At 46.7% G+C, this 128,142-nt stretch overlaps 17 protein-coding genes and 1 long non-coding RNA gene across 27 annotated transcripts; 9 read left to right on the top strand and 9 right to left on the bottom strand.

Annotated features, from left to right (window-relative positions):
• Positions 1–1,812: 1,812 nt before the first annotated feature.
• On the bottom strand, positions 1,813–5,323 carry LOC112269265. The gene is made up of 6 exons (XR_002960812.1): positions 4,996–5,323; positions 4,492–4,841; positions 3,603–4,386; positions 3,247–3,432; positions 2,982–3,159; positions 1,813–2,294 (listed from the first exon to the last, which is right to left on the bottom strand). It is a non-coding gene; the product is annotated as an uncharacterized LOC112269265 (long non-coding RNA).
• Positions 5,324–11,025: 5,702 nt separating this feature from the next.
• LOC100832106 (probable serine/threonine-protein kinase BSK3) lies at positions 11,026–17,627 on the top strand. Its single transcript, XM_010242332.3, has 12 exons — positions 11,026–11,187; positions 11,326–11,461; positions 11,828–12,048; positions 12,816–12,951; positions 13,361–13,494; positions 13,596–13,701; positions 13,963–14,048; positions 14,763–14,951; positions 15,074–15,238; positions 15,846–15,959; positions 16,258–16,545; positions 17,098–17,627. The coding sequence occupies exons 2-11, from the start codon at positions 11,374–11,376 to the stop codon at positions 16,501–16,503; spliced, it is 1,485 nt and encodes a 494-aa protein (XP_010240634.1). The 5' UTR covers positions 11,026–11,187; positions 11,326–11,373; the 3' UTR covers positions 16,504–16,545; positions 17,098–17,627.
• A 758-nt stretch (positions 17,628–18,385) lies between these two features.
• On the top strand, positions 18,386–18,742 carry LOC100822081 (FT-interacting protein 1). Its single transcript, XM_003579456.1, has one exon. The coding sequence runs from the start codon at positions 18,386–18,388 to the stop codon at positions 18,740–18,742; it is 357 nt and encodes a 118-aa protein (XP_003579504.1).
• A 187-nt stretch (positions 18,743–18,929) lies between these two features.
• On the bottom strand, positions 18,930–19,957 carry LOC106865581. The gene is made up of 2 exons (XM_014895807.2): positions 19,753–19,957; positions 18,930–19,517 (listed from the first exon to the last, which is right to left on the bottom strand). The coding sequence occupies exons 1-2, from the start codon at positions 19,943–19,945 to the stop codon at positions 19,090–19,092; spliced, it is 621 nt and encodes a 206-aa protein (XP_014751293.1). The 5' UTR covers positions 19,946–19,957; the 3' UTR covers positions 18,930–19,089.
• Positions 19,958–24,189: 4,232 nt separating this feature from the next.
• LOC100831808 (pentatricopeptide repeat-containing protein At5g04810, chloroplastic) lies at positions 24,190–34,251 on the top strand. Of its 6 annotated transcripts, none has more exons than XM_014896004.2 (14): positions 24,190–25,085; positions 25,381–25,508; positions 26,011–26,151; positions 26,364–26,450; positions 26,579–26,732; positions 26,837–26,896; positions 27,525–27,953; positions 28,031–28,326; positions 28,613–28,742; positions 28,961–29,541; positions 29,763–30,020; positions 30,362–30,555; positions 30,947–31,101; positions 33,439–34,251. In XM_014896004.2, the coding sequence occupies exons 1-10, from the start codon at positions 24,288–24,290 to the stop codon at positions 29,450–29,452; spliced, it is 2,715 nt and encodes a 904-aa protein (XP_014751490.1). In that variant the 5' UTR covers positions 24,190–24,287; the 3' UTR covers positions 29,453–29,541; positions 29,763–30,020; positions 30,362–30,555; positions 30,947–31,101; positions 33,439–34,251. The 6 variants fall into 6 exon arrangements, with proteins under 6 accessions (XP_014751490.1, XP_024311496.1, XP_014751489.1 ...); XM_024455728.1 differs by lacking the exon at positions 33,439–34,251 and adding an exon at positions 32,617–32,707; XM_014896003.2 differs by lacking the exon at positions 33,439–34,251 and adding an exon at positions 31,828–32,038.
• Positions 34,252–39,446: 5,195 nt separating this feature from the next.
• On the top strand, positions 39,447–40,832 carry LOC100821768 (probable CCR4-associated factor 1 homolog 11). Its single transcript, XM_003579455.4, has one exon. It carries the CDS (start codon positions 39,579–39,581, stop codon positions 40,638–40,640), a length of 1,062 nt encoding a protein of 353 aa, XP_003579503.1. The 5' UTR covers positions 39,447–39,578; the 3' UTR covers positions 40,641–40,832.
• Positions 40,833–46,953: 6,121 nt separating this feature from the next.
• Positions 46,954–48,095, top strand: LOC100821458 (transcription repressor OFP13). The gene has a single exon (XM_014895725.2). The coding sequence runs from the start codon at positions 47,189–47,191 to the stop codon at positions 47,891–47,893; it is 705 nt and encodes a 234-aa protein (XP_014751211.1). The 5' UTR covers positions 46,954–47,188; the 3' UTR covers positions 47,894–48,095.
• A 5,242-nt stretch (positions 48,096–53,337) lies between these two features.
• LOC100820857 (probable aspartyl protease At4g16563) lies at positions 53,338–55,378 on the top strand. The gene has a single exon (XM_010242328.3). The coding sequence runs from the start codon at positions 53,639–53,641 to the stop codon at positions 55,148–55,150; it is 1,512 nt and encodes a 503-aa protein (XP_010240630.1). The 5' UTR covers positions 53,338–53,638; the 3' UTR covers positions 55,151–55,378.
• Positions 55,379–56,574: 1,196 nt separating this feature from the next.
• LOC100831207 (NDR1/HIN1-like protein 2) lies at positions 56,575–57,749 on the bottom strand. The gene has a single exon (XM_003580799.4). The coding sequence runs from the start codon at positions 57,428–57,430 to the stop codon at positions 56,810–56,812; it is 621 nt and encodes a 206-aa protein (XP_003580847.1). The 5' UTR covers positions 57,431–57,749; the 3' UTR covers positions 56,575–56,809.
• Positions 57,750–73,217: 15,468 nt separating this feature from the next.
• On the bottom strand, positions 73,218–74,230 carry LOC100830896 (NDR1/HIN1-like protein 1). The gene has a single exon (XM_003580798.4). The coding sequence runs from the start codon at positions 74,007–74,009 to the stop codon at positions 73,326–73,328; it is 684 nt and encodes a 227-aa protein (XP_003580846.1). The 5' UTR covers positions 74,010–74,230; the 3' UTR covers positions 73,218–73,325.
• Positions 74,231–75,575: 1,345 nt separating this feature from the next.
• On the bottom strand, positions 75,576–82,405 carry LOC100846663 (exocyst complex component EXO70A1-like). 3 transcript variants are annotated; one of them, XM_024455635.1, is made up of 12 exons: positions 82,022–82,405; positions 81,831–81,926; positions 80,672–80,877; positions 80,127–80,568; positions 79,842–80,045; positions 78,930–79,135; positions 78,622–78,822; positions 78,434–78,533; positions 78,190–78,317; positions 77,942–78,088; positions 77,674–77,815; positions 75,576–75,990 (listed from the first exon to the last, which is right to left on the bottom strand). In XM_024455635.1, the coding sequence occupies exons 1-11, from the start codon at positions 82,178–82,180 to the stop codon at positions 77,698–77,700; spliced, it is 2,007 nt and encodes a 668-aa protein (XP_024311403.1). In that variant the 5' UTR covers positions 82,181–82,405; the 3' UTR covers positions 75,576–75,990; positions 77,674–77,697. The 3 variants fall into 3 exon arrangements, with proteins under 3 accessions (XP_024311403.1, XP_024311404.1, XP_024311402.1); XM_024455636.1 differs by lacking the exon at positions 75,576–75,990 and having other exon boundaries at positions 77,462–77,815; positions 80,127–80,265; positions 80,368–80,568; positions 82,022–82,400; XM_024455634.1 differs by lacking the exon at positions 75,576–75,990 and having other exon boundaries at positions 77,462–77,815; positions 82,022–82,404.
• Positions 82,406–83,080: 675 nt separating this feature from the next.
• LOC100830587 (exocyst complex component EXO70A1) lies at positions 83,081–89,583 on the bottom strand. Its single transcript, XM_003580797.4, has 12 exons — positions 89,180–89,583; positions 89,001–89,096; positions 87,693–87,898; positions 87,368–87,604; positions 86,911–87,049; positions 86,627–86,839; positions 86,261–86,466; positions 85,625–85,825; positions 85,434–85,533; positions 84,733–84,842; positions 84,486–84,632; positions 83,081–83,608 (listed from the first exon to the last, which is right to left on the bottom strand). Exons 1-12 carry the CDS (start codon positions 89,318–89,320, stop codon positions 83,500–83,502), a joined length of 1,905 nt encoding a protein of 634 aa, XP_003580845.1. The 5' UTR covers positions 89,321–89,583; the 3' UTR covers positions 83,081–83,499.
• A 2,331-nt stretch (positions 89,584–91,914) lies between these two features.
• LOC100846358 lies at positions 91,915–93,526 on the bottom strand. Its single transcript, XM_003579450.4, has one exon. The coding sequence runs from the start codon at positions 93,348–93,350 to the stop codon at positions 92,442–92,444; it is 909 nt and encodes a 302-aa protein (XP_003579498.1). The 5' UTR covers positions 93,351–93,526; the 3' UTR covers positions 91,915–92,441.
• A 1,511-nt stretch (positions 93,527–95,037) lies between these two features.
• On the top strand, positions 95,038–97,257 carry LOC100830281 (nudix hydrolase 26, chloroplastic). The gene is made up of 6 exons (XM_003580796.4): positions 95,038–95,327; positions 95,420–95,470; positions 95,719–95,811; positions 96,018–96,112; positions 96,754–96,868; positions 96,954–97,257. The coding sequence occupies exons 1-6, from the start codon at positions 95,085–95,087 to the stop codon at positions 97,038–97,040; spliced, it is 684 nt and encodes a 227-aa protein (XP_003580844.1). The 5' UTR covers positions 95,038–95,084; the 3' UTR covers positions 97,041–97,257.
• Positions 97,258–100,624: 3,367 nt separating this feature from the next.
• Positions 100,625–104,582, bottom strand: LOC100846050 (receptor-like kinase TMK3). The gene is made up of 2 exons (XM_003579449.4): positions 102,056–104,582; positions 100,625–101,451 (listed from the first exon to the last, which is right to left on the bottom strand). The coding sequence occupies exons 1-2, from the start codon at positions 104,385–104,387 to the stop codon at positions 100,934–100,936; spliced, it is 2,850 nt and encodes a 949-aa protein (XP_003579497.1). The 5' UTR covers positions 104,388–104,582; the 3' UTR covers positions 100,625–100,933.
• A 3,492-nt stretch (positions 104,583–108,074) lies between these two features.
• Positions 108,075–113,232, top strand: LOC100829978 (ABC transporter E family member 2). Of its 2 annotated transcripts, XM_003580795.4 has the most exons (12): positions 108,075–108,586; positions 109,058–109,143; positions 109,236–109,333; positions 109,452–109,569; positions 109,721–109,810; positions 110,543–110,847; positions 110,928–111,123; positions 111,192–111,374; positions 111,652–111,921; positions 112,226–112,471; positions 112,668–112,803; positions 112,921–113,232. In XM_003580795.4, the coding sequence occupies exons 1-11, from the start codon at positions 108,484–108,486 to the stop codon at positions 112,785–112,787; spliced, it is 1,815 nt and encodes a 604-aa protein (XP_003580843.1). In that variant the 5' UTR covers positions 108,075–108,483; the 3' UTR covers positions 112,788–112,803; positions 112,921–113,232. The 2 variants fall into 2 exon arrangements, with proteins under 2 accessions (XP_003580843.1, XP_010240626.1); XM_010242324.3 differs by lacking the exons at positions 108,075–108,586; positions 109,058–109,143; positions 109,236–109,333; ... (1 more) ...; positions 109,721–109,810; positions 110,543–110,847 and having other exon boundaries at positions 110,928–111,049.
• Positions 113,233–113,753: 521 nt separating this feature from the next.
• Positions 113,754–118,024, top strand: LOC100845745 (ABC transporter E family member 2-like). The gene is made up of 11 exons (XM_003579448.4): positions 113,754–113,987; positions 114,549–114,634; positions 114,728–114,825; positions 114,976–115,093; positions 115,188–115,277; positions 115,766–116,070; positions 116,149–116,344; positions 116,426–116,605; positions 116,869–117,138; positions 117,298–117,543; positions 117,639–118,024. Exons 1-11 carry the CDS (start codon positions 113,882–113,884, stop codon positions 117,756–117,758), a joined length of 1,815 nt encoding a protein of 604 aa, XP_003579496.1. The 5' UTR covers positions 113,754–113,881; the 3' UTR covers positions 117,759–118,024.
• A 1,338-nt stretch (positions 118,025–119,362) lies between these two features.
• On the bottom strand, positions 119,363–123,768 carry LOC100845444 (putative threonine aspartase). 2 transcript variants are annotated; one of them, XM_024456458.1, is made up of 12 exons: positions 123,517–123,768; positions 123,125–123,175; positions 122,639–122,759; positions 122,412–122,496; positions 122,147–122,228; positions 121,923–122,052; positions 120,664–120,830; positions 120,268–120,431; positions 119,976–120,096; positions 119,790–119,891; positions 119,578–119,689; positions 119,363–119,495 (listed from the first exon to the last, which is right to left on the bottom strand). In XM_024456458.1, the coding sequence occupies exons 1-11, from the start codon at positions 123,727–123,729 to the stop codon at positions 119,597–119,599; spliced, it is 1,329 nt and encodes a 442-aa protein (XP_024312226.1). In that variant the 5' UTR covers positions 123,730–123,768; the 3' UTR covers positions 119,363–119,495; positions 119,578–119,596. The 2 variants fall into 2 exon arrangements, with proteins under 2 accessions (XP_024312226.1, XP_003579495.1); XM_003579447.4 differs by having other exon boundaries at positions 119,372–119,689; positions 123,517–123,767.
• Between the last annotated feature and the right edge of the window lie 4,374 nt (positions 123,769–128,142).

Raw genomic sequence — 128,142 nt, 5'->3', positions numbered from 1 at the left:
CGTACGTTCGGTATATGCAGGACCATGCATGCATTTGCAGTCCTTAATCATAGGCGCGTGCGGCTAATTTGTCACTAATTAAATGCATACATGCAGGATAGAAATGGCAATTAGATGACCCCCCACAATTAGTCATGCAGCGAAATGTCCATACCGGTCAAGAGCATGCATATACGCTCCAAGGATGGATGACGTATACTAGTGAATTCATTCAAATTTTGAAATCGCGCTTGTCAATATTCAAGTAATTTGTAAAAAAAAAACCGCATGCAATAGAAAAAAGAGGGGTACAAAATGTACGATAATACTCCCTCCGTTCAATAATTCTTGTCTCAAATTTGCTCAAAAATAGATGTATCTATTTCTAAAAATTGTCTACGTACATGCAATATTCCGACAAGAATTATGTAACGGAGTGAGTAGATTGCAATAGGACGACGAGTTGAGGGGGCATTGCGGTCATTTCAGCAGCGGACACGCAAGGGAGCAGCAACTACAGCAGGCAGCTACCACCGGGTGCATTGTGGTCCAGAGGAGGAGAGGAGGGAGCAAGGTGTGAGTGAGGGTCGTCGTCCTTGTCTCACCACCAATTGCAATCTCGGATTATTCCCTCACCCCGCTACCGGATAAGACAACACGTATGCATCATCAACAACACAACCACTTGCTAGCTGCTAATTAACGTACGCTACACGTGTATATACAGACGGCACGCTCAGCAGTTTTGTTCACTTACAACAACATCGATCGACATGAATTGCAACCTATAACACCCACACGGCTGGATACGAAACATATGTATGCAACCTATAACACCCACACGGACACGGCCGATGGCGACCAGACGAATATTATTATAGTATTGTTTTCTGTGAATCCATGATTTATATATTGGTCTCTCCCTGTGTTTCAATGTCAAAAAACGGACCACATTATTGGATGGACACACAAGATCGAAGGGCGAGGAAGAATATTACTGGAATATAGTTCTCGCAAGTTGCTTCGGTGTATACACATGTACAGTACTATTCATTCCACATGCAAGAAAATCGAAAGAAAAAGTGTCCAGTCAACTTGATGCATGGCATATCCTTGCTTGCTACCAGGAAAAAAAAAGACCGTCCAAATTAAAGGATATATTGCAGAACCTGGAAAAATTGAAAACCGTCCAAATTAAACGATTGCAGAATCAGGAAATTAAAAGGTGGATGACAACATATGCAAATCTGCGGCCGTCCATGGACGTGTCTGCCTGGCCAAGCCAGCGCCATGTCTACCAACCAAATTCACCAAGAGATCAAACCGTCCAAGAAGTATTTACTAAATGACTGCGGCATGTTTTTTTTACTTAAACAGTAAGAGCTCCACGATTGATGCAGCGTGTTACTTATTCCAAATGAAAGTATGAAACAAGAGAAAAACAAGTATATATAAGAAAAAAATAGCCCGGCGCCATTATTATAGCACATCATCACCAAGATCGACACAAGGGACCATGACCGGACACTTAATTTGCCTTTCGATCGATCCCCTGATTCCACGGATTAATCAATCACCTGCCTTTAATTCTTGTCTCTGCTTAACACTATGCATGCATATGCATGATCCATCCTTGGGGTGATTAATCATAGCACTGCATCACACTAGTTAAACACCATCTGATGTTTACTTGGTTTATGTATCCGTAAAAGTCAGATAAACATCACACTAGTGAACACTATCTGATGTTTACTTTGGTTTTTCGTGCGAAGAGAGCCCACCTCTTCTAGAACTTGCAACAGCTACCAAAGATAAACCTTCAAAAAGGGCACACACGAATCAGCAGAAAATTTCAATTGTCAATATACTCGAAACCCACATACTCAAAGTCGAGCTTGAACTCGATGTAGAAATGTAATCATGCTGTTTCCAAACAAAGACAAATTAGATGATGCCACGTGGGACAACTACCACTGCTGAAACCGAATCGGGTGGGCCCGCCGCAACGTACGTGCGTACTCGACGCGCGAGCAAGGGGCGTCAGGAGACAAGGGTCATGTGAAGGCCTCTGAGCGGTGGCCCCACGAGGAGAAAATTAAAAGGCCTACTACCTTGGTTGGCCCACGGAAACAGAACCGGGCCCGCCAGCTCTGAGCTTCCGTCCTCCTGCCCCCTCCTTGTGGCTCGCCTGGGCCTCCCCCTTCTGGGCCCAGTTGGCTCTTTCAAAGTCCTTCCCCGCCATTATGCTGTTTCTCTTCTTGTCCCTCTTCCCAGCTTCCCACTCTTTTTACCTACCTAGTCTTCAAGTGTACATACTGTCAAAAGTAAATAGTCTCCAAACTTACGAGGGTACTAAAATATCTCCATGACATATTTGATCCAAATGTATGCATGAGATTAAACTGGTGACTAGCTGAAAATCAAAGCAGTTATGGATCGATGAAGATAGATTATGACATGCATTTCTGTAAAATTATAGTAATTGGCTGGCTTGACGTCATGAAATACTATCTGAGTTACAAGTTCTGAACCTAGTAAGTGGGGAAAAGAAGAAGAGAGGATGGAAAGCCAAACGGGAGGTGGATAGACAGCACCCTAGTGGTTCTTTTATTGTGACATGATGATGCTAGAATTTGGGGTTGCTTTTCCTTTCTGTCTGTTGGTTTGTCTCTTCTTTTATCCTGCCATGACTTGGAGAACTGAGAGTTTAGGGCTAGAGTTCGTGATAAACTGATGGAACACTTCATGCCATTTAAATCAATTCAACTGAAATCTCAGAACAAGCGTCGATAAAAAACTCCACAGTTTGCAAGAGAATAACCATGTGACTATATCACTTCAAATCAGAGTGCATTAGTCTTGATGTGCGCCTTAGTTTTTTCTAAAAGAACAGGCCCATCTCTGAAAATAGTTGTAAACTTGGCTTGAAAAATCCTTTCTGGTTTGAGCGTGAAGCTATCATAATGTGTAGACAACTCATGTGATTTGGACAGATCACTTACCTTTAAGAAAGGAGCAAGACATGATGGAGTCGGGTCCAACATTTCTAGAACCCCATTCGAGACAATTTCCTGTCGAATTCTCCTTTTGCCAACTCTCGGTCCAGGACGGTGTTTCCTTTGAATCTGTTGCTAGAAAAAGATGAGGCAAGCTTCTAGATAAGTTTCCTTTTCCATTGTTCTGAACCAAGAAAAAGAAACAAGCTTACGACTCAAGGAAGTTGTCATTGCAGAAATAGGACAGCAAAATGGTTTGACATGATTCCACCTTTTGATAATGCTCCCACTTCTCGGCCAATTAAGCCCATGGCCATGTGTAGCCAGGGGGAAATGCAAAGTTCTTGGAAGTCACTATGTATCACTTTGTGCGGCCACTTTGAGCACTTGTTGCGAAACAGATCTCCATGGAGGTGCGCACACATAGCAGTTAGTCAAAGTAGATAGATCTTGCTACCTGTGTGTGAAAAGCCACTTTGAACTGTTACTCTAAAGTGATCGCAAAAGGTAAAAAAAGGCTGATGGAACAGCAGAAGGCCTAAGATAAGATATTTATTTGCAACAGCAGGAGAATGTTTTGGTAATTAAACCATGCAAACAAAATAGCGTCTTAGACTAGTAGCCTACCTGAATGTTCCTTTTTACTTGGATAAAAATTATCTGGGTTTTGTCTGCTTGAATTTTCTCAAGATGGTAGACTCCAGTGTGTATTATGATTCCCGTCTACTTCTATTCACCTACCTTGAGCAGGCCATATACTCCTTTCTTTCTAATTCAAAAATCAATGAACTGCATGATTAAACAATAAGGACAGATGCAGACCCACGGACAGTAAATGCAGGAACATCATTTCTTCTTTGGAGACGACAACATTTCGCTGTGGGGAAAAGTGGACCATCTATTTGCACCCTACAATTACTGCAAAACCAGTACAGGGAAATCTTTTGGATAGTTCCCTGTAAGGGCTTTTATGATGCGAGGTCGCTGTTGAATCGCATCTCATTGATTCCCCAGCTTCAGGAATGTACGAAAAAACCGGGACATGCATGCGTGGTGGGATTTGGACATGCAAATGAAAGGACTTCCAAGGACGGTTGAATTGTCGGTCATTCATTCGACGGAGGGAAACAGATGAAACCAGGAACGATTTTAATTTCCTGCATCTTGATGTCTTCACTTATGGACCCAACAGTTTGTTCCTGTTACTAGGATGGAAACTGTGAACAGCCGGTAGCCTTTAGGCATCAAAGGAGGCACTTGGATTATGAAACTATTTGCAGATAACTTTGTGAGCACAAAAGGTAATGAAAAGGATGCAGGAAAGCTGGCCTTCTTCACATGGTTTAGTGGCATAGATCAGCAGTGGTGTCAGCATTCTGTCATGTGCACTGAATAAAGGGTGAGCAGCACCCTGCAGTCCATCAGTGCATCCAGTGTGGAGCATTTAGGAATCAAGGTGTCCATGAGGCATATAAAATATCTACAGAACTAGCAATGGTTTCACAAAAAGCATTACCTTCTCCACTTAAGAAGCAGCCTTAAGCCCCGGCCGTAACACCACCAAAGCAAAAGGCGTACGTACGTACGTACACCAAATCCTGGTGCGCGTAGAGCATGAGCAAAAGGCGATTCGGATCCAGATCGCACGGCTCCCCGGATGCCAGGCAATCTCCACCCTTGAAAAAGGATGCTGCTCGCCACTCGAGAGGCAGCCGACTAGATTTAGCATGTTGAAGGAGCTATAGCACTGATACGGTGGAACTTGGATGATGATGATCACCAGCCGATGGCCACAGCCCACAGTGCTCGTGTACTGGATGTGCATAAAGTCCGGCAGACGGACTCCGGGGCGAGAAAGAAAAGGGCCTGATCGTATCAGACAATAACATGAAGTTAGTAAGTGGCCAATAATCCATAAGTCACAGGCCACCACCGCAAGGCCGGAAGCACAGCACAGGGACATGCATACATGGATTGGAGAGTGGCGGTCGACGACCCGATTATGGGACGGAACACTTACTGTGGTCTGCAGCAACCAAGCAAGCTGACCGACCGGATGAACAGCTAGTGTGTATGTGCCGGCAGGCACTTGCCGGAGACAGGGTGGTGGCCGACTGGCACTATCGCTGGCCTGGCCCGGCATTCCGTCGAACAGTTGTGGTGCGTGCGGCACAGTGTGAGGCCGTGGCAACCTTGGATCCCTGCTGCAAGATCCCATGGCCGAAGCGCCCAAGAAAGCAAACAAGAAAAGCACGTGGCCATCGCGAATCCCCCGGTAGTTGTACAAACTACAAAGTGAAAAACCAGACGATATCCATTGCAGTTCGTATGGGTTGATCGAGCCGGCATTCCCGGCGGGCGGCCGAGGGATTTTTAGGAGAAAGTGTCGAAAGGGATGGGCTTCGCGTTCGTGGATCGCTGGTAGGTGGGCTTCGCGTGGGCGGGAGGGATCAGCTCGTGGGCTTGCTCCTTGGTTCAATCTTCTACATTGTGGGCTTCAGAGGCCGGTAGATGTTACGAGCGTTGGGCCTTCCGTGAGCAGGCTTTGATTCACGAGTGCTCCATTTATTTATTTTATGCAAAAAAAGAACACTGATTAGTGTGAAGCAATGCGTTAGGCCGTTAAGCATCATCGGCGCAGCTGATATATGGTCGATAAGGACGTGATGGTGAAGTGAGAAACACCGACGTGGATGCATGTGGAATTAAAAGCATATGCTGAGAAGAAGTTTGGCAACGACAACGACCACGAACAGTCGTCGAAACACGCTGTCATGTGAGACTGTCAGTGCACGGATTAAGGTCAACAACAACTGATTGCCCGAGCTAATTAATCCCAGGAGAGAAGAAGAATATCACGCAGTTAGGCACTAGGCAGCATTGTTTTGGTAGCTAATTAATTCAGGGGGTTCGGCAGGGCTTGAGAAAATAGACCCCACGCTAGCTTTCCTTGATCATTTCCCTCTCCCAGCTGCTGGTTGGCTAACTAGTTCTTGATTTGATTTGATTTGATTTGTCAGGGCTGGTTACATTCTACTCCACCAGCTATGTGTCTATGTATATAGCCCAATCATTAATTCCTATCTCCGCAAAAATAATCCCTCCGTTCCATAATATAAGTCAGGCACGCGTTCCATAATATAAGGAAGCACCAGCGCTAGCAGCCTACAGACCACTGTCGTTAGCACAATGTTAACAATAATAATCACAAAACTTTTTCTGTCGTATTTAACCAACTTAGGGGAACTAATCCTAATCTGCAGGACGGCCGCTGCACTGGCTGAAGAACCTTTGACAGATCATCACGATCTAGCTGCTAGAGCCGTTCCAGTTTTCCTTCAGCAAGGACGTACACGGGCCGTGCAGCAAGATATATATTCTCTCTCTGGGCGGTGGGCCCCACTCCACTTGGCACGGCCAAGCCAGATCAGCAGAACGCAGCCGGGCTGTCCTTTCGGCCTGGGCTGGGATGATTGATTTCAGTTGGCCACCCGAAGACGAGCCAATCATATCAGGATCGGACTATCAGAGCACCGACTAGTAATGTATTGTATGGTATCGTGCGTCAGGCAGGTTAATTTGCAGGTGGCAGCTTTGCTCTGCTAAGCTGGCTTAATCATGCGTACGTGCGCGCGCCAACTTACTCTTCTACCTTTTTCCGGGAGATCGACCTCGATTGATTCGAGATCGACCTCAGGTTGCCATCATGGAGTGGTATCAAGGGGAAGCCACTTTTATGCAATGATGTTGCCCAAGAAAGGAAAAAAAAATACTCCCTATGATTCTAAATTATTAACTCAAATTTGTCAAAATATGGATGTATCTATTCTTAAAAAATGTTTAGATGCATGTAATATTTCGACAATTTAGGGTGTGTTTGGTGGACTAAGTAAACCCAAAAAATCTCTCCTCGTCCCACTTTTACTATCTGAGAGCGTGTTCGTTAGGTCAGGTGGCCACGCAGGGCTAAGCCCACCTAATAAAAAAAGAGCCCTCAACCTGGCCCAGTTGTGAAGGAGAAAACGAGCTTCGCATGTGAGCCTGGCTGAGTTGAACCCAAAAAAATATGTCGCTCCGCCCGCGCTAGGGCACCTCGCGCACCCTTCCATCCCCGAATTTCTTTCCCCCACCTGCGCCTCCCCACCCGACCCAGCCGCCACTCCTCCCACCCCCCAAATCCCGCTGCCGCAGCTGGTCCTCGTTCGACGCCCGCCGTCCCCGACCTCGCGCGACCCCACCGTCCCCGTCCCCGCCATCCCCGACCCCGCCGTCCCCGCCGTCCTCGTCCCCGACCTCTACTCCCATGGCATCTGAGGTATTTTAGTTGTGTTATCTCTCTCTCTCTGTTTCTTTGCAATAATCTGTGTGGATTAGAACTGATTTGTTCAGATTTTAATGGTGTGGACAGTAGGGTTTTATTCAACGCAATTGTATGGATGATGATGAATATTTGCTATGTCATGTTTGTTTCATTCCGTTGTGTGAAAATAATTTGTTTTGGTTTCTTTAGATGGATGATTTGCCAAAAAAACGTCGTCAACTAATCGTGAAAGCAGCCGGCCTTGCAGCTGCATTGGGAGCTTAATGATTTTTATCTCAAGGATAGCTAGAAACCAAACTCTGATGTTATTAGGTCGTAGGATTGATATGGATATAGCTAGGAAATCTAACTTGAGATATATCTGTCATTCTACCGACACAAATTGCTCAAATCAGCTAAGAATGAGAGCTCCCTTTTTTCGCTTGTGCAATTTGTTTCAAGAGAGAGAATTATTGAAAGATAGTATTCATACTTCCATTGAGAAACAAGTAGCCATGTTTCTCCTAGTAGTTGGCCACAACACAAGGTTTCGAGCTCTTCAACCGATTTTTAGAAGATCTATTGAAGTAATAAGTAGGTATTTTAAGGCTGTGTTGTATGCTGTTGGAAAGTTGCGAGGTGAGATGATCCGTCCTCCCTCCACTAATATACACCCTAAAATTCAGGAGAACACCCGCTTCAATCCTTACTTCAAGGCAACCTACTTTTATTTGCAAAACTCTATATATTTATCTCGTCCTCCCTCCACTCTTCATACTTAATATTTATGAACTAGGATTGTATTGGAGCAATTGATGGAACACATGTCATGGCTAGAGTCCCAGCAAAAATATCGGCCGCTTTTAGGGGTAGAAAAGATGGTACTACCCAAAATGTTATGGCTGCGGTAAACTTTGATTTAAAGTTTACCCATGCATGATGCGTTGTCTCGCCAACATAGCAGCGAAAGGTGTGAAGACCGACAAAGGATTCAAGGAGATCCATATTGCGCAAGCAGCAAAACCTTTGACCCAACTCGTCGGTTACGATGTGACAACCACCCAAGTAACCAATCATCTCCGCAAGTGGAAGATCAAGTATCAAAGAATCGAGAAATTGAGACTTCTAAGCGGTGCACTATGGGATGATGATCAAAAGATGATTGTTTTAGAAGACCAGCATTACTTGGGGCATACCCAGGTATGTACACACATGTTGAAATCTTCCATATGTGCTGATAATTGTTATACACTGCTAAAACATGCTAAAATATCCAAAAATCCATTGTTTCATTGCTGAAATCTGTTGGAAACGTGTTATTACAGTGCTGAAATGTCCAAAAATCCATTGTTTCATTGCTGAAATATGTTGGAAACATGTTATTACAGTACTGAAATGTATTTTTGTTGATGATATATGTAGGATACTCCTAAAGATGCAGAATTTTTAAACACACCACTTGTGAACTATGAATACATGGAAGCTTGCTTTGCCGATAAACTAGCCACAGGAAAGTTCGCAATAGGATCTAACGAGCCTTTGGGGAAACCCATTGAAGTAGAGGGTTCAGAAAAACCTATTGATTTGGAGGGTGGAGAAACCAATGGTGAAGGTTTTGTGCAAGGTCAAGTCCCCTTTGACTTTGGAGTTCAAGGCCTCGGAGCAAGTACATCTTTACCTTCAAGCTCAACAAATAATAAAAAGAGGAAGCGGGTTCTGAGTGATGAAGATGCAATTCAGCTAAACAACATGTCAGATGCATTGCGTGATGTGGCTGGTGCTATCAATAACACTTGCCATACCCAAACACATCCTGATTTGTGCAAAACGGTTATGGACCTTACTAATTTCGACATGGATCAACGCTTGGCTGTTTTGGATTATTTGACGGAGCATAAGGGTAAAGGCCTTAATTTCTTGAAAATGGAAGCTGATGTTCGTGAAGCCTCATTCAAGCGTATCATAGCAAAAAATCCTGATCTTGTTTGACTTGTTGTGAGTTGATGCAACTTCAAAATCTATATCTTTTGTAATGCCTAGTATATTATGATGCAGACTTGGTTATTTGGACGAATTTCCTATGTTAGCTTTTATATATTTTGGTGTTGTTCACATGCTGAATTATGCAATGAAGTGAGCCTTGGTAATATATCATTTTGCAGTATTTTGTTGATGTATATTTGCCCATGTTTTTTTTTGCGGGGGACTACTTGCTTATGTTTTGCGGGGACTACTTGCGGGGACATCTTACTCACACGCACTATACCAAACAAAGTCTGAGTTCAACATGCCTAAACAGACATTGCCCACCAAATAACATCTCAACTCATCATATCTCAGCAGATACAGGCTGCCAAACACATGTGAAAATCTCAGCTCAACTTGGCTAGGGTCAGTTTGTATGGGATGAGATGTGAATTCTGAATTCACTCAGGCTGCCAAACACACCCTTAGAATCGGATGGAGTACTTATCATCAAACTCCCGTGGCAGTCTTTTCCATCTTTGATTTCTTATTCACTGTTTTTGTATCCAGCACGTACAAAGCCGCACTAGTGCAACTTTATGAGAGGTCTGTAACTTGTAACCCTTCAATATACATTACCATTCAGAAAAAAAGGGGAAAAGAACCCTTCGACGAATGACCTCGTAAGTCGACTACGAGGTCTAGAGAGAAGTACTTCTTGGTCAGATGAAAGCTAGCATGTCTAGTATTATTGGACGGGGGTAGTAACTAGCTACCGAGTTAGGTGTTGTGAGCGAGTCCTTGTGACGAAGGTCATGAACGATTAGTGACCAAACAACCAGTGCAACTTTTGTGTCACTAATGCTTCGAATATCATGAGTGACGGGGTCCTCGTCTGGTCATGAAAGATATGCACACTGTCACTGGCTGTTGGGCGCGGTTTCGGCAACGTACAGCTCGTGCCATAACAGCCGTTGGTGCGTGGGCGAGTGACTCCACGTGTCACTAAACATTATGATACTTATTCGGCACGGGCACGCAACACTTTTTCACGTATACTTCTCCCACTGCTTATTGCTCATTCTGAGACGAAATGGTCAAAAACTTGCACTCTCTATAACCCGAAGTCGAAATGGTTAAATAACGGTTAAGAACTTTTGCAACGGCCTTGTCGTGCCGTTTTCGGTGGCATTTAAGGGCGTGTACAATGGGGTGACGTCAGCCTTTTTTTAGCGATGACACATAGGATAAAATCTGACGCGGAAGATGCAGAAATTAATAAAGACACAAGCCTTCTCTTAATTAAGAGATGATCTCTTCACAAGAAGGATAAAGCAAAAAAAAAGACAAATTCCCCATTATAGTAGATTCACCTTTTCTTAACATTTATTTATTTAATTTTATTCATCTAACTATTAATTGTAAGATAAGGCAATAAGAGATGAGATATTGTACAATATGTTTTTTGTCTTTTCTAAGTGGCGTGGAACACATAAAAAAAAGTTGCCTTATCAATCATTATACATGTCTAAATATTTAGACGCGCTCTTTGTCCCGGCTCTCTTTTTTGCTACTCTCCCCAAAAACTGTACAAACTGCAGTGGACAGTGGTAATAGCGGAGAGTAAACACTGTATCAGACTATCAGGGCTGAAATTACCGCGGGATTAAACTCGTGATTTCGCGCAGATGCCCCAACCCAGCAAGGCAGTACAGGCATGTCGGTATAAAACTAAAAAAAAATTCAATTATTAAACAGCAGTATTAGCGAATAATACTACTCCAGCTTCCCCCACCCCCAGCCCCAACCCAGCATAGCACAGCACACCAAGGTGGTGAGAGCCGGGAGAGAGAGAGGGAGATCCAATCCAATCCCCTTCCCCCCTCTCCTCGGCCTCCGCTGCTTCGATTTGCTCCGGCGTGCTTGCTTGCTCGCTCGCTCGCACAGGTCAGTGCGTAGGTTCCGGTCTCGTTTCGCCGCCTTCGATTCGGTATTTTGCTCGATTCCTCGCTCAGATCCGACGAGGGCTTGAATTTGAACTGGGCTTTGATGCTCTGTGCTTGCTTGCTTGCTTGGTGTGTGCAGGGGTTTGGCGGCTCCGGGTATTTGGTTGCTCGAGGGGATCGATCCAGAATGGGCGCGCGACTGTCCAAGGTCACCTCCTGGTGCTGCTTCCGCGGGCAGCACCACGGGAGCACGCGGCTCGAGAGTACTGATACTGGTGGGTAGTAGCGATATATAGTAGTAATGCTTTTGTTTGCTCTGTTGGTTGCTCGTGCGCGTTTGCTTACTAGCTCGGAATGGTCTTTTTCTCTTGACTATTTCTGGTGGTTCCCTTTCCCCTTTCGAGAGACTGTTGGCCTCCGCGATTTTTTCTTCATTTTGTCGATCTCAAGGTTTTCTCTATTTGCCGCCGAGATTGTCGGTAGGTGTAGGATTTGGGGTGGTTTTTGGATTGGGCATCCGCATTTGGGAGGTTGGTAAATTGAGTCGAAGGGTCATTCCTTTGGTAGGTATGCATTCTGCAGATTGAGCTTACCATTAATGGAGTAATTTGAGGGGCGCATCTTTTTTTTTGGCTGTGTAGTCGAGGAGGAGCAGGGGGAAGCGTACGAATTGCCTGCGTTCCAGGAGTACTCCTTCGAGCAGCTGCGTCTGGCGACGGCAGGCTTTGCGGTGGAGAACATCGTGTCCGAGCATGGCGAGAAGGCGCCCAACGTGGTGTACAAGGGGAAGCTCGACGCTCAGCGCCGCATTGCCGTCAAGCGGTTCAACCGCTCTGCCTGGCCCGACCCGCGGCAGTTCTTGGTACGTAGTACCCATAACGTTCAGTTATTCTAACAATGCGTACTTGGTGGGTGTTAATGGTAGTTCGTTGCCTACGTAGTTATTGCGGTGATGGTACATTCTGTGCATTTTTTTGCCTTCAGACAGGATGACGCCTCTTATCATGGAGGTTGTTGATTTGTAACTGTTCTTCTGATGACATGCATGCCTGTTAATTTACTTAATTATGCTATTGGACGAATTTGTATGATGGCTTGAAGATGAAATGGTGCCATCTGCCAACTACCTGGCCAACAGATCCTTTGTCTAATTTTGTATGCTTATTACTTATTAGATTCCATGCTAAACTAGTGTGTGACAGCAATCATCAGCAGCCACTACTTGTCCGGTTGTCCCATCATTGTGCTGTACTAATGCTTTTGGAAAATCAATGGTTCTATAAGGCTGAACAAGCAGTCCTCATAGTGTAGTTATTCAGCATTTTCATTTTTACTTCATAGTTAGCATCACCTGCTAATCGTTTTTCTTAACTGTAGTAGGTCTACTCCTTGCTCCATCGCTTTCTATGGCTTGTTATTTTACCATCTGTTATTGCACCGATTATTATTGTTTACATGTCAAGTAGTATGTAGTGGATTTTCCTAAATCTGTAACAGTGCGTTCTCAATTGGAATGACATTGCGTTAAAACAATCCATGCTGATACATTTTGTTTGCTCGACCCATAATAGAGTTTCCAGCATTTTTTTCTAAGATGCTCGTATCGTTTGGAAAATTATTATGCTTCAGGAAGAAGCTAAATCAGTTGGTCAGCTCCGGAGCAAAAGGTTAGCAAATCTGCTTGGCTGTTGCTGCGAAGGTGATGAGAGATTGCTTGTTGCGGAGTACATGCCTAACGATACACTAGCAAAACATCTCTTCCACTGTGAGTCGCCCTACATTCCCAGTTGTAATTATGTTTAGCTCAGTTTTTTTACTGTCATTTATTCTCATTCTCAACTGAAGCCTAAGTATTTTTAGGTTGATAATGTTTTGGCTATTATTGATTTGTTTTTGTTCATGTCAAGTTTTTTTATTTGAAGAAATTGGCAGATTGCTCTTCGGTATCTTTTTCAAAAAAGATTGTTCACAATGACTGCAACTCAAACACTTGTTTTATGACTAATGTATACGAGTATAAGACTATCTGTTCTAGCAACATCACGTCATGCAACTCAAACACTTGTTGTATGTTGAAACTTTCTGTTTGGACCTCCAAGTGTACGATACAGTATTCTTGACGCCTTACAAGATGGATGATGTAATATTTCCCCATCATTGTATGCTTTTCACAGGGGAAAACCAAGCAATGAAATGGCCCATGAGATTAAGGGTTGTTCTCTATCTTTCTGAGGCTTTAGAATATTGCACCAGTAAGGGCCGTGCTCTCTATCATGATCTTAATGCCTACAGAGTTCTGTTTGATGATGTGAGTATCAAGCAAATTGATTTTGCCAACATAGCCAACTTTGTTCTGTGTTTATATACGTGTCTTCTTTAGCATTTTTAAGGTTGTTCTGGATGCTGCAGGATTGCAACCCTAGGCTTTCATGTTTTGGCCTCATGAAGAACAGTCGGGATGGCAAAAGTTACAGCACCAATTTGGCATTTACTCCTCCTGAATACATGAGAACTGGTTGGTCCCTTCTTGTATTTCTAACACCCTATAGCTTGGTTTTATGTAGCATCCCCTGCGGACTATCTTGGTAGTCTTGTCAGGCCACAATGCTGCTGTGATTTATTGCAGATCTACTTTGTTTTAATAATTTCAGCTATAGCTTGTGATTGTACCTTTAGTTTGTCTCTGAGAGTGGAACATCCTTAGCTTTTGTAATCCACAGTTTGCCTCTAACATCACCCTCTCACTCTTCCATTTACTCTTTTGGTTTATCTACAGGACGTATCACACCTGAAAGTGTCATATACAGCTTTGGCACCTTGCTGTTGGACGTTCTCAGTGGGAAGCATATTCCTCCTAGCCATGTAATGACTTTGAGCTTTATTTCTTCCACACCATTTCTATCTTACTTTGCTTGCCTTTTAGGCATTGTTCCACAGTCACTGCTGTATACTCCCTCCATCCCATATTAAGTGACTTTCTATTACATGTATCTAGACGTTTTTTCAGCATAGATACAGCAATATTTGGGCAAATTTGAGTCACTTAATATGAGACGGAGGGAGTAGCATGTCATAAAAATGTTTTTATGTGAACATAACTGCCCCGTTGGTAGCTCGATTTCTGAAAGATATAGCTATCTCCTTGGAGTTAATCGATCTTCTAGTTTACTTTCCCGCTGTTTTTCTTCTAAAGGTCTTTGTCACTCCATGCTCGTGGAACAATGCAAAATCATTTCACGCACATAGATGTAGTTTTTCACTCTTCACCATTGAAAGATGCGAATTATGTACACCGACTTGCATCAGGAAATGGAATATCACGATGAAGGGTTATCTCATGATTCATGAAATAACTATTTGGGATCTTCGAACGAAGTGTAGAAAGGAACATTTTAATAACTGGACGAAAATTTGATAGAAAAATGAATACACTTTTTTCAAAAAGGGGGAGAGCCCCTGCTTCTGCGTAGATCGATGCACACAACCATAAAATAACTAATATTTGATTATAGACCAGCTTTGATATCTTCATGGCTCCATCTTTACCAGACTAACTGATATCTGTAATACCTGCAGGCCCTTGACCTGATTCGAGACCGGAACTTTAACATGCTTACAGACTCATGTTTAGCGGGTCAATTTTCAAATGAGGAAGGCACTGAACTGGTGCGATTAGCTTCAAGGTGCCTGCACTATGAACCCCGTGAACGGCCTAATGTGAGATCTATGGTTCAAGCATTGACTCCTCTTCAGAAGGATGTTGAGGTGAATACCTTTGCTTTCTCTGTCTTTCTCTTCAGAAGCATTGACTCCATCTTGGGTTCTGATCAACTTTGAACTTGAAGTATATGATGTTATAACTGCCGTGGTGTTGAAATGTTTTGCAGACTCCATCTTACGAACTGATGGATATGCCCCAAGGCGGTGCATCATCTATGCAATCATTGACTCTTTCTCCTCTTGCTGAAGCTTGTTCCAGAAAGGATCTGACAGCAATACATGAAATTCTAGAAAAGACAGGGTACAAGGATGACGAGGGAACAGCAAATGAGGTTAGTTCTGTTTCTCATTTATTCCTTTTGTCCTACAAAATATTTTTGCAGTATATATTATGTATCTGCGTTGGATCGGTGTGGGTAAGGATTTAAAGACCAGAGATAGACACTCAGCCTCAAAACCAGGGACAGGGATCGTCCCTGGTGTGGAAGAGACACTCTGAGGCTTAGAGAACTTTTGATTGTTTCATTGTTTGATTTAAACTTAAAAGGTTATAAGCTAGCCCTTTCATCTGTAGAACGACTCAACTTGCCCCACGAGACTCAAGTTCTATCCCCACTTTCCTTACTAGCTGTATCTTCGAATTCATAACTAAACAAAATAATATTCTATCTCACTGATTTGTCCCTAATTTGGTCCCTTCTTTGCAGTGCATGCTAGCTGTAGGGCCCTAATTGATGTTTATAACAATTTTTTGTGTGAAATTTGATAAGGGTTGCAGCATATGGAAAATACTTCTCATCAGAGACTATGAAACTGTGTCCTTCCAAATGATTTTACCCCTTTTTTGGATCTCAGTGCGATATTGGTACACCATTTGTTTTAGTGAAACTGCTTAAGCTGTTTTCATGTTACATGATCTCCCCCTCTTCTTTGCTGCAGCTGTCATTTCAGATGTGGACCAATCAAATGCAAGACACATTAACCTCGAAGAAGAAGGGCGACAATGCTTTTCGACAAAAGGATTTTACTGCTGCTATTGATTGTTATTCCCAGGTTATTTTCAGTTTTATACAAGCTTTTGACAGATACTATGGCAGTCTCACGTTGAAATGTCACTAGTACCATGCCTAATGTAAACATCAATTCCCATTTGATCTCTGGAATTTTTAGAGAATTAATTGTAAGAAAAATTTCTGAGCTATTAAACTAACCATACAATCTAAAATATCGTCAAGACGTCAATAATTGAATTTCGTAACAAGGGCGCTAGAATACCGTGTTCAATGAATGCAAAAAATGTGCAAAGAAATCTGTTGTTTACCTTGTTTCTTTGTTGATTTGTGACATGCAGTTCATTGAAGTTGGTACGATGGTTTCCCCAACCATTTATGCTCGGCGTTGCCTGTCATATCTGATGAATGACATGGCAGAACAAGCTCTCAGTGATGCAATGCAGGCTCTAGTAATTTCTCCGACATGGCCGACTGCATTTTACCTTCAGGCTGCAGCATTACTTTCTTTAGGCATGGAAAATGAAGCTCAAGAAGCACTCAAGGATGGCTCTGCACAAGAGACAAGTAGCAGCAGTGGGCGTTGAATGTGAACTGATTTGTTGTCCAGAAAATGCACATAATTTCAGGTAATATCTTTTACAAAATCATGATATTGTAGATTTGTAGTACTCCCTCCGTTCCTAAATACTTGTCGCTGTTTTAGTGCAAACTTGCATTAAAACAGCGACAAGTATTTAGGAACGGAGGGAGTGACTTCCTTAATCAGTGGTAGAACTTCAGTGTCTGTGGGATCAATCAGGTGTACAATGGAGTCATGACTAATATGCTGAGTCTTGCTAGGCTGGATTATCCTAGGAGTGTCTGAATATGTTTGTGCAATATGCAGTTTGTAACTTGGTATTTATATGTTGTGAACAATGCAAGTAAAATTCAAATACAACTGAAATTGGTACAAAGTACAACTGAATTAGGTACAGTATTTTGTTTTGACTGTAATTGCATTGGCTAGTGAACTGTATAAAGCCTAATATTATTGTCACTCAGAAAACTTATATGCAACCAGAAATACTGTTTGAACATTTGTAGAGTAGGTTCTGGATATCGTATGAACAACAAATATCGTGAAGAAGGATGGTACGTGTATCTTCTATTTCCTCATTATTCTGTTTGTGGCTCAGGTGCTCGCTTGAACGAAACCATTGGATATGGAAGCGACTGTTCGTCATCTGTCAACTTGGCTAATGGTTCTTCGACCTTCTGTTTTGCGTGTGCGAAACGTCGTCCCTCGTCCGTATGTATATATGGAAGAATGCGACAGCAGAGATCAGGAAAAAGATGCCAAAATACATTGAAGGGCGAATAAGTCCCGCCGACAGGAATTTTTTTGGGAAAAGGAAAAAAAATGCGTCCTGGTTCCTCCTACCGGAAAAAAGGAGGGAAAAAGATTGTTGTGAAAAGGAACTGTTGTTGATGTACATCGTGCTGGTAGCCGTTTAAACCTGTACAGCATCCCTTGTCTTTGTTCTTTTTTCATATTGGTAGCCTAGCCGTAGCCTCATTGGTATATCTTGAGGGAAAAATCGTGTGAATTCTTTTCAGCGGCGTGAAAATGGCAGTTGTCCAAGGGCTTCTTTTTTTCATTTCTGAATTTCGCGTGCAGACTTGGATCTTGTGATGAAACTGTATCTCTCTTTGGCGCTGGTTTTCATTTCCTGGACAGCAACGTCTTTGGCTGAATGGTTTGCTGTTTCCTCTTTGCTAGAATATATTTCCGCTGATGAAATAGTAGCTCAGCTCTTTCCTCTCTGCAATGCGTCCGAACCCATATGTACATCCGCTGAACTGTGCATACAACCACACCGATCGCAGTGTTCCACTCTCAGTTGTGTCCTGTGACCAGTTCCGAATGCCATATTTGTTTTTGCCAATTTCTTCTTTTTGCAGGTATTTGGCTAATTCATTCAAGAACTAGTAGTGCGTTGTTTGGGGTTCATAATTTTTAGAAATGTGATTTGAACCTGTTAGCATGAAATTAAAGATGTTCTTTTTTTAGAAGAAATTAAAATGGTTCCTAGTTCATTAGCGGGCCAACGCGGGTAAGGTCTTTATGGGCTGAATCTGATACGTGAAAACCCAGCCCGCACAAAACATAATAACATGACCAGATCAACAAATTCGTACGCAGAATCGGACCTAACTCTCTGGCAGCCCGATAAGCGACACATGGACATTTCCCATCTGTCCGTTTCCCTACTCTAGCAACGATCCCCGTTAATTTCTCGTAAGCAACGGGAGGACTTTTTTTGAGGTTTTGCCGTCGTCTCTTCTCCACCAACACTCGTCGGCAGCCGCCATGAGTAGAACCACCGTGGAACTACCAGCATGGACACAGTGCTCTCGTACGCCGACGAGCTGGACGAGGAGTTGGACACGTTCCCGACGTCCAAGCTGGGGAACGTGGTCAGGATGAGGTATGACCGTCTGAGGAGCGTCGCCGGCAGGGTGCAGACGGTGGTCAGGGATTTGGCGATGCAGGGGGAGTCGTTGCTCAGCTGGAGGGACCCCAGGGCGACATCCACGCTCATCGTGGCGATTGTGCTCTACGTGACGCTGTTCCAGGTCGTGGCCGTCATTGCTGGGCTTTACCTCCTCCGGCACCCAAAGTTCAGGGGCAAGCAGCCCTCCGTGCCCTTCAACCTCTACAAGCGCCTGCCCGCGAGGGGCGACATGCTCATATATTCACTAGTATATACTCTAGTTTCGCATTCAGAGTTGAGGCTTGGACTAGGACAGAGATGCTCTCAACATTCAGAAGCAGCTTAATTCCTCTGTCAGTCAGTCAGTCCGGGCAGCAAAGCAGCTTCTTCTTTGAGTGTATATTCAATTCAGACAAAAGCAAACCAATGATTCATGATCCTAAGCTACATTTAAGAGCGGTGGTACGGTTACATCATCATAAATAAAAGATCCAAGCTACCATCGAATGAGTTAAAATGTAAGGAGCTGCTACTTAAAACATAAATGCTAGTTCAAATGTATCATCCAGAAGGTCACAGCCAAAAGGAGATGCCACATCTCAACTACCAAAGATCCCTAATATTTAGAAGTACCAATGTCTCGGGACAAAACCTTTCCATCTCCAAATCCAAACTCTTCATTACCTAAAATAACTAAGTTGACTTGTACCCTGGGAGGCCTGCGCCAATAGGTGCGTTCCCCGCATGACGAGCATACCTCCGAAGTCCATGTTTACGTTGATCGAGATAACGTTTACGTCGAATATACCCTGACAAACGCGGCCTACAATGCAGTAGAGTTATCTCCTCCATGGTCATATCTGAAAATTGGCTCATATACATCAAGCCACCCGACTCATACACTTGCCTTGCCGACTCACTAAATGTCTTGAACCGGCGTTTCATCTCAGATCTGTCACGGACTACACCATGAAACTTGCACCACTTCTCATACAAGGCCCACATGGCATCCTTGGACTTAAATACATTCTCATCAGGATCGACCTCTGTTCTATCATTTCCGACTAGGGCATGTGGAGCTACTTTTGAATTGGGTCCGACTTCTTCTGACTTGGGGCCTCCTGCGGTTCAATGGGCAATGCAGTTACAGTTTTGATTTGTGGATAATTTGTGGACTATTGCTCTCATTGCAAGGCAGAGTTATTATAATAAATCAAAGAATTAGCATGCTTGTTACAAGTGTGGTGATTAGAACAACTCCTACTGAATCCCTGCCTGTTTATCTACTGATAATAAGAAAATATCGGGTACTAAATTCGAATCGAAATAACAACTCGCAAATTAGCTGGGGATTACCTGCAGGGGAGACGATGGTAGGGATTGCGGCTGCAGGGCGAGCGGCGGAGGGAGAGGCGCGGGTTGCCAAGGCAGCCCGCGCGAGCTTGGAGACGACGGTAGGGATTGCGGCTGCAGGGCGAGCGGCGGAGGGAGAGGCGCAGGTTGCGAAGGCAGCCCGCGCGAGCTTGGAGACGATGGAAGCCATGGCCATAGCCTAGGTCGGACTGGGATAAATCTGGATTTAGGGTTTGTGCGCCGCGGCCCTTAAATTTATATAGAGCTCAGGGTCTTTGAGGCCGTTGGATCTGGATGTCCCTGTCTATCGCTCGTAGGCTTGTAGCGCACGTCGAACCCAACGCCCACGGAGACCGGCCCGGGAAAGTGTTTGTTTTCCTTTCTTTCTTATTCCTTTATTTAGAAACTGAGGGCTCATTCGATTTGCACTATTTTTAAAAGATTTTTACAGGATTTCAATACTTGAGATGTTTTTCCATGTGTAGCATTCGTTCCATAGAAACGGACATGCTAGATTCCTAAGAAATGTGTCCAAATTGGCCTAATTTCTAAGGATTCTAAGCATTAGATGAGACCTCATTTTTAAATTCCATGTATTAAAATGTGCATGGCATTCTAATCCTCTACTTTTTATATTCTTATGTTTTCAAAATCCTGTGAACCGAATAAGCCCTTAGCGGTGCCAATTTCACAACTGTCAAAAAACAAATAGCGGTGTCAATTTCACCACAACTTTTAATATACACCTATGTTCTCATATTTTTTGTTGTGGTTTTAGTTCAAGTTTGGTCTAAAACCACGACAAAAATTATGGAACGGAGAGGGTGGATCACTACTAGCTAAGCGTGTTTTGCTGCTTACAAATATTTTTAATTCCGTTGCCTTGTTGTGCGGCAGATTCGCCTACAAGGTATGCACCATCCAATTATCATTCATTGCTATATTTAAATTTTCAAATTGATTTATCTCCCGAACAATTGATCCGATTAAATATCCATTTTCACTTGCTCGACGAGGCCTTAAAACAAGATATCGTTTTATTATGGTTTCTTTCGACTCCACCAGTTACCAGATTACACTAATGCTTACCATGTTACGAGTGAACAGTTACCATATTAATTGCTACCCAATAAAAAAAGGTATTTAGACAGTGCAAATTTTACACAAACTTAGAGAGTGAGTGTCGAAATGTTTCAACAAGTAAGAGATTTCATCATATCATAGAAGTACAATGATCCATATCTTTTCATAGGTATACGTTCATGCTCATCAAATTGTTAACCAAATGATATTAACTTTGCAAACAAGTGACTATAACCTTAACCACGTGGTCATAACCAGTGTATAACCTTGTACATGGGTATACCCTTGCAGTTTTTGGTTGTATTCAATTCCACAATCTCGTTATAATGATTCATATTTTGTACTCACTCCCATTCCAAAATAAGTGATGTGGATTTGTATAAATTCTTAAACAAATTCACGTCACTTATTTTTGTACGGAGGGAGTATATCACTTGTTGTTCTACTCGTGACCTTCATGGATCAGTAACTGTACTAAAAAAGATTGTATACATTCTTTCTTTTCATGAATCTACATGGTTGCCTAGAGTTTTTAATACGGGAGCAGCTCGGAAGAAGAGGCGTGTAGAATGGTTACTTACAGTCAGTATCAGCTTACTTCCATGATTTCTGTTCTTTATTTCCAAGTTCTAATCAGGTGTGCAAACGGGTAGTGACAATGTTTGTGTTAGACATGGGCAGAATGATTGCTTGCATCCCTTGACAACTTAGGCAGCCATCAATTGCTCTCTATGGTTTCGATCTTCTTTGTTTTCAGTGTCTGAACCATGTGCATTTTTGCTTGTCACATACCTGCTGGAAACAAAGGAGGTGGAGGATTGTTCAACCATTCGGCTTTGGTATCGGTAAAGGTAATCTCAACCCGTCATATCTTATGGACAATGGAATTTTTGCATCTAATAAGGTGTGCCCCAGATAGGCATGTACTTTTTTTTTCATCATATACTACGTCCTTTCGGACCAAATGTTGGTACCTCTGCATGGTTTTGTTATTGTCTTACCTAATTTTTAATTCTGTATGCTCCAATATACTTTCATGTTAGGCTTTTTCCCCCTTCGTAGACGACATTCTAATTCCATGCTCCTTTTACTTGCAGCGAGACACACCATAATCCAACATGCTTTTTCGATATTGAGGATTCAGAACGTCTGTGAGTATTATACTATTTAATACTGATTCAGCATTCTTTGACTTTATATTGCATGCAAATGACAGATCACTCTGGAAAGTGTTAGCATCCATACAGCTATCAATGATGGTATACTCAATCTGGTTGACAAGGTGCTGACAATCTGTCGTTTCTTCTTTGTACTTGGGAGCTGGATCCAAGAAATTGGAGCATGTACCGTCAGGAAGCATGAGGATTTGTCGCCTAACTTACCCACCGCAATCTGTACAAGGTTTGAAAGCATGTACCTTAATATTTTTGTGTGATAGATTATGTTAGTTACTTTGACAATCTGTGGTAGGGGAATTTGACATTCTTCCTGTTTCTGGCAACTCCCTTCAATGGCTTAACGTATGCTGCTATTTTTTGAGCTTCCTGTTTCTCTTCAATATCACCAAGAGTTGTTGAATTGCTGGATGTGATCTTACAAAATAATGTTGTATGTGAACTTAAATATTTTAATATAAGATTTGATCTCATATGAATGCAGAATTGTTCAGTGTTGATAATTTGATAATATGAATCTCATATGAATGCATTAAGTTGAACTGTCCATTGTTTCCTTTTTTACCATTAAATCAGTGGGTTAATATAAGTCATAGTGATGTTTGGTGTGATAATTCACCGGTAGTGCGCGCATGATATTTGATCAGTCTAAGCTGAGTGGCATTGTTGTTAATGTTTCTGATAGTGACTGTTTCTTGGACTTTTGTTTTGTCTGTAGAAACCAAACTGGTAGGTTATTCCGTATGCAGAAAAGCCCTTAACTATGCTGGATGCTGTTTGGAATGACATATTCGTGGTACTGGTTGGCTCATTGTAGTTCTGTTAGGTTGTTTTTAAAACTAAAGTTTTGTTCACCAAAGAACTGTGTGCTTACATACTTGTCCACGATGGTTCATTTGATAAAGGTGACTGCAAATTGATGCAGTCGATTTTGTATGATCTCAGTCTAAAATCAAACCATTACTCGGAAAAAGGGTACAAATCAGGAGGCGTGCAAAGGATCGGAAGTTGGGTAAAACCGGATATGCCTAATTGCATGTTGTTTCCTTTGTCTTTTGCATCCAGGAACCTCACATCATGCTTGCAGATCACCCCACGGACTACATCTGCAATCGGTTCCTGCTCCTTCACTGAACCTGGCTAAGGCTTCCAGATGTACTATCCAGCATCTTTTGTACGTCATATGGTACTTATCCATATATTATGCTATCAACTGTGGATGCAGCTTATATAAATTAGTCTGCGTTCAACGCTCTGCCAAATCTTTTGCACCTCAAACTAGTTCTAAAACCAGGACCTTATGTCAAAAGGCTGTGTACAGGTCTACAGGATCAGCCCATCCGACCTGCCAAGGCTTATAATATGTGGATTTCTGTACTCATTTCAACTTGGATCTATCTAAAAGATAATCATGTGATGTTATTTCCTTTCTCTTTTGTACCATGGCTGTTGCTTGATTCCCTCCTGATTCCTGATTAGTTTGGATGTTTCTGTACACTTGTCTCTTATTTCATGTTTCACCACTGATACTTCAGACTTGAGGGCCAATTTCGAGTCTAAACCATCTTTGCTTCAATTTCTGTAATTTTAATTGCGTTTCTATGAGGATTGACTTGAGTTTATGGGTTTCTTCTATTTATAGGGAAAAAAGAGCCAGGTCAAGAGGAAAAGGTTAAACAATGTGCATGGTTATCAGATCTTTGTGACCTTTTCTATTTTAGTTTCCATGACAGTAAATGGAGATGTTGGTTAATTTTCCGTTCTTAGAATTTTGCTTCTGGTCTAAACCAAGTTGTCGTGCAATTCAGCTTTGGATATAGTTGCACTCTAATATTGTAACTTGGACATGTCCTGTATTTAACAGATTTTGTAGTGTCTGCTATTGGGATACATTGCCGATGCCGCATGGTGTAATTATTAGTGATGCCTTGGCTCTAATGTTTATCTTGTGAGATGACAATGAGATGATCATGTTCATTTTTGGGATGTCTTTTTGGAGTACCTAATTTGGAATCATTGGTTTGAGCTAAATTACTTGAGTCAGTTTTATGGCTGCCTGCCTGTGAAAAAATCCTGCTCGGAAGGTTGCGCAAGCCCGAGAGCATAAAATTGATTGGCGTAACTTGGGGTCTCGGTATTATTTATCTCAACGGCACCATTTTTAATCCCGCAGAATCGCGTTCCGTTCGTCCCCGCCTTATCCTTCCCCGCATCTTCTTCTTCTTCTTCTTCCCGGGGCCATTCGAACTACTAGGGAAGCAAGCACGAGCACAAACGCCGATGCACTTCCTCTCGCTCCCCACCGCCTCCTCCCCCACCCACCACCACCTCCCTCCCAAACCGCTCTTCAAACCCATCTCCTCCTCTTCAGCCTCCTTCCGCCGCCCAACTCAGCCCCCCCCGCCGCCTCCCAAGCCCTCCCCTCCCCCGCCGCCGCCTCCTCCTCCTCGGAACCCGAACCCGCTCGCCTCCAAGCTATGGCTGTCCAGCAGGCTCTCCCCGCCCCCGCCTCCTCCCCCTCCTCCGAAAACGGCCCACCAGCCTCCTCCTCCTCCTCCTCCGCCAGAGGAACCGGAGCAAGAGCCGGAACCGGAGGATGCGGACGCGCGGAAGGAGGAGAAGCAGGAGGAGGATTTCCGGCAGAAGGGGAAGGTCTTCGTCGGGAACCTGCCGCTGCGGGCGAGGAAGCCCGAGGTGGCCGAGTTCTTCCGCCAGTTCGGGCCGCTCGACAAGGTGGAGCTCGTGCGCGCCCACGACGACCCCGAGCGCAACGCCGGCTTCTGCTTCCTCTACTACGCGGGGGACGCGGCCGAGGCGGAGGCGGCGGCGGGGCGCGCGGCCGAGGTCGACGGGGTGGACTTCCGGGGCAGGTCGCTCACCGTGAGGCTCGACGACGGGAGGAAAGGGAGGGCCAGGGCGGAGGAGCGGGCCCGGTGGGTCGACCACGGGCGGAGGCCCGAGGCGCGGTCGCCGTGGCACCAGGGCAGGGAGGAGGCGTGCCGGGAGTTCCGGAGGGTCGTGGAGTCGCGGCCCGAGGACTGGCAAGCCGTCGTGTCCGCCTTCGAGAGGATCCCCAAGGTTGGCTGCTTCTCGTACCACCTCTGGTCTGTATCTGTTGTGTGCTAGCCAGCTCCACTGTCTCCTGTGGAAGTTGTGCAACCACTTTACTTGACATATAGGGCTGATAAAGGGTAACAATGTTGGTTTAATTTTTTCTCGAACACGCCGAGCGGCATGTCATTTCCAATGTTGGTTTAATTGACGCTCATTGACCTTTTTCTTAGAAGATAGAATCGTGGATCGTTTAATCTCTTTGTGATATGAATTCTCTTTCCATCTCATTTGGTAATGATATTTATTTTTATTGTTTCAGCCATCAAGGAGAGAATTTGGTTTGATGATTGTGTATTATGCCAAGCGGGGTGATAAGCATCATGCTCGCGCAACGTTTGAGAACATGAGAGCAAGAGGAATAGAACCCAATGCCTTTGTCTTCACAAGGTAGGAGCATTTTAGCTGCTACTTGCATTTCTTGGTTGACTCTTTCCCCATGATAGACAAACTAATGTAGGTTAAAACTGAAGCCAGAGGACTATGCAAAGTTGCAAACAGCTGTATGAAATAGACAAACTACAAAATTTATTACTACATATAGATTGCTCATGGAAAATGTTTCTGCATGAGATGTGACTGAATAAAGATAAGTTGTGAACCTACCGAGAAACAGAATAGACACCTGAATGCCGGTTTGCCGACATGAAATAAGAAAGTTCATCAATGCAGATATTGAGATTCAAAGGCAGGTAGTTCTTAAGCCCACATCCAGAAAAAAGGCTTTGCGCAGATAGTATGTTCATCGCAAAGGAAAATCCTGCAATAATGTTTTTTGTTCTAGTCCCGTTTCTGTTATCTTCTACATTTCCGGAGTTGCTAGAGGTAATCTTAATGAATGATTCAAATTGCTGGCTTGTCCCCTGCATTAAATTTAATTCATTTCATGCAGCCTTGTTCACGCTTATGCAGTTGCTAGAGATATGCGTGGGGTGCTGTCATGTGTTGAAGAAATGAAAGCTGAGGGCATTGAGCTGACAATTGTTACTTACAGTATCATTATTGCAGGATTTGCCAAAATTAATGATGCTCAGTGAGTAACCCCCTTCCCGATCAACTGAAGTACTGAACCATGCCTATGTGCTACCCTTATGTGTATTCAGAATTTCTGATATAGCTATAGCATCAGTGTTGTATTTAACGTGATATGTGCTTTGTGCACCAGGTCGCTTGATCTTTTCATGTCAAGTACTCCAGCTCAGGACCCTTGACTTCCTGCTAATATCTTTTATCTTGTTTTGGAAGATCTGCAGACAACCTCTTCAAAGAGGCCAAGGCCAAGCTCGGGGATCTCAATGGAATCATATATAGCAACATTATACATGCTCACTGGTCAGTATTACCAGATTCACGAGCCCCTTCAAATTTATAAAAATAACACTATTATACGGGAATAATAACATCTACTCGTATTTGGCAACATAGTCTATCTAGCACTCAAGTATATGTACTTTCTGCAGCCAGTCTGGCAATATGGATCGAGCTGAAGAGCTGGTCCGCGAAATGGAAGAGGATGGAATAGATGCTCCTATTGATGCATACCATAGTATGATGCATGGATATACTATTATTCAGGATGAAAAGAAATGTCTAATTGTGTTTGAAAGGCTGAAGGTATAGTGCAAAATGGCTTTTCATGGCTAATTGAGCTGGCATTCTTGTATTATTGTTTTTGCATTTGCCTTTTTTGATCAGGTTATTTTCTTCTGGTTTTGCAGGAGTGCTGCTTTACACCATCAATAATTTCTTATGGGTGCCTTATTAATTTGTATATCAAGGTTGAATTCTGCCTCCTAGATGCTGCGAAAGTATCTAATCTTGTATCCTTCTAATTGTGTTTTTTTTTCTGCATGGATCACTACCTAGTGCCTTGCAGAATAGCCTTTTTCTTCCTTTCTTTTTTTGGGTCAAAGGCGTAAAGTATGCTGATTAAGGGTTTTTTCTTTTGCTTTCTGTTCCTCTTTGTTCTTTACATTAGTGCCTGGCAACATTAACAGATGGAAGTTTGCATATGTAAGATATTTGAAGTCCAACTGTTTAGATAACGAGCAAACAATTTGGTCTAAGGAATTGTCCTAATTTGGAGCAGTAAAGCTCATGACAACTTGGAGCAGTTTAAGTTGATGAAGCTACATGCTTCATATCCATTGATGAAGTTATCTGCTTCACAATGTGTATCCTACATCCAGTACTCCTGAGCATATCCACATATCATAGCTGCAAGGAGGATAAATATAAAACACATACAAATAAAAAGGAAATAAAGATTTTAGTTCTGAAGCTCAAATCAACAATATAAATTGTGTATTTGAGCATAGTTTTTCTGCATAATTGTTTTTCTGTACTTTCTGTGTTGCTGTCTTAATGAATGGCAATTGCTCATGCCCCTTTGCTATTTATTTTCAGATTGGTAAAGTCACTAAAGCCATAGCTATTAGCAAAGAGATGGAGTCATATGGCATCAAGCATAATAACAAAACTTACTCTATGCTGATCAGTGGATTTATCCATTTACATGACTTCGCGAATGCTTTCAGCATATTTGAGGAAATGCTAAAGTCAGGCCTTCAGCCTGATCGTGCCATATACAACTTGCTGATAGAAGCATTTTGCAAGATGGGGAATATGGATCGAGCTATTCGCATTCTGGAAAAAATGCAGAAGGAACGAATGCAACCATCAAATAGAGCATTTAGGCCTATTATAGAGGGGTTTGCAGTTGCTGGAGATATGAAAAGGGCTCTGAATATTCTTGATCTGATGCGACGAAGTGGTTGCGCTCCCACTGTGATGACTTACAATGCTCTTATTCATGGGCTAATTAAAAAGAACCAGGTATTCTTCAAATTCAAGTTTCTTCAAACTTAAACCATGCACTGCTGTCATGTACTTTATCGTCTGTGTCTTTGTAGGTTGAAAGGGCCGTTTCTGTGCTTAACAAGATGTCCATTGCTGGTATTACGCCAAATGAACATACATACACAATCATTATGAGAGGTTATGCTGCTAATGGAGATATTGGCAAGGCTTTCGAATATTTCACAAAAATCAAAGAGGGTGGCCTAAAACTTGATGTGTACATTTACGAAACGCTGCTCAGGGCCTGTTGCAAATCAGGGAGGATGCAAAGTGCTTTAGCAGTCACCCGCGAGATGAGCACTCAGAAGATAGCAAGGAATACATTCGTATATAATATTTTGATTGATGGGTAGGTACTTCAGAAGTTCAGTAACCTTATTCTTCAGCAGTCCTGCTAGGTCAATTTTTTGATTTTGCTGGCACAGTAACTAATAGACGCTTACATTCATTTCATGACTAGTGGAGTGGATAGAAATAGTTGGTCAACTGTTAACTTAGAGAGATGAGGGAACTATCATGATAATTCTTTGTTGAATTAATCCTATACTGTTGTAGACTGTGCATACTGCAAAATGATTTTGTTCCAAGAAGTATGCTAGAATTTCCTTTCGCTAATCACTAATCCTTTTTTGCAGGTGGGCTCGGAGGGGAGATGTTTGGGAGGCAGCAGACTTAATGAAGCAGATGAAAGAAGATGGAGTCCCTCCAAACATTCATACATATACCTCCTACATAAATGCATGCTGCAAAGCTGGAGACATGCAGGTATGAGAATTTCGTATTGACATGTTTAATTTCTAGCTGGTTGGGACCGCATGCTGGTGATTGACTGACAGAGATAGTACAATTCCATATTAGGATCCTGAGTTGACATTTTTTTAGCACAATAAACTACATGGCTTCATCTTATGATTATTTGAAATTTGTGAATGGAGAAGTCTTTCTCTTGGGTTATTTATCTTAATTAAATGATTTATTTGTAGAGGGCACAAAAGGTGATAGAAGAAATGGCAGATGTTGGATTGAAACCTAATCTCAAGACATATACTACCTTGATTAAAGGTTGGGCAAAGGCGTCACTACCAGACAGAGCATTGAAATCCTTTGAAGAGATGAAACTGGCTGGGCTGAAACCTGATGAGGCTGCTTATCATTGCTTGGTAACTTCACTTCTCTCAAGGGCAACTGTAATGGAGGGAAGCACCTACACAGGAATCTTGAGTATTTGTAGAGAAATGTTTGAGAATGACTTGACTGTTGATATGCGTACTGCTGTTCACTGGTCGAGATGGCTTCACAAGATTGAGAGGACAGGAGGGGCACTAACAGAGGCACTCCAGAGAATATTTCCTCCTGATTGGAATTCATTAGAAGTTCTAGGAGAAGTGTCTGATTCTCCAAGCACGGGGGATTCTGATTATTCCTGTGATTCTGATCTTAGCGATGTTGATGAGAATCAAGATGCTGATGAGTGATGACAGCTGACAAATTCTAGAACCACCTTTTGTTGTTACGCACTCCCTCGCTGTTTTTCCTTGAGATGTGTGGGAGTTGACCCAGTAAGGTATATTGTCTGATTGTCTTTACTCAATATATTGCTACCTTCCACTGATGTTAAAAATACAGACAGTATATTTATATTTCCATCATAAATCAATTGGCATAAGTTCCCTACGCATGATATTTGTAGGAGAAAAGTTTGCCAATGGTCTTTAGTTGCTGCCACCTGTAGTTTCTGAAAGCAGGTTTCCAGAATATAACTTTCTTCTTTGTTTGAAATGACAGCGCCTTTCATCAAACCCTGTTCTGACATTACAGAACAGCAGTTTGTGGATGATCCTAGAGTGGGGTTTGGAATCTTATAGTGCAGTAAGCGTGAGCTGTCTGGCTTCTGCTGCATTTCTTCAAGTTGCAGACAATCACTAACAGTTCTACTGGGATTGAAGGCTAAGGCAGGCTGTCATAGCAAGTTTGCAACAGATGAAGCTTACCCATCTGTGTTGCTGTACTGAACCATGACTTGTCTAGATAAATATTCTTGAGGTATGGACAAGTTCATTTTTCATATGCTCTATGCTTCACTCTAGTTCAGATTGTTGGATACCTCTAAATCAAATTAAAGGTTACACACTTGCATTAAAAAAAGTGCATTAACCATCCATCACCATCAACAATTTTTGTCATGCTCTTTACCAGCTATGATAAAATCTGTGCGCTTGCTTTACAGCATAAAAAATGTTAGGTGTAGGACTAGGACGTATGGGGCTTATAGACCCGCTTTGATGGGCATTCAGTAAAGCATTTCATAGCCCAATCAATTTCCCTCTTTGAACTGAAGTGCAAGCCCAATTAAGTTCTTGATGATGACTGTTTCTTCATTTAAGGTTTGGCATCTTCCAGTACAGCAGCTTCAATAGAATGAGCCTTAACTTGGCACAGCCCGATTCAATATCACTTGAAAATGCATCCTCTGTCCCCGCTGGGAGCTTTTACTAGTCAGGATGAATGCCTGCACACGAAGGCATTAATGCGGTTCTTATGAGCACAATTTCTTGGGATTGGTTTGTGCGTATGTGTGGTATGAGCTGCAAACTCTTAGCTGGCCAGTATCTTTCATTGAATCAAAAGTGGACTCACCCATTCAAGTCTTGCCACAAGATAAAACAGTCTTTCATTTATGCCCATTATTTAAGTCTGCTTAATGCATTGCCTTTCTTCATTCATGCGCACCATAAATTCTTTCAAGGAAATCTTGATGGTATATGCAGTATTTTATTTTCAATATGTGACTTCATGTTCTTTGGATGCTACTCCCTCGTTTTCAGTTTATAAGGCACGACTGTATTCCTAGATCATCATTTTGAGCACAAAATGTGTTGTATTATACAAAAAACATACCATTGAATTCGTATTCGAAAGAAGTTTCTAATGGTTTCTTTCTCCTTGAACATTTTTCTATCACATTGTAGGCTCTGCCTTGTGACAACCAAGTCGGAAAAGTCAGGTGTAGTTTCATGAAGTTTTTAGATGTTTAAAACTGGAGCCTGTGAGTGGAAGACGCAAAGGGGAAAGAGACTGAAAATATCTTTGTTCATACAGCAGTAACTGGGAAACAGCACCACAGGTGTGCAACGATCCAAAACTCCTTTTTTTCCTTTAGGAATTCATTTGTAGTGGGAATGTAACTGATCCAAAAGTACCAATAGTGGCAGCTATCTTGATACTCTATACTGATGAATTTTTTACTCAGCAGATGTGACCTGTAAAAGAGACCTGCCTACTTAATTAAATAGATAAAATGTCTCCTATATGTTCTTCTCTACACAAAAATATTCTGAATCCGAAGCAGTTCATGTCCCTTACTTTGACATGAATGAGCTGTTCTATAGTTAATTTTTTTCTAGCGGATTTTGTTTTAGAGATCAGGAAAGCACAGGCTAATAAATAATATTTAATTTTCTTAATTCTTTGTCCTCCGTTCCAACTACTCCTGCACTGCACACTGACACTATTAATTTCAGAGAAGGACCAACAAAAACTTATTTACTCCAACCTATTTATAACAATGTAACCCCGTCTATTTGATAATTGTTTAATTGTTTTCGTGAAGTAGATGGGCTGTGGTGGTATTTTTCATTTTCACCCGTATGTTAATGCTGTACGTAGAATTGTCCATTCCTATAAACTTGTCAACTGTGTTGTTTATTTGATCTGTGTGCACTTAGGCCTAGAGTATTATGGAACAGATGAGCATTTGGTTTGTCAGAGCCGCTTTAGTTTAAGGGAATTCCATGGATAACTGTCTGTTTTTATTTTAGCATCACTGTGTTTCAAACGTGCCTCGTGGCAGAGAACAGCTGGCTAGGGATGGCAAGGTACTGAAATCAAGTCCAACGGAACAGGAGAGAAATTGAGGTCCTTTTAGCTGTTGTTGCATTCAAGTGGCACCCCTTCATTCCTCCCCAGGGCACAGCACTTCAGGAGTATATATTAGCTGGTCCGCTGCACCATTCTCCCACAACACAACACTGCACAGTAGTATAGCCAGGGCCAGGAGGAAGCTGAATATATCCACCATGGCGGGCGGGGTGGAGTCGCCGGCGAGCTCGTGCGTGTCGTCTGATGCGGAGGAGGAGGGCGCTGTTGGTGCGGCGCCGCCGAAGCCGGCGATGGTGGTGGTCGGGTGCCCGCGGTGCCTGATGTACGTGATGGTCGATTCGGAGGCGGAGCAGCAGCAGCAGCAGCCCAGGTGCCCCCGGTGCAAGAGCCCCGTGCTTCTGCACTTCGTCCATGGCGCCGGCGCCGTCGACCCCAGCAACACCAACAGGCAGCAGGGCAGCAAGAGCTAGCCTTGCCTGCTTTGATTGCTTGCTCTGCTCCTCTCATCTCCTGTCTCCATGTTTTAATGCGTGTATACTGATTGCAGCACCCCAGCTGCAGTACTCTCCTTCTGTTCTTATCAACTTTGATTTGCATGCCATTTTCAAGTAGCGTTCTGAAGTTAGTAATCAAGAGTTCAAACATGTATCGATTTCTCAAAATCTTTTCCAGTTCCTGACAACCAAAAAAAAAATCTGTATGGTTAGCCTGTTGATCGGCGCACCAGTTCTCATTTAGCTGCATGATTATTATTTTTCAGGACGGGTTCTTGAATGGTGAGCAAATATCTTATACTCCCGCTGTTCCGAAGTTTCCCTAGCTTGTGCTATGAAATCAGAGATTACGTGTTATTACTAATTGCAGCGTAACATGTGACAGGCCATGTTTGTTTGGGCTTCAGCTTCAGCTTTTGGTGCTTGTGTAATCAGGAGAAGTGCTTTTGAAATTGCTAAAAACATCAAAAGCTGAAGAAGTAGCCCAAACAAACAGGGCCTAAGGACACTACTCGTTCATCTCTTAATTAGAACGCATCGTGTGGCCTGACGATCTGATTGCATGACTATTTCTACTTTAATTCAATTTTATTAAAGATTGGTTCGTGACCAGTCAACCTCCAGCTAGCTATAGCGGTATAGCCAGCCCGGATCGCGACGTGAGAAGATCAAAGTAAAGAGGACTTATTATGGGAGATGGGTGCATGGATCGGTCGGTCAGGGAAAACCTGTGCCCGTTTTAATTGGGGATCATCAAGTAGAGCAGTTGATGTGTGTTGGAGTAGCAGCGGTAGTAGTAGGAGATGGAATGAATACGGGCAATAATTAGGGACGGGAAGTTGAGAGGAGGAATCGGGCTTCATTAGCGCCACCCTCTTTCCTTCCTTTTTTCACGTGTATGTATATAACTCTACTGATTTTGAAACCAAAATCACAACTCCACTGTACAACAACCAAACCTGGGTTTGGCTATGAAGGCATGTTTTGCATTTTTTTTCTTTGTGTGTGTGTGTGTGTGTGTTGATTTTCAAAGACAATTTATGGCCTGGGCTGGTACATATATCAAATCAAAGCCTGTCTTTTTTTAGGGGAATCAAATCAGGGCAGGAGCTTCATCACTCCCCGTCTGAGTTAGAGCTTCATCAATTCGTCAATTTCTTCTCCTGCGTCTCTCGCCTGACGCTCGTCGACGAGCCGGACTCCATCGCCTGGAAGCTTTCCCCCTCGAGGATGTACTCCGCCAAGACTGCTTATTCTGCTCAATTCCAAGGTCTTGTTCGGCATCAGCACTCTAGTCTCTTCTGGAATTGCGGGGTGCCGGAGAAGTGCAAATTTTTTGCTTGGTTGCTCGTGCAATGGAGAGTCCCTACAGCGGATGTGCTTTCCAGGAAAGGTATCCAGAACGACAAGTGGTGCCCGTTCTGTCTTCACGCCACGGAAACCGCCGATCATATCTTCCTGTCCTGTTGCTTTGCCCATCGGCTCTGGAGCTTGGTTGCTGAGTGGTCGGGGCAGTCTATGTTCCGCCCTGGTGTGTGGTCTGGGCCGCCGGCCCCCCCTCTTGATCTCTGGTGGATGAATAGAATCGACGAGGCCAAGCGCTCTTTGGATAAACACAAAGCTCGCAATGCGGCGTCCCTCTTCCTTCTATCCCTTTGGTCCATTTGGAGGGAGTGAAACAACAGGATTTTCAACGCCAAGCACTCTTCTGCTGAGGGAGTCCTGCTGGTGATCAAGAACGAATCGGCTCTGTGGCGTTTAATCGATAACAAAGGAATTGGGGCTTTGCTTTCGGGGCCGGATGATGTGCCCTAAGTTTGTTCTTTGCCTTTCTGTTCTTTCCTTTTTGTAATTAAACTTTGTCTCCTTGTGGTCGATCTTGTGTGGACCTCCTTTTAATAGATCAAGAGCACACTGTGCCTCTTCTTCAAAAAATCAGGGCAGGAGAAGGCCGCTCCAAAAGGGCTAGTGGGCCTATTAACGCCGGGAACTCTTTTGGGTTTAGTGGGTTTGTTTCTGCTGTTGGTTCATTTAGATTGGGTCTAGCCCGTGGGCTCACCCCACCTTTCGCCTGCACGAGTTGCAAGGCCTCGCTCGCAGTTCCGATTCATTGCTAGCGTGCCCTCAATCTCCCCGTAGCCCAGCCCATTACGATAGCAGCAGTAGACAGCGCGTGGTGTTCCGATGCTTAAATTCTTGGCGCGTGCCAAACTGTTTCCAGACAATGACAGTGTTCTTTCTCTTACGAAGGTTTGAGAACTGAGTTTGCTGGCTACGCTTTGCCGCGTGCGGACAAAGCACGCGTTATTCTTCTTCTTCTGACAAGGCATTACTAGAACTAGAATCTAAAGAAATTCTTACAGGCGTGCATAATACTAGTGTCAAGTGGGTGTCCAACTTGGTGGGGGGAAATTGCAGGGGGCTTTCTGTTCTCCTTTTGGTAGGCAGGCAGCTGGATCGGTCTTGCAAATATATAATTCTGCACGCACGAGCACTGAAAGCGGGGTGTTGCTTAGATATAGGAGTATGATCGACAGTTCTACTCCGTAGTAGCAGCAGCAGCAATACTACTCGACAGTATATAATTATTAGCAACCCGGGCGGCCAGCCAGCCGGCCGGCGTTTATGTTATGTATATTTGTATTGTATTTTCCTGCTACGAGACAAAAGAGGGTCAAGATTTGAGATTTGGATTAGGGTTAATTATAGGATTAGCTTGCGTGCGTGTGTATTGTGTGCTCAACAAATATCTGTATTAATCTACGGAGTAGCAGTATTCTGGTGGTCTGGTACGGGAGTGCCGACTGCCGGGTGCGTACGCTGGTATTTATATATATAGAGAGATACGATTGATCGTTCGTTTGGTGCCGTCGCAGTCGCCGGCCCCGGCACAGGCAGCCAGCCAGCGAGCTACCAACCGTTGATCGAACTGCAAGAGGCCGGCCGGGGAAGGAAGAGTAGACTAGGAGACTGGGTAGCTGGATTTGATTTGATTTTACCCAGTCAATTCAATTCAATCACGCACCAAAGAAGGGGACTAAGCATGGGGTATAGGGAAAAGGGACCGCCCCCGGGGGTGAAGGTATGAGCTGTGAGATTGGACTCGCTCGAAGGCCCAAGATTTAGGGACAAAAAAGAGGGGCAGGGCACTCTTCATTCTTCGTTCGAAACTCATGAATGTCAGGTCGGAGGTTTTTGCCTACCCCGCTAGTCGCTCGTGCGTCCGGCCCGGTCGCTAAAAAATGACTTGATCGATAACCAACCGGTGAAGACACAAGTAGTAGTACAGTGCAGTGCATACGTTCGTGAGCAGCAGTTGCCACGCTTGGCTGACTGGCCGGCCCGAACTGCATGCTGCTACTGCCTTTAGCTGTTTGACGTACAGGAGGTCCTTCAGATTCAGATGCGACCCCGTCGTCGTGTGTGGCTGACGATCGATGGATCGGACGGCTTAGCTCGATTTGTCAATCGTGGCTGACTGCACCGTAGGTCGTGCATGCCGTCCATCGTACGTGCTCTCTGCGCGAGTCAGACCACCTGCACATGACCAGCCACTGGCAATGTCCTGCACACTTGGGTCACTAGCTGCTCGTTCCAGTCGTCCATCGAGCTTTGCTGCGTGTGGCAACCGCTTCACAAAAACCATTTTATAAAAACATCCTCCGAATTAACATAATTACAGTCCAGAAAGGGATACTTCGGGATTCATTGTCCTTCTCCTCCTCCTCCCCTTCTCTTGTCGCGCCGTCACCACCAGATCCGGGCTCGCCGGCATCGGATCCGGGCTTCCCGTCATGAAAAGATGGCTTTCTTGGCACCTTCGCCAGCGGGTAAGGTGGAGGGGAGCGGCGCAGAGTAGAGCGGGGAAGGTAAAGGGGAGCGCGCCGGGGAGCGGGGCGGAGAGGGGAGGGGAGCGGCGGAGCAGCGAGGAGATGGGAGGGGGAGCGGCAGAGCGGGGAAGAGAAGAGAGGAGTATATAAGGCTGGGGACTGCGGTGCTCAACTGTAAAAAAACATAGGGAGGTTTTTGAAAAATGCCGTGTCGATAAGAATTTCGGTACGAAAGGAGTACTCCTTATCTCCATGGACCATGGCACGTCAGACGCGTGTGTGACACAACACAAAGTCGGTCTTCGCCTTCCTCTGGAGTGGAGTAGCAGTATCCACCAGGGCCGTCGAGGATTCCTTTCACCTGTCGGCACGCAACGAATATAGGAGTATGTATAAACAGCCCGTCCGTAGACGTCCTTCCCGACCGGGGAAAGAACGGCGGCCGGGTTCCATCGCCTGGGAAAGTGAATGGAATAGGTGCACACGGGTGATAGTCTGGTTGCCAACTTTTTGGTCTGAACCATTGTTACATTGTACGAACCTGTGGGAGCCGTGTCCACATTCAGCCACTATCTGCCTGATCTATATATACAGCTACGCCCACGCATGATGCATGCGCGCCGTCACTTGGCTTGTTGGACTCGTGCTGCCTGCTGGCGCGCCGGAGTATAGACGGATAAATCGTAAAGAAGAAGAAGAAAAATCTTGAACAAGCTATATATAGCTATCTAGGGAGAAATTAATCTTCCATAAATCCTCTCCTTGGCGCGATAAATTCCACTTGTTACTTGGAGAGGCACGTGGTAGGGATGCAAACGAGATCCCGTAAAAGTCCTGCTTCTAGTTCAATTCTCACATTTCCTATTTAAATTCTGGGCAAACTTTTGAAGGGAAGATTTGAGAAAGGAACTAGAAGCGGGACTTTCCCGAGATATCCTGTCCGCATGCATCCCTAGCACGCAGGCTTGTGAAATCCCCTCGAGGGTAGCCTAAGGGAACCGACAAAAGAATAGGAAATAAGCGCTAGTGTTGCATATCAACAACCCTTCTAAGCGAGAGCGTCGCTAGCTAGTGTTACATACCAACGGTTTTTCGAGTGCAAGGGCTTACCTTCCAACGGTGGACCTATCATCATCACAAGTTTGTGAACTATGTCTTAAGACATCAATGGGCTTTCCGAGTTGATCTGAAGATGTGTAGGTTCGTGCTTTCAAGTTTCATCTCTCTCCAAGTTTCTAGGTAGGCCGAGGCCCATCGGGTCCGCGATCGCTAGCTTAAATGCAAATAACTTTTCAAAAGCAAGGTCTAGGATCCAACGCCATACCTATCACAAGTTGGTGGGCTATGCCTTCGGGAACTAATGGGCCTTACAAATCGATCCAAAGATGTGTGGGCTTGTGTCTACTAAATTATTGAATTCCAAAACACTAGGTAGCCAAGACCCACCCAGCCTGCACGTAGGTCCGGCATGCTAGCATCGCTACCTTACATGCCAATCAACTTCTAGAAGAAAGAGCGTTATGAGTAAACGGATGCACGATTTTAGTAAAACGCTCCGTGCTATCCTTAGATGGGCAACTTTATGATGATAGTATTATAATTGTAAAATAAGAAAGTTACTAGTAAATTAAACATTGCACAACTCCAGAATTTTACACGAGTGAAAAGAGGAAAGATGGTGTTAGTATTAAAACATTGGGCAGTGTTGGAACATGTATATATGAGTCTTAGACGAACAACCTTTCAAGACATATTATTACTGTATTGCACCACCCAATAACAATGTAGTTTTCCTGGTTGTAACCATCCACCACTTGCAACACATGCTAACCCTAAACTTAAAATTATGATGGCACTTTATTGCACTCTTTCTAAAGTAATAACGTGTATTATTAGTATAAATTGTAGTTTTCATTGTATTTTGTTTCCAAAAATGCATGGCTACCACTCATCTCATATACCTTGAATTTTTTCCCACCATTTTTTGATGTCGTAAGCGTGACACATTTCTCTACGTAGACAAGTGGACGATAGATAATATCAACCAGGTCAAACACTACATAATTGCTTGCATTGCTCACCGAAAATCCTATTAAAGTGGGAGCGTTGCCAAAAATCACTGCATAATTCCGGACGGGTAGATTCATAAGGTGGACGGTACCTCCAAAACTGCTTAAAAAGATAGGGCTGCACATCGACAATCCTATCAAAGTAGTAGCATTACACTAAATCAATGCACAATTTTGGATGGATATACGTGTAAATCGGGTGAATGTTACACCGCGTAATTCCGGGCGGATAGTTTCTAGCAACAAGGGTAAGCGGCACCGCCAAACTAACCAAAAAGTTAACTTTACACGTCGACGTTCCTATTAAAATAGGAGCGTTTCCTAAAATCGATGCGCAATTTCGGCACCGATAGAGGCGTAAGAAGGGTCAATGGCACCGCCCAAAAAGATCAGAAGCTAGTCTTACAAGCAAGTGATCCTACTAAACTGGGAGGTCAGCAACCACTGCGTAATTTCGAACCGACAATGGACACGTAAGTTAGTACGAACAAAACCAAGTGCTATGAAAATTAGTGAAAACGGGGGGGGGGGGGGGGGGGTGTCTTGCGATATAAACGGCGTACGCTTCCCCATGGCTAGAGGACAAATGTAACGGCTCTATATTTTCATAAAAACCGCGAGCGCCCGCAACAAAGTGGTCGTAAATGTGCACCGACGGGCACGTCTCCGTTTCTAGAGGATCTATATTTTAATAAAAGCCGAGAACGTCTATGGCAAAGCGGTGGGTAAATTCGCACCGACAAACACGTCTCAGTTGCTAGAATACAACCGAGAACGTCCGCAGTAAAACACTGCATAAATTTCGCACCGACGGACACGTCTCGGTTGCTATAATACAATACCAACGGCTTCAGCGAACGTCCGCAGTAAAACCCTGCATAATTCCTGACCGATGGACGCGTATCGGTTACCAGAGCACTGTGTATATTTTAGCATAAGACCAGGTCACCTCCCTTGAACTCCATCCAGGTACATCCTGAAGACCAAAACACTCATCCTGGTCAGGTCATACTTGACACGCCCGAAACCGCCAATCATTGGCAAATGGCGCACGCCATAAACGGGCCGGCAGTTCCCTCATCCACCGTCAGCTCCAAAAAACGCGAATCTCAAAGCACCCACCCGCCGCCTTCTTCTTTCCTTCCCCGCACCTGGCCGGAATCCCCCTCCCGCTTCGACGCCTATAAAACCCTGGCCGCCGTCGCCGACAATTCAACTCCTCACTGTCTTCCAAACCCAAACCCAGGTTCCTACTCTGCTCATTGTGATCCAATATAATTCCAATCAAATCCACAGCCGGGTGATAATTCGGCCGCCTCAAGGACCAAGATGCCGTCTTCGGGATTTGCCTTCGTCCCCGGCTCCGGCGGCAAGAAGGCGCCGGCGGTGGAGATCCGCCAGGTGTGGGCTTACAACATGGACTTGGAGCTCAAGGCGATGCGGTCCGCGGCGGAGCGGTGCCCGTTCGTGGCCATGGACACGGAGTTCCCCGGCGTGATCCACACCCACCCCACCAAGCACCACGCCGCGCTCACCGCCGCCGAGCGCTACGAGCTCCTCAAGGCCAACGTCGACGCCCTGCAGCTCATCCAGGTAGGCCTCACCTTCGCCGCCACCGCCGATTCTCCCCCCGAGGTCGCCTTCGAGGTCAACCTCCGCGGATTCGACCCGCGGATCCACCGCCACGCGCCGGACTCCGTCGCCCTGCTCGCGGCGCAGGGGATCGACTTCGCGGCGCACCGCGACCACGGCGTCGACCCGCGCGTGTTCGCCGCCATGCTCAGGACCGCCGGGCTCGTGCCCGGGAAGTGGGCCGGGTCGCCGCGCACCTGGGTGACCTTCAGCGCCGGCTACGACTTCGGGTACATGGTGAAGCTCCTGATTGGGCGGAAGCTGCCGGCGTCCATGGCGGACTTCCAGGGCCTCGTGCGCGCCTTCTTTGGGGACGAGGTTTATGATGTCAAGCAGATGATGACCGGCTGCGGCGGGCTCTACGGCGGGCTGGAGCGCGTCGCGGGCTCGCTCGGCGTGCAGCGCGTGGCCGGGCGGTGCCACCAGGCCGGCTCCGACAGCGTGCTCACCTGGGACGCCTACAGGAGGATGCGGCAGGTGTACTTCCCGCAGCACGGCGTGCTGCGCGCCGCCTATGCTGGCGTCATCTTCGGGCTCGAGCCCTGCCCTCCCATGGCGGCCACGGCGGCGCAGGTGAACTGCGGCGGCGGTGGCGGCTACTACAGTTTCCCGGCCATGGCGCCGGCGCAGGTGGCGAGCATCGGCGGCGGGAGCTGGGTGGTGCCACCGGCGGCGGCGCGCATGGCGAGCGGCGGGCGCAAGGGTGCGCGCAGGGCGAGGGGCAGCAAGGTGGCGCCGGCGGCAGCGGCGGTGCTCTGAGTCGAAGAAGACGACGATGATGAGCAGAGTAGTAGCTAGCTAGCCTAACAGGTGTTAGCGTGTTAGTTGCTCTCTGAATTAGCTCCTGTTGTACATAGGTTCCTAGCTTGATCCCCGTCTCCGGGACAATAACATGGGAGTAAAAATCCGTTCTTTCGTTGGTTAAAATCAATCCCCTGTTCTTTGGTTCTTTGGTTGTCTGATTTTGGTTCTTTGAATTTGCGAACTGGAACTTGAATTCTTAATGCCTTCCACGGCAGAGCAGAAGCAGAGGAGCGTCACAAGAGGCAGGAATTCAAGTTTGTGTTCCTGCTTATCCTTCCTGCCTGCTAGTAACAACATGATGATTAGTAGTAGTAACTTATTAACATTAATAATAAACGAGCTGGGGGTAACAATGCTATGAATGCCGGTGCATCGCAGCCGTCGGATCTTGATCGGCGTGAGTGAGATGGGCATGACGCTGGCTCGCACCATGAGCTTGAGCAGCCGTGTGTGCCTTTGACCGGGAGAGTCTCTGAGAAGGTTTGAACGCGTCTGGCCGGAGAAACTGGGGCTTTCCCAGAGCCAGGCAGGATGCCTCCACGACACGGCCACTGGTCTCCTCTGCTGTGCTCTGCTTTTGGTCAACACATACATAAGCTTTGCTCATTTGCAGTCAGAATAGACTAGTATAGACGAAAAGAGTCTATACGGCTACCAACAGCAGCAGACTGCTTCCTTCCTTCATTCCCTGGACAAGCAATCGCCATCAGCATGATATAACAATGTTTTAGTACTACGGAGTACTAATTTAAGTAGTCTATGGAGGATTAGATTAGAGGAGTACTAGCCAATTGGTTGGGGGGAAATGCATAATGAAACGATTACTGAACCCACAGGGTTTTCATTCATTTAGCCTTTGATCAGGGTGCTTCGTGCACTCTTTGTTTTTCTTTTCTTTCAGACGATGATTGAGCTCAAGTCAATTGCACAAGGAACACACTCTTTGTTTAAACCCTGCTTGCAAATTCAATAATGCAATGCACCAACAAACAGCACAGCGGTTCTTACTTGTGTGCACGTCTCCAAACTCCATCGAATCAGTCACAGAAATTCAGGCATGTCATTTCGTTTCACTTCAATCGATCATAGTACTGCCATCTCTGGTAAAAGCAGAGAAAAGCTCTGCTCCGGCCATCACGGCCCTTTTGGGGCGTTTCGAGGTCTGTCTGAACAGTTGTTACTCACGTTTTCCTTTTGGGTTTCTTACTGGTCAACGCAGCTCAGTTGAAGGCAGCTGCTGCTCGGCGTGGATTGTCTGAATCTAAGTCCGTGACTTTGTGTGGCTGAGGTGGGAGTCGGTGGCTGTCTGGCCCGTGCGTCAGCCACACAAAGTCAGTTAGCTTAGTGCAGAGAATCTTTGCCGCTTGCCGCTAATGTATCATAGCCAGTGAGTTGCACTACACTCTAGGTGCTATGGACAACTGAACACCAGATGATCATTACCAGTGTTAGGGTAATTTTGTTCAAGGTGTCTATCTATCTTGGAATCAATACTTGAAAAAACGTTAAACTACTGACCCCTCTTGGAAGTTAGCAGAAATTAAAGTAATGGGAGTATGGTGGGTGCCTGTTAGGTTCTTGACAAGGATAGCAGCATTGCATGCCACAGCACAAGGATTCTGAACAACGTTTTAAAGCACAACACTGAGAGCAAATGATGTTTCTGAAAGGGCACCCAATGATGGTGTGTCAATTGTCAAACGGGGCAAAGGAATGTGTGCGCAGGGGTTGTTCAAGGTACACGGAAGACTTGGTAGAGACAAGGTTAATTAGATTCGAAACCCCATGACAGTATAATTAAATTCGTAGGTACCGGTGATTCGCTCTGCTTTCTGTGTCAGGCCTGATTGCATAGATTAGTGGTACAAGCATTGACCGTGGCGTCAGATTGTTCCCCGTGCGCACACGTGCGCGCGGAACTATAAGGAAATTAGTTAACTTCGTCCGTGTATTTACATCCATATATTTGGATTTGAGGTTATTTTACAAATTCGGTAAAGATTGATAAGGTTTGACTTGAAACAAACCTAAACAGATATACATTTTGAATTTTTTTGGGAGTGGCATGGTAAGAAAAGAAGTGTTGAACAAGCCTATGCCCTTTTACAAAAAAATGTCCATGTTGGTTCTGTTTTCTTTGCAATTCTAGGGTACAAAGGTTTCGTTGTTGACGGTTGTCATCACCTCGAACCCGGTGTCACTCACGTCAAAGCGGTGACTTTATTAGAGGTAGGGACCATCGTGGCAGATGAGAGTCTTCATTGGGTATCTCATGAGGTGGAGCTCGTCAGCACAATCGAGACTCGTTATCGCCTCGAACATGGTGCCACTCAGGTCAAAGCGGTGGCTTTACCAAAGGGACGGACCATTGAGATAGATGTCGGTCATCACCGCCTTTACAGGAGCCGCAGACACTCGTCATCGCCTCGAACACTGGGCCACTCTGGTCAAAGTGGTGACTTTATTGGAGGCAGGGACCACTACAACAGATGCTGGTCATCGCTAGTTATCTCGTGGGGCGAGAGCTCGTCAGCACCACGGAGAGTCGCTATCGCCTCGAACATAGTGCCGCTCAGGTCAAAGCGGTGGCTTTACTGGAGGGAGGGGCCACCGCAATGGATGTCGGTCATGACTGCCTTGACGAGATCATTGTTGTCGCAAACAGGGCTCTGATGACACTTGTCATCGCCTCGAACACAGTGCCGGTCAGGTCAAAGTAGTGACTTTATTGGAGGTAGGGACCACCACGACGGATGATGATCATCAACACTTATTCTTGTGAGGCGGAACTCGTCCGCACAACCAAGACTCGCTACCGCCTCGAAGACAGTGCCACTTAGGTCAAAGTAGTAACTTTAGTGGATGGAAGAACAACCGCGACAGATGTCGGCCAACACCACCTTTATGAGGTCACCGTCATCAAAGATAAGGCTTGCCCTACACTCTCCATCGACTCGAACACAATGTCACTCAGATCAAAGTGAGGATCTCCAGATGGCAGTCATCACTAAGTTGTTGTCACAATGAGAAAGAAGGTGGGCTAGGTAAGGGGGTCATGACCCCTCCCCAATAAAAAAATTACAAAAAAAATAGATTATCACGCATAGGTATTTCTTGCATGTTTACTTATAGAAGAAAAATAGGAGCACTTTTGCAGCCAACACAATGCCAACAATGGAAATTTCGCAGGAAGTTGTAGATTTTTTTTTCGAATATCGGGAAATTGTAGACGAGAGCCTTAATAGAGCTAGAAGCTTGACTGGGCCTCTGCTTTCCCATGAACCTGTGCCGATGCATTCAAAACACATTTTCTTACTATTTCTATTGTAGTGGAAGCCCGGTACGGCCTTTTCATCTTGTGTTAGATAGCCAGCCTTTCTCTGTGTTCTAGCCCAGCAAGCCCAGATGCATCCCATGGGCCATTGCAGCTCTATAACGAAAACAGATACTACTTGTTCGTCAACAGCAGCAGTATGTCCATTTGGGATTATTCAGAAGCAAGATTTGATCTGATGATCTCCTGCTTCTCTCTCTCTCTCTCTCTCTCCATACCTATCATTGGTCTTGTAGCTGTCCTGGCTCTGGATAGCAGACAAGGAATAGTATGCGACTGTGAAAGAGGGACATGCTTTCTTTGCATTATTGCATCTCATCATCTGACTTCCCTCTTAAAAAGCTGTAAATTTATTTTGTTAGCAAACAGGAAGAAGGACTCCATCATTTGATATATCCATCCAGGAGCACAGTGGCACTTGCTGGTCCCTTGCTTCTCCAGACTACAGCCAACCAGGAGATATATAAGCAGACCAGTGATTACAGTGTGTAGGCCTATTGCAAGCCACTGATGAGAAACCACAAGGCTGCATGTTCCACAACAGTGGATCAGTTAGCAAAGAGGCCCATCTATATATGTATGGCCCTTTGCAAAAGCTGTTTTACTTTTTCTGCCTTGCCTCCAAAGTTTTACTGCAAACATGTTTACCTGTCTGGTAGAGTTTTCAAGTTTAAACTTCAGTTTGGTATCCTTCCTTGTCTGAATCAGTTAACTCTGAATTTTTGCCTCAAATAAAAGGACTGGAAACATCTCATCGTGCCGATATTTTAGTGAACAATGGTTTTAAAATCTGATTTCGCAGAGAAGAAATTAAGACCTGCTACCAGGAAAAGGACTGCAAACACTTTTTCTAGGGAACAATGAAATATTGAAATTCAAACACATGAGAGCGTGAAACATATGGATGAGATGTGCTAAGACGGAGGAAAGATGCGCCATGGCATCTCAGCAGTTGTTTTTGCAAGATCTAACTGTCAGTAATACTATTGCAACAAACAGTTGCATATATTACACACAGGCTTTCAACCACAGGCAATCTTGTCTGCAGAATCCTACAGTTCACAAGTAGGGAATGGCATCAGACTCACCACTGATTACCCAAGCTAGAGCTAGTACGAATAAACACAGCACTCAGCAACAACCGTGTACATGCAATCCTCTGGCGCCACACAAAAACAAGACAGTAATTATTCATTGCTGCAAGAACATTGCAGTGATTGCTACTGAATATTATCACACAAGGCCAAATATGAAAGAGCTAGAGTTCCTGATCATGCATGCATGGCATGGAAGCTGCCTGTCTAGATCAATTATTGAAGCTCTTGTTTTTTTTTTGTAACAAGAAGAGATCCTGAGGTTAAGATCTTGCTGCTTGTCGACGGCATGATCGAAGCAAACGTACAGCTCTCACTCAATCCTTCTCTCTTTCTTTCTTCTCTTTGCTGCTTGTCTGAAACAATATTGCGTGTGCTGTCCTGTGCTGTGCTGTACTGTACTTGGTGGGCCTGACTACTGATCTATGCATGAAGAACATGAACCCATGATGGAATTTTCTCCAAGTGTCTCATGTCGATCGTGATCCTTGAAGATCTCAATTTCTTTAGGGTTACTTCATGCCACCAGTCACCTACCTGCTTAGATAGATAGATGTAGACGCTGCTAGAGAAGTAGGAGAGCTGTAGAGTGTGCCATTAATGTTTCACAGGTTTCTTGGTTCAGAGCTGAGAGTAGATTGCCTGCACTTTCATGCCATATCTGGTATGGAGATAACATTAGAGGTGGCCACTATAAATTTGGTCTCATGGTTAGCCAAACCAGCATAAATGCTCTGAAAACATGTGCCACTGTTTCATTGTCTCCTTTTATTTGCTGTCCAAGGAATGCAGAGAAGAAAGAAATGGCAAGTTGGCAAATCAGAAGCAATTTGGGGTCTCACTAGTAGCACAAAGAAGAGGCAATAAAATCTCAAGAGCACACTTACTGGTGATCCCCATGTCTTTACCTTTAGGTCTTGCCATTTGTGCACTTGAACCTCAGAGGAAGTAACACTTGGTCAGTGCTACTTCCCTCAGTGCTACTTCCCCAGCTACCTGCCGCTTCCTTTACGTCTGAAGAGCAATGTACTAAGTAAGCCCTAACTAAGATGATTAATTATGGGACCTTGATTGATTCATCCTCTATTACTTGATTTGATTCACTGGTCAGATCTTGTCTCTGAAATCATTTGGCCCAGGGAGAAAGAAAGCATCTTGACCAGCTTATCTCGAGACATGACAGATACGAGTGCATGAGAATGTTAGCTAGGCTAATGTCAGATGATCACACACACTCACACCGGCTCTGCAACCACAAGTCTAGTGAGTACAAGTTTGGCCATATAATTTCCCAACAAAATGAAACAACACGTTTGGGTGCATCTTGGAGAAAAAAAACTATACAGTATAATAATTTCAAGAAACAAGTAGCAGGGGGACACACACACAGAAGAAAACAATTGAGAAACAAATTAAGCAACCTTCCATGCCTTGCCTGTCCCCCACCGCCTGCATCATCCTTGACGACAGGCGAAACCACCATGATATGCAACCACAATCATGGACCAAATTTATATAGACCTCTGATACGTAGTTAGGGAGATTTATAAAATTAAAAATGCAGAGGAATTATGTGTCATGTGATCGTCCCAAGCGTGTTGAGAAGGATTAATTCAGAGGAAGCAGCGGGGCTCTTTCTTGGGGCGTGCATGTATTGGTGGATGGTAGACAAGCATGGACTTGCCAAAAAAACTCTCATAATACAAAGTAGTACAGTTAACCTTATATGTTTTCTCTTAAAACATAATGCTACATTATCACCCAACGAGTAATTGAGTATTGGCATTTGCAATTTGCTATATATAGGTTTCCGGGCAAGCGGTGGATTGAATAGTCCGAGTTGGTATTATTCGAGTGTAGTAGTAGTATATAAGGATGATGGATCATGGCTAAGCCAAGCCATCCCAGACAAGAGGAGACTCCCAACTCACACGAAACAACGACACCCATCTTCCCTTGCTCCCTTTAAAAGCCTCCACTGCAGCTCGCTTAGCTCTGCCCTATTCAAATTCGCCATTATCGATCCTCTGCTCGTCGATCGCAAGCTCGCTGCTGTAGAGATCGTCGGAGCAGCAATGGGGAAGAAGCTCGCCCTCGCCTCGCTCTTCTTCACCAGCAGCACCGGCGGCGGCGGTGGGACGAGCCTGAGGTCGTCGTCGTCTCCGGCTCCGTCAATGTCCTCCGCCTCCTCCTGGCAATGGCCGCCCTCCTGCACGCAGGCGAGAACCACCTCCTTCCGCATGGCCGCCGCCGCCGAGGACTACGGCTACAGCACGAGCACCATGAACCCGGCCTTCCTCGACGACTCCTCCGTCGCCGGGCACGAGCACGAGCACACTTCCTCCCGCCGCCTCTCCTCTTCCTCCTCTGCTTCTTCTTCCCCGGCGCCGGCGCCGGCGGCAGAAGAAGAGGCGGTCATCCGCGGGCTCCGCTCGTCCAGCCGGCTCTTCTTCGAGCCGGAGCCGACGAGCTGCATCCTGAGCAATAGCAAGCCGGCCATGGCGTTCGGCGGGGCGACGGCGATGGCGATCGACTCGGCGGACCCGTACGGCGACTTCCGGCGGTCGATGGAGGAGATGGTGCTCAGCCATGGCGGCGGCGAGGACTGGGGGTGGCTGGAGGAGATGCTGGGCTGGTACCTCCGCGCCAACGGCAAGAAGACCCACGGCCTCATCGTAGGAGCCTTCGTCGACTTGCTCGTCGCTCTCACTTCCTCCCCTGCTTCTTCTTCTTCTTCCTCTAGCTTTCTCAATTGCAAGCAGAGCATTAACCAGAGTTAATTAGCCGTATGCGTCTCTGCAATGCAAATGCAATTCGATTGATTGTAATTAAAAATGCGTGTGCGTGTGCGCGTGTGTGTGTTGCGGGCTTGTGGCATGGCACCATCGAGAATTAAAAGATTGGTTGAATGATCCGAGTGGAAATTGTTTGCTAAGATCATCATGTGTGTCTGTACTGTATTACTAGTTGTTTATTCATGTATGTTGACTGTTGCATTAATTAATTAGTTAGATGTGATGCTCTGGAAAATACAATTCAATTTAATCATTGCAAGTATACATTGCTAGCTACGGAGTGGGTGCTTGCTACCTCGAGCTTTCGTGCTCCCATACCTTGTTCATGTACCAGCTCTAATAATGATCTTGGCTAATTCGTTTTCTCACTAATCAAAGCATGGATGTAATGCAATCAATGGGGTGATCTCTGTCTGATGCTAATTACATTGCGATAGATCTTTATACGCTGGAATTGTTCGAGAAAAGGAAATTGCACTGGCCCTTCTTCTGAAGATGCCATCTGAAGCTATAGTGTGTTACTGTGCTATTATACCTGACCGGGTGAGCAGTGTCATTTCCCTGACATTTTTCTGAAGCTGTTTGTGAACATGGGAATCGCCGGGACCTGCAGGTTTCTTTCTACCGGCCAGTCCTTCAATCAATGTGGCCGGGGGCCAAGCCAAATTAATCCCAGGCCACTGTTTTCTAGTCCTCTAATTGAGTTACTTACTTCAGTTCCTCCAAAGTACATGGTGGTGCTACTGTAAAAGAGTATCGATCTCTGTCATGAAGGAAATTTGAAAAGCACTGGCAGGCAGCTGAGCGAGGCAGGTAGGTATATGCTGTACTTTCACTCTCTTCAGGTTTGTTTGCAAACTTCCAAGCACAGACAGCTGCGCCTGCGCGCACCACAAACCGCGGGAAGGCGAGCAGAGCATTTGAAAAATGAAAGCCCAAGCTAATTACCCCGTAGTTAAACCCCTGCCAAATATTTATAATTGCGAAGAATCAGGCAGAACACTGAACAAACGCTCCAACGTCTATGATGTGGTTTGATCAGGAGACCTTGTCTGAGCAAGAAAAAAAGGAGTTCTGCAATAGAAAACTACTACTACATGGATGGTTTTGCTTGGATTTGGGCGGCGTTTAAAATGTCACCCATTATCAGCTCTAATCTTCTCTTGTTACAGGTAATTAATCAGCAGACAGCTCTGCACGCATGCTAGCTGCCAGATCAGGGCCCATGTAAATTAAGCAACATATGTTTGGCACCCAAAACCCAACCAGCAGCACGCAGCAGATCCATCTGTGATGACCCATCACCAATTAATGACTTGTTGAGTATACAAAAGATACATATGCACGGCTGGTCGATATATGCAGTGCATGGCGAGACGCCAAAACACGTATGCCACAAATCCATTGGCATGGTACGGCATATATATGTGCAGAAATTAAAGGAGATCGAGACAGCGGTTTTAAAAAATACCTTGTGACGAAACTATTTTAAAAAATAAACTCGATCTGAAACTATTTCACAGATCTAACCTTTTTGCTCAACGCCTGACAAAACGGCGCTATTCTCCGTAGCTCAGCGCCTCTCGCTATCTCCTGCCAGCGTGGCTAGTCCAGGCCCCACATGCGGTATTGTAGCGCCTGAGACACGGACGTTATACCCACAGATTTCACGCCTAAGAGCTGGGCGTTATGGTATCTAAATTTTGAGACCTAAACTTTCAGCAAAGTTTTACGTGGCAGAGCAACCAAATTTTCTAAGTCCGGCTTCGCGCCTGGGCATTGGCCGCTAGCCCCTCCTCTCCACGTCCATGTGATGATCGGTGCTCCTGAGCGCATGGCGTAACACACACTCTCTCTCTCTCGTTAGCATTTCTCTCTCACCGCATCGTTTTCCGAAAAAATCAATCCATGGTTGAATCTTCATATTAGAACTTCTTGGATTAATCTGTAGTCTGTTCTGATAAAACAAGCACGACGGCTATGTGATTGGAATCATTAGCAGTTTAACACTATACCATGGTGAAGGGATTTTGTGATTGGAATCAATTAGCCGACCATGGTGAAAGCATTTTCTAGAATACATTGCAGATCTGCATAGGGGGAGATCAAGAGCATCATCCTTGTGTTGTTCCCGGTGCAAGCCCCCGTAATTCCAATGCTCCTCACGGAGTTCGATTAGAGAGATTAGGATGGCTTAATTTGGTACCGATGGACGAAGGAGAAACCGGAGGAGGGAGGACGTGAAGGGAAACACGCACAAATCATACAAGCACACACGGATCTACCCAGGTTCGGAGCCCTCTTGCTGAGGTAAGACTCCTACTCATGCTTTGTTGTATTAGTCGAGATAGGCAAACTCAACAATGGCGCTCTTTGAGCTGTATTCTTAAGGAAGAAGAAGAAGAAGGGGAAACCATAATTGTCTAAGTGCACTGTCCTCTTTTCTTACAGAGGGGTAAGGTTTATTTATAGGTCGACCATGTCACATTGACATGCGGGCCAAGTCTAACGCCATCTTCCTTGGGTCCCGCCGGGCACGCGGCTTGGTTCCCTCCAGGTAGCACCGCAGGGGACAAGACAACTTTATTTTTTCCTGTCACCCTGCAGAAAGTACCGCTATCCTCTGCCGGCTTCCATCAGAGATTCTCTTTCGGTGCTTCCTCTCTGCAGTCGCCTGACGCCGATACGCAGACATTGACTACTTTTCTGAGATGATGATGGCTCTGCTTTACTTTGCACCGTGTGATCAGGACAAAACATTGAGAGATCTCGGCGAGGTGCTCGTCCTTATCCTGCAAACTCATAAGACAAAATAGTCATGCCGGCATACGCCTGAGATGCCGGCTTAGTGTTAGTTTTGACTTTACGATGCCGGCATATATAACTATGCCGGATCTGCCTCCGTCATCTCGGCTAGAGTTGTGTCGTCATGACCCTACCCAGGAGCTTCCCCCCGACACGAAGGTGCACGAGAAGACAGGGGAAGGAGACGCAAGAGATGGACCATCACTTAATTGCATCCTGATTGATTGCTTGCTTTGGCAGCCCCAAGTGAAACGTCCTATGCATGCGCGTAGTGAAATTTTCGTTGGTTATGCAGATTTGAGACCATAGCGTCCAGCCCTCAGGCGTGAAACATGTGGGTATAGCGCCCAGCCCTCAGGCGCTACCCAACCGCATGTGGGGCCTAGGCTGGCCACGCCGGCAAGGGTATAGCGCCATGCGGAGAGGCGCTAAGTTATGGAGGATAGCGCTCGGCAAAAGGGTTATCTCGGTGAAATAGTTTCACGCGGAGTTCATCCTGTGCGCGACGAGGTCTATTTTGTTGAAATTGACCTAGATTGATGTACTTGAAGCCGGTGGTGATCCCTGTAACAGTGGCATGCAACGCATGCATGAAGGTCTCAAGCTGAGTGAGACCTTTCACCTCGTCGCTAGCTGGTGTAACTTCAAAATGCCCGTAGACTGTAGAGAGATTCTTTTTTTTAGGAGACTGTAGATATATGAGAGGGGAAAAGAAAACTTCAAAACGGTGACTGGCAGAGTGAGAGAGACCCTTTTTTTTCTTTTTCGAGGGGGGGACCTTTTTTTTAAGAGGAGACTGAGAGAGACCTGTGGCCGGCCCATGGCTTCTACTTCTTCCCCCACGGTTCGTTGCTAGGTTTGCCGTGAGAGGCGTGTGGGCCTGTCAGCGCTTTACTTGGGCTCTGGCCTAACATTTGGGCCTCGTGGCAGGGAAAAGGCCTTAATCCTTCCCTGCTCTACATGGGCCTAGGTGACTGTGCTCAAACATGGGCCTTGGGTCAGAAATCCCAGTTTCCTTTGCGTTCATTCCCGCGTCTACCGAAAAACAGAAAACTCCCCGTACAATACTATTCTCGGACTGGTATTCCATTGGGAAAATATACTTTGTACTTGGCATACAGTAATATTAGCAGAGGTAGAGAAGTACCCAAAGTTGGTGACTGCACAATTGTGACCTCACGCCTTTGGGTACCTACTTTCAAGGATAGGCACCGGCCAACGTGCATACAGTAGGTACGTATGTACCGATGTATATAGCTCGATCTGAATTCCACGTCTCCTGTCTGTACTGCAATGGTAATGGAGCAGTACGTGTAGGCAAGTCCATGGAGCCCAGCTATTAGATGTGTTTGGTCGGTCACGCTAGCCAGATCTACACATTCAATGGAAAATATCGAAAGAAAAAAGTACTAGTAGCAAAAAAATTCGTCTTCATGGCAGTGTCAGTGTATTCACTACTCATGCATTTGATCGCGCACCGTCCAAACGTAAGTTGGACGATCAAACAGCGACCAAACAATTAATTGTAATTGAATGTCTCTCGGTCAGTCACGTGAGAAATAGTTATTTCTCGATCGACAATCCTAATCAAGATTTTTGTTCATCGGACATATATTAATCTTACACGAATCTTAACAATTGAATCAAAAGGACTTTATCGTCATTTATTTCTCAGTCTTGTAAGATATTGCAAAACTGAGCAATTGATTGGCCCGCGGCCTAATCTTAACCTTGCTGATGCTGATCATACTAATAAGAGTCCTAGACCGCTGGTTCGGCTGTGCTTGAGTTCAGAAGTTCATCTCCGAAGCTGTTGAGTATGATAGAGCTGGTTCGGCTGTGTTTGAGTTCTTGTTGTGTTCCTCGTTCAGGTCGGGATTCCTCCCGATGGCTTTCCGGAATTGGTGGCTACAACGTGTTGGTATCTCTGGTGGGAACGACGCAAAATAGTGCACGATGAACCTGTCCAACTGCCAGACCAATCGGCCTTTGCGATCGGATCCCTAGCGGCCAACTTCACTGCACCTTCTCCATCCAAAGCTCACTTGAAAAAGCAGGGATGGACGAAGCCTCCGACGGACTGGGTCAAGCTGAACATCGACGCCGGCTTCGATGCTGATTCCCCGCGCGCCACTATGGGGGCAATCATCCGTGACCATCATGGTAATTTTGTTTCTGCTACGAACTGGAAGATTGATTTTGTGGCAGATGTTGAGGCGGCTGAAGCCCATGCTGTGCGGATTGGGCTAGAATTGGTGGCCTTGACTGGATGTACCAGGGTGATCATCGAATCTGATTCGTCGGATGTAGTTCAAGCCATCACGACAGGCTCTCAGCCGATGGGAGCGGCAGCAGAAATTTATGAAGACTGTCTCAGCTTAATGGAGGATCTATCTCGCCTTGAGGTCATGCACTGTGGCCGTGAATCGAATTCAGTGGCACGAACTGGCTCAGCTCGCTAAATATAATCCAATTAGTTCCTGGTTTACTTCCTCTCCTCCTGGCATAGTACCTCTCTTCTTGAAGATGTAACAATTGTTTCTATGAAATAAAGAGGTACTTGCTGTTTAAAAAAAGAAGGGAGTCTTAGACCGCTTCTTGCGAAGATCAGAGAGTTGCTAACCCGTTTGAGCAGATGAAACACATCCTGCACCATCGTGCGTACGTGGCATCGGCAGGGCATGTCCGTTCACGTATGGTCCACGTACGCACGCCACGTAGACACAAATGGCCACCGTGTCGATCGGCTCCGTCGTTGCAATGCAATGCAAGTCCGTGACCACCGCTAAAGTCCCTCGAACCCAAGCAAGGCACAAATCCTGAAGCTTCCGCTTAAAACCAAAGAGTACCCGAACCCAAACCCCTCTTCTCCTTCCTCACACTTCACGCGCAGCTCGCTCGCGATCTTAGCTAGCTCTAGCCACAATGCCGCCGATCACCTCAAAGGCGGCCGCCATGCTCCCCTGCTCGCTCCTCCTCTTCTTCTTCCTCCTCCTCTCTTCCGCCGCCGCCGCCGCCATCAAGCTCCCACTCTACCGCCACCTCCCGGCGGCGGCGGCCGCGTCGCCATCTGCAGCGGCAGCGGAGTCCACTCACCACCACCACCTGTCCCGCCTGGCCGCCGCCTCCCTCGCCCGCGCCGCCCACCTCAAGGGCGGCCATGGCCACGCCCACGCCGAACCTTCTTCCCAAGCTCCGGCGGCGGTGCGCACGGCGCTGTACCCGCACTCGTACGGCGGCTACGCGTTCAGCGTGTCCCTGGGCACGCCGCCGCAGCCGCTCCCCGTCCTCCTCGACACCGGCAGCCACCTGTCCTGGGTCCCCTGCACCTCCTCCTACCAATGCCGCAACTGCTCCTCTTCCCCTTCCGCCATGTCCGCCATGGCCGTCTTCCACCCCAAGAACTCATCCTCCTCCCGCCTCGTCGGATGCCGCAACCCCGCCTGCCGCTGGATCCACTCCAAAAGCCCCTCCACCTGCGGCAGCACTGGCAACAATGGCAACGGCGACGTCTGCCCGCCGTACCTCGTCGTCTACGGCTCCGGCTCAACCTCGGGGCTCCTCATCTCCGACACCCTCCGCCTCTCCCCATCCTCTTCTTCCTCGGCTCCGGCGCCGTTCAGGAACTTCGCCATCGGCTGCAGCATCGTTTCCGTGCACCAGCCGCCGTCGGGCCTCGCCGGGTTCGGCCGCGGCGCGCCGTCGGTGCCTTCGCAGCTCAAGGTCCCCAAGTTCTCCTACTGCCTCCTCTCCCGCCGATTCGACGACAACTCCGCCGTCAGCGGCGAGCTCGTCCTCGGCGACGCCATGGTCCCGGCCGGGAAGAAGAAGACAACGATGCAGTACGTGCCGCTGCTCAACAACGCGGCCTCGAAGCCGCCGTACTCGGTGTACTACTACCTGGCCCTGACCGGCATCTCAGTTGGCGGGAAGCCCGTGAACCTCCCTTCTCGAGCCTTCGTCCCCAGCTCCGGCGGCGGCGCCATCATCGACTCGGGAACCACCTTCACGTACCTCGACCCGACGGTGTTCAAGCCGGTGGCGGCGGCCATGGAGTCCGCGGTGGGCGGGCGGTACAACCGGTCGAGGCCCGTCGAGGACGCGCTGGGCCTGCGCCCCTGCTTCGCGCTGCCCCCCGGCCCCGGCGGCGCCATGGAGCTCCCCGACCTCGAGCTCAAATTCAAGGGCGGCGCCGTGATGCGGCTCCCGGTCGAGAACTACTTCGTCGCCGCGGGACCTGCCGGTGGGCCCGCCGCCGGGCCCGTGGCCATCTGCCTCGCCGTGGTGTCAGATCTCCCGGCAAGCGGCGGCGATGGCGCCGCCGCTGGCCCGGCCATTATTCTCGGCAGCTTCCAGCAGCAGAACTACCACATCGAGTATGATCTCGGCAAGGAGCGGCTCGGGTTCCGGCAGCAGCCATGCGCGCCGAAGTCGTAAAGCCCGATCGAAGCTGGATCAATTAGCTTTACCTTTCTGCTTAATCCGATCAGCTGCATGCATGCTTACCATTAGTTAATTACTCCACGCAGGCACTCAGTAAAGATTTAGTGACAGAGCTGTGTACGTGTCGGCGCCTGCTGCTAGCTGTTTAATTTACTCCCGCTTATTAGACTTGTGTTAAGGATTGCGACAGTAATAAAATACTCTGCTTCCTGCCGATGGTTACTTTGTGCTTTGTTCCTTTTCTTTTGCTTTTTTTGGGAAAACTAAAGCTGGCCGATGCTTTCCCGGACAGGCTTAATCAAGCTTTACACTGTTAACATAAGCTCTGTGTCTGTGTGATTCCGGATGATCTCGGCCGTTGGATCCTGGGTCGTAGAGCGGATCGGTGAACGGAATGTCTGCTGCTGCTGAGCTTTGTCGTATCGTACGGTTCGATTGATTGCCCTCTGCCTCTGCCGGAGCAATTCAATACTCCCACCTAGAAACACCTGTGCCGTTGTAAATGAGCGGCATGTGATGCACTGACTTTGTGTTCATGCTGCCTGCCTGCCTTGCTCTGCTCAAATGTACACCGAAATTTCGGTCCCTCGCATTTACACCTGCTTCTGGCTCGCATGCCCTGCCGTGCATTGCATTGCGTCGCAGGCAAATGAATGATGAATCTGCGCTGCACTTTGAAAGAGAAACGAGCGACAGACGTGTAAAGATCAGACTGGAAATTTGGAACGGGTCCATATCATTTTTGGGAGAGAAAAAAAGGGTGGAATGCTGGAACGGGCCCTTTATGAAAGAACTTGTACAGACGTGGAAAAGGACCGGCCGGTGTTTGCTGGTGTCCTCGGTCCGTATGCTTCACTCAGGCACATGCAGTTCCATTCGGGCCCAAGAGCTTCTGATGGGCTGCTACGATTGGAACCCAACCGAGGAGGCTAGGCTGGGCCTGCTGCTAATGCGTCGGGCTCTTCCGTTTCCTTCCGTTTTCCAATAGACATACATATGTTGTCGTTTTCGGCTGTAGTCTGCTGTTCCAAAATTTTGCAAGTTCCAAAAATTACAATGACCTGGGTGAGCTTTTCTGTCAAATTCAGCGACTGCGTGCGTATTTTACTCTGCCAATTGCCACTCACTGCGAGATAGCAGGCGCAAGTCGCTCCGGAGAAAAATGGTGCGACGCATTTCAGATTCAGAAGCAGAACTCGCTGACCTGTCTCGGATTGGACGCTTCCGTGCGGTGCTGGCTGACAAGGACGCATCCAAAACAAACATCGGCACTTTTCACCAAAAGTAAGAAAGCTTTTCATGGCGTCACGTCACACAGTTGTGCCAAAGTTCATCCTCACGATTCGACCGACGCTCTCACCAGAAAGGAACTAGTGAAGCATCACAGATTGACAGAAAATGGCAGAAATCTGAATGAATGAAAGCCAGAAGTATACAGCAATAGAGACCAAACGAGCAAATGTATAATAACCGATGAATAAATATGTGCATCCTCCTCCGCTAATACATACTCCAGTAGAATACCGCCGAATCAACTACAGATCGATACAAAAGAATTCATATACGCTACCAATAACAATACTACTACTCCGTAGTAGAGTAGCAGGAGTAATATTAAACAGATGAACCAATGAACAACGCCAGTCAAACGGATCAGAACCAGACTTTGCATCCGGTGGGCTGGAACGCCGGCGCGGAGGCGTTCCCAGGAGCCGGAACCGAGATCGGGCAGCTGATCCTGGCCCGGGGCCCGGGCACCTTGAACGCCCACACCTTGACTCTCAGCTTGGCGTTGAGCTTGACCTCGACATCAAACGCGCCGGCCGACTGCTGCGCCCTGAAGTTGGCGGCCGTGACGTCCCCCTGGACAGGCTGCTGGCCATGGAACCCGGGCTTGAGCTCCGTGACCGCGTCGGTGCCCTGGGAGAATGAATCCAGCGGCGCGTACCCGAACCGCTGGCCCTCGAAGAGCGCCAGGGCCTCGACGCCGTCGTAGTAGAGGCCGACCCGCTTGTTGGGGTTGCGGACGGTCATGGCGACCGTGAGGTTGTAGCTGAGGGCGGAGTTCGGGGCGAGGGCGAACTGGGTGAGGGCGGCGGAGTCGACGGTGGCGGCGATCATGTGGGGGCGGAAGATGAAGTAAAGGATGAGGGCGAGGACCCCCGCGGTGACGAGGAGCGAGACGAGGATGCTGCAGAGGCAGCTGAAGAGCCCGCACGCCAGGCACTTGCACGGGCAGCAGAGGCAGGAGACCGCCCTGCTCGCCGACCCCATCGCTGCTGCTGGTTGATGATGCTGAGCTTGAGATCTGGTGAGGAGGATTGGGTTGGGGGATTTGGGTTTGTGGTGAGCGTGGGGGTTGGGTGGGGTTATATGTAGAAGGGGATTTGGGGATTGATTGGGTTTGAGGAAGAAGACGACGACGGGACGAGGGCGAGGCTTGAGCTTGACGCGGCGTTGGGCAAAAGCGCGTCGGGGGAGGCGACGGCTGACTCTTCCGTGTTTGTGGCCTGATGCCGTTTTTGCTGGTGTTTTTGGGGTGATTTGTGATGGGAACAGCGTTGATTTGGGGGGCTGTTTTGTTTCGTTTCCGTGCGTGTGATTTCGGGAAGGTTGGTGGGTGGGTAGGAAGGAAGAAGAAGGAGCTGCGAGGTGGTGGGGTGGAGGGAGTTGTAGCCGTTGTGTGTTTGGGTGGGGTGGGTGGATGCACGAATCTAGACGCAAACGGAAACGGAAAGGCAAACCGCAGGGTTGATTGATTGAGTTGGGTTTGACTCGGCCGGCTGTGGTGCACGATCCTTCCAGCCCTCGATTGGGATTGATGGATTGACTGACTGGTTTCAGTTTTCTGCCGCCCACGACGTCCCCGGGCTACACACGACGCGCCATTTGGTACCCGCAGCATCAACAAAGCGCATGATCTCATCTTGAAGAACAAATGCCTACATTTTGGGTCGTCCAGTTAAAAAGAATTTTTTGGAAGAGCGTATTGTAGTGGGAAAAAGGGATGAGACGAGACCGCGTATTATTCGCTGTGGTTGTTTCTTTTAACGAGGACAGAGCACTGTGCATAAGCGTTGAGCTCTGGTTTGCACCCACCCAGGATGACACATGTGCCTCTCATCGTTCATTCATCCGGCAAGCACATGACATACACACAGACAAATCGAGCAAGGGACCCCCGTGAGGACGCGCCAATCCGAACGACGCCATGTGCTCTGCTATGCTCTGAGATCTGAATTGTCTCTTTTGTCCCTGCTGTACTACAGCATCTGTCTCGCAACCGGTCAAATTCCGTTAACGACGCGCAACTGACCGTAATTTTTTTATTTCTCGCGAGGACGCACAACTGACCGTAATGGGATATATGACTTGAAAATTGCCAAGTATCCAGCGCAATCTTCTTCACACATGGTCTCCCAGGGGGCTTGTCTGTACAGGGCTTGCTTGTACGAATCACTATCCTGCGAGAAGAAAAAGAAAAGAAAAATGCAACCACGATGCGAACGATCCAAGCTTAAATGGTGCCATATTTTTTTTCCTCTTTTTCAAACACACGTACCGTGCTCAAAGGCCAGACGTCGCCCACAGTGTCATTTTCTTCTATCTATCTTGTCTAGGAGTAGACAACGATGCTGCACGCGCTTTGTGTTTTGCACGGGAAACTTCGTGTAACTCAGCAGCTGCCCGCCTGTGCAGCCTGGCTCTACTTCTTCTTCTTCTTCTTTCCTTTTCGGCTGCACGTAGCGTACGTAGGTGGTCAAGAAATCCGGAGTCCATTTATCGCGCGCGCAAACGCGCGTGAAGACTTGACGTGGTTCGTCCTCGTGATAATCTGTCGCTGACAATGACTCATGGACTTCTTCTTCTTCTTTCGATTTTTTTTCATACTGCTTGCCACATTCGGCGTCTGCCGTGTGGACTTTTAATTTCGTTTTTGTTCTTGTTGAGAGAAAAAAGAAGAGGCCATGGGCCTTCTTTTAGCGAAGCCCGAGCCATTCTACATGAGCGGGTGGGCCGACAAGCTGTAGTCAAATCCAGTAACGAGACCAAAGGGTTGAGCGTTAGAACGCCCATTCCCGAAATCCCAATAAAACGAGACCCACACACAGATGAAGGTATCTGCAGCAGATTAAAGCTTAGCCCATTTCAAGAATGAGGGCCCAGCAGAAACTAGCCACAAGTACTCTATTTTCGCTCAATTTTTTTTTTATCAAGTGTCAGTCTCTCTAGATTGTTCAATTTGGCCAACCTCTTGTGTTAAAAATGTGTTTAGCCAGTTGCTGTTAAAAAACTGCGTTCAGCTATTTACTGCTCTCTCCGATACCGATCAACAATTAATGGCTTCTAAATTTAGACACTTCGCAGATTCACGTCCACACATCCGAGAAGACTCTAAAATTAACGGTGAATTGGTACTGCTTCTCTCAACTCACCGTCCACAAGTTCTTTTTTTTCTAGAATACACCCAATCAGGTGTATCATATATTGAATGAGAATTCCGCGACGCGGTTACACGCGCGTAGGCACCAGTAAAATGACTACTCTATTACATTCCACAAGGGATCCACTAGACAAGAAAGTGAAAAATCTACACTGTGAAAAAGACCCGCGCTCGACCAAGCCCTTCCTTCACTATCGATCATTTGTTGTATTTTTCTAGCACTTAGAGTCGCTGCATCGAACACCACCGAGTTCCTGTGCTTCCAGAGGCACCAACAGATGAGAGTAATGCTAGTGTTGAGGTTCCTCTTCTCTTTCTTGTCTTGCACCACAAGGCTCGTCCACCATTCAGCAAGAGAGGCTTGCGGAGTAGGGACCCAGCAAAGTCTGTTCCAGCCCCGCAGCGAGGTCGACCACACTTCCCGAGCCACGACGCAACCAAGAAGAAGATGGTCAATGGTCTCATCGCTTTGATCACACAAAGGGCAACGTGCCGGGTGGGGCAAACCCCGCTTCAAAAGCCTATCCGCCATCCAACATCTATTTTTTAGAGCCAACCACACGAAGATCTTGCACTTAGTTGGCGCCTTGGAGGACCAGACCTCAGTAGCCCCTGCAGCAAGCACATGACCCCGGAAGAAAGCCGCGTCCGCAGACGAGGCCGTGTAGGCCCCATTGCCGCTCCATTTCCAACGGAAACGATCATCGTCGTCTGAAAGAATCACCTCCGCCACACGGTCATGAACCACTAGAAGATCCACAAGCGCCTGAAAGGAGAGCTCCGGGTGTATGGCTCGAAGCCAACCATTGGCATGCAAAGCCTCGTCCATAGAAAGCCTGGATGCCCTACCCGAGATCTCCGATAGCAACGTAGGCTCCAAATCCGCAAGCGAACGCCCCTTCGGTAGCCAAGGATCATACCAGAAATGTAGGGCTTCACGATTCCCCCTTGCCACCTCAATCACCGCCTCACAAAGTGCTCTGGCCTGTTCCGGGATTTGGATGTTGAATTCAGCCCATGGGCGCGTCGGGTCCGCACGACATAGCCACCCCCATCGCGTTCTGAGTGCAAGATTGAGCAGCTTTAGATTGGGGATGCCTAAACCACCAATCTCGCGAGGGGAGCAAACATCTTTCCATGCCACTAAGCAGTGTCCTCCGCGGATGTCCTTTCTGCCTTTCCACAAGAACCCACATCAGATCTTTTCTATGCCCGCAATGGTCTTCATATGAAGGTCGAGAGACATCATGGCATAGACCGGCATAGCTGAGAGGGTCGATCTAACAAGGGTGAGCCGTCCCCCAAGAGTAAGCATAGGGGCGGACCATGTCTGGAGCTTATTCGCCACCTTGTCCACCATAGATGAAAGTTGAGTTGCCGTTGGCTTCCGAAGCCCGAGGGGTAAGCCCAAGTATGTATATGGGAAAGGCCCCACCTCACAACCAAGCGTGCCACCCACAAGGAGGTCGTGCTCATCCGAGCAACGGATTAAATGCGCTGAAGTCTTCTGAAAATTTACATGGAGCCCAGAGACCACACCAAAGTCCTCGAGCACCGCCACAGTTCCCGCAGTTCTCTCTTAGTCGGCTGCATGAAGATCACCGCATCGTCCGCAAAGAAGGACGCACGTTGAGAGAGACCTCGCGCTGCCAGGCGCTCAAAAAGAACAAAGGACTCTGCCTTCAACAGCACCCAGTTCAGCACATCAATGACCAAAATGAACAACATTGGCAACAGAGGATCTCCTTGCCGCAGGCCACGCCTATGCTCAATAGACGCACCAGGGACACCGTTAATCAACACCCGAGTCAATGCCGAGCCAAGGAGAGCACCAACCCAGGCAATCCACTTATGACCAAAGCCTAACCACTTCAAGACGTCGAAAAGAAAGGATCAGTGAACGGAGTCGAACGCCTTTGTGATGTCAAGCTTCAAAAGAACAGCCGGCCATCGCAAAGAAAACAACTTCCTGGCAGTTCCATGGACTAGCAAGAAGTTATCATGTAGGCAACGTCCACGAATGAAAGCCCCCTGGTGAGATCCCACAAGCCTCGGCAGCTCAGGGCTAAGGCGATTAGCCAAGACCTTTGAGACCAACTTGCCCACACCATGGATTAGGCTAATAGGTCTATAGTCCCGTACTGACGTCGCATCTTGCCTCTTCGGGAGAAGGCAAATATAGGCCTGGTTGACAGCATCGAACCCACGTGAATCAGTGAGGGGATCTTCGGCGAGCGAGGATTGCAGCATCCCTTTTGCTCCTCTTTCTCTCTTTTTTTTGTTGATTCCTTTTGAAGTTTTCCGCACTTTGCCAATTCTTGGCGGGTCTTTTCGCAGGTGAGATGGCGGGGCCCGATGTCGAGCGTCCCGTGGGTGAGCCAGTGAGGGGATCTTCGGTGGTGCAGCTTGCGGCGAACCGACCGTCACGGAAGAAGAAGGTCTCCTTTCGCCCTTGCGGTGGCCCTCCCCTGGTTTCGACGGCGCCGGTGGACGGTGGAGGCTGGGCACACGACCACCTTCTCCCTTCGTCGATGAGACCTGAGAACCTCACTCGGCTGGAGGAGGCGGGGTAGTTCCCAAGGGGGATGGTATCCTGCCTAATGGTGAGGAGGTGAGGCTCGACCAGCGGCGGCGCCCGGGATGCATCGTGGCATTCTCGGCCTGGTTCCACACCGGCCTGTGCGTGCCCGTTCACCCCTTCCTGCTGGTGTTTCTGGAGACGTACGGGATCGAGCTGGCCCAGCTTCACCCGTCGACGATCATGAGGTTGAACATTTTCAGGTGGCTGTGCGAGACAACGCTTCCCGAGGAGCCTTCGATGAAGCTTCTGCTGTTCTACTTCACCGTGGAGGTGAGGGAGTTGCTCACCCCGGACGGCTTTGCTTTGAGCGCCTTTGGTTCGGTGAACCTGAGGCTTCACACCGGTTTTGGGGACGACTTCCTGCTCATGCCGGGGAAGAGCACGGAGAAGTTGTTCGTCAAGTGGCAGTCCCAGTGGTTTCTTCTTCGGGCTTCGAAGACCCGTCTTCGGCACACGTGTGATCTCCCCCGGCACTCTGGGGCTGGAGGGCTCAGGGAGCTGCCCCACCCCGCCGATCCTCGGTCGGCCGACCTCTGGAAGGTGGCCAAGATCAAGGGGGTGTCCGCCGAGAGGAGCTTTCGTGACCTCATGGAGGAGATGGTGATGACGGGACGCTTCATGATGAGGAAGTCGTCCGAGGTCCGAGATTGGGATCCCTCGATCTTTCCGTCCTCCACAGCTCGTCACCGCACGTGAGTGGCGCTCCTCTCCCCTTCGTGCCTTGATTGTTTTCCCTTGTGAAGGTACTTAACAATTTTGGGCTTGTCTTTTTCAGCGACGTTTTCCGAGGAGAGGGCGGCGTTGTGGGCCACGCAGCTGATAGGCCCGTACGGCGGGCCAGAGCACCACGACTACGAGGCCAAGATCAGCGAGGGGGGATGTCACAACATCATTGCGAGGTGCTTTGGCAAGACGGTGCCTGTGCGACAGGATCCGAAGCTTGGTCGCCTTCTTCGAGTGGGCGATCGCTACTCCTGCTTGGCTACACCGTTGATGTTGGCACTGGGGTCCAAGCTGTGGGATTCCTGTGGGAAGGCGAAGGCAAGAATGGCGGTGCCTGTCGCGCCGGTCCCCAAGATACCTCATCCGTCGAGTGGATGCAAGAGGAAAGCTCCCCCGACTCCTTCTCCTTCTCTTGACTACGCCCCGGCGGATTCAGCGGATCCTGTCGTGGGCGAGTCGAGGTCCCCCCTGAGGGTGACCTTGGATCTGCACATGAAGGGAAAGATTGGACTTGAGCAAGTTCTTCCTCCTTCGAGTCACGAGGTTGAGGCTTTCACTCGTGAGATGGGGCTTTGGCTTCGGAGCGACTCAGTGCTGGAGTTGTCGACCGGAGCCAGCGGTGCGGGCACTCAGGTGTTCTCCATTGGTCGCGAGTGCCCTGAGGAGGATGCTCCTACCTCAGGTGAGTGCCCTTCTCTTTTGATCACGTCATTCTTTTTCAGAATGATTTTGACATGATTTTCTTGGCTTGTTTTTAGGTGCGAGGGCCGCGGAGCCCGGGGTTCTTGAGGGCGAGCCCCCGACTCAGGTGAGGGATGGAGTGCTTCCGACGTCCGAGGATGGAGCGAGAGACCCTTTCGTGACACTGGAGCTGGTGAGCATCCGTGACGTATCTCCCTTTGCCCTTTGGGTTAGCTTTGTGCTAACTTCCTCTTCTTTGCAGGTGAGAGGCTTGGTCGAGGCCGTGGGTGCCCTTCCTGCCCTCAAGACTCAGGTGGGGGCGCTTTCCGTTGCTTTGGACGTGGAGATGTCCAAGTGTACCCTTCCCTTGAGTGAGTTGGCTTCGGAGAGGGTGCGGCGCGAGGCCGTGGAGGCTGAGCTCTCCTGCGTTTCGGCGGAGCTCGCGGCCGCGGAGACCAGAGCTCGACTTGCTGAGGAGCGCCAGAAGGAAGAGATCGCGAGGACCCATCGAGTTGAGGAGGACTTGGTGGTGGCCAACCTTGAAAGGGAGCACGCCCGCGCGGAGGCAACTTCCCTCAAGGTGGAGTTAGCGGCAGCGGGTGACGGCCCGATGCTTGCTCCTCGTGCTCGTCCTCCACCGGATCGTCGTCCCGAGGTGGTTTTGCTTTTGCTTCCCAGCCCACCGAGATTCGGGAGACGATGACTTGCCTGAGGAGTGTTCCCTAGTCGGATCTTCCTCCGTGTCGTACGGTGGATGAGGCGAGCAGGGTGCTTACTTCCCAGGTGGAGCTCATTGAGCCTACCGTGAAGAAGTGCCTCCTGAGTATGGGTGCCCGACTTGTTTCGTCGGCGGTTGCGGCAGCCCTTGACGGTGGTGCCGGGATGAGCGGGCTTGAGGGTGAGATGTCTCACGGGGTGAAGAAGTTTCTGGCGGACCAGGGTGCTCCTCTTCGTGCTCAGGCTCGGCGCTTCGTGCGTTCCCTCTAGACCGCTCTTCAGGAGGGTGACGGTGAGGCATGAGCCTCATCGCCCTCGGAGGTGGTGATGTACCTCAGTTGCTTACTTATGCGATGTTGCATATCCCACTTTACTTAGCCCCATGGCTAGCATGCTTAGGCTCTTAGTCGTAGGGTTGTAAGGCAGCTTTTTTGTTGTGTTTGATGCTTCACTATGTAGTCAACATTATCGGAAATGTTAACCTAGCTTAACATGTATTTCTCATGTCTCACCATGTAGTCGACATTATCGGAAATGTTAACTTGGCTCAATATGTGTTTCTTGGAGTACTATATTTCCTTCTTGTGAAGTACTATATTTCCTTAGTTTATACAGCTCACGATCGTTCGCAATGATTGCACTTTTGTGCCGTCAATTGCTGTCGCCGTTGGGATACGACTTGGCTTCGGCACCTTAGCCCATGGTTACGAGCCACGGATCCTAATACCCTTGTGAGGGTCGCTATCAATATGCCGGTAGTGATCCGGACATTTCGACCTGCTGTTTGGGAAATTTCATGCGGAATTTTCCCTCTTCGGACTTCAGGAAGCTATGCTTTCCCGCGATTATTATGGAGCCTTAACCCGGTTACTATCATGCAAGCCCGTGCGCGACGTCTCACATACGGGTAGCACGGTTCGCCGAGGTAAGTATGCTTATGCATAACTCGCTTATTTACGGTTCTCGTTAAATGCATTTTAAGGAGCTTCCGGCCCTCGGGGGACTTGGTTCTACTTGGCGGATGGCCTCGAGGCACGCTAGGATCCACCAAGGAACGAGTCGCTAGTAGCGACCTATGTCCATGGACATTTTTAGAGGATGCTTGGGCCAGCGGGGGCCTTTTTGCGTTCCTCGGTGAGCGGCACAGGGGCAGCGGCTCTTTTACGATGATGAGTCGTGTGAGTGTCTCGTGTCACTCTTAGTTTTTCCTTAAGGACTTGCTTTTATTGATCATTGCTTTCTTGTCTTAAGGTATGGCCCGATGGGCGCTTACAAGCCTTATGTAGACGTGGCCTTGATGGCGCTTATGATCCCTCGAAGTTTCGTAGGGAAAAAGCCGGTTGGGCGCTGATGGTCTCCTTTTGGGAGCGGCAAGGATTGCCCTTGAAGGTTCTCCTTAGGTGTAGAAACGCCGGAGCTTGTCGCCGTTCCAGGCATGGACAAGATTTTGCCCTTTCATGTTCTCGAGGTGGTATGCACCATTTCCCAATACTGCGGTAATGCGGTATGGTCCTTCCCATTTAGGGTCGAATTTGCGCTGGAGCTTTGGGTCAACATTCTTTTTTAGCACGAGATCTCCTTCTGAGAAGGCTCGTTCCCGTACTCTTGTGTTGTAGAAGTGTGCGGCGCTTTGCTCGTAGACGGCGTGCCTCATGAGGGCTTTGTCACGAGCTTCTTCCACGAGGCCGATGGCCGTCTTGTGGTGCTCTTCATTTTCGATGAAGGCAATTGGAGTGGCTTCTTGGAGCCTTTCAACCCGAGGCGAGCGGAACTCGACCTCCGCGGGAAGAACTGCTTCGGCTCCACACACCAAAGAGAATGGTGTTCGGCCCGTGGAACGGCTTTACGGAGGTGCGTATGCCCCAAACCACGCTAGCGAGTTCATCTCCACATGCTCCCCTTGCTTTGCTAACCGTGTTCTCTACCCTTCGGCGGAGTCCTTGGAGGATTAGTCCATTTGCCCTTTCGCATGCGCCGTTGCTTTTTGGGTAAGCTACGGATGCGAAGTGCAGTTTGATCTCAAGGCATTCGCAGAATTTGATGAATTCCGCACAGTCGAACTGTTTGCCATTGTCCATGGTTAGCTCTCGCGGGACACCATATCGGCATATGATGTTTTCCCAGAAAAAAAATTGAACGGCCTGTGACGTGATCTTGCCGAGCGGCGCTGCTTCTATCCATTTGGAGAAGTAATCAATCATCACCACGAGGTACTTGCAGCCCCCATTGCATGCGGGGAAAGGCATAAGAAGGTCCATTCCCCAGCATGCGAATGGCCATGTTATCGGGATATTCTTCAGGAAAGTCACGGGCGCATGGATTGACTTAGCCATTTTCTGGCAAGTTTCGCATTTCCGCAATATGGTGATTGCGTCTTGCACCATGGTGGGCCAATAGAATCCGTGACGTAAGGCTTTCGCCGCGGTGGCTCTTGGCGCAAGATGGTGGCCGCATATTCCCGAATGGATTTCCAGGAGGAGCTCGGCTCGCCGGTCAGGAGTTATGCACTTAAGCAATGCGGCCGCTCCTTTCTTGTACAGGATGCCGTCGAGGAGGACGTACATCTTCTCTTTTGCGAGCAGAGTTTTGGCGCTTGGGCCTTCTACTTCTTCATCCACCTCGCCTTTCAAGGCGCGGATAATCGGTGTCATCCAAGAGGGTGGAGCGTCGATGACGATGCTGGTCTTTGAAGCTTCGTCAAGGGCGTCGGCTTCTTTCTTTATGGATGGCGTGCGAATCACTTCGAAGAATGCACCGGGTGGCAGCGGTTGTTTGGAACCGGCCGTTCGGGCTAACCTGTCGGCCAGATGATTTTCTCCTCGTGGAATGTGTCGCGCCTCCATACCTAGGAAATACCATTCCATCTTGCGAACTTCTTCGATATATTTCTTCATCCTTTCATCAAGGCATTGATATGACTTGTTCATTTGGTTTATCTCCAGTTGGGAGTCTCCTTGGATGAGAAGGCGGCGGACTCCCATGGCCTTGGCCAGTCGAAGCTCGAGAAGTAGCGCCTCATACTCCGCCATATTGTTGGTGGCTTTGAAGTCCAGGTGGGCGGCGTACTCCAAGATTTTCCTTCGAGGCTGATGAGTAAGACTCCGGCCCCGGCACAAAAACGGTTTAGCGTCGTCCTCCTGAGGATGGCATTGAAGGAGGCCTCCATATCCACCGCATCGAAGCGTACGAGCTCGGTTCGATAATTTGTGGCGTCTCCGAAGGTCGTGAGAAGCTCAATTTGTCCGAGCGGCTGAATGGACTTCCCCAGCACGAAACCGGTGAGGGGATAAAGGGATGGCTGAAGTGAGCCGTTCTTGTATCCCCCATGTGGCTCCATCAGCTTCTTTAATGTGCTCAGATATAGGATGTCGGCGGAGCTTCCGCCATCCACAAGAATCTTCTTGAGCTCACAATTGGTGACGATCGTCGTCACAAAGAGGGGGTCGTCATGTGGGAAGCGTATCCCCTTGGCGTCTTCTTCGGTGAAGGCAATTGGCACGCTCGCCCACTTGGGTGGTGGTGTCGGGGTGAAGGTTCCCACGACATTAACTTCGCGAGCATACTCCTTGCGTTGTCGCTTTGATCCCCGTCCCATGGCGGAGCCCCCGAGTATCACTCCGACGTGATGTGTGGGTTCCTGGAACGGGAGGTTATCTTCCTTGGGTGCTGGGTCGGCGACAAAGACGTTGGCGGGGCATGGAGCCTCGGCTGTCTTCTCATCCTTGCGCCGGGCTTGCATTCGTGCCTGGAACTCTTCGCGAGCCGCGATGAGAGTATTGCACTCCTCGGTGCTATGGCTTACCGAGTTGTGGATGAGGCATCTTCCAGTTCCTCCCTCGGTCAGGCGAGGTGGCTTCTTGGGTCGCCAAGTCTTTTGGGACGGTGCTTGTCCTTCGACGGCGAAGATTTTCCGGGCTTGGTCACTAGCGCCCTTTTTCCCCCACCTCGTCTTCTTCTTGGAAGACGAAGCGGGCGCAGGGGGTTTGTCGGACGAGGAGTTCCTTCGGGAGTGGCGCGTGGCGCGTCCTTCTTGGCGATGTCCCCGTCTTCACCCCGAGCGTATTCTTGCAAGATTCGATAGAGCTCTTCGGTCGTCTTTGGTGGGTTATGACTTAGGGCCCGATTCACTTCTCCTTGGAGAAGACCTTGCATGCATGCGTCGATCACGATGGTCGACGGCGGGTTGGCGATTTGGCTTCGTACCTTCGCAAAGCGATGGAAGAAGTTTCGGAGGGATTCCCCCGGCTTTTGTTTCACGGCGTATAGCTCGTGAGCCCGCACGGGTTCTTTGAAGTTCCCTTGAAAGTTGGCGATGAAGACCTCTTGGAGGCGTTCCCACGAGTGCACGGAGTTCTTCCGCAGGTTATAAAACCAAGTTTGCACCATTCCGGTGAGCGCGAGCGGAAAGAGGTTGCACATCTCGACGGGACCTCCCCCGGCGGCACGTATGGCGGTGGAGTAGACATCCAAGAATTGAAGATGATTTGACTCCCCATCGTACGGCCGTGTCGTGGGTGGCTTGAACCTTGGCGGAAAAGATGCGTCTTGGATCTCCCGCGTGAGCGGGTTGCAAGTTGGCCGATTCTTCTGGTTCCTTCGGTGGCGAGGTCCTCCCTCGTTGCTAGAGGGGTCGCTTGGAGAATGATCTCGGCGTTTTCTTGGAGGGTCGGAGCGTCGACGGGAATTCCTTTCGCCGCCGGCACGGGCTCCGGATTCCGCCACTTGATCGTTTCCATGCATGATGGGGTCTCGTTCCCCGCGAGGCACAGCTTGAGGTGGTACCTGGTGGCCGCCCTGTTCGACCTCGGCGGGGGGAGCAAGGGGCGCTTGCGGGGCACTCGCAAAGCGAGGTTGATGTTGAGTGTGTGCGACTTGGAGAGCACCTTGCGGCGGAATCCCCCAATAAGGGTGATACCAAGGAGCTCATTGGGCGATCGCGGCGAGCGCCAGTGGAGGTAATTCTGGGTTAGAGGGGTCGTAGGCCAGGACTCCTTGGTTTTCTGGCGCGGATCCTCCCGACGCCACATTGTTTCCTCTTGTAGGTTCCGAGGGCAGGGTTACCACCGGTTGTAGGGAAGGTGGCGCGAAGCCCATCGAGTGAGGCATGCCGAGTTCCGTATCCCCTGCGGGGGCGGCAACCGTAGGCAGCTCGCCGATCCTTGCCACTACGTTGGTGAGTGTCAAGGGACCGTCAACGACAGTTTCGAGCACCTCGGTTCCTTCCGGGACGGCCGGTAGCGGAGGGGCGACCGCGACTTCCGTCGTGGCGACCATGCTTGCGGCGGCGTCCGGATTGGTGATGTTTCCTTCTTCCTCGGGAGCCCCTGAGGCACTTGCTTTCTTTGTTTGCAACCGTGTAGACTTCGTGACAAGTTGGGTACCCGATGAAGTAGGCTTTATCAGGGCCATTAAATCTTCAATTGCGGCGAGGGTTCCCCACAGTCGGCGCCACTGTTGTTGTTCTCGATAACAATTAGAGTAAGGGGTGCCAATTCTCGATGGCACAAGTACGGGAATAAAGGTAGGGCGTGTATGTCGGCCTTATAGCGAAGGTCGCCGTACACTTGGACAAGTTGACACGTCGATATTTTTTGAATAGGTTCGGTCGACCCTACGGGTGCGACTTAATCCTATGTTAGTAAAGGCTTCGAGTGGGTTGTTAGCCTAGGGCTAGGGCCGAGCGGATCTTCCCAAGACACCTTTCGGCGAGAGGTTCGTCGGGGCCGCCTCGTATTTGGACCGAACGCGTCTTTCCAAGTATCGAGGTTAGGCTACCATCGGAACTCTAACCCAATCTCTTCTCCTTCGTGCCCGAGCCAACCAAGGCTAGCTCGGAGCCTCGAAACTAGAGTCCCCTAGAAGGCTTCCTAGAGGCCGATTGACTTCGAGTCGAGAGCGGCGCGCGAGAGCGAACCTTAGAGGGAGCACTCTAGCCCTCTCCCCTTGAGTTTATTCGAGTGGGGGCAAATACCATGGCTACCCTTGAGGGAGAGAGAAAAGTGGGGGCAAAATGATAAAAGTAGCTCCTATGGTCCATAACTTTTGTGTGCACCATGAGGAAAAAGAGGGGCTTGGTCCATGGTCCACTATGAACTAAGGACCCCCTCCTCACACCTTTCTTGCCCTCCACTCTAGCTCATTTGATTCTTTGACCATGGCATGAGAGTGCTCGCCCCTCCATGGCCACATCTAATCTAAAGATCACCTTATTAGCCACAAGGATCTGCATCTTTATATTACCGATGAACGATCTCTCCAGCTCCTCAATCGTTTTGCCGTACAGCGAAGACGAGAAGCCACACGCTGGAACGGGTTCACGATACGGCGGTCATCCGCAGTCCATGCGTCCTCCACCACCTGCAAGAACCTAGGCGCCTTCGGCCAGAAGCACTTGAAGTGAAAGCGTCGGCCGACCCGAAGGTCCGCCGCGAGATCGAGCAGCAGAGGGCAATGATCCGAAGTAGTAGTGGACAAGGCCGACAGGTACGTATTAGGGAGCATGGCATCCCAGTCGGCCGAAGAAAACACCCTGTCGATTATCTCCAAGGTCGGGCTTCCCCTCTCATTGGACCAGGTAAAACGGCGGGCGGCCAGTTAGAGCTCCTTGAGCTTGAGGTCCGCTAGTAAGCGCCGAAATCTGCCCATCAGTCCACGGTGAATTCTGCAATTGCTCTTATCTTCACGGTTTACAATGAGGTTGAAATCCCCAATGATGGCCCACGGTCCAGCATGCAGGTCGCGCACGTCTCGGATTTCCTGCAGGAAGGCCGGCTTGTCTACCGCGCGATGAGGCCCATATACCCTTGTCAACCACTAGCACCTGTGTTGTAAATTAACTCGTGCAATAAGAGTATGCTTCGAGAGGTGAGGGTGCGACAGGGAGACAGCCTCCGATATCCACGCCAAATAATACCACCACGGGTTCCTTGAGACGGCAAATAGAAGAAGTCATTGTATTCAGAACCAAAACATTGTCTAACAATATCAAGAGTTACAACTTGGAGCTTAGACTCCGCGCGCACACACGATACAAGCATTAGCAGCTCCTACCACTTGATACACGGCGCAAGTTCTCGTAGAACAGCAGCCAGAAGCAGACCCCTTGTTGCTTTATCGCTTTAGGGAAACCGCAAGGAAGCAGCGGCTAAAGTCAGAGCCGAAATAGATCACTTTCAAAGGCCGCAAATGTATACCTCACTTCACTCTCTCCACCTAATGTACCGACCGAGAGTAGCACTTTTCTTCCGCCTCAACGTAGTACAAAATGTATACCTCACTTATCGCGCGTGCATACATAGATCCATGGGGCCCAATTCTACGTACCAACCTCTCAAATTCTAGAAAAAATTGAACTGCATATCATCATGGTAACTACATAAAACGGCATTACAGATCAGAGAGCAGGGGGGCAGTTGAAATGCGGGCAAAGCGAGCGAGGCAGCTAAAGCCGAAAGGGACTCACAACAGAAAGCTTTGTACCTGCTATCATCCATCCATTCCGTTCTACCGGTGCGTCATGCATGTAGCTAGCTAGATGGATAGATATAGATAGCTAGCCATAAGAAAAGATGGAGATTGATAGCCATGGCTACGGCAAGGAAGGAATCCACCGACCATTTACTAGCTACTACTCCAAATTGAGCCCTGCATATGCAGCATGTAGGCAGCGGTTGGTACCAACAAAGCTGCGTCGACCACCACCAACCAAACCATATGCGTCTCACAGAGTTTACACATTAGCTAAAGTGCAACGTGCTATCCTATACTACTATCTGTTACTCGATTAATCCTACGTTCGCAGAGTTATTATCCCCTTGAAACCGAAGTAGATCGAGCACTGCTGATAATAAGTTGGTAGTACAAAATCGAAGGAGAGGCCAGTACTGATGATGAGTTGCTGACAGAGCATCATGCAGTACTAGTAACTAACTGGTGTCCTAACATGTCGTTATTAGTTGGCTCCATCGCTGCCTAATGGATAACGACTAGCTCTCGGGGTGTTTTTTATTATTATAGTCTTGTGTGACGGCTGATATGACTGACGATTTTGGCTTCCTACACGCGTGGCGAAGAGAAGAGAATATATAACAGGTTGTACAGCAGAGTTGTGAGAGGACAATGCTTCCAAAAGCAAAAACAAACTGTATATGCGCATGAAGTTCCTGGCAAGATGTCAAAGAGACTGTTAATCAATCCCAGCTCATGCGTCACAAACACTGACTCTCTTTTCTTCTGAAACAATGGGCCTCCCCCCGTCGATTTCCATTAGAAAAACCGACAACGGGTTGTTACAAGTGTCACCAAACAACGTATGAATATGATGCATGTGTGTGTGATATATAAGAGAGATGACGTGCCCAGGTTTCCAGCTAGGCCCAATTTAGCCAGCTAACTACTAATTGGTCCACTAACCCATCACTCATGTCGCTAAGTAGGACAATAATTAGTCCCTGATGAAGAAAGTAGGACGATTTCTTGATCGTTTACGAAGGAACACTTTGAGCAAGCTAAAAGCTAGCCTTGGAGATCCGAGAGAAAAGTCTCTACATACATCTCAATCCCAAGCAAAGTCGACGAGCGATCACTTTCCAAGAAAGCAATGTGGTGGTAGCAGCAGCAGTACAGTACTAGTAATCAAGTCTTATGCATCAGCTTTAGTGAATTCTGCTGCTAGTACACTGAACTGAAGTCGTCTTATGATGATCTCATTAAGCGCTTAATTTTGCAAGTACTGAAGTCGATGCAAGATCCAATTAGCATCGATCGATCCACCAGCCTTCACGTATACTCCCAATTCCTAAATCTCCCAATTATTTCCCTTCAATTCCACTCCAAGACTACTCCAGCCGGAACCAACCAATGCTAAAGAACAACCGATTCTTCAGAAAGAAAAAGAACTCTGACGAAGAACAAGCAGCAGAGGAACCGAAGCTTCAGAAGTATATATATATCAATTCATACATTTTAAACGATCCTGATCAAAAAAAGGAGAAGAAGAAAAAGAAGAATAAATTCTTGACCGATCAAACGTCGACGGTGCAGGCGGCGGCCTGCTGGAACCGGAAGAACCCATCGCCACCACCAGCAACATCACCATAGCTCCCTTTGCCCCCATTAACAGTAAGCAACGCCGGACAATTCACCCTCAAATGATAATGCCCCGAAATCCAAGTCCCAACCTTCCATCTAATCCACCCATCCACTCTAACATTCACAAGCACATACCCCGCCGTCTCGTCCTGCGCCAGCGCCACGGCGAGCACCGGCGGCAGCGCAACCCCGCTGTCGAAAGACCGGAGATACGGCGACCACACTGACTGGTCCCTGTGGCCCTGGTACGCCACGGGGAGGCTTGTCGGCACCGTGATCATCACGCCCTTGTACTCGGCGTAGGCGTCGGTGGCGTCGTAGTAGATGCCGACGTGGTCGTTGGTGTTGACGGCGGCGACCGTGGTTTGCATGGTGGTGAAGAGGTAGGCGGAGGTTGGGGGTGTCACGTTGAGGCAGAGGACTGAGAGGTCTTGGAGGTAGAATTTGGGCTTGTGTGGGCGGAGAACGAGGTAGACGATGAGGATGATGAAGGCTGTGAGGAGGATGAGGGCGAGGAGGAAGGCGAGGAGCTTGCGGTAGAGCTTGTCGCGGTGGCACTCGCAGGCTCCGCTGCCGGTTCCGAAGCCCTTGTGCCCGCCGCAGTCCTTCACCGCCATGGATGGAAGCAAGAGTGTTGAGGTGAGAAGGATTTTTAGGGAATTGAGAGGGGAGGAGGTCTCTTGGTGGTGGGTGAGGAGTATATATATTAGAGGTGCGGCAATGGCGAGAGGTGATCCATGGTTGATTGGGTTTAGGAGTGTGAGTCGGGACTGGCTGGCTGACTGACAAGCTGGGTTGGGTTAGTTAGTTGTCGGCTGGGGAGCAAAAGAACTACTGCTGATGATGATGCTACATGTGTGGGTCTTCATTTTGACGACGTAAGACAATTAAGAAATAACAGTGGTCAATCGTAAGACTAAGACAAATGGATGGTTGGTTAGTTAATGATGATGGAGCTAGGCACCGGCAGAAGAATGGAGCTGGTGGTGGCTTTCAGCGGTGCTGAATTCCAAAAGCATCAATGATTGTGGTCACAAAAGGTTGAGAGACTGCAGATTAGGAAGAGAGGTTAGAAGAAAGGTCTCACTTTTGCTTCCTCCAATGTGATCCAAAAAGTGGAGAAAAAGAAGTGCCAAGTAATAAAAAGGTTCCTTCCGCCAAATGTGTGCGCATGCCCGGAGTATATAGTACTACTCCAAGCTACCAGTAGCCTTGATTCTACTTACAAAAAATAAAATAAAAATAAAAAGTTGTATAGTTAGTAGTACTACTTACTATACTCCTTATGTGGTCTCATGAATGACACAAATATAGTAGCTAATCGGTCAGTAAATAAAACCATGAATTGGTTAATTGTCAAGTGGGAAAAGTGGCGAGCGGTAGGATGTCCACATCCGCACTGATACAGATGATGAGGCCAGCACGCCAATGGAAAAGCTGAATCTGAAGAAGGAGAAGGAGAAGACGAGGAAATCAATTGGGTCCTCGTCACCTGTTCTCGTTCCGAAAATTGACCAGTCGATCGGCTCCGCTCCCCTTCCATCTCCAAAATCGTCCTAGGATACGAGCCGATCCAACGTTAATAAGTGGGAAAAATAGCTACTCCGTATTTGGTTGCACGGTACTGCCTTAGCCAGGCCAGCACATTTGCAAGCCTGATCAAGAGTGACGAGATTTCGAGATGAATAACAGAGGAGAATATTAGGTGTTTTGCAATTCTATACATATATCTATCTATCTAAACCCATGTGCAAACGTACGTACAGGGCCCCCAAACAATCATACGTCCAGAGTATGTACCAGATCGGCTACAGACACGTCTGGATGGAGACTTAGCTGTGCCTCTAAACGTGTGGGACACGGGACTGGATTGGAAGCTTCAATTGCTCAGTCCACCACGTTTGTTCCAATTGTCATTCTGTGCCAGAAACAAGTACTGCCACCACTATAATTTCCGCGGTTGTTGATGCAGATGGTGTCCAAGTTAAGGACAACGCAGAGAAGAGGGCAAGCATCCAGTTTATTTATCGTAGGACGTCTCCTAACACCATGCAGCGTTGATTTTTCACATGGGAAATGGAAGGAAAAAAAATCCGTGGTTTCCATGCCCTTCTCTGATGAACAGAGAATTAATTAGACCATGTTCCTAACTCACAAATGGACAAAAAATAGATGACACGAACTTGCAAAACGGGGAGTGGTTGATCTGATGAACATGGAGAGAATCTACTTAAACCCTGTATTCCTGCATTTTGGAAGGTATGGGCCATTGGCCGTGATATATTTGCCATGGAACGACTAACAAGATACCGCCCTTTTCTTACCCATCCCTGTCTGCTATCTACTTTTTTAAAACATCGTGCATCACAAGACACACTACTGATAGCACTGCTGTCAATTTCTAGACCCAGAAATGAATGCAAATTACATATCACGCATTTTATGTGTATCACCAGAGACTAGGAAGCCTTAGCCTTGGCCATGGATCAAAGTTTTCCTTGGCTCAGATAGCTTGATGACGTGGCCAACTGGACCGCATAGAAAAGAAGCCTTTGCTCAACCTAAGGCCAGACAACCACGACGAGATCTCCATAGTTCCTATGGTCCACAGAGTATGAAGCTTCCTTAGCTTTGCATATTAAGCCGGTGGGAGAGAGAAAGCAAAGGAAAATAGCAAGCTATGCAGCATGTGATGAATAAATTGAGAACCAGAAATAAAAACCCAAGCATTAAAAATAAATAAGATGGTACCACTAAACTGCAAAGATCATCTGCAGATACAGTAGAGTGGAAAAGTGCAAAAAGAAAAATCTTCAGAAAACTGAACCAAGTAGGCGAGTATACAAAACAAAAAGGAAGAACAGACATCACAGAGATAACGATGATTATATATTATCTAAGAAGAAAAGGAAGAACATCAGAATTCAGAAAGTGCTGGGGTCACAAAGTTTGCAGGGGACATCTTTTTAGTCTACAATATGAATTCTCATCCACAATGTCATCATAATGGCGATAAAGTAGGCGCATGATCGTTTATCCAGGACCAATTAATTTTTTTTTGCTTCTTTGATGGGGACCGTACATCTCAATGTATTGAGAGAACCAAACAGAATGATCCTACCTAAAAAGGGCGTATATGAACAAACTAGAATAGCAGGTAGGGTCCTGATGTATAGTACGATAACAATGGCAAATTATGATTCATCCACACTGGCAACAGGTAACCAAAATCCATTTAGCCATATAATTTGCCAGGTATTTTATTCTAAGGAAAATGAACACACATGCACAGGAAATTAGAAACAGAAATGGAAGACTGACGGTTTATTTTAGTGTTGCGATCACCCCATTGGACTTCCAGTTCACGGGTCATCAACCTAAAGTTAAACACTCTGATATCCTCTTCCTGAACGTACTATAAAACCAAATGAAAAATCTAGAAGCTCAGTTCATCCTGTCAACGTGGGTCTACCAATTATTGAGTGGACCACTAGTGATTAGTGACAAATATCGCATACTCCTGCTATAGGAAATTATTAATAAAGAGGGTTATGGCATCCGTGTACACCATATATCCCTATCGATTGAAAATGAGCAGAGGATAGTACAGAAAACCAAAACATTTCTGCCATACTTTGCCCTGAATGAGTTGCAGTGGTTGAGAACTATTGAGTACTTGCAAGTCCTTTGCAAATATATGCCATATTCTTCAGCCACAACCAAAACTGATCTTACTGGCTTAGCCCCATTAGGGTAATGTATGGACACTGTATTAGCAACTAGCAAGGCAGTCCATATGCAAGAATTCCCTTGCATCCTTGGAGATGTAATTCTTGTTGTTCTAGTAGTTTTATTTTGATAACAAATCTTCTATTTCAGACTATACTGCAGGCTAACACTTGATGGGGTCAGGTATGTTATCTCACGCAGTCACGCAAAATCAGGGGTAGATTATGTAGTCAATAGATTTATTCTTTCGTTTACATTTTTCAAAATGGACCTGAAGACTCGGTCTGAACGTAAATGTTTCATCACTCCAACGATAACATGCAGTGAATTAAGATAGCAATCAGGAGGAAAGATAGTTTACGATTTTTTGAAAGTCCAAAGGTAAATTTGCTGAAAATGGATAACGGTTGGCTGAAAGTTGAGCCACTGTGCAGAACTTGTAGCAGAATGGAATGAAAATTCAGGTCAGAAGACTCACTATAACACCGGCAGCAGCATCATTCTCATAACCTAACTTATAGTACGTATTTACAGGAATATCTTCTAGCTTACGGTTAATTAGGATGCTTGGTGCAATCAGTGTCCCTGTTCACTTAGTGGCTTCTTCACAAATAGATTACCAAGTGCTTGCTCAAGTGCTTCTGGAGTGTACTTTATATATTTGGAAGCGTTGTGACTGTTCTCGACAAAAGGCCTGGATAACAAATAAAAAAATCACAAAGATAACATGATTTGAAAATTAGAGAAACTTTTGAATTGACACGTTAGACATTGCAGTCAAAACAATGCATAAGATGATCCAGCCAGATGGGGAACATACCTGTAGCGTTTCAGGAAAGATCTATAAGCAGGCAACAGAATTTCGGCAATCATAAGGATAAGGTTATCATGTAACTCTATGTCGGGAATGGCCCAGTTGATCTGTGTCTGACAAACCTCTTCAAATTGCTTGTTGAAAGACCTGAATCTGATGATGATATTGGGAAGAAACGCCGTTACAAATAGCAAGACAAAACACCATAAACAGAGTACACATCGCAATTGAAAACTTTGGTGTTTCGGTCTAACCTCGCCTTGATTACAGATCTGGGTGTTGTACCGCTGAAAGATCTAACATTTGCAACACTATCTGGAGCAACTTCTGTGGCAGAACCTGCTGATGAAGTTAGACCTTGAGATGAGAGACATTCCACTGCCTGCAGTAAATGAAAAGGAGAAGGAAAGGTGAAAAGGTAAACAAATATGTTCATGGAAACTGCAGAAGATGCAAGCATGCATTGTATTGGCAAGGTTGAGCTTTCAGTAATCAGACCTTTCCCCAAGTAACTCTTCTATACTGAGTAGCATGTTGTTGCACAACCCTTCGGTGTCTTTGAATCCAATCATCACCAAATACATCTTTGAATTCTGAACTGAGAACAAGAAACAATTAGTCAATTCAATTAATGAGATCTTCATCTCTTGTTTTCCTTCCCTTGTGCTCCATATGATTTTATATACCTGCAGATACACCTGACAATGTAGTGGATGTTATTCATTAAGAACAGATTTCCCAGGGCATGATTCTTGTATTGCTTTGCTTTTACATCTAGATTGGTCTCTAGGGCATGTATAAGACCAGTGATTTCGGCCACCAGACGAGAATTTGTTCCGTCTCTAATGCTAGATTCTTGGAAGATCAACTTTAGCGATGACTGATAGCTGCATCAATTTATAGGCATTAGAAAAAAAATGCTACTGTTAATGCACTGAATTGTGTTAGAGGTCATGTTGAAAAAAGGTATCCAATGGAAGCTTATTTCACTCACTCAAAAAGAAATTTGATATAATTCCCAACATAGCTGGTAAGAGGATGCACATCTCCGTCAGTAGTCATACTCTTAGGCGAGTCCTTCAGAATGTTGTCTCTGAATTCACCGAGAGTCCTTTTGGTCATTCGTGCTAAACATTTGACCAAATTCATTGCAGATTTCCGGTTTCCAGAACATTCATCACCCTGAAAGACTACCTCAACCTAACATGCCCAACAATCGAAAATACAAATTCAGTTACCTGCAAATGCTGCCTAGCAACACACAGATTCATGCAGTAAAACTGTACAAGTATTTCCAATTTCGCAAACCAAGAATAAAACCAACCACATTTCTGTACAAAAACTTAAAAGTTTGGCAGCGTCAAAACTTATCGTTTTGGGTTCTAGATGTCTAATCATTTTACTTGTAAGTACCAAGGAAAACAACAGATGCTTTCTGGATTGTAAACCCTGTTTCAGCAGACAAGTTAAATTGATTGCAGAGATAGCATCATTTACTGTAGAAATAAGGGCATGCATATGCAAACCAATTTCACAGTTTTTGAACCTTTACACGTCCTGCCATCCCATGATTCCAATTTATGTTGTTTGTTAATCTAACCTATATGACTAGGTATCTTAACATTTTGTGGCCAAATTCATCACAGATGGATTGGTTTTACAACATAAATCTTCTTAAAACTAACACAGATTTTCTTGTGTATTAAAGACTGAGCGTTCTCGTAAGGGTAAAATGCATGCATGCAATAAGTGTTGCTGAAAAATTTGGAAATCGATGCACAATGCAAGCATTTGGTTGGGGATCAGCATTTGTCTAGGTATGTAAAGAACAATAGTTTCATTCAGCATCCCCTGCAATAGATAAATGGACTAACTAGTGGCTGCATATCTACAGTAGAAACTTCACCTCAGATTGAAGTTCCAAAGTTGCGTTAAACATATCTAGCAACATAAATACTTTCTCTGGCGATGTTTCGGATTTAGCAATAGCCTCTCCGAAGCTGAGTAGAGTCAAGAGGCTTTTGGACGTTGCTGCGGCAAAACAATGGCCTTTCTGTCCTTCAAAGATTTGATCACACAGTACGCGTTCGGCAGGAAAAAGCAACTTTACCTGTTCAACAGATAGTCAAATATTACTGACAATAGCATTTAACAGTTAAAAACTTATGTGGCCAAAATTAAAGAGCATCACCGCAATTTGCAAACATTGGATCCAATGAGCAACTTTAGCATCCAGGCTCTCAACCTGCATTGTCTGTACTTCTTCTGTCGTAACATATTCAACTCCCAACTGCTTAAGGGTAAGTTCCAAAGTCGAGCTACGGATATCCCTGGAAGAATGCAGGAAAATAGTATGAGCACGCAAATCTGGAAACAGAGGAGCAATATACTTCAAGTATGTAAGAAAATTTGGAGCTTCTAGAAGCTTGAACCTGTATATTTTCATAAACTGTTTGTGGCGGCCAAGTTCAGCTGATTTCTGAACTAACTTTGAGACCACAGACATGTAACGTGGATCGACGAGCGTAGGAAGAGAGCAGGCTGCACCCGGATTTGTCTGACCTTCAGAAGCATCTTTGGCTGATGAATGACTTGGAAGACAGTTGAAAAGAGGCTCGAGCTCCACAGGTTTGCTATAACCAGACATAAAAAAACAGTAGGGATAGTTCCCCATGAGATCATTTATAAACAAACATGCGACAGATATGGACCTACGCAGACAAGAGAAAACTGTACCTGCATTTGGATAACACCCTGCTGAATTCACCCTCCAACTCAACACCTGCTTTAGAGAGCAATTGGTCGACATTTTTTAGTGCTTCGTCACCAGCTGCACAGCTCCTCTTTGAAGTGAAGAAGGACACGACGCCTCTCAGTTTATCAACCGCGTAAAGATAGTCGGTAAGACCTTTGCTCGGTCCATTCAGTATCACGGGCTCGGCCTGAACACCATAAGTTCGATGAAATATTAGGTAGGAGCCTAGGATGGTCCAACAACATGGAACACGAGAAAAATGTACTCATGCTGACAGGACGCCGATTCTGCTCAGGTATATATAGTGAGCCATATATGTTATCGAGATGGTACATGAATCTGTTCAAAATGACGGCAACTAAACTGTAGTAGAGCTCTCAAAACCTGTTGTTTGTCCTAAGATGATGAGCCAGTTAAGAGCAAAGGAAGGGTCTCGAAATCCAGGCCACCACATTTCCACACCCGCAATTCGGCAGCATGGTGGTACATTTTATCGCATTGCAGCAGTTCTAGCACCATGAGCTTAATGATATGCCACAGCCCACCGAGGAGGCAGGGGAATGCACCACGCAGGATTCGAGTTCGCGAGCGAAAATCGCTAAGCATTCCGCACGAAGAAAAAACACAAACCTAGAGGCGCCGGCGTGCAAAATCGCTAACCCAGAGGGCAGCAGCAGGGTAGGGGAGCGGTGGTCAGCGCGAGCTTTTTACGCCCCTAGGATCACCCACCGTCGCTCTCGTGGGAGAAGGCGGCGGCGCTCGGGCGGCGACCGCGCCGCCCGCAAGGTGAGAAGGGAACCGGACGGAGACGGCCACTGGCAATGCCGGCCCAGGACAACACCCAGAATAGCTTAGCATTGGGCTTACACAGATATTGAACGCCTGGGCCTCGTGCCGAGAAAGCTAGCATTATAGTGGGCCGAAGGGAAACGAAACGGGGAGGAAAATCTGGGCGCCGTCGAACCGATCAACGGGGAGCCCGCCGGGAGAACTCTGGAGTCTGGACTCGACTCGACTCTCCTCTTCTGGAAGGAAGAAGAAGCAAAAACAAATCGCCATTGCCGGCGGCGGCGGAGGACGACGACGACGCGAAGAACCGAAGAGCAAATCACAAAGCAAAGCAGGAAGATACACACGAACCTGGTGGACGTCGTCGAGGTGCTTGAGGATGGCCTCGGCGGCGCGGAGGCTCCTGACCACGTTGTCATGCACCTTGCACGCGCTCCATGTCCTCGCCTGCGCCCACGCAAAAAGGAGTTCGATCAATCAGTCGGTAAATAAAACCACCATGCCACGAGAGGAGGAGAGCTAGGGATCGGCGGCGGGCGGACCTGGGCGGGGCGCATCGCCTCGTCGACGGCGGCCATGCGGCGGTCCATGGAGGCGAACGCGGCGGCGGCCTCGTCGCGGGCCGTCTCGCTGACGCTGATCGACTCCAGCAGACGCCTCGCCTTCTCCCGCAGCATCGCCTCCACCGCCTCTCGCTCCATCTCGGTCGATCCTCCCGCTACGTACGGGTCGAAGAAGCAAAACAAGAGAGAGAACTAAAAAGAGCAGTAGATCGAAAAGGAAAGAGAAGAGAAAAAGGAAAATCTTATTCCTGTCCTCGAATTTTTCTGGACAGAGATAACCACAAGAGGCGCGTATTTTTGGATGCAGAACGAACAAACGAACGAACGACTCAAGTTTCGCTGCTGCTTCTTTCTTCTCTCCCGTGTCGACTCTACGTGTCGCCTTCACTTAACTCCTTTTTCTTATCTCCTTGCCCTAGCTACGTTTGAAAAACCAGAAAACCGGAACAACAAAACTAACCAGATATTTCTCTTTGCAGTTTCAACAAAAAAAAAACAAGACATATACTCCACTATAACAGTATAACCAGATATTTCTCTTTGCAGATATATTCACTTTGCAGTATATATACAAACAAAAAACAACAGAAAAAAATGCATATACCAGCGTGTTTTTGTTCTGCGCTGGGTTTTTGTATCCGTGACAAAACGAGCGGATCCGGCGGTGCTGGACGAACTCAGCTGGGTTCCAAGTGGGAACTGGGACTGGGTTCGGGGCTGGGAAAGAAGACTCGTTAATGCATCTAAGAAGTGAGTATTCTAGAAAAAAAAATGCATCTAAGAAGAGACACGGCGTTCACGACAGCAGCGATAACAACACCTCTGTCAACGCAGACCAGTAGTCTGGAGGTCACCACAAATCCGTGTTGCCTCCCCTGCAAGCGTCGACTTGTTCATTCATGCTTCAACAAGAAAACTTGTTCAGCTGCAAGGAGGGAGTATATATTCAAACAAAACAGTATCACGTCTAAATCGGTCGTGAAAGAATGGAAGTGAGTCTGCAAGCTCACCAAGACAAGAACAAACAGATGCAGGAGATTTTACATGCGTGGACCAAATTCTCAGTGCTCTCGAGTAGGGGTAGAGTAATTAACAAGACCAGGACAAAACCAATACGCAAGGCCACACTGATCATTGTGGCCTACTCTAATACTGAGCCACTTATTACCACTGTTCAGAACTGAAAATGAGGAGGCACTCACGTCACAACTACGTGAATCCTAGATCGAATAGAGTAACAAGGTTTTCAGAGAGCATCCTCCCCCAAAAAACACACGCCAAACCACCAGAACGGATAAACAAAATACATAAGCCGGAACTAGTGAACGAATAAACACAAATGTTATGTACAACTCATACACCCAAACTAATGGCTAACAATCAGCTCTAATTTACAGAAAACTCCAGCACGGCACATCCTCACTGAAGTGCATCAGGCAGGCAGCGACACACCCCTATCAGGGGCGCTCTTGTTTCCCCTCGAACAAATTACCGAGAAATAGCTCGAGTTGCTCGGGCGTGTGCTTGACGTATTTCCCAGGCGCTTTGCTGTTCTCGATGAGAGGCCTACAATTTGAAACGGTAATTTTATAAGCATCGTGAGCATAAACTGAGTGCTATAACCTTTGAGATATGAACATCCGTATTCATCGACAAATAACGCCAAAATAAGAAGGGAAATTCAATATATTATGCGAGTTGGAAATAAACTCAAACTCAACCAGCTACAAGGGTTAGCCTAACATGCTTGAGCAGGATTCAGTTCTAAATGCCTATTCAGCTCAAAAGAAACAAGTGTGCTGCTAAATTGATGCCAAGTGCATGGTATATCGCAATTTTTATTGTAATGCTGATATAATGGGCTCTTTGATCCATATTGTCGAATTCACAAACAAAAGTTTTTTATCACATGCAAAATGTGGCACTGTTATGTGGGGTATTCCCCATATGCTTAGGACTTGGCCAGAGTCTAGTTAGAGTCTGTTTAGGACCAAGTTGTATCCATGCAGGAAGGATTGAATGGCACTGTTATGTGGGGTATTCCCCATATGCTTAGGACTTGGCCAGAGTCTAGTTAGAGTCTGTTTAGGACCAAGTTGTATCCATGCAGGAAGGATTGAATCCCTATGGATGTGTCTAGCAGTTTGTTTCCAATTTATTCATCGCTTTCCTTGCAATAATATTGGATCACCTATATTATGAGCAATAGTGTGTACTAAAAATTCTGGATCCTAATCCCCTTCTCCCTAACCCCTGCTACCCTTCCCTGGTCAGGATTGAGCAGGGGCTCTTCCAGGCACAAGGCTAGGCTTAATAAACTGTTACCAGGTATCAAAACAAAAGCATGAAAACAAGAATGCTGTATGTGTAGTTATGATCCACAGGTCTGGGTTTATGCATTGCAATCCATTATTTATGAGTATGAGGTGTCAAGGAAACATACCCAAAACGCTTTTGAAAAGATCGGTATGCAGGCAACAGAATTTCTGCAACCGCGAGTCTTAGTGACTCGCGCAACTCTGAATCTGGAACAGACCAGCCACACTGCTTTTGATAAATCTCCTCAAATAACACATTGAAAGACCTGAATCTGATATAGCATAACGATGAAAACAACGGTTCAGAATGGAATAATAGAACATCATCATACAAAATAAAATATGCATAAAAATTGGTGCATATGAGCAAACCTCTCTTTTACAGCTGTTCTTGAAGCTCCGCTGCTGTTGCCTCCGTCGGTTCCTACTTGACCACTACCTCCTGATGAAGTCAAACCTTGACCAGAAAGGCATTGTAACACCTGCAACATTGGAACGAAAATTAGCCAATGCACAGAAACATTTACTACTCTCACTTTTCTTTTTCTTTTTTGCGAGTGTACTTTCACTTCTCTAAGAAATTTATATATGTATATTATATTTCAGATGCTAGCAGATGATGTAGTGACAAAAGCAATATTATATAAGCCATACGTTGAAGACACAAAGTTTTCTTTCTAAACAATCCTACATTGCTAAAGAAACCTACCATAATTATAGGATACTCGGCAACAAAAATTAGGGCATTGCAGAACAAATTTGGTCAATACCATTTCCCATGCAACAAATCGAATGAAGATATAAGTTTAGGACCATCGATTAATTCTGGATTCCCCATATCTGTTCAGAGTTGGTAGCTATGTACTCCCTCCGTTCCTAAATACTCGTCGCTGTTTTAGTGCAAACTTGCACTAAAACAGCGACAAGTATTTAGGAACGGAGGAAGTAGATATTAGATATTCGAGTATATTCGGTTGGACTGGTGTCCTTAGTGCGAACATTTATTAGTGAGGTTGAAAAAGCCTCGACAAGATGGTAGATTAAGTTTTAATGAAAGATTTTTGCCAACAAACCTTTGACCAAGCAACTCTTCTGTATTGATTTGCATTTTGCTGCACAATCCTTCTATGCCTCTGAATCCAATCATCACCTAGTAAATCCTTGGCTTCCGATCTGGACGAAAGAAAATATAACATTAGAGATTAGACTGAACCCACGCACTTACTAACTCAATATGACTTTGCTTGTACTTCATAAAACACACCTGCGGACAGATTTGACAATATAATGAATGTTATTCATCAAAAATATGTGCATCAATGCAGGATCCTTGTATTGCTTTGCTTTTGCATCCAAGTTATTCTGCAAAGCTTGCATAATACTCATGGTTACAGTTGCCAACTCAGAGCCCGTTCCATCTTCCCTCTTGAACTCCTGGAAGAGCTGTTTCAGGGTTGATTGATAGCTGCACAAAAAATAGTCGATTGCAGCCATTATTAAGTTGTTCATTTATTTTGTAGAGCTGCACCAAACTATGACTGTTGAAACATAACATGGGTATGGAATTACTAACTAAAAGAATAGAGTCTGAAGGAGCAGTTAATAGGTAACACATTGGAAAAAATGTCAACACCACCTTTACAAGAATGATACAAAATAAGTTCACCAACAAACGAGTATGATTTATCTGTGCTGATTACTGAAACAGTTGGAAAAATCTATATAATAATATGTTATTGGTGAATTAGAAGGCTATCCAAAAGGTCCAAATACAACAGCACTGAATACGTAACACAATTTTCATTTATCAACACAACACAATGGATAAACTTTAAGAAAACACATGAAAATACAGCCATGCACCTATCGAATTGCAAAAGAAAGTGCAAGTGACACTTACTCAAATAAAAACTTAACATAGTTAATCACATAGCTCGTCAAAGGATGCACTGTTCCATCAGTATGAATATTCTTTGTTGCGTCCTTCTCAACAGCTTCTTCAAAATCACTGAAAGTCTTCTGTGCGGTTTGTGCTAAACATTTTGTCAGACTGAGTGCAGAGTCGCGCATTTGCGAGCATGATTCTCCAACAAAGATCGTGTCAATCTACAGCCAATTAAAAAGATTGTGTCAACATTTAATCATCTCTGAAATGTTAAAGGTCAAAGCAGACCAAACTGTTGAAACAAGTACTGTGGGAAAAATGATCTGAATAAGTTGGCCAGTGGGCAGTAACGGATATGCACAAACTGAATAAGAAGTGTACCTCTGTTTGGAGTTCACACATTATCTCATACATGTCTAGCAGAACAAACAGTTTCTCTGGTGACCTTTTACTCATAGCAATTGCCTCTCCAAAGCTGAGTAGAGTAGCTAAACTGTTCTTGGTTATTGCAGAAAAGCACTTATCCCTCAAAGATTGGCTACACTCGAAGACTTGGTCACAGAGCTGGCGTTCCCCAGCAAAAAGAAGTTTCACCTATTTCGAGCAGACTGTGTCATCAGAGGCATGTTGTAGCATCATATAAGAAATCTGAGAAAAATCCTTACAGCAATTCGCATGAAATGGATCCAGTTCCCTATTTTGGACTCCAAAATTTCCCAAGGCATTTTCTGCACTTCCTCTTTACTCAGTTTCTCAACACCTAAGTTCTTCAAACTCGATTCTAAAGCGGAAGAACGAGCTTCGCTGCACACCAAAAAGAAGAAGAATATGCTTCAGTAGATCACATCAACAGTAGAACTATAAACAAGAAAGAAGAACAGCAGTTTTGCTGCAGGAGCCAATTCTTGAACCCTTGTGCTGGGTTTTGAATAACGCTATATAATTAACAGATGTAAAATTTGCAAACATAACGTGACTAACTATAGATGTTGCAGCTGTTTAACTGACCCAATCTTTGCTTCTATGTTCAATATAGAATCCAAGAGGGGCATACCGCATACGTGCACATAATTATCGACGTGAACATGAAAGGAAAATTATAACCGGTCTACCTCCGCTTACCTGTATATTTCTGCACATTGCTGTTGGCATCCAGCTTGAACCAATTGTTGTGCTAATTTAGCAAGCAAAGGAATAAATTTGGGCTCAATAAGAGCAGGAGGGCTGTATGCGACAGCCTCCATATTTTCAGATTGTGCGCCAGCAGATGGGTGTTTTCCACCTTCAGACCGAGATTCCGAAGATGGCCTAAGTGTACTTGGAAGGCAATCGAAGAGACGGTCAGGCTCCATAGGTTTGCTGGATTAATTAAGAGGGTGCGCCATGCAAGAGTTAGATGATGTTGAGGGTAAGAAAAAACATTTAAAAATAATAATGAGATACAAACCTGCGCTGCGACAATTGATTCTGGAATTCACCCTCCATCTTCACAAGGGCCTTAGAAAGGAGGGCATTCACATGGCTGAGCACCCGGTCACTGCTACTGTAACTCCTATTTGAGCTAAAGAAACGCTCGATACTTCTCAACCGATCCACTGCATCTAGAAAACCTTGAAGATTCTCATGAGGACCTTTCTGTATTTCACGCTCTGCCTGTACAGATGTCAACAATTCAAGTTGTGCCTTGCTCCCAGAAAAGTGATACATCGCTAAAGATAGCTATATTTGTTTTCCTTGAGACTACCTCTAGTTTTCCATCAAAAAGAAAATCCACGTCCAATAATTGCAGCTACCATATTTAATACAGCCAACCCTTAAAACAAAAAATCGAATGCACACTTCAGCCTGTTATTGGAATCCACATTCGAAAAGAAACAACTGTTATGAATCTCAAGACCGCTTTCACAATACGACAGGCCCAGTTGGCATTGAGGTGCACATCAAATAAAAAAATTGTGAAACTAAAATAATTAGTGGACTTCTTTATACAAAGTATACCGCATCATACGACATAGTAGGAAAGACCAGTAGTAAGTCGAATTACAGCAAGAACCACAGAGAATAAGGCAAAATGCACACTCAACACACTTACCTACACATTTTATATCTACCAAGAATATCCCAAGGTCAATTGCGAGCATCAACAAAGCTCAGACATGATTTTGAGTCTTTTGACCTTGCGAGAGGTCAGACTATATACTGTAATACTGGGATACCACGCAAGGTCAGACTATATATTCTGGGATACCACATCAATCAATTGCTCCTATTCTGCATCCTCGCAGGCTTCAACTATATAACTCCATCCTGCCCTAACCACACTTCCATGGATGCTTGTAAAAATGTATCTGATTAATACACTTCTACCTCTTGAGGAGGACAGAAGCGGCACCAACAATGCACGACTCAATTCTCAGCCCTCGCGTACGAGAAACGACGACTCCAGATACACCCAACTGAGTCCTCAGCCACACCAGCTCAAACTCATGCATGAAAAGAAAAGAAAATCTATAGTCGACCCTTGACGGTACCGGCCAACAGAAGCATCTCAAGCAACACCTCCAGATGTGGCAGAAACCGAACGGACCGATCACACCAAGCTACTAACTAAACAAACGTTTCCCCTCACTACACTCATCAGCTAGTACGAATTGAGAGCTGCAGTTGCAACCACAAGCGGATCCGAATAGTGTTCATTAGAGAGCACGCAACGAGAAGAGCAGCAGGCAAGGTGTGTGGGATTGGGGTCACCTACCTCTCGCGTCCGGTCGAACTGTGTGAGGATCACGTCGGCGGAGCGCAGCGTCCGGTCGATGTTCTCGTGCGCCGTCCGCACCGCGTGCGTCCTCACCTGCACGCGCGCTCAACACTGTTAGTCAGGAGGACTCGAGCGAGCGAGTGGAAGTGAGGATTGAGAGGGGAGGAGGGAGGAACCTGGATGGGGCGCATGGCGGCGTCGAGCGCGGAGAGGCGGCTGTCGAAGGAGCCGAGGATGGAGACGACGGCATCCGTGGCCGCCTGGCTCTTCCCCAGCGACTCCCGCAGCAGCGCCGCCCGCTGCGCCAGGCTCTCCATCCCCGCACGCAACCACAACCACGCCGCCCGCTGCTGCTAGGAGCCTAGCTGAGCTAGCGGGAGCGGATCTGGGGTGGGGGGAGCGATCCGGGGCGGTTGTTTGGTTGCGCACAGCGGAGCAGAGAGGAGGAGGGTGGAGCCGGAGGGAGGAGGGACCCCCGCGGCAGGCAGGCAGGCAGGGCAGCGGTGGCTGGCGGGGGGAGAAAGGAAGCGAAGCGGAGGGAGCAGGTGAATGCTTGATTGATTTGGCCTGGCCGCCTGGGTTGCCAAACACCCAAGGAAAGTGAGCAGCCCCGCCCGCGTGCGAGCCCGCTGTTGTTCTCTTCGTGCTGCCTGCCTGGACCCATTTAATCAGTGACCCATTTCGCGCTATTGTTTCTTCCCACTAATAAGGCCCTCTTCGAATCTTAGGAAGAGTGGAAGAAAAACATAGAAATAGGGAATTTTTCTTTGGCGGCATATTCATCCATTTGATTCAAAGCAATTATCCCGTGGTCTCTTTTAAAATCCTTTGCATGAAAAACAAGCTAAGAGCGATGAAATAACAATATTACTAGAACTTTCTCTTTGCATTTAGTTTGACTTAATTTCACTATGTTTGTTAAGATTCCTATGTTTTTTCTCTGCCTGCGGATGAAATGATTGAAATATAGAAAATATGCATTCATATCATGTTCCTGTATTTTTCCTATTCATGTGAATCAAAGGGGTCCATGCGTTGTGATGTTGAAATTTACATGTGGTCTATACATGTTGATGCTAGGTGTATACAAAACCTGCATCACAATATTATTGCATCTACACACGTAAAAAGTTGTTTTATGAGCTTATCTTGCCATTGAGCCGAGATATTTTACACTCATAACAAGTTGAATTGAGTTGGCTCGATAACTTAGTGTCTTCTTTTAAAAAACAAGCAGTGTTTGATGGCATTCAGTTCTGATTAAAGGAAATTTTTATTGACTAGTGTAGACTGTATCAAAGCGATTTCGAATACACACAGGCACCGAACAGACAGAAAACTCCCCCATCCATCCTCCAACACGCACGGCACATGCCTCTGCCCACGTAGCAATGCCGGAAAGAAGAAGGAAAAAAAAGAACAAACTTTTCTCGTGATCCAAGCTTCCGATTGTTTAAGTTTTTCACCTGGGGAATTATAGGCCACGTAGCTCGATTTGGCACCAGGCAAAAAGGCACGGCACACCGTCGTTCCGTGTCTGAACGAATGAATGCATACTCCAATTTTGGGTTTTGAAAACAGTTGGAAGTAGTAGCAGGTGATCCAGTGACAGGTGGCCGGCAGACATTCTTTTGGTCGTAACAAGCGCCGAAGCGCGTCGAGCAAATCAGCGGGCACCCGTTGTTTTTGTTGGGTTCGGTGAAGTGGATATCAATTAAGCGACAAAGGCGGTTGGATAAAAAAAATGATTTGTGTTTTGGCACTCCGGCGACTCGTCCAAGTTCTGTTCGAGAGTTTCAGTGGAAGAAAACTCCCCCTGCGTCGCGCTCTCCTCGCCACAAAACCATGAGCTTAATTAATTTCCCTTCAGAAAGTAGCAAAGTGTTTCGTTCGTGGAAATGCAGCCAGGTGATCTGCCCCGGTGTAATCGTTTGGAACCTGTGGAAGCGCGCCGCGACGCGACGATCTTCAGAAATGAACACGAAGCTGTACCCAACGATGCTCGTCTCGGATGACCTTGAGCAAAATTCCGGGGAACGCATTCTGTGCAGCAAAACATCAATGCACGCACCATGACTTGTAAAGTTCCGAGGTTGACTTTTCCTACCCGGCGCGGCGACCACACCACGCTCGCTAGCCAGTCGTCAACGCGGCGGCAAGGAAATACAAGTACCGCTACAGCGCTAATACTTTTAAGCTTCGGTTTGTTATTTTTTTTCTTTAGAAAACACGGACCCACGTATATTATCGGTTTAGGAACAGTTGGCATTGGCAGATGCTTGTGCTGCGCCATGTATGATCGTGTCGCCCGGCTGGCCGGCCCCCCTCCTCACGAAAACGATTTCAATTTGCTTTCAGTTGGGTTCGGTGAAGCACAACGACAAATACTGGTAGTACTAGTAGTAGGCAGGCAGCAAAACGTTTTGATACTGCTTTGGTCGTTCAGTCTCGCCAATATCCCGTGCCCCCAGGGCACTGCTGCTATTAAACCCGGCCGCGTGCTCCGTTCAGTCCGCCGGCCGGCTAGCCGGCCCGAGAGCTCAACGGGCCAACGGCGGCTTAAAAAGCATAGTGTCACCTTGTTTATTCCCACGGCGGCACAAGATTACGCGTCGTAGTCGTCAAGCGTGCGCGCGTAGCGTAACGGCCCGGTTGAATTTCTCGGTGGGATTTTTTCTCTGTTCCGGCCACCTTTTCTTGACCGGCGGAGTTTGATCCAGGCAACAAATTCCTTCGTCGCAATCTCAAGCACCCTCTGAAAATCCCCCAAGATCACCGTACTACTAACAAAACATCAACAGACGTCCGGTCGTTTTCTACCACCTGTCCGCTTCGCCTTAGACACGTCTTTTCCATGCTTGGAGATCGACCGGCAGCGGATAAACATGGGGAAAATGAACATGAAAAATACTAAAATCACAAGAACAGGTGAAATTCATCTGCATATACCACTTCGATATATCTCAGAAACAAATATCTTGCCCGTCATCCATTCAGGGCCTGTCTATCTCTCTCTTACCCCTCACTCTCTCTCTCGCTAATGAAAAGGAAAAGAAGAAGAAAAACAAAAGAGAATTCCAGAGGGTGTTGCCGCGATCCGTGGACTCGCCACGATGCCCGGGCAAACACGCACCCACCTGTCACATAGCACTACCACAACAACCAACCGACCCCCAGGAAAACAAGGAGAGAAAACAGAGGAAGAAAAGAAATTCCCTGGCACGCCGGAACGTGTCTCCAGTCCAGCCAGAGCCAGCCTCTCTTCCTTTGGCTGGCTGGAGACAACAGTCGTCGTCGTCGGCTCCTCCTAAAAATCTCCTCCTCTGCTTCTGCTCTCTTGTCCCGCTCCGCTGGGAAGGCAAACCCCACACGCAATTCCAGCTCCTCCTTTTACTTTTTTACAATTTGATCTAGAATTAATTGGTCGACGGCGGACAGCTAGTAGCAGACGGGCATCACGCCGGCGGCGAAGGATGGCACCAGGCGGGCTGGGGCGTTGGCCTGATGCGGGGGAGGCGAGGGGGATTTCTTCGAGGGGCGCTCGATTGGGCCGACCGGGGAGCGGAATCCCACGGTGACCGCGTCGCGGACGCACCAGTGGAAGGCCGGCGAGCGCATGGCCGCCGCGGCAGAATCGCACTCGGGGCAGGAGGAGGAGCGCTGCGGCTGCTGCTGCTGTTGCCAGAGGAGGTCCTCGCGGTCCGGGAGGAGGAGAGCGCCCTGGAGGTACGGATCTGCGGCGGCCGTGCTCATCAGGTACCACTCGCGCTGCCGCTGGAGCTCCCGCAGCTGGGCCTCGTAGTCCCAGGCGGCGCCGAACGACGACGGCGACGGCATGGCCGGCGCCGGGCCGATGGAGGAAGCCAGGGAGGCCAGATCCGTCGGCGGGAGGCGCTTGAGGATGGTCCTCTCGGGCGCCGCCGCCATCATCATCAGCGACTCCGCGCCTCCACCCCCCGCGGCCTTCCTCTCGCGCCTGGACCGTCCGCCCCCACCGCCCCCGCCACGGCGGTCGCGGCGCGAGCGGCGGAGCGAGGCGAGCACGTAGCACCCGGCGCCCTCCCTGGCGACTGCCGCGGCGAGGTCGGGCGTGGCGGCCTCGTCGAGCGGCACGCGGCGCGTGCGGCGCGGGCGCGCGAGGCACGCCGAGATCTGGTGCGGCGCGACGCCGCCGCCCACGCGGTCGGCCACCACGGCCTGCAGCTTGCGCACCCCGAGCGACGGCTGCACCGTGACCGTGCCCAGGTCCACGCTCCGGTCGCCGTCGGCGAACACCACCTGCAGCACCGCCGCGGCCGCCGCAGTCGCCGCCGGCGGCGGGGGAGAAACCGACGCCAGCTCGCCCATCGATCTCAGAGACGGCTCCCTCGGGTCGATCCGCTCACGAACAGCTCACCGCACGCATCGAGAATTCGAGCCCTCCGCGGCGGAGGAGTATAGACAACAGTACCAGCACTTGGCTCTCTGGATGAGTTGTGGGAGGAGAATTTTGGGATTGGAGGCGAAGAAGAGGAAGAGGGGAACGGGGTGGTTATATACAGAGAGGAGTAAAGGCGGTTGGGTTCGGGCCAAGGGAGTAATTTCGATTTGGGGGCGGTGGGGCCGGTGGGAAGCGGTCTCTTTCCTTGGGAACCAAGGCAAGGCAAGGGACGCGGCTCAGAAGGTACTGGACCGCGGGACCCACCACCCCTGGCCCGGGCGGAGGCCTGGGCGGGCGAGCGGCCACGTCAGCGGGAGAGCGGGGGAAGGAAGGAAGGAAGGAAAGGAAAACGTGGGAGGGAGCGGCCGTTGCTTGGCCAGCGAGGCGCACACGTGCTTGGCCAGCGAGGACTGGGCTGGGGGAGAGAAAGAGGTGAGGTGAGGTGGTTTCACGTGATGTGGGCATGGATTTGGCGTGACGAGACGTGTCGCCGTCAGGGGCCGGTTCCGTCGACGGGCGCGCGAAACGGCCTGTAGTACGCTGGTAACTGCTGTTCTGAGGGGCATCTTCCTCCGCGATTCCTTCCACGGATGCTCTCCTGCGTCCTGCCCTGCCGCGGCAGAGCTCATGCCATTGTGGCTGCTGGCCTGACCGAGTGTATGTAATCTATCGGTCGGCTCAGGAAAACCGGAAGGGGAAAAATACGTCTAGTACAAAAATTGTTTCAAATCTATGGGGATCAAGCTGCCAAAGACACCTTGCCGTCACGGTTCCATTGCACACACACCGGGTCAAAATTTGGCAGAGCCTTTGTAAGGATCATCATCTGCAAGCAAGGTCAAAGTTTCCTTGAGGCTTTTGGGTTTTGATTTCTATGCCAGGTGGTCAATCTTTTGTACCACTGCCCAATTAGTGCAAATGCACATGCTCAGCCTGTCAGCCATATGATACGATGCTCCATGACTTGGAATCATTTCTGAAATGAAGTCTATGGACACAAAATTAAGAAAACATGACACCAAAACCAGCACCAGCCAGTGCCTGAATGATGCAGGCACTACTGTTGATCTTGTTGAGTTTGTCAGTATGGCAGTATACCCGCAGTTACAAAACACCATCAAATTGATGACATTCAACATCATATGTTTGATTGGTTAAACCTTTTGAAGGAGCAAAACCTGAGGTCAAAGTTTCTACTCGTGCAAAGAATTGCAACCAAAATTTCATGGTCATTTGAGCTCAAAATAATAATAATTCATAGTCACATGGTCTATGCAAATGCGTAGACAGAGAGCTTCGTGATGGATCTGCCGCTAGGCTTCAGAACCAGGCTCAAAGGCCCAAGAGAGAGCCCGACCAAGGTAACAGGCCTAAAACACTCAGTCAGAACTAGGCCCATGTAACAAGAGAGGGGCTGAGCCGCTGAGGGGGACTCGGGACGAGGCGCTGTGGCCCAAAGCAATAGATGTGTTCCAGAGGATCGATCGGTCGCCGGACTAGGATGGTTCGCAAACTCGGCCCGATCGCGATTATCCAGGCCCAAGGTCCGGACAAGGCCCACAGATCCTTCTGGCCCAGATAACCCAATCCGCCACTCACACTCTCTCTCTCGGTCTTCTCCTCCCAATTCGGTTTGCGATTGGTCTTTGTTGCGGGGATCGATGACGGTGGCGGCTTCACGGAGCCTCATTCTTCTCCACCCTATCTCCATTCCCTCCTCCTCCGCCGCCGTGCTCCGGCTCCCCAGGATCGCCACCGTCCGCCGCACGCTCTCCTCCTGCTCCTGCTCCACCTCCTCCTCCTCCGCCGATCGGTCCGCATCGCCGTTCGCCTCCATGGACGCGCCGCCGCAGGGCTACCGCACCAACGTCGGCATCTGCCTCGCCGATCCCTCCCTCACCAAGGCACTCCCCCCCAACCCCCACCGGTCTCCTTTCGAATTCCCTAAGGCGCGTGTCTGCTGAATCAATCCTGATCGCTTGTGTTTTTCCGGCAGATCTTCTCCGCGTCCAGGATCGACATCCCCAGCGCGTGGCAGATGCCTCAGGTACTTGCTGACTTTCAGTTTTAACTAGGAGTACTGGGATACTACTCCACTGGCAGTCAGTTATTGTTGAACAGCCTAGTTATTGATCGGTTGATTACTAACAGTGGGCTACTCCTGGCCATTCATGTTCATTATCCTAGCCTAGTTATCGATTGGTTAGTGCTTAGTGGCGCTGGTGTTTGCATTCTGATACTCATGGAAGTAACCTCACCGGATTAATTTGCCCAAATGCTTTTGTGTCGCTGCAGGGCGGTATAGATGAAGGCGAAGAGCCGCGAGCAGCTGCCATCAGGGAACTGAGGGAAGAGACCGGTGTTAGGTCCGCGGAGATCGTGGCAGAGGTCAGTGGACTGAGATTCACTTGCTTCCGAAATTCTTATGGTCATGATTAATTTCCAAGTGTAGCAGAAATGAGTACTGTCAACTTCTCCTAAAGAGTGACGAACCTTTATTCTCTGTTTCCTCCTGCTATGTAGTTGGACCAATTTGCTTCATAGTCGTTCTCAGAAAAGGTATATATGCTGATCTCGTTGCATTTTCTGTGCAGGCCCCCCATTGGGTGACATATGATTTTCCACCGGATGTGAGAGACAGGCTGAATGCTAGGTGGGGAACCAACTGGAAGGGCCAGGCTCAGAAATGGTAAGCCTCGAATAAGTCCTGCAAGAACCATTTTATGCACTGCAAACTTAAATACCTATTGAATTTCATCCAGGACATTTGGTTAAGCTGTCACGGTTAAACAATTTTGTTGTTCAGTAGAAATATGGAAGCCCTAGTGCTCAACTGTTGAGCTGCTGGAAGTGAAAACTCAAAACTGTAGTAAGGTCCAGTTCTCTCTTTATGTTGGACTGACAGAAACTTTATGTTGGTGATTGTAACTTTTTTCTAAGCTATGCCTCTGTTTTCATGTCCTGATAATTTGTTGATTTTGATAGCTTGGTATGGTTGGTAGTTGGTCTGTATGGGCTATTCCAAATTTTGGCTAGAGATCTTTCATGGATTATGCTTGTTCATGGATGTATGATAGAGCCCACTTATGACATCTCCCTTACATCTCTCAGCCTCTTTCATTTGTCCTAGGCTTGGGCCTGGACTTCTTTTAGGCCCAGTTAGACTTGGGTAGGTTGCAGCTTGGTCAAATATTATTCTGAGTTGATCACTGTCAGTGGCATTGGTATCTGTCCATTGTTCTTCATCAAAACCCCAAAATGTATACATAAAAGTACAAAACATCTATGAATTAATTATATTTGCTGCGGACTTACAATGCAAATGAGCAGGTTTCTATTTAGACTTACTGGGAATGATGATGAGATTAACCTCATGGGTGATGGATCTGAGAAGCCTGAGTTTTCTGAGTGGACGTGGATGACACCTGAGCAAGTTATTGAGAAGGTGGGCCTTCTTCTAGCTCGATAATGTCCGGATCCCCCAGTTTCTGCAATCTGGGATATCTAATGTATATTTTCATATTGAACAGGCTGTTGAATTCAAGAAACCGGTGTATGAGGAAACACTGAAGCACTTTGCCCCATATCTACAGTCAGATCCAACAGCTTCATCATAGATTTCTGCAGTTTCCACAATTTTATATGTAGAGCTGTTTCCTCAATAATTTCTCAAAATGTACGAGAGCTGTGTGAGTATTTAGAATGCCTGGCATTTCGCCACTAATTATTATCCTGGCATTGGATCCCCATCGTTGGATCACACTCCCAAATCCGCAACGAGATGTGTACGTTTTTACAATATTAGTATGCCCCACAGTTTCCTCCCACAGTTTATTCAGTTGCTAGTTCTGGCTGGTCTTGGTGTCATGTAAAATACCAGCAGCGCTGGATATTTTTGCCATAGAGTGTTCAACTGCCCCCTGACCCCTGACCAAACTTTTTGCAAGATCTTTGCCATTGCCATAACTCGAATTTGCAGGTACAGCCACCAAATCCATGACAGCAACATCTGATATTCTACATGCCAACGTGTCCATGAATCTGGCAGCATGGAAAATTATCTCCTACGTGTCTTTGGCAACAAATATCAAGGCTTGAATTGAAGGGTGCCGCTGGCCTTTGCTTTGCTGTGGGAGCACAAAGACAATCTGTCCTTCCAAACTTTGTACTGTGTTGTGTCTGTGCCATGATATTGTCTGTCCCCATTGCCACGAGAGAAAAATGTACTACCAATGTGGTTAGGGGCGACATGGATGCGTCGCTTGCGGCGCCTCCAGATTGGCATGAAGCATGGGAGCTGTTAAATGCCGTTAAAGGTTGGTCTATACTCTCTAGCATCATGGACCCGGAGGTAAGGGGAAAAGCATCGTGTCTGGAGTCAATGTTTTCCTGTGTGTGTTGGTGGCTTCTTTTCTTTACCTCATGAACTGGGCAGGCTTTTAATCTGTCGACCATGCCATGCTTAAATTTGTACCTTTTGTGACTGCACCAGCTGTGATGGTACTAGTAAACAGGTTCCTTCATTGCTACCTGACCAAAAATTGGCAGACCCGGATTGAATTGAAACCATCCGTATTAAACAACACGATGCTAATTTAGACATGTTACCATTAATGTTTCATTGCTTGCAGGGGAGCACTGAGAGATGGTAATCTGGTGTGTGGGGAGGGCTTTAACTAGAAGCAGGCCGTGGCCGTGGCCAGTGTCTCGCCGCTGGGGGAACAGGAATGTGGCCACCAGAAGAGACCTGCCATGTGAGGAGCCAATGGGCGAGTCCGGACAAGGCCACGCAGTCACGGAAGAGAAGCAGGAGAGCTTCCTGGATGAATGATTGCTGTGGCACTGGCTGCCTTGCTGCCCGCACACAAGTTTCTTCCCTGTGCAACCACAATACCACATGGGAGAGACTATTCCATGGGCTCCTTGGCTGATGCCAGCCAGTCAGGCAAAGCAAACAAAGCAGGGTTTGAACTTTGAGCTCTACTCCAATACTCCATCCAGCTTCCTCTGCTCTCTGCTTGTGATTTCTCCATCTCATCCCTAAACGGCTAAACCCATACCACGTGTGCGTTGATGCAACTATGCCATGTCCTGATCAGTACTACCAATCTGTTCTGTCCTAGTCGCTTCTTTGATTAGCTGCAAGTTGGGTAATAATTCCCTCACTCACGTGTCAAGCTAGCTGTGATGGCACATGTGTGTACAAAAACGCAAGCCTTGGCACTGTGCATCGGTTGTCCTATGTGTGTGTTCGTATCTACACTTGGGAGAAGATTTGGACGGTGATACTAACCGTCACTGCGTACATATAGCTTGTCCTCTTCTTCTGCACTGGACGGTGGATGACTACTACCACAATAATAGTGTACACCAGAACTGTGTAATAGTACTAGTTGGGATATGTTCGTCTTCGGATGGAGAAGTCGAAGAATCCTTTCACATTACCTAAATAACTTTTCATTTGTCTAAAAAAAGTGTGCTCTACCGAATTGTGTCCTTCATAGGCCGGACCTTCTGTGCGTGACGCAGATGGGCTACCTACCTGACGAGCAGGATTAACTGCCCCTGACGTATACCACACAACATACTCCTTATACAACGAGCCAACGTTGAGAGCAGGTATTATACCCAGTCTCATACTACTACTACTACTCTCATACGGGTTACCTGCTGATGCCAAATCACCATTTTCCACACACCCAAGACTCCAAAAGAGAGCCTGTTTAGTTAGTAGTTTGGTACCACCATTTTCCCGAAAAGATTGACGCGCGGGCAATTTTCTGAAAACCCCCCTGAACAATTTCGAGTTTGATCTGCGGTCTGTCGGATTAGTCTCCGCGTCGTTCCCCACTTTCCCTGGAATCCCCTCGTCTCCGCTCCCTCGCCGGCCACCACGCCCTCACCCGCGCCGCTCGCTGCCGCTCCCTCCTCCCGGTCCACCCTCCCGCGTCGCTAGCTGCGGCTGCCCTTGGCGTCGGAGGTGTTGGCGTTGCCGGGGAAGCTGATGCGTGGCCTTGACCGCCGCCGTCGCGTGCCGCGACGCCGGCGGCGGCTGTGGAGGGGCAGGTGGTCCGGGCGGAGGGACGGCGGCGGCGCCAGCAGGGCGGCTGTGAAGGGGCAGGTGGTCGTAGCGGTCGGAGGTGGTCCGGGCAGAGCGACGGTGGCGGCGCCAGCAGGGCTCGCTCGGACCTGCTGGGGCGGCGGCTTGTGGAGGCAGAGCTCGCCTGGGAAGACGATCGGGAGTAGGAGGAGCTGGAATTGTTAAGGTTTTACAATGTGAAGGTCTTTTTTGTAAAATGGCATTTAGTTCAAATGAAAATCTCCTGACACAATCTATTCGGGACGGAGGGAGTAGCTACTACTAGCAGGCAGCAGTGTTCCTCACTTCAGATCATATGGCGTACAAACCAAGATTAAGCCAAGAGCATCGCACGCACATGCATGGACAAGTGCAAGTGCAAGTGCAGCAGCATTATTTTTGATCTAATGCATACTTGGTACTACGTACATAGAGTGATTAGCACGTAATGATAATGCATGTACTGTTGTTGTACAAGGTCCCAGAGCTCAGAACAGTACTAATATTAATTATGGTACCACTACCGGGTTTAGCAGCAGCAGCTACCCAAAGCTCTAGAACAGGTCGCTATTTTCCATCTACCCAGTCGGCCCAGAGTCATGTGCCAGAGCCTTCTGCTAGCTAGCCAGGTGGTCATGTGTAGCGACACATCAGCATCACCATTAAACAACAAATGATTAATAGTGTTGATGATTACTGCTCAACGATGACACTCCATCACTGGAGCCATTCCGGTCACTTTCAGGTCAAGGAAATTAGCATCACCTCACCACTAGTACCACATACTTTAAACTATTAACGCAAGTGAACCACAGCTAAGCATCACTGGTTTCCCCAACAACTATAGTGCCTACAAAAAAAGTAAAAAAAAAAAACACCACTTGTAGGAGAACTACAGGATCTGAACTAATGAAGATGAATGTTTTAATTAATCACCTCTGGCTAGAAGTGCTCCAGAGTTTGTTTTGTTTGTATGGTAGATTTGGTTGGTGCAAACAGAGCATTGATAGTTGTGGTACTATAGGCATGAGAAATCAAGTGTGCAGACTGCAGAGCTCAAGGGAAGTGCCAAATTGCAAGCCTGGATTGGTACTAATTGCTCCCTCAACAGCACAAGGCTCGTGATATGGATCGCTCATGCTGTCCCCTTGCAGCATCAGGCATCAGATTCCATTGCAAAAATATATTCTAGGTACATGGATTAAAGAAGCATCATATGACTTGATGACTAGGTAAAAGCCAGAAGCTTCAGTCTCAAGGTTGGAATAATGCAAAAGCAATCCTACCCAACAGCAAAAACAAGATATCTATCTACAGAAGCAGAAGCAGAAGCACATGGACGACGATCTCTTTTACCTACAAGAACACTGTGCGATAACAGGGGGGGAGGTCCAAGGAGAGGCATGTACTTATTTTTGTAGATATGATGCTTCACCGGCCGTCGGCAGAGGTGAATGATTCTGCAAACCCGGCGGGCCGAGCTGGGATGCTGCCCTTGCTGTCTTCAAGGCTCAGGATGCTTCCGTCAGTCATGCTGGCCTCTGCATCCTGCCAACCCTTCACCATTTGGAGCAGCGGCAGGTGCAGGTCGATGCCCATGTAGTCCTCAGCCTCATTGTTTGACGGTTTCCACTTCTCCACCATCGGGACGAGCACGGTCACGGCGTGACCCATGTCTGGCCGCTGGGAGGGTTCCCGGGATGTGCAGTGGCCAGCCAGCTCTGCGATTACGGAGATGCTCTCAAAAATCTCATCAGTGAGAACCAGACTAGGATCAATGGCTGCCCTGAATTTCTCTTCATCCTTCCTTATCTGACAGAACCAGGAGGCTAGGTATCGGGTTTCCTCATCGATACGTCTCTCATCAATTGCTGTCATTCCGGTTATCAGCTCCATCAGCACTACCCCAAAGCTGAAAACATCTGCTTTTGTCGTGATTTTTCCAGTCACTGCAATAATCATGTGCAACAAGTTATCAACCACATATCCAAGAATCATAAAAAGCAAGTGGCATGCCAACCATGAAAAAGGAAAATTACATGTTCAATTATGAGATAATAATATATTTTTCATCAATGATACATCTCATTTGCTTGCATCAAAAGCAGGTCCAGATTTCAATGGACAAAGCTACATATTCTGTTGATATCAAACGAGAAATAATCTCATCAAGTATATAGCAGGAGACTGCAAACTAGTGGTCACAGGGTTTTCAATTAGACTGACTAGTTCGTCACAAATTCCAAGATCATGTTCAAATCCAATCAGATTACATGAGTTTACCTATACAGAGTTTCCAATTAGAATGACTAAAAAAATTCCAAGATCATTTGCCAAATCCATTCAGTTCTCTATTACATCAGGTTATTTGCACAGGGATATTTGGGCTTTCAGCCAATGATTCAGGTAAACAATACTTAAAAATGCATGCTGAGTTCAAAAACCTAAATTATATGCTATCTGATAATGGCAATTAACACCTGATGACCAGAACTATAATAAAAGCAGTCAAAATCAAACATTGTAAGGTAAAATCAGTCAAGTGTTCCGTACCAGCATATTCGGGCGCCAAGTATCCGAAAGTCCCAGCAAGTCTGGTTGCCACAGAGAAGTTCCCGTCCGGTGCAGGTTTAAGGAGCCCAAAGTCGGACACCTTTGCTCGGAAATCATCACCAAGTAGAATATTTGCTGACTTGAGATCTCTGTGGATGTAGCACTGCTGTGCCAGGGTGTGAAGATACTCCATTCCACGAGCAACATCCAGGGCAATATTGAGCCTCTTCTTCCACGAGAGTGGCTCCAGCTCGAGCTGTTTCCACTGGAACAGATGCTTGCTCAGAGCACCATTAGACATGTGCTCATAGACCAGCAGCCTTTCATTCCCTTCAATTGAATACCCCAGTATCGACACCAGGTTGCGGTGCCGGACCTTGGTTAGAATGGCGATCTCTGCTTGGAACTCATCCAAGGCCTTGTTGCTGATCACCGCGGACTCCATCCTCTTCACAGCAATCATCGTGCCATCATGAAGCTCCCCTTTGTAAACAACACCAAATCCACCGCGGCCAAGCACGTTGTCCTGGGAAAAGTTCTTGGTGGCACCACGAAGAACCTGCACGGCAATCACAAAATTCCGTGCCTCGATCATGTGAATGTCACCAGCCTGACTGCTGTTCCCGCTTGACGCAGCGCTGAAGCTGTCATTGTTTGCCATGACAATCTTGACCAAGTTGTCTGGGTCAGAATTGTCACGGGGGTGGACGACTACGGAGGCTGCTGCCTGTGGCTGCCGAATCGAACCCCTTTTCTTGCAGTAGAATACCACTGCACCCAGTGACACCAGAACCACCACGCTGACAGCAATCGGAATAGCCAACATCGTAGCCGAGCTCTTCGTCCCATTTCCAGGACTGACAGTATGGTCTTGTGGTCCTGGCACGCTGGGCGTTGCCGGACGAGGAGAATCCTTGGGAGGAGCACCTGGTGCCGTCCCATTGAAGTTGAGATTGCCGGTCACAACCACATTCACATCCCGTCTGAACGCAGGCAGCGGCCCAGACAAGTCATTCATCGACAAATCGAGTTTCTTGAGGGACTTGAGGTTCGTCAGGCTATCCGGCACATGCCCAGTGAGATTGTTGCTGTCAAGTCTGATATCCGAGACCGTGGTGAGATTCCCAAGACTGTCACTGATCGTGCCATTCAGTCCATATCCAGGCAGATTGATCACCGACACCTTCCCATCAGAGCAAGTGACGCCCAGCCAGTCCTTGCAGGGATCATTCCCGGACCAAGAACCAACCAGCTTCTGGGGGTAACCAACCTGCGCGAGAAACTGAAGCAATGCCATCACCTCCGACGAGCACACACCGCCAGGCTTCTCCGCACAAAACTCGTTCCCGGAGAAAGTGAAGTTGCCGGCCTTGAGCACGGGAGCCGGGCCGAGGAGATTGTTGTTATCAAGCCTGACATCCTTCAGCAGGGGCAGTGTGGCCAGGCTCGCCGGCACGAGGCCGACAAGCATGTTGTTGTTCGCCCAGAATGTTTTCAGCTGCTTGCAGTTGCCAATGCCGTCGGGGATCGGGCCGGAGAACTCGTTCCCGTGCAGCCACGCCTCCTGCAGGCTCCCCATGGCAGCCACCACTTCAAGCGTGCCAGAGAGCTTCTTCACCCCAACCTGGTTGTTCAGCCACAGCGTCTGTATGCCAGACCCGGCGCCGAAGCTGGCCGGGATCGGCCCGGAGAGTTTGTTGTACGACAGCCGGAGCTCCTGGAGCCCACTCATGTTCCCCAGAAACCCCGGAACCGAACCAACGAGGCTGCAATTGATGAGCCGCAGACTCCGCAGCTGCTGCGAGGTGTCGCCGAGGTCAGCCGGGAGCGCCCACCCGCCCTGCGACGCGTTGAGCGGGTTGTCGTCGAGAGAGATCTCGACGAGGTCCGCCAGCCCGCGGAAGAAGTCGTTTGGGACGGAGGCGAACGCGTTCCCGTTGAGGTACGCCTTCTGGAGCGCGGCCATCCCTCGGAAGGACGGCAGCGGGCCCGACAGGGCGTTGCTCTGGAGGCTGAGCCCCTGGAGACCCGCGAGGCCGGAGAAGGTGGCCGGGAGGGTGCCCGTGAGGCCGAGGTTTTTGAGGTCGAGGTTGTTGACGCGGCCGTCGCGGTCGCAGGAGACGTGAGCCCACCCCACGCACGGGTCGGTGCCGGTCGCCGTCCATGTCGGGAGCGCGTCGGCGGCGTTCGTCAGGGAGCGGCGCAGGTCGTGGAGGATGGAGAGGTCGGAAGGGTTGATGGTGGCCGCGCTCGCCGTCCCCGCTGTCCCGCAGAGGACGAGCGCCGCGAGGAAGAGGAGGAAAGGCGGAAGAAGGGGCGGCGGGTCGGCCATGTCCGTCCGGCGGCTACCTGCAGCAGGTCTTGGGGCGCATTGGAGGGATACCGCCGGAGAAGCGGCGAGCGAGCGAGAGGAACCCGGGGCGGCCTCGCCGGATTTCTTCTCTGTCGGGGGTTGGGAGCTCTCCCCTCGCCGCGTGGTGTGAGGAAGAAGGAAGGAAAGAAGAGAAGAGAGAAACCACAAACCATAGGAAGCTGTCGTGGGGGATAAGCGGGACGCGAGCGAGGGGCAGAACCGGGATTTCACATTATTCTCGGGGGCATAATGGTCAAACCTTTTTAGTGGGGGGGCATTCTCGGGATGGACTCCATCTTGACCCGTTTCTTTAGCTCCTTTTTGTTTGTTTCCTTGTGCTTTCTTTTTCTTGAGCCGTCACTCACGCCGCTTTATCTGGTTTTTATCATCTTTAATTTCTAGTTTGTTTTTCTACTAGGTGCCGCGTGCGTGTTGTTTCGCCTTTTTGGTTTTACCCATGGTCAAACAAACTCTGTTTATGCCGCTGGCAGTAATATGTGTGTGCTTGGTTTCTGGTGCTAATTACTGGAGTTTGTTGCTAGATAAGATTAGAGTAGGTTTTGGGAAGAAGGAGAAGAAGAAAGGAGAGAAAGGAGAAGACAGAGAGGACCGACGACAGATGTTGTTTTCCTGTTGAGTGCAGACACGCAGAAGAGAGAGGACACAGGAAAAGCGCCGGGATCGGCTCCAAAACTGGCCACCGCCGATCGGCAGATTTCATTCAAGTCCCGTGTCGGTGGTACTCTTTTTTCTTTTAGCATTACATGGAGGAGAAATTAGCCAATTGCTACGTACTACACTGATAATAATAATAACACTTCCTTCCGCCGGAACTAATCGTATCTTTTACACGTAGATACATCTGTATTTGAAATTTTTGAGACAAGTAACACTGGTCGAAGGAAGTAATAGAAATATTCCGCATAACAAAAAAACACTACGGATGTAACGCTGCTGGCAATAAATGGTACGAAATCCGTGTGATCCTCGTCCATTCCGTGTAATCAGATTTCGCCTAAGATAACTGCATCTGGGACGCGATTCTTCTCTCGCCAGAAATTGTCCATATATATCTTCAGTTCATTTCCTTTTTTCTTTGTCGTACAAACCTCTGCTGGCTGGCTGGCTGGCTTTCTTCCTTTCTGCATTTTTCATGTCCCCGGCTTGTCTTTTCAGGCCGGCAGCAGAATGTCTGTCCTCCACGGTCTCTTGTTTCTGTTCCTTCGTCAAATCTTCATCACACAATGCGCGTGACAACGATTTCTTGGCTTTCCACGGATTCTTCCTCCCCTCCACACACACATTCCTCACACGGCTCTAGTCTAATCGCTCTCCCTCGTATTCGTCGTGTCGTGTATTCTTAATCTCCGTAGAGACCAGAGGATACGTACGTTTTGCAGAGTCTGCATACTACAGCAGACAGCATGAGTGCGTTTAGAAACACTTGGCATCTCTGCGTCGATTTTCATTAAAGTAAACGCCGCAAAAGTAGAGTACAATTCTGTATTTCCCGTGAACTGGTCAAGCAATCAAGAATTACGTATTTATATACTCTCTCCGATCCGGAGGTACGTAATTCAGAAACCAATTACGCGCCAAAGCTATCTTCATTAACAGGCAGTACTACGTGCAGTACAGAATCGGGACGATCAATATGAAACAGGAGCATGGATGTACACTACAGCAGTACCCTTACTGGCTAATTACTGTACTTAATCTCATCTTTACTTCCTTTTCCCGTGCTCTTTTTAAAATCTTGTCATTCATTCATGCATGTCTGGCTGGTTTGTTGGTTGGTTGGGGGTTGAGGCTTTCAGCAGAACAGTGTCAGTACTAATCACTCTCACAGTATCCGTTCCATACTTGTGCGATCATCTGGAAACCATGCTTCTTCTCTCTTCTTTTTTCTCACAGGATGCATGCCCCCTACTGGTACTATATTCTGTAATGATGCATGGGAGATCATTAGCTTTTGGTGTACAAAAGCAGGTGGAATGGAATGCCATGTGGTTTAATGATTCTGTTCTTTCTCAGTTCTGATCCTGATGAGAGCATCTGCTGTGTGTGTATATATGTGTGTAGCTAATGAGCTACTCTGGCAAATTCTTCTCATCTTAACCACCTTATGTACATTTACCTGGTTTATTTATTCAGAAAATATGTCGCGCGTACGTACATATATGAATACTGCCTCCGTTGACCATCATTGGGGCTTGTTTGTATATTCATTTTCCTTCATTTTCAAACAAATAGAGCAAGGGATCAAAACAGGTGAGGCGACTGCTCCATGGATGACAATTAAAAGAACAGCCTAAAGACAGGTAGAGACACGCATGCATGTCCGGCAGAAAAGAAACAACAATGTGGGCATGCAAAAAAGGTCATTAAGGAACCGAAAGCAACGTGCGGTCAAAAGAGGAGTTACACACATTTCAAGAGGCTTTAACTTGGCTTTTTGACCATCGACCAAAATACTCAAATATAAACACAAGAATAGTAGTAATAGAAGGACACATTTGCATGAAGGGATTTTGTGAGATAACCAATTTATATTACTTTTATGGGGTCAATCCATTTGTACTAGGCAGTGAACAAATTTTTCAAGAGGTCGGCACCTCGAGGAGTGATTAATTATTCCTCCTCTAGTTGATCCTTGGTATTAGTAGTACTACACAGTTCGCATGCCAAGCATGCATTGAGCCCAACTAGTGGCTTAAACTAATCTAATAAGGCAAATTGCTCGGTTGTTAATCACAATCTGTCAGTGCTCTGCATGTTACTAGTACTAAGTACAGAACCCATGTTACTTCGTCCTTCCCGGTATATATGCCATCATGCTTCCTGTCCTGTCCCCATGAAGGATCAAATCAATACGTTAACTATAACCCTAACTATAATAACACGTCACCCCTCCCTAATACTAGCTCCAGCTGTGCAACATTTCGCACATATATTTACACGCACTGAATGAACACGTGCAGTTTCAGCAATCGGGCGGATCAAATAAAGAAATAAAATTAGTGTGTGAAGAAAGTTTGGATGGAGGAGAACAGTAGAAGGCATACGGTGTCCTGAATAACGACCCAATACGGCCCATGAGATTTCATCGGGTTCTGAGGAGTACTGGGCATAACGTGGGCCGAAGAAGTCCAACAAGTTGTGCAAAACAAGTATTTAACGCGCGACCCAACACGGCCCATAAGATTACGTCCAGATTCCTTCTCAGAATCCAGCGGTGCACCCTATAGTTTTAAATGAAAATCATGTTTTGAAGTTTCAAAAAAATCTGATTTTTTGGTAGTGTTAATACAGATGTATATATATGTCTGTACATTTTCGTGTAAAAATTCATTGATTTGTGGTCTGTGTAAAAGAACCAAATCTGGAGATGTATACATTTATACTAATCGTACCGAAAAATTCAATTTTTTTTGAAACTTTAAAACATGATTTTCATGATGTCTGGACTATAGGGTGCACCGGACCTCGGGAGCCGAATGGAATTTCCGCCATTGTGCAATGGTTACTGCAGTGTGGTACATGTGCATGTGTTTTTTAGTTTTCTGTTTTACGGAAGTGTATTTTACTCCGTATTCCATAGAAATAGCTTCAAAATCCTGTGAATTACAGTTGCTGGCAGTCAACTCCAGTTCCACCTCACAGTTCTTCTTCGTCTCCTCATCCAGCTGCTCGGGGAGATGCGGCCGCCGCCCAGGAGGAGCTCACCCGGCGGCGACAGTGTCCGCCGCCGTCCGCTTGCCGCGACGGCGAGCGCGCGCGGCCGTACGTGCCGGCCCGTGTCCGAAAGGCACACCCGTCCCGTCTGCTATATCCGGGCGGCAAGTAATGTCGACTTTCTGTTAGCACTTCCTCCATAAATCCCAAAACGGAATTGCGGGGGAATCGGGAAATAATCCGTGGCTGGAGCTAAAAACCAAGGACCCGAGAGTCCGAGACTAGGGTTTCGGCTGGTTCGTTCCCCTTCGCGAACCACATTCCATTCCCCTGCACTGCCGCCGCCTCCGGCCTCTCGAGGCTACACACTCCCCACCGGCTCGCGGCGGCGGCGGCATTGATGGCGGATCGGCTGACGCGTATCGCGATCGTGAACGAGGACAGGTGCAAGCCCAAGAAGTGCCGCCAGGAGTGCAAGAAGAGCTGCCCCGTCGTCAAGACTGGTAGAGTAAATTTCCCTCCACCCAATCTTCCCCGTCGCCGGGATTGCTCTGTGCAATTTGTTCGCGGGTAGTTTTGTGAAGTGTAGATCCCGAGGTTTGGCCGTTTCCTCTGTGCAATTTGCCAATTTGTTCGTATTTGTATGGTGATTTTGGGCTGGCTTAATTTAGTCCTCGCACATGCTACTAGCTACTTAAAGTACTACCTGGGTTGTTGAAAAGCTGCGTGCTTTAGAATTAGATAAAATCGAACATATGAGATATGACAAGACATCATAGATAAGTGGTCAAAGTAGTTTTTCGACGATACCAAGAACCAAGAGGACAACTTTTAGAGAATGAGAGGGGTTCTAAACTTCTAACTCATTAAATTATTTGCTTGCTAGTCCATGAAGAAGATCTGTTGTGCACGATGTAGTGTCAATTCTGATTGTGTGATTATGTGACAATTTTACTGGTTAATTTGTTGTACAGGGAAGCTTTGCATTGAAGTTAGTTCTGCGTCGAAGGTAGCATTCATCTCTGAAGAGCTGTGCATTGGTTGCGGAATTTGCGTTAAGGTATATATGCTTCTAAGTTTGAGCAGCTACTAAAATTTATGGTCCGTGTTTGTGCTGTGATGTCCTACATTCTGCTGTAATCCCTGCTGCAGAAATGCCCTTTTGACGCCATCGAGATCATCAACCTTCCAAAAGATTTGGAGAAAGATACCACCCATCGCTATGGGCCAAATACCTTCAAATTGCACAGGTACTTTTGTTTGATCAAGGAAGCTCAGTTTGTGTATGACATGTGCATTTTTTCATTTATACATTTCCTAATCTCGCATGAGTCTATTTTTCTGTAATTATTGATTTCGCACTTGCAGGTTGCCTGTTCCAAGACCTGGTCAAGTTTTGGGCCTTGTCGGGACCAATGGAATTGGCAAGTCCACAGCACTTAAAGTCTTAGCTGGCAAGCTGAAACCCAATTTGGGGCGATTCAAAGTATATTTAATGTGCCCTAACTTTTTTTTTTGCTGTTCGTTTCAACAGAGTTTTTTCTTTTATTTTTTGGGAGTTTGCTCTGTTTCTTCCCTATTCTATGAACCGCAGAAAAGATTGTTTATTTAGCTTTGGACCTTTTTTTTTCTTTCAGAATCCACCTGATTGGCAGGAGATCCTTACATACTTCCGTGGGTCTGAGCTTCAGAATTACTTTACGCGTATATTGGAGGATAACCTGAAGGTGCTTTATTGCCACTTCTTTACTCGTTATTTTTGTATTTTTTTACTGCTTGTTAGTCTGTATCAAGGAGCTCTTGATACCATGTTTACAATCATGGCACACTTGCTGTGCTGCTTTGATGTCCTGTAGCTTCATATGTGAACATAGGAAAGCATATTTGATTTTAACAAGAGCCTAGGCGCTACTGATTTCTATAAAAAGAACCAAGATACAGATTTTACCAGTACGTAATAGGGTCTAGTACCAGGAATCAATGACAGACAACTAAAAGATGCAATAGCACAACAGCTTCCAGCTTAGAACCCAGGTCTTCACCAAGCTTTCCTTCTTGCTGGTTGCGACCCTCTGCTGCATTGATGATCTCACTAGACACGTGGTCAAGTAGTTACAAGTAGTTATCTCTCCCAGCACAGTAATTCCGTTTTCCTCTATTGCCTGCAAGGTTTTATTTTGAGTATTTCATATTGATTATGAAATAGGCAAGTCATTAGCAATGTTCTCTTCCAACTATGTATTCAGGCAATCAGGCATGTAACTGTAGTTAGTCTAATATACCCAGAGTAGGAATATATTGGGGGCACTGTGTGGCTAGCCATACATAAATCCTTGTGATATTATTATCAAGGTTTTACTGTTTGACATACTCATTCTGTCATTCGAATCTGTTGCAATATTTGATTTTGTATCACTTTTACAGTTGAATGATTTTGATCTCTCTCTCTCTCTCTCTAGGCAATCATCAAGCCTCAGTATGTTGACCACATTCCAAAAGCTGTCCAAGGAAATGTGGGACAAGTACTTGACCAGAAAGATGAGAGGGGTATCAAAGCTGAGCTTTGTGTTGATCTTGAATTGAACCAAGTTATTGACCGAAATGTAGGAGATCTTTCTGGTGGTGAACTTCAGAGATTTGCGATAGCAGTCGTTGCTGTGCAAAGTGCGGAAATTTACATGTTTGATGAACCATCAAGTTATCTTGATGTTAAACAGAGACTTAAGGCTGCACAAGTCATTAGGTCCTTGCTTAGAGCAAACAGGTAATGTACATTTATTATCATGATTATCTTTCAAATTCTTTCAACTAGAAGTATCTAATACTCTCTGATTTTGTTTCCAGCTATGTCATCGTTGTGGAACATGACCTGAGTGTCTTAGATTACTTGTCCGACTTTATTTGCTGCTTATATGGAAAGCCAGGAGCTTATGGTGTAGTTACACTTCCATTTTCGGTCCGAGAAGGTATCAATATTTTCCTGGCTGGATTTGTTCCAACCGAAAATCTTCGGTTTCGAGATGAATCTCTTACATTTAAGGTAAGGTAACATACGAGATACTTGTTCAGTGGGAAAACTTTGTTCTTATGCTAGTATTGTCCTCTTAGATTGTGGAGAGCCAGGAAAGTGCTGAGGAGATTGAGACGTACCAGCGGTACAAGTACCCTACCATGAGCAAAACGCTGGGAAATTTCAAGCTCACTGTCATGGAAGGTGAATTCACTGATTCCCAGATTGTTGTGATGCTTGGCGAGAACGGGACAGGGAAAACTACCTTCATCAGACTGCTGGTACATCTCTCTCCACCCCGTCCTCCACACCTCTCTTTTACTCTGTAAAATTTGAAGCTTTGCATTCTTGATTTATAATTCCATAAGTCTTAATAACTTCATAAATATTACAATCATCCATTTCAACGTTTGAATTTTATGTTTTGGCAGTGTCTTTTGCTTCCTGGTCAATTCTTAAAATTATAGTGTCCAAATTCCCGACAACTTCTCTCGAAACATTACTTTTGCCCAAGTACTCTTGATTGAAAAAGGTTGGTAATCTGATATGTATTGGCAGGCTGGGCACTTGAAGCCAGATACTGTGGAGGGTACTGACATTGAAATTCCAGAATTTAATGTGTCCTACAAGCCTCAAAAGTTGAGCCCAAAATTCCAGGGTTCGGTGAGGCAACTGCTTCATAAGAAAATACGGGACTCGTATACTCATCCTCAGTTTACGTCTGATGTTATTAAGCCACTACAAATTGAGCAGCTCATGGACCAGGAAGTTATTAACCTATCAGGTGGAGAACTCCAAAGAATGGCCTTGTGTCTTTGCCTTGGACAGGTATTTTCTTCTTTTACCTAGACTCTACTTACTATGCCTACAGAATAGAATACCCAAATACAAATCCGCATTCCTTCCTTCATGCATGCATACTGCTTCTATAGATCTTGTCAGTCATATGCTACTCCCTCCGATCCTAAATTGTTGTCGAAATATTATATGTATCTAGACGCATTTTAAGAATAGATACATCCATATTTGGGCAAATTTGAGTTGAGAATTTAGGATCAGAGGGAGTAATATTTTTTAGACTAAGAATTTAAATACTGTCAGTTTGTGGATACTAACTTTTGTGGATGTTCAGCCTGCAGATATTTATTTGATTGATGAACCAAGTGCATATCTTGATTCAGAGCAGCGTATTGTTGCATCAAAGGTTATCAAAAGATTTATCCTTCATGCAAAGAAAACTGCATTTATTGTCGAGCATGATTTCATCATGGCAACCTACTTAGCTGACAAGGTTGTCGTTTATGAGGGACGTCCTTCTATTGATTGTACTGCCAATGCACCACAGTCTTTGGTATCTGGGATGAATAAATTCTTATCGGTAAGTGCAGAATAACATCCATCAAGAGTTGCAAACAAGTTACGGTAATTCTAGCCCAAGTTGTATGTAGCTTTCTTTAGGATTGATTTTCAGTTGGATGTACCAACTATAGTAGACTTCCCTTTTAGTCTTTACTGCTGGCTTGATGTTTGTACTGAGCTAATTTTTCTTTCTTTTGTTCATTTTCATGTGATAGCATCTTGACATTACATTTAGAAGAGACCCGACCAACTATAGGCCGCGGATAAACAAACTGGAATCCACAAAAGACAGGGAACAAAAGTCTGCAGGATCCTACTACTACCTTGATGACTAATCCTGAGGGAGTACAGGTTTTTAAAACTTGATATTTGCTACCTTTTGCATTTTTGTGCAATTCATATGTTTGTATATACTTACATTACCTATACATCCTTAAGAACATTTTCTTCTTTTGCCGATTTGTGTAGAATCCTCTCTAAGGGCTTTCCAGAATTATGAATTATGCAGAAGATCAGCTGGATGCTGTCAAGTGGATGTGGCATGTTAAATAATTAACTAGTGTGATCTGCATCGGTTGTACACCAGAGGATGTGTTGTTCATAGTGAGTTTTTGTCGGTTCGGCATTTGTAGGGACAATGGTCATCTCTTCTGTAATTTGCATTAGTGTATCATTTACATTATTATTTTGTCGGTTTCTGCCGAGAAATGACTCATGGAGTGATCCATATCCTTAATGGTGATGATAATTCAGAGAATATCAATAGTGCCCTTTATTTTACTTGGTCAATTTTAGCATATAAACTTGTGTGAAGTTATTTTCAAGATTGGTATCTCGCCAGACCATGAGGAAAGAGCACTGCAGCTCTGTTCTGGAGTGGCCAATCACTGACAACAGTTTTATAACGGCATACTTGCATTACCATTGGAACATATGGTTCATTACCATTGGAACACAATGAAGGCTAAACTAGTACTATAACCTTTCCTGTAAAAAAAAAACTATTAGTTGCTATGATAAATTTGGTGGGAAACATTATCACCATCTTAGTCATTTGTCATATAAATTAAATTGTTTGTGTTAGAAGGATTTTGTCCGACAATAGGAAGAGGTGGCTGTGGTGACTTTTGGAGGAACGATTGTATAGGAGCAAGTCCAAAGGCCCAAATGAATAGCCCAATGAGCCCAAAACACATATTGGGCCGTCGGCCCGAGCTTAGTTCTCGCGGAAAGGAAACGTATCCAAGGAGACCCGCGACCCCAGTTTCCGAGACGGTTCACAACAGTTTCACCTGAAATACTGTACCCTCCTCCTTGGCCCTCGTGTAGGCCACACTTCCGATACGCTCTCAACTCCAACTCCAAGACCCTCTAGGCGGCGGCGGCGGCGGCATCCGCGATCGTCGGAGAGTCAAGTCGCCGGCCGCAGATGGCGGCGGAGCGGCTGACGCGCATAGCGATCGTGAACGAGGACAGGTGCAAGCCCAAAAAATGCCGCCAGGAGTGCAAGAAGAGCTGCCCCGTCGTCAAAACAGGTCTACTAATTTAATAAATCCCCCAATCTGACCCCCCCTGTGGCCGGGATTGCGAGGGGAGGAGCCCCCCCCAAAAAAGGCGGGCTTAGGTTTTTGTTTTGTTTTGTCGGCGGGTGGTTTGATTTGGCGAGTAGTTAAGTGTAGATCCCGAGGTTTTGGCTGTTTGTGTGTATGTGTTGATTTTGATCTGCCGCTGGTCGGTGGCTTGCGAGATCTGGAGAATTGGGGCAATTTTTGCACCCGTGGCACTGCTGCATGCTATGGCTCGTTTAAGATTCTTTCAATGCACTCTCTACGGCTCTTAAAAGCTCTGATTTTGGACATTAGGTCAGAGCTAAACCCAAACTTTCACTAATATCTTTTAGAATTTTTGGATTAATTGTTTAAAAGTTAAATTTAGATCCAAAGTATTTTGATGAATTTTTTCTGCAGTATGGTGTAACATTATTAAATTATTACTGGTAGTAAAAAAAGGTTGTTGTTTTGAAGACCATGCCCATTGTTCGAAAGGAGTACTGGTTTAAAATGTGGATTCTGATAATTTACTGGTCTGTTGTACAGGGAGGCTTTGCATTGAAGTTAGTCCCGCATCGAAGGTTGCATTTATTTCTGAAGAGCTGTGCATTGGTTGTGGAATTTGTGTTAAGGTATACCATGCTTGTAACCTTCACACAGCTAGCTGCTCAAATAATATATGTCTGTCTGCCCTGTAATATATAATCTTCTCACTTTTGCTTCAGAAATGCCCCTTTGATGCCATCGAGATCATCAACCTTCCAAAAGATTTGGAAAAGGACACAACCCATCGCTATGGGCCAAATACCTTCAAATTGCACAGGTACTCTTGTTTGATCAAGTGACCTCGTTTTGTATGAAGTTCTATATCATATCTACATTTGTGTAGTTTTTTTTTTTGGAAAGAAAATGTACATTTTGTAGTTGCGCCTGAAGCTCTCCTTGTCGAGAATTACTGACTTTGCGCTTGCAGGTTGCCTGTTCCAAGACCTGGTCAAGTTTTGGGCCTTGTCGGAACCAATGGAATTGGAAAGTCCACAGCGCTTAAAGTCTTAGCTGGCAAGGTGAAACCTAATTTGGGGCGATTCAAAGTATGTTTAATACCTCCTACACAGAAGTTTTTCTTCCCTAACTGTGAACTGCACAAAAGATTGTTATTTAACTTTGCACTTTTTTTTTGTGCAGAATCCACCTGATTGGCAGGAGATCCTTACATACTTCCGTGGGTCGGAACTTCAGAATTATTTTACGCGTATATTGGAGGATAACCTGAAGGTATTGGCACTGTGTACTCACTGGATTCATAACTCATGCAGGGTTTGTTAGCATGGAGTTTGTAAGAAGAAGCTAGTGATCCTGTCACGAGACATAGTCTAGTATACCAGAGTTGCCATATAGTAGCATGCTTTATAGGTACTTCAAATAGTAACATCATCATTTTATTATAAGCATGGCTAGGTAACTAGTTACTGTTCTTGCATTAGAGATAACAATAGTAACTTATGGTGGTAGCATGTGGATGCTTTGTGTAATGCATAACTATGTAAGTGTTTCAAAAGTGGCCATCGAGTAGCTTAGTCTACATCTAGGCTTAGGTTATGGTATTATTATCAAGTCTTGGATTTGTTACTGTGCCCCTATTTACTGACTGCCATCCAAATACCTGCTGTCATATTAGAATATTCTGTTGATTATATGGTCTGATATTCTTTTTACAGTTGAATACTTCTGATCCCTTTCACTCTCTCTTTCTCTCTCTACAGGCAATTATCAAGCCTCAATATGTTGACCACATTCCAAAAGCTGTGCAAGGAAATGTGGGGCAAGTACTTGACCAGAAAGATGAGAGGGGTATGAAAGCTGAGCTGTGCGTCGACCTTGAATTGAACCAAGTTATTGACCGAAATGTAGCAGATCTTTCTGGTGGTGAGCTCCAGAGGTTTGCAATAGCAGTCGTTGCTGTGCAAAGCGCAGAAATTTACATGTTTGATGAACCATCAAGTTACCTTGATGTTAAGCAGAGGCTTAAGGCTGCACGAGTCATTAGATCCTTGCTTAGAACGAACAGGTAATGTACCATCATTATTATCTTTTGAGTTTTGACTTCCTGAACATAGTAAGGAGTACTCTCTGCTTTTGTTTTCAGCTATGTCATTGTTGTCGAACATGACTTGAGCGTCTTAGATTACTTGTCCGACTTTATTTGCTGCTTATATGGAAAGCCAGGAGCTTACGGTGTAGTTACCCTTCCATTTTCCGTCCGAGAAGGTATCAATATTTTCCTGGCTGGATTTGTTCCAACCGAAAATCTTCGGTTTCGAGACGAATCTCTTACATTTAAGGTAACATGGCATATGCACACAGTATTTTAGATTCTTGTTCAGTGATGAAGTCTTATTCTTATGTTAGTATTGTCCTCTTAGATTGTGGAGACCCAGGAAGCTGAGGAGATTACGTCATACCAGAGATACAAGTACCCTACCATGAGTAAAACACTGGCAGATTTCAAGCTCACTGTCATGGAAGGTGAATTCACTGATTCACAGATTATTGTGATGCTTGGTGAGAATGGGACAGGGAAAACTACATTCATTAGAATGCTGGTATATATCAGTCCACCCTTTTCTCCACACCTCTCCGTTCCCTTTTGGCCATCATTGTGAGACTTTCTGTAAACAGTAAATGTTTAAAACGATAAAAATGGAATTGTCTTATAATTTATAATGCCATAAGTATGTAATGACTCCCTTTCCAACATTTTCGATCATCCGTGTCAATGTTGGAATCAGAAAAGTTGTAATCTAATTTCCTTTGGACAGATGAAGCATTTAGCTCCTTAAGCTCATTGTTTGTTGTGACTGGGCAGGCTGGGCATTTGAAGCCAGATACTGTGGAAGGAACTGAGATTGAAATTCCTGAATTCAATGTGTCCTATAAGCCTCAGAAGCTCAGCCCAAAATTCCAGGGTTCAGTGAGGCAATTGCTACATAAAAAAATCCGGGATTCATATACCCACCCCCAGTTTACATCTGATGTCATGAAGCCACTGCAAATTGAGCAGCTCATGGACCAGGAAGTTATGAATTTATCAGGCGGGGAACTCCAAAGAGTGGCATTATGCCTTTGTCTAGGAAAGGTATTTCTTCTTTTACCTAAACGTTCCTTACTAGCTTTATAAAATAGAATGTGTGCATATTGCTGATACGTATCTTGTCAGTCATCTGCTAGTATTTGTTGAGACTAATAACGTAAATACCGTCAAGTTGTTGGTACTAACTTTGTGGTCCTTGTTCAGCCTGCAGATATTTATTTGATTGATGAACCAAGTGCATATCTTGATTCAGAGCAACGTATTGTTGCCTCGAAGGTTATAAAAAGATTCATCCTTCATGCGAAGAAAACTGCGTTTATTGTGGAGCATGATTTCATTATGGCAACCTACTTAGCTGACAAGGTTGTCGTTTATGAGGGACGGCCTTCTGTTGACTGTACTGCCAATGCGCCAGAGTCTTTGGTATCTGGAATGAACAAGTTCTTGTCGGTAAGTGCACGATAACAAGTATAAAGAGCTGTGCTTCATGTGTGTATTCCTGCGCTAATTGTCTTTCTTTTGTTCATTTTTCATGTGATATATAGCATCTTGACATTACATTTAGAAGAGATCCGACCAACTATAGGCCGCGGATAAACAAATTGGAGTCTACAAAAGACAGGGAGCAAAAGTCTGTAGGATCCTACTACTACCTTGATGATTAATATACGAGGGAACACAGGTTGCTGATGAGGAGTAAAGTTGTGCATCTGTTGCAAACTGGCCGGAGCATGTCATGCTGATGATAGTTAGTCTTGTTGTTCGACGTTTGACTGATAAGGATGATCATCTATCGTATGTAACACGTATTATAATTGTTAGATAACGATCTACATGCCTCCTGTAGGCAAAACTGATTTGTGTAAACTTGGCATTTCATTTTGAATGTTGGGTTGCAGAATTGTTCAAGTGTGTCTTTGTACCCCCTGGATCGAGCACCTCACTGAGAATTTAGACCCTATTCGGTTTGCAGGAATCTCATAGGAATTTTACAGAATTTCAATCCTTAAGAAATTTTTTCTATGTGTAGCATTCGTTTTATAAGAATGATAAGAATGGAAGTGTTAGGTTCTTAAGGATTGAGTCCAAATTGGCTTAATTTCTAAGGATTTTAAGCATTAGGTATGACCTCATTTTAAATTCCTAAGGATTGGAATGTCATGCACACTCCAATCCTCTACTTTTTCTATCTCTATGGTTTCAAATTCCTATGAACCGAATAAGCCCTTAGATATGACATGAATATCATGCTTTAAAAGCGCGAAATTAAAGTTGTGTGCATGCATCCTTAGCTGAACTACTGCTAATTGATCGCTTCACCTTGCACTAGATGCAAAATGCGCACAACACGAAGACATTGTCCGTGACTGAACGCCCCCCTTCCATGGCACTAGCAAGCTAGTCATGCAGCAGCTTGATCTAACCACCCGGCAACGCATATAGAATCATGCACAGCTAGTGCTGGCTCTAATCTATCTTGCGTGCATAAATAGAGGCAAGTTTAATTCCTGCAGGAGCAGGAGCTTAGAAACATCAAACAAAAGAAGAAGCTAGAGCTAGGTTAGTTAGAGGGGATCTGCTTACATAATTGGATCGATGGAGAACGGGTGCGGCGGCGGGCCGTGCAGGTACTGCGGGGCCAGCAGCCACGGGCACCGGGCCTGCCCGGCTCGCTGCTGGAAGTGCGGCAACGAGCACAGCGCCAGCGGCTGCGACTACCGCTGCCCGGGCTGCAACCTGCGGCCCACGCGCTGCAACCTGCGGCCCACGCGCTGCACCTGCGGCCCGGCCCACGTCGACGACAACCTTGTGTGCGCCGTCTGCTCCGAGCGCGGACACCACGACACCAAGTGCTTCTACGGCGACCAGTAAACACCGCTAGAGCGTCGAGTCTGAATAAATGATCATCCACTAGCTTAGCTTGTGTTAGCTTTCATCCGTCCAAGAAGAATACAAGTGCCGGCCCCGTTCCTAGATGAATATATGCACCTCAACGTAACGAGTCTAGCTTTGTCTAGAGTCAATCTTTTTTTTTCTAAGTTTGACCACAAAAATCTCTGCAAACACCTGCGACTCAAAATTAGTTTTATTAAATCTGTCATTATAATTATTTTCATGGAGTACTTATTTGATATTTGTATGTCTTGATAGATTTTTTTTATCTTCAAATTCAAAGAAATTTGAATTAGGACAACGTTAAGACTTCTTATGTTTTGGCTTGCACGTACTACTAAGCTAGCTAGCTTACCTTAATTAACCTAGCTAGGAGTAGTATAAATTGGTGTCAGGATCGAAATGAATCACACCTTTCACCGAGCAATCTTTTTGAGTAGAAAAATCCGTTCAAATCTCTTTACTTATTACAATTCCCTACAGAAAATCTCTTCACGTATTACGCTTCCCTACAAAAAAAAGGAATGAGGTGAGACCCCTGCTGGGATCAAATGCAACACCACCATGCCCTATTCATGCCTGGGAGATTACCGGCTCGTCGTCGTCGTCGTCATTGTTCAGTGGATGGTGTGCCAAAATTAACGCGAGTAGCAAAATGCTGGATGGAACTGGACGAAGTTCTCGAGTCCCTAAGCATCGAAACCTACAAAAATATGATCAAGATTTGCAATATGAGACGATTGGTAAAAAAATCAGGTAGAATCAGTTTTCCGGAGAAAGGGACAAAAGCAACCTAAAACTACCTTTGGGTTGTTCATATTGCTTCCGAAATACCCAATGCCAAATGATTGGGAGGAGTAGGCAGCAATAAGCTCGGCGGAGTCCAGTACAGGCAAGTCCCCTCTCTACAAATAAATTGATTTGTTAAAGCATAAGTGGAGGTATTGCTCATCATCCCAAATTGAAGGAGATGGATTTGGAATGATAACCTTTAGGACGTCAGCCTGAACTAGCAGCAGCCCAGCGCCTGTATCATGAGACATCTCGCTGCTGCTTTGAACCGCCGAGCGCAGAACTTTGGTACAGGAGGAAGCAGGGCCAGATTGTGACCTGAAATAAGATGGTTGTAAGTTCATTGAGGCTAGCAATAAGCCCCCTCAGAATGAGACGATCTTTTTTAAACACAAAAGGATAGTTGATTTTTCAGGTCCAAGTAATATGGTAAACAATTGTAACATGAGAAAATCTATATGAAAAGAGCCAATTTGAAGAGAAACATACAGTGACGCTGAGATACAGCATTCACGGGAAGCAAATCCTCTAATTAAGTGTTCGCCAGCTCCGGTTGCACAACACCCAATTATGAATGGTGTGCCAAAGGGTCCTTTGGATGAAGCCCAGCACCCAGAGCCATACATAGCAGACAACCCAACTCGGCCATCTACCTGCCAGAACACCATGTTTATTAATCTCTGTTGGATCTTTATGACTATATGCAAAATGTCAAGTAACATAAATTTCAATTGAGAATTCTCGCTTATTTTATCCAAAATGGAGCAAAATTTGAAAATGAATAAGACGGGCCTACGAAGGAACAAAAGTTAAAGTGACGTACTAGAGTCAACAGTCAACCTTAATTTACTTTGAAAGTGACTACTGAAAAAATGACCAACAGACCTTTAGTGCAATGCCACCGCTAGACGCTCCTGATGCTACATTTCCTAAGTCATCAACACAAACAGCACCAACAGTATCCATTACACAATCTTGATCATCTTCCATGATTGATCTTGTGAATGTCTTCTTCATCTTCTTTACATTGTCCAAATTCTCAGGTTGAGTTCCTAAAATAAAGTGGAGCAGGTGAGAGCTGAAAAGTACAGACTACAGACTAATCAACACCATCGGTATCAATAGGCGTAACAAGCACAAGCAAATACCAGTAGTATCATATAACTGAGAGGCTGAAACCCAGTGCAGCCTAACTAAATATCTGGGTGTTGAGAAGTGAAACAAATTCTTTTGAAAAAGAGTTTATAAAGACATAATAGCAACTGGAAGACCATTTATAGACGCTAAAAACAACTTAACAGACGAACCGAAGATAACATGCAGTAGGGGAGATTAAGCCCAAATGGGTGTAGTTCATAAGTTATACGACGCTATCAAATATCAATGGTCGAAGTATCTAACATATGCACAACCAGACCCGGTCAAATCATTGTGCAACATGGTTGATTTCATGATATCTGTTTGATGTTGAAGTGTTCACAACCTTAGAGGGTTTTTTCTGATTGCAAATTACATATTTAGGATATAAACTATCAGCAGAACTTAATACCTACCCAAGAATAAACTAAATACAGTTGGGCTAGATGTAGGTCTTCGAGTTTGCCTAAAATCATATTTGAAGTGAACTTATTGGGTGCTGCCTGCGGCAGAATATCATCCATGAGACAATACCTACTAAAAAAGCATTGAACATTAACAAAAGAGGACTTCAAAATGGGGCCATGAAGTTGATACCGTTATCCCACCTTATAGACATCAAAACTAAGTACTGTATACAGATACGCACACATTAATGTCATTGGATACAACTAAGTGCATGCGAGTATCATTGGATAAAACAAAGTGCAATCAATATCATTGGATACAAGTGACAGTCTACAGTAGCAAATAGATCTTCAGTCCATAGATGCAAAGCACCATGCAACAGCTAATAGTAAACTTCCAAGTATTCATTTGGTATTACTATGCAAAGGAAACAGAGTTAATCATCCAAGTGCAGCCAAATTTGAGAAGATGTTTCAACCAAAGGAACATAATTGATGGATGAATTAAATAACCACTTACGAAAGGGAAAAAGTTTGAATAATGTTGGAAGAATTAAAGCACAGGTGAAATATGAACAAACATATGTAGAAGGAAGGAACCTGATACTTCCAACTGTACTGAACTAGATTCTGAAGCAGAACCTGTGGGATGGTTAACCAATTCCTTGGCACTAGCAAGAAGTGAGCTGTATTTTACCCACTGTGCTTTTGAATTCTCAGTCATTAACCACTGATTGAAAATGTGAAAAAAGATTAGTAAATTACCACCTATTATGAACAAATAATTGGATAGCAGAATTACACAAAAGAGGAGGAGGATTTACATTATTTTCCTCGGATGTAGCTCCAAGTACATTGATCCCTTTAGATTTTGCCCATTGGCATGCTCCTTCACCGACCAAAAACCTAAAAAACAAATTGTAGCTTCAGAATTACAGCTAAGATGGATGGAAAGTTAGACAGGAAGTTGCTGGGGTTACATACTTCAGCATCAGATAAAATAATTCTAAATTAAAAGAGCATGTCACAGTTGAATCAGTCGTGTGAAAAGTAACCAAAACATGGAGAAGGGCTTGAATTTTGTATTACATGGGAGGTATCCGTCCAAGCAGTGAAGAACCTATCATTTGTTCCTTTGCCAAGTGCAATGCAACATCAATGGGATTCTTTACACCTGATCTACAAGAGAAAGAAAATATGATCAGAGCGTACATCAACCGGCACAACATATACATATCAACAGTAACTTTCCTGGCATACTGCCATTTAGAGCTTCTATTTTGGGGGATCAAACTTTAGTAAATTACCACAAGTACCTTGCACAGCTCCAACAGCTCCGTAAGAACCTGTACTTCCATCCATGATACTTGCATCGCATTCCACCCGACCACTCTCAGTCAAACTTGAGCCCCGGCCAGCGTTTGTAATAGGGTCATCCTAGTTAGCCAGAGACCAGAATGAAAACTTCCATACACGTTTTGAAACAAACAAGTACAGGTATGACTGTTATGTACTTGAAGTCCTGGACTACAACACCACAGACTAGCACAAATCTAGGAGGGTTACTACAAACCTTGATAGTATTGTTCAACTAATGCAAATCCATTTGACATTTTTAAACAGGGATCAAATCACGTATAACATGCATCATATGATTGTTTACTCTACAAATCCATATTTACCACAGATGTCAAATGATTGTTTACTACTCATACAGTCCATATTTTCCACAGATGTAAATGAAGAAAACTAACTACACAGATATACACGACATCTATTTATCTACAGGGAGTGAAGCATACCTCCAACACTCGAATGGCAGCTGCAACAGCTTCAAGACTCGTGCCACTACCCTGCAAACACAGAGAGCATCAGGAATTTCACTACAGCAGAGTTAAACCCCTATCAAGCACTGCCCGGTTGTCGCGTCACAGTATGATACCATATCATTATCGGCATACTTCAATGTAAACTGACAGAGATAAGATTAGGCTCCTATAAAATTCATGACGGTTGATACAACAGCGTAAAGTTCATCGATTCAGACCCAGTACAATGCTCTCTGTGTTGAATTAATCCGAGCGACACAGCGCAACTCGCAGCGAACCCAAAGCACTACAGGGGCCGGAGGAGACTAGGAGCGAGGGAAGTGGAGCATGTAGGGGTGGGCTAGGGTTTTAAATCAGGACCGCACCTCGCGGAGGACGGCGGCGGCGGCGAGGCAGGCGCGCTTCATGGCGCGGCGGTACACCTTCTCGTTCGCCGGCGCGTGGAAGCCGGCGCCCACGTGCACCGCCACGAAGAACCTGCGGCAGGGGCCACCTCCAGACCTCACCTCCACTCCTTCCTTCGCGCCCAGCTCACCCTCTCCCACTCCCCCGCCACCGCCGCCGCCGCCGGTGGCCATGTGTGACAGAGGACGACGACGACAAGAAGGTTTTGAAAATTATGGACGGGAAGCCCCCGCAGAGTCAAGAATTTACGCCACAGGGACTGATACTTCGTTTCTGTTTTGCCCCCCGATGAATTCCGTATTAACGAACCAATCCCGTGCTAGCGCTATAGGCGTCCGGGCTTTGTAGCACTGACGAGATGCTTTCCGTTTTGGTGCAATCTTTGCACTCTTGCCTTTCCTTTCCTTTCTCCTTCAATTTTCATTGCGCCTGCACACGCTTCCTGTGGAAAGCAGGAGATAAGGCTTAAAGGCTGCCTGCCACCAAACTATTCAATGTGTGACAGGTTTGATGAAAATTTGACTGGACTATATGTCTGAGTGACATGAGACTGATTTGATCTGAACTTGACTGGACTTTGAGAAATGCAAGAAAGGAAGAAAGAACATGCAAGTTTGTCGCATGTTAAAAAATATGTACAATCAACAGCTGGTCTGAAAAGAATGCTTGCCAAATGAATTATCTTGGGAAATTTGAAATGCAGAAAATATGGAGATGAGGTGGTGCAACTATGCAAGAGAGGTGTCAGTACATTTTACGGGCAACATTATTACAATCTCTACGCCCGGGCACATTCCGCGCCCTCTTCGCGCTCTGCGGCGTTCTGCGCGTGCGTTGCTCGCCGTGTGGGGTCGATTTGTCAGCCTGATGGGTTTATGGCGGTTTGGGCCGAATACGTGTCGGCTGTTCTTCGGTCCGTGTGGTTGGTTTAGGGGGGTACGTGTTTGCGGTCCGCGTTTCTTCCTTCTTTTTGTTCTAGTTTGGCCCTTCCTTTTGCCCTCCTCATTTGCTTTCTTCTCCCTGGGGTCTCGGCCGCCTGTTTGCTTTCGCTCCCGGTTGCTCCGTCGTGAACTGTGTCTTCGGCCGTTGACGCCTTGCTTGCGGTGGCTTTGTAGTTCCGCCGGTTGTCCTCTTCGCTCCGTTGGGTCTTGCGGGAGGTTCGTTCCTTCTTACTTATTTCCTTCTTCCTTGTTGTGGTTTGCAGGTCGTTTGTTCGTTAAGGTGTGGTGCGTTTGGTGCTCGCCGGTCTTTGGGGCCGGCAGGTCATGCTCCTGGTTTGTTGGGTGGCGGTGGCGAGCGTCATGGGACTTGTTCTTCTGCGTTGGCTTGCCCCGTTGCCGATGGGATCTGAATTAGGTGCTTTGTTGCAGGATTCTTGGGTTGCAGTTGGCGCGGTCTGGCTGCTCGCCGTTGTCCCTGTCGTGTTCGACTGCTTTGGGCTGTTATGGTCGCTGGGTCGATTCCGGTGCGTGTGTGAGGTATGTGCTTCATTTCCCCGATATTCTTTTTCGTGTTTTCGATTTCGATTTGTGTTTCTATTCTGCTGGTGTCTCAAGACGTTTTTTCTCTCCAGTGTTCTTTCTGGACCTGCGTGTTTTAGCGCCCATTATTATTTTTATTTTTGTTTAATCTGTGTTAACTGCGTACTGTTATATATATGTTATGAAAATATGCTATTGTAGAAACTACCCATCGACTTTCTTTTGCTAATACTCGCGTGCCAATGCATTTAGCACATCACGTAGGCTGCCGCGGCACAAACGATGTTGCATCCCTTTGCTTGCCGCGTCATGATTCTTAGCGTAGTTCATGGGTGTTGAGGTGCTTGACGGAAGCTGCCGCCGTGGATGCTGCAGAGGATATATAATTTACTTTCCCTCCAAAGGTTCATTGTTAGCTTGGTTCTTTTACTGTGTACGATTTAGTTTTTCAAACAATTGCAGAGAAGTATTTTAACTATTGGAGGTGTATTATTTCCCCCGGTCGCTATGCATATTGTTTTGTCATTCCATAGCTGGTATGGTTTATTGTTTGCAATGCATTAGGGAGTTGTCTTTCAACGGCGCGGCAGAGCGCGCAGTTCTGTCCAGTACATACTACTAGCATGTGTGTAAAATGCATTTTGGTTCATGGCATTCATGCTACTGTTATTGTTGGTATGTGGGTGAAACCAAAGACGGCTACGGCCTGTAATTCGGAATCGGTCGACCCCCCACTATCTACACACCCCTTCGTAGCCACATGTTTTTACTTAGACCTATCAAATTTGACACATAATGCAGAGAGATTAACAGAAAAAGAGTACTTATGTCAGGCACTTATTTTTTTCTGACTACTTTTTACTTTTCTCTGGTTCTCTCCTTTTCTCTCTCCGTGTCCCACTTTCAAGTACATTGTGGTACATGCCATGTTTTTAAGTACATATTTAGTATATTATGGTAATTAGACTATACCTTATCAGTTTTTAAATACCTCATGTACATGAACTTGTGAGACTACCGCATCGTATGGTACATCACAGGTACCTTCTCAATTTTTAAGCAGCTCGTGTACATCAGAATAGTACTAAACAGATACATCACAGTACATGACATATAAATGACAAGTACATCAGAATACATCACAGATACATCAAGTTACATAACAAGTACATTAAGGTACATCAATCACAGATACATGACAAGTATATCGATGGATCAAAGAGATAGAAAGAAGGAATCGAAGACGAAAACTCGAACTCAACACGTACTATCCCCTTCCTTCCTAAGTACCTGCTCGATCATAGTACCTCCAATCAAAGTAACTCATTCGTACTCTTAGTTCAAAGAGAAACCACGAGATCCCAAATCCAAATACCGACGGGGGCACGAGTTCAAAGGGCGACAGGGGCAGCCGTGGTTCAGACCACGGCCGACGGCGGGGACGGTGGAGGGCAGGACGGCGGTGGAGCCTGAGACGGTAGCCGGCGGGAGCGGGGGCGGGGCCGGCGATGGAGGGCGAGACGGCGGCATGGGCCGCCGCCGGGGGAGGACGGGGGAGGCCGGGCCGGCGGCGGAGGACGGGGGAGGCCGGGACGACGGCGTCTTGGTTGAGTTGCAGAGGCGATTGGTTTGGGAGTACCGGACTTGAGGAGGGAGACGCCGATGAGGTTTGGCTGGCCTCGCCGGAGGTAGAGGGCAGCAACACCACTAGCTAGCTAGGGTTGAGGCGCGTGCGGCCATGAACGAGAGGAAAGAAAGCTGGGAAGATAACTATTTTTTTTTTGACAACAAAGCATCTCTTTATTCATTGATAATCAAAGTAACATCTTTAAGTAAGAGAGGTACAATGCAAGGAGGGGGATTATGAAACCAGGTGAAGGGCGGTGTAGACTTCGCTAGAACCGCGAACTCGTGAGCCACTTTGTTTGCTTCCCGGGGGCAATGACTGAAGGAGATCTTCACGAAATCGGATGCCAAACTGGCACAATCATCCAGAATAGCAACAGCCGTAGTATAACTCTTCCCATCCTCATTCATAGCTTGGACGACGTCCATGTTATCGGAGCAAACAGCAATGCGGTGGCATCCTGTGAGCGTCGCAAGCTCCAGCCCAACCCGGAGAGCAAAGGCCTCGGCCGACAACACATCCTGAACCACCTCCATCTTCCTAGTGGCCGCAGATATGAACTCCCCATTGGCCTCCCGAATGACAGCCCCTGCCGTTCCACAAAGATTATCAGCATCAACGTCCGATTTAACACAACCGGCAAGTGGCTTGATCCAGTCGTGTCTTGCAATGGATCTCCGGGGCGAAGCGGCTCCCACAAAATTGGCGACAAGCGCGTTGATAGAGAAGGCAGTTCGCTCCGGCGTGCCGATCGCCTCACCATGGACACATTGTCTCCCGTCCCACCAAATATACCAGGAAGCAATCGCCAGCCGCTCCCTAATATGATCCACCGGAATCTGGGAACGGAAAGGGTGGCAAATAAGAAACCCCATTATCGTAGAGCCCGAGCGATCAAACTGGCAAGCTTCGTCAATAATCTCCAGGAGGCCAAGTTCCTTCCACACAAATCTAGCGCGCAAGCATCTGAAAAATAGATGGGCAATGTCCTCTGGACCACTCGCACACATTGGACAAGTAGGAGATATCTTCATATGGCGGTCAGCAAGAATAGAACGGCACAGCAAGGCACCATGCAGAACTTTCCACGTGAAAATTTTAACTTTCGCCGGAGTCTTAAGATTCCAGGTTGCCTCCCAAGCGTTATGATTAGCAGCAGGACCCATGCCGTCCGTCCGGCGGAGCTTCCGGCCATGTTGGTATTCCCATTCAGCGAAATATGCCGAGCGAACTGAGAAGGTACCAGACTTCGTTAGACTCCAAGCCACAAAATCCTCCATCTCAAAAGATGGGACAGGAATAGCCAAGATTCTATGAACATCAACCGGCCAGAACAAGTTCTGAATTAAGTCCTCATCCCACTGATTTGTTGCTGGGTTGATCAGTTCATAGACTTTAGAGACAACCTGGTGCTGCCTTCTCGTAATGATTTGTCTGGTGGAACAATTAGGCAGCCAAGCATCAGTCCAAACATCAAC

The sequence above is a fragment of the Brachypodium distachyon genome, chromosome 5 (genome assembly GCF_000005505.3).
Source record: "Brachypodium distachyon strain Bd21 chromosome 5, Brachypodium_distachyon_v3.0, whole genome shotgun sequence".
Lineage (NCBI taxonomy): Eukaryota > Viridiplantae > Streptophyta > Magnoliopsida > Poales > Poaceae > Brachypodium > Brachypodium distachyon.
The sequence above is the reverse complement of the archived record's forward strand: the minus strand, read 5'-3'. Positions and strand labels throughout refer to the sequence as shown.

Bases quoted from the DNA above. Each gene is read 5' to 3' on its own strand.
- LOC100832106 (XM_010242332.3), top strand. From the start codon at position 11,374: ATGGGCGCGCGACTGTCCAAGGTCACCTCCTGGTGCTGCTTCCGCGGG. The intron at 14,049-14,762 runs GTAATGACTTTG...TAATACCTGCAG, and splicing joins AGCATATTCCTCCTAGCCAT to GCCCTTGACCTGATTCGAGA. The intron at 15,239-15,845 runs GTTAGTTCTGTT...TCTTTGCTGCAG, and splicing joins ACGAGGGAACAGCAAATGAG to CTGTCATTTCAGATGTGGAC.
- LOC100822081 (XM_003579456.1), top strand. From the start codon at position 18,386: ATGAGGTATGACCGTCTGAGGAGCGTCGCCGGCAGGGTGCAGACGGTG.
- LOC106865581 (XM_014895807.2), bottom strand. From the start codon at position 19,945: ATGGCCATGGCTTCCATCGTCTCCAAGCTCGCGCGGGCTGCCTTCGCA. The intron at 19,518-19,752 runs GTAATCCCCAGC...ATTGAACCGCAG, and splicing joins TACCATCGTCTCCCCTGCAG to GAGGCCCCAAGTCAGAAGAA.
- LOC100831808 (XM_014896004.2), top strand. From the start codon at position 24,288: ATGCACTTCCTCTCGCTCCCCACCGCCTCCTCCCCCACCCACCACCAC. The intron at 27,954-28,030 runs GTATTCTTCAAA...GTGTCTTTGTAG, and splicing joins GGCTAATTAAAAAGAACCAG to GTTGAAAGGGCCGTTTCTGT. The intron at 28,327-28,612 runs GTAGGTACTTCA...CCTTTTTTGCAG, and splicing joins TATAATATTTTGATTGATGG to GTGGGCTCGGAGGGGAGATG.
- LOC100821768 (XM_003579455.4), top strand. From the start codon at position 39,579: ATGCCGTCTTCGGGATTTGCCTTCGTCCCCGGCTCCGGCGGCAAGAAG.
- LOC100821458 (XM_014895725.2), top strand. From the start codon at position 47,189: ATGGGGAAGAAGCTCGCCCTCGCCTCGCTCTTCTTCACCAGCAGCACC.
- LOC100820857 (XM_010242328.3), top strand. From the start codon at position 53,639: ATGCCGCCGATCACCTCAAAGGCGGCCGCCATGCTCCCCTGCTCGCTC.
- LOC100831207 (XM_003580799.4), bottom strand. From the start codon at position 57,430: ATGGGGTCGGCGAGCAGGGCGGTCTCCTGCCTCTGCTGCCCGTGCAAG.
- LOC100830896 (XM_003580798.4), bottom strand. From the start codon at position 74,009: ATGGCGGTGAAGGACTGCGGCGGGCACAAGGGCTTCGGAACCGGCAGC.
- LOC100846663 (XM_024455635.1), bottom strand. From the start codon at position 82,180: ATGGAGCGAGAGGCGGTGGAGGCGATGCTGCGGGAGAAGGCGAGGCGT. The intron at 80,878-81,830 runs GTTCGTGTGTAT...TATGGTGTTCAG, and splicing joins ACCTCGACGACGTCCACCAG to GCCGAGCCCGTGATACTGAA. The intron at 78,089-78,189 runs GTTAGACCGAAA...TATCATCATCAG, and splicing joins AGATCTGTAATCAAGGCGAG to ATTCAGGTCTTTCAACAAGC.
- LOC100830587 (XM_003580797.4), bottom strand. From the start codon at position 89,320: ATGGAGAGCCTGGCGCAGCGGGCGGCGCTGCTGCGGGAGTCGCTGGGG. The intron at 89,097-89,179 runs GTTCCTCCCTCC...GCGCGCGTGCAG, and splicing joins CCGCCATGCGCCCCATCCAG to GTGAGGACGCACGCGGTGCG. The intron at 85,826-86,260 runs GTAAGTGTCACT...TTTTTTGTGCAG, and splicing joins TATGTTAAGTTTTTATTTGA to CTATCAATCAACCCTGAAAC.
- LOC100846358 (XM_003579450.4), bottom strand. From the start codon at position 93,350: ATGGGCGAGCTGGCGTCGGTTTCTCCCCCGCCGCCGGCGGCGACTGCG.
- LOC100830281 (XM_003580796.4), top strand. From the start codon at position 95,085: ATGACGGTGGCGGCTTCACGGAGCCTCATTCTTCTCCACCCTATCTCC. The intron at 95,328-95,419 runs GCACTCCCCCCC...TTTTTCCGGCAG, and splicing joins CCGATCCCTCCCTCACCAAG to ATCTTCTCCGCGTCCAGGAT. The intron at 95,812-96,017 runs GTCAGTGGACTG...TTTTCTGTGCAG, and splicing joins CCGCGGAGATCGTGGCAGAG to GCCCCCCATTGGGTGACATA.
- LOC100846050 (XM_003579449.4), bottom strand. From the start codon at position 104,387: ATGGCCGACCCGCCGCCCCTTCTTCCGCCTTTCCTCCTCTTCCTCGCG. The intron at 101,452-102,055 runs GTACGGAACACT...TGATTATTGCAG, and splicing joins CTTGGCGCCCGAATATGCTG to TGACTGGAAAAATCACGACA.
- LOC100829978 (XM_003580795.4), top strand. From the start codon at position 108,484: ATGGCGGATCGGCTGACGCGTATCGCGATCGTGAACGAGGACAGGTGC. The intron at 109,811-110,542 runs GTGCTTTATTGC...CTCTCTCTCTAG, and splicing joins TATTGGAGGATAACCTGAAG to GCAATCATCAAGCCTCAGTA. The intron at 110,848-110,927 runs GTAATGTACATT...TTTTGTTTCCAG, and splicing joins TCCTTGCTTAGAGCAAACAG to CTATGTCATCGTTGTGGAAC.
- LOC100845745 (XM_003579448.4), top strand. From the start codon at position 113,882: ATGGCGGCGGAGCGGCTGACGCGCATAGCGATCGTGAACGAGGACAGG. The intron at 116,345-116,425 runs GTAACATGGCAT...TTGTCCTCTTAG, and splicing joins ACGAATCTCTTACATTTAAG to ATTGTGGAGACCCAGGAAGC. The intron at 117,139-117,297 runs GTATTTCTTCTT...GTCCTTGTTCAG, and splicing joins TATGCCTTTGTCTAGGAAAG to CCTGCAGATATTTATTTGAT.
- LOC100845444 (XM_024456458.1), bottom strand. From the start codon at position 123,729: ATGGCCACCGGCGGCGGCGGCGGTGGCGGGGGAGTGGGAGAGGGTGAG. The intron at 122,053-122,146 runs GTAAATCCTCCT...ATTTTCAATCAG, and splicing joins CTACATCCGAGGAAAATAAT to TGGTTAATGACTGAGAATTC. The intron at 120,097-120,267 runs GTATGTTTCTCT...ATCTTATTTCAG, and splicing joins TGCTGTATCTCAGCGTCACT to GTCACAATCTGGCCCTGCTT.